Source organism: Equus asinus, chromosome 26 (assembly GCF_041296235.1).
Source record: "Equus asinus isolate D_3611 breed Donkey chromosome 26, EquAss-T2T_v2, whole genome shotgun sequence".
NCBI classification, from domain to species: domain Eukaryota; kingdom Metazoa; phylum Chordata; class Mammalia; order Perissodactyla; family Equidae; genus Equus; species Equus asinus.
Genome location: NC_091815.1, coordinates 42,632,386 through 42,755,011, shown reverse-complemented (window position 1 = coordinate 42,755,011; position 122,626 = coordinate 42,632,386). Strand labels below are relative to the sequence as shown.

Here is a 122,626-nt window from a genome sequence, read left to right as displayed (position 1 = left end):
GAGCTAACATCTGTCACCAATCCTCTTTTTGCTGAGGAAGACCGGCCCCAATCCAACACCCATGCCCATCCTCCTCCACTCTACATGTGGGATGCCTACCACAGCATGGCTTGCCAAGCGGTGTCATGTCTGCACCCGGGATCTGAACCAGAGAACCCCCGGCTGCCAAAGCAGAATGTGCGAACTCAACCACTGTGCCACCAGGCCAGCCCACCCCATGTTCTCATTTTTGATGTAATAGTGAAAGCTGGTGTTGCCTTCTGACAGGGATGATCAGTATGTCTTCGTTCCTGATGCACACAACATCAAATCACTTCAGTCGGTGGAGTGAGAGGGAAGACTTCCTCTTTTCTAGTTTGGCATTTTTCACTTGTTTGACTATCTCACTGTACTTGTCACTTGTGAAATACATAGAATTGCCTTCTTTTTAGACAGTAAACGGTTAAAGCAATGACAAAAGTGTCAACTAGCATCACACCTGAGGTTCTCTCTGGATGTATTTGGGAGCTGTGACAACAGTGGGAAGCAGTATCAGCTGGAAACTAATGAAGGTTCAGGGAAGGCCATTTACTGAAAACACTCAACCAGGTGTCCCCACCACGGCAGCTGGGCACACGCTGACCAGCAGACTTGGACTCCTAGATGGAGAGGTGCCAGACATCCCACGGCCAACTAAGGTCAAGTGACTCTTCCCTTATCTGATTAATATGCCCAAAAATGGTGTTTAAAGTCAGGCTCTCATCTGACTCTGATTCTACAACGAATGGCAAAGACACCCAAACAGGAAGAGGTCCAGCCAGCAGGCAGTCCTCATTTCATGTGTGTGATCTGAGGTTGGGTCTGGGCACACCTCAGCCAGGTGTGCACAGGTGTGTATGGCAGGCAGATGCAAGATATGTGGGCACCTGAGCTCTCAAGCAAAACCTTGAGGCCAAGTTTAGCCCTTGACCAAACCCCTGGGCTAGCCCCTCCAAATCCCACAGGAGGCAGGCAGGCTCAGGTAAAGGATTCCTCTAGGCAGGGCCCATGGCTGGAAACAGGGACCACTCACCTGAGGACCTGTGTATCTTACAATAAGACCAACCCACACCCAGAAACCCGCATCCTTACCCAAATGGGTCACCTCCCTGCAGGCCTCCTTCTGCAGGGCATCATGTGGTCCCTAGTCTTCCCATGTGGGATGCAGGGCCTGGTCTCCAAGCGCCACCAACAGTTGGAATGAGCCCATGTCCATGGGAAGAAGAGAGTCAAAGGGGCATGGTAGGAGTCAAATGGAAACTGGGAGAGAGAGAGAGTGCAGGCCAGAGAGACCAGGGAGAGGGGAGGACAAGGGGAGAGGGAGAATTAGCACCCAGGTCTGGCCAGAGAGTGCGTGCAACCATGAGGATGCTGGGAGGCCTGGTGAGTGCTCACTAGCTCACCCACCACAGGCTGAAGTCTCTGCTCCCTCTGCCCATCCAGTCAGCTGGGGCACAGCATCATTTCAGAGGACAGGACAGGGTGACAAGCATCCAGGGCCCCAGAGGAACAGAACAGAAAGGTGTGTGGCAGGCAATCCTCCCACCCAGGCCCACCCTCTGGATCCCTGAGTCTCTTTGGAGGCTCCTCTGGGGTCAGCCCTTACTGTCTGCAGGGCCTGAAGCCCAGCTGAAGGGTGAGAGGACCAGAGAACAAGTGGAACCCCTCTCCTGACTAGATGTCCACCCAGCTCCGCGAGCCCCACCTCTGAACACAGGAAGAGCTCAGTACAGTGAGCAGGTGTCAGGGACACCGTGCCCAGGGTGCTGCACAGTGAGCCTGGCTTTCTCATGGGCTTCCACTAAAAAACTGGGTACACTGTGCTCCAAGAGGCCCAAGATGTAATAAAATCACACTTGAGAATTCATCAAGGCTTTTAAAACCATGTATTTGAGTTCACTTGAGATAATAAATTATTTGCTGATAAAAAAACTTTTGTGAAAGGGGCTGGCCCAGTGGCACAGTGGTTAAGTTCGCACATTCCACTTCGGCGGCCTGGGGTTCGCCAGTTCAGATCCTGGGTGCAGACATGGCACCACTTGGCAAGCCATGCTATGGTAGGCATCCCACATATAAAGTACAGAACAATGAGCACAGATGTTAGCTCAGGGCCAGTCTTCCTCAGCAAAAAGAGGAAGATCGGCAGCAGATGTTAGCTCAGGGCTAATCTTCCTCAATAAATAAATAAATAAAAACATTTGTGAGAGTGGAAGGGTCCCCAACATGAAACCAGGTGAGAACAACGGGGTGCAAAGCACTGACGGGGCTTTCTTTGGAAACGTCTACGTACTGCTCAACACACATACATGTGCATACATGAGAGAAGGGAGTAAGGACACATGACGGGTAACAGTGGCCATCTCAGAGAGGCAGACGAGGGGGGAGGCTTGAAATTTTACATACTTTTGTTAATGTTTGAATTACTTATAATGCACATATATTTTGAAATTTTTTTAAAAGTGAGAGGACAGACAAGATTAGCATATTTCTTTCTACCTCTGTGCAAGAGAAACTACAACTAAACTAATAAATGAAAACCCACTTTTGAAAAGTCAGGCAGAGCCCAGGGGTGGACAGTGAGATGGGGAGGAGCCTGAGAGAAGCAAAGCCAAGATCAGAGACAGCCCAGGAGGCACAGCCGAGGCACCCTAGACAGGAGAGGAAGCCCAGGCCTCGCTGCAGGCTGGTATGGTCAGTCCTGCCCACAAGTCTGTGTCCTCTGGGGCTATCTGATGCCATTTTAAATTGTCAACTGGGGGGCCAGCTCCGTGGCCGAGTGGTTGAGTTCGCGTGCTCCGCTGCGGCGGCCCAGGGTTCGGATCCTGGGTGCGGACATGGCACCACTCGTCAGGCCACGTTGAGGCAGCGTCCCACATCCCACAACTAGAAGGACCTGCAACTAAGATATACAACTATGTACAGTGGGGGTTTGGGGAGATAAAGCAGAAAAAAAAAAAAAAAAGATTGGCAACAGTTGTTAGCCCAGGTGCCAATCTTTAAATAAATAAATAGTCAACTGGGTGCCAAGGATAAAACCTGGATTATGGCTTTTCTGGTAGCACTGCTGTCTGTCCACAGCCAGAAGAGACCAGGCAACCAATCCATCTGGGCCCCAACCTCACTCTTGTGCCTGTGGGTTTGGGCGCTGGGGTCCTGAGTTGTGGGGACAAGCACCTACTCCACTATTCAGGCAGTGTGAGCCTGGGGAGGCCTGGCTCTCAGAAGCATGAGCTGGGGGAGCCTACAGGGCAGGCTCCTGGGTCAGGCCTAAGGATAAGGGAGGTGTGTTGGGGGAGCTGCTGGACACAGCTACTGAATGTGACCCTCCATGGCCCGTGGTGGGGAAAGGTTGGGGACATGGACAGCAGGATGTGGCATCTCTGACTTTGAAGGACTCACAGCTCACCTCAGCTCCATCTGTGAAGGGCTCGGCTGGCTCTGCTAGGTCACCAGAACACTGGTCCTCAGGAGGGGCCAACACTGAGGGGAGAGGGGAGTCAGTGTCCTCAGCTCCACCTTGAGGACTCAGGGGTCAGCACCGAAGGCAATCAATCAATCAGGCAGTCAACATATGGCCAGTGTCCTCAAGTGTTCCTTGCACCAGCTTGGGCTGGCCAGTGGCCTGAGACTGAGCTGGACAAGACATGGGCCTGCCCTCTATATCACACAGAATGCCCTGCCCTGGCTGGCATGCAGCCCCACTCTGGGCCACATACATACGCATACCTCAAGAGTACACCCAAGGCCCCTGAACCCAAGTCATTGAAACACAAGGAAACAGTCATTAGAAGCTTCCTTCACCTGCAGCCAGGTGTTCAGTAAAGGGTTGACTCAGCAGGCCTGGGTTGTCCAAATCCTAACATTCCAAAGGTTTGGCTCTTGACCTGCTCCTGGGAGGTATCTCTAACTGTTGGAATATTCTGCCTGTTAAGAGTATCTTTGTTTACCTAAGGCCTTGGGCCACACCAGATAGATTCTGCTAACAAGGTGACTTAAGGTAGTGACCTTGGGCCACACTGTATCAGTGTGACCTCTGGGGGAAGTTGAGACTGAGTAACTTAGGTCAGTCATGACTGTGTGACTGACCCAAATAAAAAGTCAGTACACCTGGCTCAGGTGAGCCTCTCTGGTTGACAACACCCTGTGTGTGTTCTCACACATCAGTGCTGGGAGAATTAAGCACCGTCCACATGACTCCCCTGGGAAAGGACATCTAGAAGCTCATGCCTGAGATCTCCCAGACTATGCACCTTTTCCCTTGCTAAACTTAATCTATATCCTTTCACTGTAAGAAAGTATAATCATAAGTATAACAATCTTGCTGAATTCTGTGACTTCTTCTAACAAATCATTGAGCCTAATGGTGGTTTTGGGGACCCCCAAACACACCGCAACAGTGACAGTCAAGGAAGAGCTCAGGGATCTGGCCAAGATTAAGTAAGGACATAGAGCAAAGGCAGGAGTCTTCATGTAAATGTGAATTGTGGCGAACTGGAAACCATGGGATTTCAAGGCTGAGTGGACATAACCAAGCATGCCCCACAGGATCCACATGAGTACCAAGCCAGAGCCCATTCAGTGACCAGTAGGCTCTTGTTCCAACATGCACATCGTTACAATGCAAAGTCTCTTTTTAGTGTGTGTCACTTAAGCATCGATTCAGTGGGAAGCTGGGAACTGGAACCGGGGGAAAACCTCTAAGGAGGAGGCAAATGCTTGCTTTTGTTCAGGAGATAGCCTGCCTCAAAACGCTGGCAATGGGCTTAGAAAAGAGCCCAGCAGTACAACCCAACACCCCATGAGGACCACAGACACACGCATCTAAGATGTCTCACCTGCACCTCAGGTTCAGGCCTCGGTGAAAACCAGTCGTGTGTGTTCAAGGTTTTCCTCAGCAGTAGCTGAATCCAGTTTTCAGCTTTTCCAGCAAGTGTAGAACCAGCTTCATCATGTCCTCCTCGAGACCCCAGCACCATCCAGCAGCAGCCCCTCCTCAGAGGTCTGGGTCCCAGCCCCTCCTTTGAGTATCTGTCATAACTCCAACCTTTTCCCTTTGTTCCCACAGCTCTAGAAGTGCAATGTCCCCTGCAGTGCCTACCACCATGACACCTGAGGGTTCTTTTTGTCCTTTTTTACTCCTTCAATACCTACGTTAAATTCTTTACATCAAATTCCCTCTGTTAAAACAAGTGGTATGTTAGAAGTTCCTCAAAAAGGGGCCGGCCCTGTGGCCAAGTGGTTAAGTTCGCATGCTGCGCTTCAGCAGCCCAGGGTTTCGCCAGTTTGAACCCTGGGTGCGGACATGGCACCGCTCATCAAGGCATGCTGAGGCGGCGTCTTACATGCCACAACTAGAAGGACCCACAACTAAAAATACACAACTATGTACACAGGGGGCTTTGGGGAGAAAAAGGGGAAAAAAATAAAGTCTTTAAAAGAAGTTCCTCAAAAGGACCCAGCACTTTCACTCCTGGGTATATAATCAAGAGAAATGAAGACATTTGTCCACGCAAAAACACATAGATGCATGTTCACAACAGCCAAGAGGAGCAAACAACATAAATATCAAATAATGGATAAATGAATAAACAGAATGGGATATATCCATACATCAGAATGTTATTTAGCCATAAAAATGAGTGAGGTGCTGACATGCTACAACATAGATGAACACCGAAAACATTATCCTCAATGAAAGAAGCCAGTCATAAAAAGCCACATACTGTATGATTCCATTTAATGGAATGTCCAGAATAAGCAAATCTAGAGAGACACAAAGGAGATTACTGGCTGCCACGGCATTAGGAGAGGGAAGAATGGGGAGTGACCACTAATGGGCACGGAGTTTCTTTGGAGGTAATTAAATTACGGTATTAGACAGTGCTGGTGGTTGTACACTTTGTGAACACACTAAAACCCAAGAATTGTATGCTTTCTTGGTATGTGAATTACAGCTTAGTAAAAGTGCTTTTTTTTTTTTTTTTTTTTTTTTAAGTGCTATGGTTTCTATCTCTTGATGCAGAGGGCCAACAGGCAAAGGCTCTGCATAGATTTGTGTGAATATGTGAGTCAACAAATGCCAGGACAAGTGACATTGTAACTGACCATCTCTCCTACCTGTTTCATGGCTGTCATCTCCTCACAGGTGTATAGATGCATATGTGGCCCAAGGTGAAGACATCACACGGCAGGAACTGCAAAGCCATCCCTGGCCAAGTCTACCTCTTTGCTCACCTCCTCTTGCCCCCATCCCCTCCAAAGAAGAATACCCTAATTGTGACTGGTGGTCTCAATGTCCAACTCTCCAACCAGACTAGGCTTCAATAGGGCAGGAACTTTGCCTGTCTCCTTCCCTGCTGAACCCACAGGGCCTGGCACCTAGCATGCACTCAGTGACCTTTTGAGGAAGGAGAAAAGGAAGAGAAAGGAAGCCCAGTATACCCCAAGAGGGTGACATGTCATACCAACCTCAAGCTCACACCTCTGCAAGGCTCAGAGGCCAGAAAAGGCTCCAAGCATGTGGCAGCTTCTCAGTCACCTTCCCAGTGATGAGAACACTGAGGGCCTGGGCAGTACGGGCAGGCATTCAGGCCTCAAGTTCCTGGGTTGTGTCCCCTTGCACATTCCCTGACCCCCAGGCCTCCTGACCAGCCCCTAGGTGCCTGTGGCTCGCTAGACTCCCATAACATCTAAGCGAGGTCCTCCAGCAGCACCACAGCCTCCTCACCACTCTCAGGACACTGGGACTCCACCCAGACCCAGGCGTCAGGTGGCAGCACACCCAGAAACTGTTCCAGCACTAGCAACTCCAGCACCTGCTCCTTCAAGCACACATCGGGCCTCAACCACTGGCAGCACAGCTTTCGTAGCTGGGCCAGGGCCTTGCAGGGCCCTGTTGCCTTCTCATAGCAAAAGCTACAGAAGCGCTGCTAGGGGTCCCTACCAAGCCCAGGCGGCAGGGTTGGGAGCTGAGGGTTGGAAAGGGGTTCAGGATACCATGGGGTGGCCTCATCCTCCATCTTGATGATCACGAGCTCTTCCTGATCAAGAGATGCTGGGTCACCTGCCACGGCAAGACCTCAGGAAGCTGGCCTCCCTTGCCCTCACTCAGGCCACACTCACTGTTTTCCTGGGACACACACGCACCCAGTCAGGGCCACGGACCACCCACACCCCTTCATTTACCCACACCCTCCAAGGCCACTTGCTTTGGGGAAACCGTCCCCAGACCTGGCCAGCTGGCAACCTGGCAGGGGACACCTCCAGCCTCAACCTCCCCATCTGTGCCCTCAGGAGGACAGCTGGCAGTGGAAATCCACTTAAGAGGATAGTGAGCCAAGCCCTACAGGGAAGCTCTCGGGAGCTCAGGCCAGACTGGGCCAAGGTAAAATGGCTGCTCCTAGGGACATGGATGCAAACAAACCCAGTATCTCAGTGAACTGAAAGAACCCCCACAGCAGCCAAGCAGAGGTGCTGGCAGGAACTAGCAGAAGGTCTGTGCCCATGGAGAGTCTGAGCAAGCAAAGGATGCAGTCTGAGGGGCACTTGGAAGAGTGATGTAGAGAACAGACAGGAAGGGGAAGGTGGAAGCTGATGACAGCTGCAGTGCAGCCAGAGTGGGCCAGGTGGAGGGAGAGCAACAGCTGGCTCCCGCCCTGGGAGGACTTCCTTCCTCCACGGCAGACTACTACAGAGCTTGAGAGGCTCAACTAGCCAAGATCAACAACGGACAGGAAGAGATGTCCACTCTATGATGCCACACAAGAAAGTAGACCTCCTCACTCGACACGATGCCACTAGTGTTAAAATTTTAGAACTTACCTCTGCGGGCGTATATGCCTGTGTGTACACAGGAGCTGCCGTTATAAATGTTCAGAAAACGATCCTGAAAAACAAATCCCCAGCTGGCAATCCTAGGGAAAGAATTTGGAGGACATTCACGTTTTCCTTTATAGATCTCTGATTATTGTGATTTTTTTTCTTTTGCAATGGCCATTTGTTACCGTTGCAACTTCAAAAACCAATAAAGATTGTTGTCAATGCCAGCGCATGTTTCTAAAACGGCTCGTCAGGACTCCCCAGACCTGGGCGGTGCCATCCCTCCCCCGACGAAACCTCGGGCTCCTCACCCCCTGGTGCCCTGTGAAGGTGACAGCTAGAGAGCAGGACATTCTGGGCAGCGGATCAACAGAGGCAAAGGCCGTGTGGCCAGGGCGATCCGGTAGAGCCTCGGGCCGGCTAAGGATCTCCGGGTTAATCCCGAGTGCGGCGAGGGCCCCTGCACCGCGCTCTCACTTCACGGAGGGGCGAGCGCACAGGTGCAGTGAGATCAAAGAGGGGACCCAGGCCTGGGCTGCGGAAATCCAGAGTTTTCCCAGAGGAGGTGAGAAGAGTTTACGGAGAGCTGAGTGGGAATGCGAACGGAGTCTGCACGGAACCGGGAACCGCCGGAGGGAGGCCAGGAGCTTCCGCGGAGGATGGACCGGCACACGTCCGCGGCTGAGAGCCGGAACCGCTGCTGGGACAGGCCCCGCTCCCCCGGACTCCATGTCCCAGTGGCCCCCGCGCCGCCCTTCCCTGCGGACTCGCAGGAGCTCCTGGGAGACAGGTAGTGCTTCTCTGCCCCGCCTCCCCGCCACCCTCCGGCAGGCTGCACACTCTACTTCCGGCCTTCCCGACGCCTCTGGCCGCAACGAGCCCACGCTCTCTGCCCCCGGGAGCCAGGCAGACCGGCACCGAGGCGCAGGAACAGCGACCAACCACCCTGGGGCCCGAGGACCGGGCGCTTCCAGGAGCACCAAGAACTGCTTCTGGCGCCTCGTACCCTCTCTCTCCCGCCCCTGACGCGCAACCCATACTAACACCCGACATTCCAGGCAGGCGCGCCAAGAGGGGTAGAGCTGACGGGTCAGTGATTTCTGCGTCTCTATGGCAACGGCCCGCGCCCGGAAGTGAAAGGCAAGCGAGATGGTCGGCCGGGGAAGTTCCCTGGGAAACGTAGTCCTCGACGGTCGCAGCTGCAGACACTACATTTCCCAGAAGGCAGCGGGCGCCCGCGCTCGGGGCCGGAGCAGACGCAGTGCCGCCCGGAAATGTACTTCTTCAGGGGCCCGCGAGAGGGCGCTGCTTGAACGCGTCCGGGGCGCTCCGCTGCGCGCTTGGGGAGGACCAGGAGTCGAGGAAACGAGCCCTGGAGCCGGACGGGCCCACGTGCACGTGGTCTCCGCCACACACGGCCTGCGTGACCGCAACTGCAGTCGCTTCCGTGCGCTCTGCTAGCATGCGGTGGCTGTGCCCGGCTGCCGCTCACCTGCCTCTCTATTCCTTCCACCCCTCCGAGTTTGGCCTCAACCACTCCTGCCTGGTCCCCTGGCCTCCTCCATCTCCTGTGCGGCGCTCAGCTGCCATCGGGGCTACTCCTTCCTTCCGGGCCTCAGGCCTTTACCAACCACCCCATCATGCTGGGGCGCCTCTGACAAGCCCCTCTCTGACGGTGGCATTTTGAAGTGACCAATCCACTGATTGTCAGCAACGTCCCGAAGGCTAGGACACCACCTCCCCAGAAAGCCTCCCCTATCGTGTCCTGTCCTCTGCCCCTGGCTCAGTTGGGGTCCCTTCCAAGTCGCCTGTCACAGACCTTGTCACACAGAATGTAACAACCTCTGGACTGACGGCTCCTGAAGCCAGTCTCACTCACCCTGGTCTCCCCAACACCTAGCCCAAGTGCTCATAATTGGTGCAATTAATCCAGTCAGTCATCAGGGTGCTAAGAAAAAAGCTCCTTCCCTTCTCCTTGCCACTCCTCTTGCCACTCTCCCCCAGAAGACAAACAAACGGCCTCATCTGACCTTTCTCCCAGTAAGAGTGGGCCCTCAAGCCCCTCCCTGGCCCCAGTCTCTGTGATGTGTTGACTGCAGGCCCATCACTGCAGGTATTGGCTGGGACAGAGGTGGTAGAAATCCTTTCTCCCATCTTTATTTCTTGGCACGAGAGTCTATGTGCATGTGTGCAGGCACATGCAGGTACCTGTGCTGAAAGGAGTCCAAGAGGCCAGACATCCCTGTTCCATCCCCTATGGCTCATCCAGGTGGAGCACAGGAACATCTTCCCTTGCTGACTGTGTTTTGGCAGCCCATGTGGTGCGTCTGCAGAATCAGGCGGACACCCTAGGGTTCCTGGTGTTAGAGTTTGGGGAACAGAACAAGCTGGAATGAGGGGAGATAACAAGACTGTCCAGGGAGCCCATCCATCAGAATCAGAGATGTGGGTCTAACTTCAGGGAGAGGCTGGTTTGCAGCCAGTGCACTGGGAGCTGAGCCTGAGGTGGCCACTGAGCCCTCATAAGTGGATGGGATTTCCCAAAGAGCACCAGACACAGGAAACCATCAGAGTCATAAAAGGCTCAGCCTCTGAGGCTGGAGGGAAGCCAAGACAACCATGACAACCACAGAAACCCAGAAAAGAGAATATCTCCAAACCAAAGACGTGGTCCCTGGTATTAAAAACCACAGTGGACCAATACGTGCCCATGGGCTTGGGCACAGGGAGGGTACCAGAGACCTCAGACAACAGAGGCCACAGAAACCACAAGGGGACAACGATGGCACGGAAAGCGAGCAAGGAGATGCTGAGAGCAGGAAACCCTCATCTAAACTTGGCTAGGAAGGGTCACAATGGTGCAAGGAGTGAGAGGTCAAGGTTGGTAAATGGGAGAGGCTGGTCTCTGCCCTGGCCCCTGTGAAAAGTGATAAAGAAAACCTTATTCAAAATGGAGTCAGGAAGCCATGAAGAGAGAGCTCTCATGCACATACCACTCGTCAAAGCCTACATAACTAGTGAGGGAAGAAGGAAGATCCCTCCTCACCCCAGCAGCAACACACTAACTACCACTTGCAGCCAATGAGAAACCTCCACAACCTCAAACTCATGTCCTCCCCTATGAACTTTTATTCAAAAGAATCCTCTCCAATTTCCTCCTAAAACCTAATAAAAGCTGACCTTCCCTTTGTCTCTTCAGACTTTCCTACGGTTCACCATAGTTTACTTGTCCCAAGTTGCAATTTCTCTGCTATTCCTAAATAAGATCAACTTTAATAATCTGCCAATTATTTTATTTAAGGTTGACACTCCTTACAAGGCAGGCCACCCTGAGGGGCTGTGCTGGGCAACTACTGTGTTACGGGGTGTGTCTCTCTCATGGGTGAGCACTCCTGGGCCCTGCAGCTCATTTGCAAATCAGAGACCACCACCCTCCAGTTCCCCAAGCCTGGCACTGTGTGTATCACTGTACAAAGACCAGAGGGCATGAGATATGAGAACCATGGGAGAGAAGGGACAGTGTCCACCCTCTAGAAACAAAATGTCATCAGACAGGGCCCATCTGAGGTCAGGCCCAAACCCCAAATCATGCAGGACAGCCGTACAGGTCTGTCCTTCAGCACCTGTACCCTTAGCCACTGGGCCACCCTGTGGGCCCCACCTGGGGTGAGTGCAGGCTTCCAGCCAACTCCCTCGTTGCCAACACCACGGGGCCTCCTGAGGATGTAGCTGCCTGATCTTGTCGCCTCCTTTCCCGGTGCAGCTCCCGGAGGCGGGCAAGGGCACAGTGGACACCCCGGGACACACGCAGGCTGCGCTCCCGGTTGGGATCATTCTCTGTGAGGACCCGCAGGCCAGCAGCGAAGTGGGACAGGGCCTGGGCCAGGTGCTCGGGGCTCGGTGCACCCACACCAGCTTCCTCCTTAGTCCTTGCACCAACCACAGCCCCTGTAAGATCTGGCTCTGGTCTTCTGGAGGCCAGGCCTTTCCCTACCTCCCAGGGCAGCTCAGAGGCACTGGCGTCCCCATCCTCTGCATCTTGAGGGATGCCCCGGGGCAGGGGCTCCCCATGGGCCTGGAGCAGGCAGGTGACATCAGCCTCAGCCATGTCCCCAAGGCCCACATGGCTTGCTAGTGCCATAATGCTGCGGTGGAGCTGGGGCACAGCATTAGGTTCAGGGGCACCAGTGGGCACGCACTCAGGCCACAGCTTTCTCCAGGCACTATTCATGGTGGCAGGCTGCAGCTCTGCCCAGGCCTCGGCAATATTGTCTACAGCGGTTATGACAGTATAGCTGCGCCAGAACTCCCACACAGAGGGCCGGTCCTCACCAGCCGTTTCCTGGACCAGCTGGCTGAGCATGCGGTGCAGGTAATGGGCCTTGAAGGCAGCGATGATGCCCTGGTTCATGGGCTGGATCAGGGCTGATGTGTTCTTGGGCAGGAACTCGACACGCACATGGGCCGAGAGGCTACCCAGGTGGGCAGGGTGGCAGGGCGCACCATCCAGGAGCAGCAGGGCACGGTGCGGGAGGCCGTGGCTGGCACAGTAGCTCTCCACAGCAGGGCAGAAACAGCCAGTGAACCACTCTTGGAAGATGCTGGGCGTCAGCCAATCATTGCGGTTGGAGCGCCAGACCACAGGCAAGCTGGACTTGGAGCAGCCCCTGAGGGCGCGTGGGTTCTCTGAGGGGTACACTAGCAGGGGCTTCAGCTTGAAGTCACCAGCTGCATTGCCACCGAGCAGCAGGGTCAGATGGTCCTTAGAGGCCTTGGGCCCAGGCCCAGCTGCCCCCTCCAGTGCCAGCAGCATGCGCTCAGGCAGCCGCTTCCAGAACAGGCCCGTCTCATCCACGTTGAAGACTTGGCTTGGTGAGTACTGGCCTTCCTCCAGAATGGTGCGCAGCACTGGGGGGTACTGGGCTGCAGCCTGGGCATCAGCCACAGCTGGCTCATCTGTCAACAGCACATTGTGGCGCATCTTGAAACGGGCAAACCAGCCATTGCTGGCCCCGAAAGTCTCGACCTGGGTGCCATCACCCTGCTCGTGCTGCAGCTGCGCAAAGAGCCGACGTGCTTTGTCCTGGATAAGCAGTGTGCTGACGGGCAGGTTCTGCCGCTTCTGCTCCTCAATCCACAGGCTCAGCAAGCGTTCCATGTGGCCCATCACCACACCCCGGCAGCGGGTGAGCTGTGTGGCACTGACAGGTGTGGCTGCCTGAGAACTGGCACGGATCTTGTCCTTGTTGACACGGATAGAGGCGACAGTGGAGGTGGCCAGCCCCAGGGCCCGGGCAATCTGTGTCAGCTTCTCACCCTCCTCAAACCTCCGAAGCACCTCCAACTTCATATGCAGGGTGATGGACTTCCGGTCCCGCCTGGCACTGTGACGGAGGCCAATCCCACCAAGGGGCGCCTTCCCTGATACCTGCAGGTGGGGGATTGTCTTCATTCCGCCTCCCCAAGCCATGCACCTGGACAAGCTCTCTCCCCACTGCCCATCCACGGTAGCTACTGCAGTGCCCACGAAGGCAGCTTCTTGGCCTCTCCTGCCAGGCCTGCCTCTGCCTGTGAGAGGAGGAAACATGGGCATTAATGTGTGAGCACATGGGAGTCCCAACCACTGCCCAGCCTTCCCATGATCTGACACAGATCACCCAGCCCCGCTGACCACTGCCACAGAGGTACACCCAGTCCTTTCTCTCTCTACTGCTAAAAACACTGCACGCTCATTTCCAAGCATTCTTTGCATCTGGAGGAACATGTCACTTAGTTTTAGCTTATGAGATAAAAGAGAGATCTGTTGGGAGACTTCACTCTCTTCCCCCCAGCAAACCCCTTGCAACCACAAGAGAAAGTCAAGAGAGTCTAGAAACCCTGCCAAACACTGATGAGCAGATGAGCTACCCATCTCCATGCTTCTCCCTCAAAGACATCAAATGTCAGTGTGAGAAGCTGAATAATGGCTCCTAAAGACATCCATATCCTAATCCCAGGAACTTACGAATAAATTATCAACACGGCAAAAAGGAGAGTGCAAATATGATTAACTTAATAATCTTGAGATGAGGAGATTATCCCAGGTTCTCTGAGTGGACCCCAAACGTAATCAGAGGTCCTTGTAAGAGTGAGAGACTTCTTCACTCAGAAGGCAATATGACCACTGAAGCCCGGAGGTTCCAAAAGGAACCAGCCCTGCCAATATCTTGGTTTTTAACCCAGTGAACTTATTTCAGATTTCAGACCTCTAAGACTCTAAGATAATAAACCTGTGTTGTTTTAAACCACTAAGTTTGTAGTAATACATTACAGCAGTCATAGGAAACTAACACAGAAGGGAAGCTCCCTAATTCATGCCACCACTGTGGTGTACCTGGGGATAAAGGAGGAAGGTGGTTCCCCACAAAGCAGCCAGAATGATTCACTAAGTCAGGTCCTGTCCCCCTCTGCTCAGAGCCCTTCCAGGCTACCCACCTCTCTCAGAGTAAAAGCCACAGTTCTCATCAGCTTCATCAAGGGCCTTAAGGCCTACTTCTCTCCTTTGCTAACTCCTGAGCACATCCTCAGGGCAGACTAAGGATGTTCCTGACTCAGAGCTTTTGCTCTTGTGGTTCCTTTGGCCCAGAGCCAGCGCTCTTCCCTGTTATCTGCATAGCTTGTTCCCTCTCCTTCTGCAAGTCTCTGCTCAAATGTAACCTGATCAGAGAGGCCCTCTCCCCCTATATTTTATTGTGCATCTGTCACATGCTGCCTGAGGGCAGGAGCTGAGTCTGCTGAGCTCTCTGTTGCATCCCAAGGCCCAAGAACAGTGCCCAGCACTTAGCAGGCATCCAGTGGTCGCTGGCTGACTAAATTATTAAACGAAATACAGTGGTGGGAGGCAGGGTTCTCACCTCATCCCTTTTGCATTTTAAACCACGTGAAAGTAGCACCTAATGAAAACACTAAGATTTTTTTGAAGGAGTGGGTGTGAAAAGCAGGGAAGGACAAATGCCTGACGGGTCTGTGTTTGGGGCGTATCTATGGCACCTAGGACGAATACCTTCAGGGACTCACGGGCTGCACCTGGCTTGAAAGAGCCCACAGAGCCCTCGAGCCGGGGAGGCAGAAAAAGGTAAGTGGCCACGGGGAAGGCTCCTGACCAGGAAGAGGCCCCGAATTCTGAACCACTCACGCGCCCACCCTTCTCTCTCCGATATCCACGCCTTTGCCTGCGAGCCCACAATTTCAAATTAATTCACCCATATATTCACTCATTTCCTCCCTCCCCATCTCGAGACAAAGACCCCAAGCCCGCCACCAGGAAGGCTCGCCGCCCAGTCTGGATGAAAGACAGGGTTCGACCCTCGAGACTACATTTCCCAGACAGCCATGGAGCCGCCGAAGGCTCCGATTGGCCCACTAGCGCGCGTCCCCGGCTGCGCGCGCAGCGGTCTCTCTCCGTTCCCTTCCCCCCGGCCGGAGCCGAAAGAAAGGGCGCCCCAGCCCCCGCCCCCGGAGCCCGGTTCCCAGCGAGGCCGAAAGTCCTCACCCCCGGACCGCGACGCGAGCCGGCTGCTTCAGCTGGGCAGGTCTGGCTGCCGCCCCTCCCCAACTCCTACCTCACAATGCCGATTCCCAAAAGCGGCCGAGCCCAGCCTCCATCTTGCCAGAGGAGGCCGAAAGTTGTCGGGCGACGGCCAGGATTGGAGGAGGGTGCGTGGGGCCCGCCCCCGACGGCGCTCTGGCCCTGCGCCCGGCGCTCCCGGGCCTACCGGGAAATGTAGTTCAGCGTCGAGCCCCCTACGCGCGGAGTCCAGGCGGGGACGCCCGAGGCTGTCTCTGCTGGCGGTTGGTTTTCTCGACGGTTAATTTTTCTCTCGTATCTTTTCCGCCGCCTACTTTCTCTTTCCATCATCATCCCTACCTCCTTCCCTTCCTGTCTCTGTCTCACTGTTTTCTCATTATCCCTGTCTGTTCCCCATCCCGGAGAACTGGTTCCCTTCAGACTGTCAAAACAGAATTTTCAAAAAACTTAAACTCAGAACGTGTCAAAGATTTATTTACCTCATGGAGGGAACTAGTAGGATAACGTAGGTGGTTCCAGGAAGATGAGAGAGAAGGAGCGATAGAGTAAAAGAAAGAACAAACACTGAAATAAAAGTGCAAAGTCGGATTAGTGCCCTATAGGGCAGTGGGCAGGCCCGGGCGTCTTAGTATCCTGCTTAGTGTCCTACAGGGTCACACAACTATAACCCTTGGGGCACTCTTTTCTACCAGACAGAAAGCATTTGCAACTTTTCAACCTTTTACAAGTTAGCATCTAACTTCACAGTATCTGGACTCTGATAAAAAGTAAAGTCAAAAAGAGTTGCTTCGCTTAGAGAGTCAAGTGACCCGAAGCAGGCTTGGTAGAGACATGCTAGGGAACTCAGAGAGGGCTCCCAGTCATCTTCTTTGTCTTATTGTCAAGTTTTGGATAAGGTTTTCTAACAAATCTCCCTCCAACTCTCTGTCTCTCTTGCTGCCTGTCACCCTTCTCTGACTCTTTGAAAACTCAATCCATCTTACTTTATCTCTAATTTCTGTCCCTTTCTCCCCTCTTGCTTCTGTACTCCTGTATCCTTGTCTGTCCCTTAGTCTCGTAATCTGCCCTTCTTGTCTTTGTGAATCTATTCTCCCTCTCCCTCTTTCCCTCTCCTTTCATCTGCATCCCTTCCTGATCTCTCTCCCTCTTATCTGTTCTGACACACCTGTCTCTCCGTCTCTGACTCTCTGACACTCTAGCTTATCACATTCTCTAGGTCTCTGAGGGTAGAAATCTCTCTCCGGTATTCTTCTTTTCTACCCGTGTCTCTGTCTCCTGTCTGTTCACTTACTTTCAGTCTCTCCTCACATCTCTCTCTGCCCCAGAGTCTCTGCCCTAGAAGGCTCTGGGTCTCTCCTTGTCCCTGAGTCTCTGGGTTTGTTTGTCTTTCTCTCCACACTGTCTCTTACTCGGTATCTCTGCCCCAGTCTCCTCCCCACGCCCTCACCCTACCTCTCCTATGGCCTTTCAGACGCCCGCCAGGTCCCTGGGGTTGCCTTGGAGACCTCCGTGTCGGTCCAACCGGTTACTATGGAGACGCCCGGGCCCGCCTACTGCCTGCGAGCACAAAGGAAAGTCTCGCCGCGCACGCGCGCACGGAGGACCTGGCCGACTACACCTCCCAAGAAGCACCGGGCCGAACCTCTCTCCATTTTGCTGTCCCGGCGGACGGTGAAGGAGGAGCGCCCCCTCAGCCGGGGGTTGCCATGGAGACGCGGGCTGACGGCGTCCTAGCGAGGGCAGTGATTGGTGCAGAACCCTGCCCCCGGAAGGCCCGTAGAGAATTGAGGGAAACGTGGTGGGGGGCATGCGCGTTTGGGAAGGCTGTGCTGGTGTCGGTTGCCCCCTGAGAAGCTTGCGCACGTTGACGGGGGCCCAGAGGCCTGGATCTGAGGCGGGGAGCGCGGGAAGAGGCGGCGGGAATGTGACCTGATCGTTGTGAACAACGCTACCCCGGGGAACAGGGGGAGAAGGGTGGAAACAGAGGCGAGGGTGGGGGAAGGGCAAGGAGGCGCTCGGGCTGGTGCGTGGAGCATTCTGGGAGACATAGTTCGGCCGGGGAGGGGAAGTCGGCAATTGCGCATGCTCAGCAGCGCGGAGCGACCTGCTGAGCGCCGAGGTGAGGGCCGGAGCCTCTCGACGGGGAAGGCTCGGGCGGGGTCCAGGGCAGCGGCTGCGGACTCGTGGATTCTGGCTGCCCAGCGGGACCAGTATCGCGGGGCAGGGACCTGGGTACTCTGCACGCAGGCCCGGTGCTGTCGCGCGAGGCTCGTCAATCACTGCGTATTGCCATGGTGACAGGCTCTGGGAGCCCCGCCTCCTGGTTGCCATGGCGGCACCAGGACCTGCCGGGGCTCCCTCGCGGGGAAGTTGCCTGCCAAGATTTCTGGTAAATGTAGTTCAGGAACCTCCGCAGGTGCGGGCCGGCTTGGCGAAGCTTTCTCCCAGGATTTCAGGATGACCTGGAATCGAGGAGCAGAGGTTTGATTTGGAATCAGGCGGCCCTCGAAATCGGATCCAAATCGAAATCTTAATTAGATTGCTTCAAAGAGCTCGCTCCTTAACCCTAGTTGTAGAAGGAGCAGCAGGGGGTGGGGGAAGGGGGGAGGTCGTCCACATTTGCAGATGAAGAAACAAGTTCACAGAGACACAGCGACCTGCCAAGGTTACGTGGCAAATCGACTGGATCAAAATTCCCGACCTTGCTTGCAGGCTCCTGGTGCAGTGGTCTCAGGGCCTTTGTGCGCCCCCTGGAAACTCCCCATCACCTTTTAGCAGCATTTAAAATCAGGAAGCTGAAGAAATGATGGGACGTTGTGTGGTGTGAAAAGTTGGGTTCAGAGGATGGGGCTGAATGGGGGGAAGATGCTGCCTGGGAGCTGGGACACACAGACGACCTTGCACAGGTGGAGAAGAGGGGAACAGGTGGAGATAGGCTGCCCTGTGGAACCAAGCTGGGAGGGGAATAGTCTGAAGGACTGGGTGGGAGAATGGATAGTGCGGTGATGGGCTGGTGTTAGAAGTGGGGAGTAGTGGTACTGATGCCCAGGTGGTGGTGGTGTAGGTGTCATTCACCTATAGGGCAGGGATGAAGTGGTATGAACAGAAGAAGAGCAGGATTTAAGGGAGAGCGAAGGTATCTTCTGGACCTAAAAAGCAGCCTGTGTTTGGAACAGGGGACTACCAGAGACTGCATAGGCCTAGCTAGAGACCAAGGATACGAGTGATTCATTGAGGGCTTAACAGCCCCACAGCTCCCTGGCATGTGAGCACCTCTCTATGCCTCAGTTTCCTCATATTCCTTTCACTCAGGGTAACTCTGAGGATCAAACAGCACAACATACAGTAGCCACTCAATAAGTATTCGTTGCCACTGTTTGTTCTCATCTTAGCAGCCTCATCCCATTCTTCCCCCAGGGGCAGACACTGGTCTCAGAGGTCCAGCCCGGTCTTTCCAATGAGGCCCGCAGCACTGGGATCCCCAGGCCATGCACCCCCGGAACACGAGGGACCTGTCATGGTGAAGCTGGAGGACTCTGAGGAGGACGGTGAGGCCGCCCCATGGGATCCTGGCCCGGAAGCTGCACGCCAGCGTTTCCGGCACTTCCGATACGAGGAGACAATGGGTCCCCGAGAGGCCCTGGCCCGGCTCAGGGAGCTGTGCCGCCAGTGGCTACGGCCCGAGGTGCGCTCCAAGGAGCAGATGCTGGAGCTGCTGGTGTTGGAGCAGTTCCTGGGCACACTGCCCCCTGAGATCCAGGCCCGCATGCGGGGACAGAGGCCAGGCAGCCCTGAGGAGGCTGCTGCCCTGGTGGAGGAGCTGCGCCCAGAGCCGGGAGGGCCCCGGAGATGGGTGAGTCAGTGGCCCTTAGCTGGATTCAAGGCTGGAACAGTTTCCAGCTTTGCCTCACCTGAGTCATGGACACAGGAAGGGACACAGAGTGGGGAAGAGGGAGGGCATTGGGCAGCCATGGGTGTCAGCAGCAGGAGAGCAACTGCAGGTGGTCCCTTCACTCCCTGCTCCCTCCCAGGGGAAGGTAGGTGCTTGGAGAACCTAGTCAGTCAGGATCTCTGGGGTCTCACAGTGGGGTGGATGCCCAGGAATCCCTTGCTTGCGCCCAGCCCAACTTCCTGCCTGGGCCCCTAATGGTGGGGGGTGCACCTCCCCAGGTCACAGTTCAAGTGCAGGGCCAGGAGGTGCTATCAGAGAAGATGGAGCCCTCTGACTTCCAGCCCCTCCCTCAAACCAAGCCTCGGACTCCAGAACCTGGGCCTGAGATACCCCCTGGGGCCACGCGGGAGTCGCCACTGGGCCTTCAGGTGAAAGAGGAGCCCGAGGTTACAGAGAACCCAGGTGAGGGCAGGCAAGGTGGGCACAACCCAAGGCCTGATTGGATGGGATGAGGGGAACTTGGCCTGAACAGCCTGAAGCCCACTGGGCTGGTCATCTGCCAGATGGGACTCTTCCCATGCACTGGTGGCTCCCACATTCTGCTCACCCAGTGGCCGTCACTACCCCTCGCATGCCAAGCCTGACTGTCACAGCTGTGTTTCCATGCTTTCCCCTGGCATGGAGCAGGCTGTTGGGGTTTCCGTGTGTGGGAGGTATGTGGGGTTCCCAAGGAGATCCACTGGGGGACATGAGCCCGTTGCTGGTGAGCAGACAGCAGGCTGGAGTATGGGTGAAAGAACTCCAAAGTGCTGGGGGCATGCTTCTCCCTTGTATGCCTCCAGACAGGTGCTACAGCTGACCACCCACACTCTCCGCCCTTCCTGTGTGGGCCCTTGTGCAACGACCCTCTCCTGGCCTCACTGGCCATCCTGTACAGGCTTCACGCAGGGGGGCAGGGCACTGACCTGAGCCTGCCTTGTCCTGCTGCAGCTCCTCCCATAGCCTTCCAGGGGTCCCTGCTTTGCTCCACCCTCCAGCTGGGCCCTTCGAGCTACTGTGCTATGCCCAGCCCCAAGCCTGCACCCAGGTGTCACCACACCTGGATCCCAGCATCTAGCACACCACTGAAGAAGGCAGTGGAGTGGGGACACCCTTGGACTGCCTAACCCCACCCTTTCTCTGCAGAGCTTCTGGCTTCTGGGCCTCTAGCCAACCCCGAGGAGGCTCCTTCCACTTTCCTGCCTGAGGAGGCCCAGGTGAGCCCCAAACAAGCCATGCCCTCTCCATACCCCGGGAGCGTCAATGGGTGGGGGTCAGGTATGTCCCTCCCTGGGCCTATATTGGCACACTTGAGCAGTGAGCACTGTGGTTTCAGGGCTGTAGGATCGTGCTGGAACAGGTCCCTCCCCAGAGCGAGACTGGGCCTGAGGGGCCCTCATGGAGGGAGCACCCTGGAGCCCTGTGGCAGGAGGAACGTGGAGGAGTCTTCTCCCCAGGTAAGACGAGATGTGGTGGGGCTGGGCCCTCTTCATGGACATCACCCATCCCACTCCTGGCCCTGCTCAGGTGGCCCTCTAGCTCCAGCATCCCCAAGCTCTCCCCTTCCGTGGACCATCCATGGCAGCATTCAGCATGCTTCAACATCCTACCCTCCAAAGCCAAGCTCTCCACTGACCTCATGACCCCTCCAGCTGATCCTCCCAAGATCGGAGCTTGTGTTCCCCACCCCCACATTCTCTCCCGCATTCTGGGCTTGCATCCCACTGATTGAGTGGCAGGGAAGGAAGGGTTGGGATCTGGCAAAGACAGCAGGTTCATGGACAGGGTGGGCAGGCAGGAGGGATCTTGACAAAGGGTGGGTATCAAATAGGACAGAGCAGGATCCTGCCCAATAGTCCAGGCATCTCAGGCAAGAGGCCCCCTGTTGTCCATCTCAGCCACTCCGCCCTCTGGCTGCCATCATCCACGCTTCCCACCTCCTCTTTCTCCATGTTCCCTGGACCCCGCCTCTTTCTTGGTTTATTCCCTTGTTCTGGTGGACCTTCCTGTGAACTGTGAAACTCTGGTGTGGGAGGTGAAGTTGTGAGATGTTATATATCTGAAGCACATTTGTCTAACACTCAATGTTAGACTGAAGTTTGGCTGGATGAGGAATTCTTTTTATTAACTCAGTCTCAAACATTTTTTACCACCATTGTTGATGAGATGAAATTCACATCTCAGTTGTGGGAAATTGGCTTGAATTGTTTCTTTGATTTCCTTCCCCTCCATTGTTCTGTTCTCTTGTTTCTGGAATGCCTGATACTTGCCTATTGGCCTCTGAGGCAGGTCCTCTAATGTTCATTTCACTCCGATTTCCCATCCTTTTCTTTCTGCTCTATTTTCCAGAAAATTTCCTTAATTATATCTTCCAGATTTTCTGTTGAGATTTTCGTGTTTCCTAGCATAGTTTTAATTTCCAAGAGTGTTTCCATTTGCTGTTCATTTTTATAGCCACTTCCTGTTGTTCTTACAGTTGTAACATAACATCTTTCCTCATTTCTCTGAGGATTGCAATAATTTAAGTTTTTTCTCCCAGTGTAGTCTCAGAGGGACCACAGATCTGGCGGCTCTGAGCAGGTAGGTGAGAAGCTTATCAGCCATGACAACAAACCAGGGCTGGAAGGAATGTTGGGGGTCACTAGTCAAGGAGACCCACTTCTTGGGGGATGTGAGCGGGTGGGTGGAGTATAAATGGACGCTACTAAAGGATCCATAGGGCAATGTGGCTGGGCCATTTGGGGGCACCCCATTGCTGTGAACATCTTCGGGTCTTTCCTCTGAGTCTTCCAAGAGGGCACATCCAGCATCTTGCAAGCATCCCAGGAGAGAGGCTGGTGTCTTAGTGCCCAGTGTGACTTCACTTAATCTCTTGACTTCCTCAGTATGGTCTCCCATCCTCAACCCAGCCTTTTGCCACGATGGGAAAGAGAGATCCAGGGATGCGAGCTACAGCAGTGCCCACCATTTACTCAGGATTCTGTGCAGACAGAGCCCAGGGCTGTTCTGTGCAGTAGCCATGCCCAGCTTGTTTCTGACACAGCCTCCCCAGCCTGCTTGGTGCCCCTGTCGCTTCACATGCACAACCTGAGGTACCTGGTACCTCCAAGTCCTGAACTTTTCAAGTCTTCTTTGGGGTAAAACGAGTTGATTTTTTTCAATTTTCCCCATTGCTGGCTTAGTGTTCACCTTTAGTCTGCCCCACAGTTGCCATTTACCCATCTGCTTTCCAGAGTAGAAAATGTCAAGGGTTGGTGTGTTGGCTTATTTTTCTTCTGTTCATCTTTGTGGATTTTATGCCTAAAAAAAGAACATTGTGGTTTTTACTATTGTTTCAAGGTAGAAAAAATTTAAATAGATGCCATGGTTACCCAGAAGTCCCAATTTATTATGTTTTTTTATCAATAAGGATCCCAACTCATTAATTTTTTCATAATTTCCTTGTTTCATGGATACTGATCCTACCTTTGAGGATTTGGAAATACTTTAGTGTCCTTTCTAGACTGGTTAGTAAGTTCAGTTTCCTCAGGTGTGAGTTATCCCACTAGTTGCATTGTTGACAGCCTGCCCTTCACAGCTCTAGGAGCTTCTTGTTTGTCCCTGCCCAAAGCATCATCCTAAGTGAGGGGGCCACAGGGTCCATCATAACCCAGGCCATTCAGTGAAGATACCTCTGTAGCCCAACCAAAAGCAAGCAACCTATCCCTGGCCAGGTCTGTGGGTAGACTATGCTAACGCAGCCCATTTCCCCAACCCCTACCTTCACGACAGAGCCTGGTTTTAGTCCCTGGATTTCCACAGTCTTAGAGCTTTAGAGCTTACTGTACCAGGCTCTGGATTCCTGAATCTTACCAACTGTCCTTTCTTGCTTTGGAGCTGCCCAAGGTATTTTTAAAGTTGTTCTTCTTATGTTTTGTCATTTTTGCATGTTGGAGCAGAGAGAGTAGGATCTAGCACGTGCTCCTTCTGCTGTTTTAGTTTTCAGCTGGCTGGCTGGGCTCAGCCCATGCTGTGTGGCTGACCATTCTCTCCAGCTTGGGTCTGCTTCTCTCTCAGTTCACAACCCCAGTCTCTTGGCTTTCTCCAGCCACACAGCAGCACTCCCTCAGGCTCTTTGGTATGTTCTTTCTCTGCAGCACCCCCATTCTCTCCTCAGGCTGCACTCCCCATAGACAACTTCAGCTCCCAGCTTCAGACACTGATTCCCCTCTGAATCAGACACTGATCTCTCCATCAGGTCTCCTGGCTGTTTCCCTTGTCTCTCAACTAAACATCTTCTGTGCAGCCAGTGTTTTCATCATGAGACTATTTTGAATAGCTAATGCATTCACACGTTAGAAAATTTAAAAGGCACGAGGGAGTATACACTGGAATGCCCCTCCCTTGCCTATGTCACACAGTCCTGCTCCCCATCAGCCAACATTACTAGTTTCTTGTGTGTCCTTTCAGAAAGATTCTCTGCCTAGAAGAGCAAACACAAATTCAGGTGCATACTCATTTCCCTTCTTTAAAACAGACGTGGATGCTTAATCTCCACTGTGTTCTACACCTGACATTTTTTGTGCACCTTCCCACTTTAACACATAGCAGCAAGTGCTCTTGTCTTTGGACCGCTGCGTAGAGCCCCACTGTGGACATGTTTATCCATGCAGGCTCCTACTGACAATCCTTTGGGTCACTTTTAAGTGATAAAATGAGAAACTTCATATGTAGGTCATTTCAAACAGGGGAACACAGCTGTGGGAGAAGTACCTGAAAGTGGAATTGCTGGATCAAATTGTGGGAAATTTGCCATTTTGATGTATTTTGCCAGACTGGCTTCCCATTCATGATCACCAGCAATGCACACAAACACTTGGGTCCCTGCAGTAAGGGTATGGAAATGGTAGATGAGTACAGCTCTGATGTGCAGTTTTCTTATTAGGAGGGGATTAAGCATATTTTATGAGATTTAAACATTAGTTACATTTCCTTTCCTGTTCACATCCTTTGCCCATGTTTGTCAGGTCGTTGGTCTTTCTTGTTGATTCATTGGAGCTATTTTCTTAGGTTAATTAGCCCTTTGCCTCTGGAGAGTTTCTCAGTTTGTCATTTGTTTTTTGACACTGAGTTGTTTTTTCTATGCACAAATGACTTCCTTTGATGCAGTATAATTTATCTGACTTTTCTTTGACAGCTTATTGATTTTCTGTCACCCACTGAGGCCCTTGCTACTGCCTCCTTGATTTAACTTCTTCTGGGCTTCCTCCTTCTCCCACCCCTGCTTTGCTCACACGTCCTCCCTCACCCAGCATCTAATGCTGGAGTGCTCACAGCATGGCTGGGACCTACTCCTTTTCTCCATAGACACCCACCCCTATTTAATCACATGCAAGCCAGGGCTCTATGTGCCATGCATATGCCACAACACCGATGTGCACATTTCCCTGCATACTGAGCCCCTAACTCCAGCACCCCTGACCCTGCTGGAGTCTCTGTCCCTCAGACACCCCACAGACATCTCAAGCAAGGTACATCAGACCAAAGTCCTGGCACCTGCATTCCCTCCCTCCCCTCCCCCATCCCTTCTATTGGCTCTACTTCCAGCCTCCCTCACCCACCCACTTATCTACATTTGTGGAAACCATCATCACCCACCTGGACAGAGCAATGGCCACCTGCCCCACTTTGCCCTACAGCCCTTCCAGAAAGGAGATTCTTGCAAACTTCAGTCAGACCTAGGAAGCTTGTCCTCATTTCCTCACTCTTCCTCCTCATGCAAGGTTCTGTCCATTGTCGCCTCCTTGGGGAAGCCCGCACAGACAGAATCCCTGCACCTGCCCATGTCACCTCAGACTGCCTCGTTGGGTCAGTTTCAGATCCCTCTGTTCACAGTTTCCCCCGGACTGCAGTGTGTCCGGGTACACAGTGGGTTCTCTGTCACGAATGAGTGGATCTCCTTGTGCAATGCAGGGTTCGCACTCCCGATGGACAACGTCTCTGCTGGCCCAGTCACTGTGAGCCCCCACCTCCACATTCCCTGGCACCTCGGGGTACCCGACCTTAGTAGCCGACTCCGGTCACCCTGCCGAGAAAGTAGTTTCTCGCACGCGCTCGTCCTCCACAGTGACCCGGGAGGTGAGCAAGATCTCACGGGCGAGGATCCCCGCCAAAGCGTGGGCCCAATGCTGGCCACCGCCCGCTGGCGCGCCCCCAGGGGTCGGAGCCGGGGCAGGGGTCGGCCCAGTACAGGCGCCGGGACCGTGCGAGGTGGCCGCTGCGACGTATGCGGGAAGGTGTTCAGCCAACGCAGCAACCTGCTGAGGCACCAGAAGATACACACGGGAGAGCGGCCATTCGTGTGTGGCGAGTGCGGCCGCAGCTTCAGCCGCAGCTCACACCTGCTGCGCCACCAGCTCACGCACACCGAAGAACGTCCGTTCGTGTGCGGCGACTGCGGCCAGGGCTTCGTGCGCAGCGCACGCCTGGAGGAGCACCGACGCGTGCACACGGGCGAGCAGCCCTTTCGTTGCGCTGAGTGCGGCCAGAGCTTCCGGCAGCGCTCCAACCTGCTGCAGCACCAGCGCATCCACGGCGACCCCCCGGGTCCCGGTGCTGCGCCCCCCACACCTCCCGGAGCGCCCGAGCCCCCAGGCCCCTTCCCGTGCAGTGAGTGCCGCGAGAGCTTCGCGCGGCGCGCCGTGCTGCTGGAGCACCAGGCGGTGCACACCGGCGACAAGTCCTTTGGCTGCGTGGAGTGCGGCGAGCGCTTCGGCCGCCGCTCGGTGCTGCTGCAGCACCGGCGCGTACACAGCGGCGAGCGGCCCTTCGCCTGCGCCGAGTGTGGCCAGAGCTTCCGGCAGCGCTCCAACCTCACGCAGCACCGGCGCATCCACACGGGCGAGCGGCCCTTCGCCTGCGCCGAGTGCGGCAAGGCCTTCCGCCAGCGGCCCACGCTCACGCAGCACCTGCGCGTGCACACGGGCGAGAAGCCCTTCGCCTGCCCCGAGTGCGGCCAGCGCTTCAGCCAGCGTCTCAAGCTCACGCGCCACCAGCGGACACACACCGGCGAGAAGCCGTACCACTGCAGCGAGTGCGGCCTGGGCTTCACGCAAGTCTCACGGCTTACTGAGCACCAGCGCATCCACACGGGCGAGCGGCCCTTCACCTGCCCTGAGTGCGGCCAAACCTTCCGGCAGCACGCCAATCTCACGCAGCACCGGCGCATCCACACGGGCGAGCGGCCCTATGCCTGCCCCGAGTGCGGCAAGGCCTTCCGCCAGCGGCCCACGCTCACGCAGCACCTGCGCACCCACCGGCGCGAGAAGCCCTTCGCCTGCCAGGACTGTGGCCGCCGCTTCCACCAAAGCACCAAGCTCATCCAGCACCAGCACGTCCACAATGCGGAGTAGCTAGTGTTCACTAGACCCCCTCTCTGCTCCACCTCGGTCCTGTGTGTGGGAGCGGGCAGAACACATACCTCACAGGGTTGTTGTGAGGCCTGCAATCGCTTCGGTACGAGCAGACCCGCCCAGGGCCTGACCCCTAGTAGGTGCTCAATAAACAGTAGATGGAACCTGGGTCTGGGTCTCTACCCACTCAGTGCCTCCCCACTTGCGCGAGTTCCTCTCTGCCCACCTCACCCATCCACGACTACTTCTACAACAGTGTGGTTTCATGGCCCCCTGCCAGGTGGCTTCTAACAGCACCTGCCCACGGCTGTAGGGTGCCCCCATGTACCAAGGCTCCTATACTGTTTGCCCATCGTGCCTTTAACCCACACATCCACAGGCCAAGCCAGCTGCCAGGTGAGTACCTGAACCGGCCCAGTTCTCCCCAGCCAGACGATCATCAGATGCAGAGGTAGAAAATGTGCCCAGAAGGCCAAAGACAGCCTGGGGATGAGCATTTGTAAGCTTTTAAAGCTAGGAAGCCATAGGTTTTATCTGTAAATCCAGATTCTTTCAGGACCTTTCTCTGGTTCCAGTATGTTCACCACCAGCAAGTGTTGAGGATGGGGGCCCCTTTGAGGGGGACCCCAGCCAGTCTGGGAATTGAAGTGGGCTGCAGGCCCCAGGCCAGTTCTCCAAGCCTCTAGTGATCATCCCGGTACCATGGGCCACAGTCTCCTCCCACCCTGACCCCATGCACAGCCCCCAAGGGCTTCCCCACACTGGAAGGTCACCATCAGGAGTGTGTTTAGCAGCAAGTCAAGAAACATGGCTGGCAGCAGCTTACATGAAAGTGGACAGACACTGCTAGTGTGGGTTCAACGTTCTGCAGACTTGGCTGGCATTTCTGGAACCCTCTAGCCTTTTCCCATGCCATTGCCTCTTTTGCCCTATCTTCCCCTTCCATCCCGTTGCCCAGGCTCTTGACATAACCCCCACTACACGAGTGTGTGCACTGGGTGCTTGAAACAAGGAGTAAAAGTTAGCGCCAAAGAGGACTTCATGCAGCAGGGTCTGGCTTGGGACCTAAACCCTACTCTGGGTGGGTGTCAGCCTGGCCTTGGCCGGGGGGATTCCACGACCAGCCTTTCGAGGCCTGTGTGTCCAAGCTTCTTAGACAGGTACAGCTGGACTTCACTGCTTTGAGTCACCATGACCCTCACAAGACTGGGGCCCTGGTATCAGGGAAAGAAGACAAACCAGCCTGGGCCAGACATTTTCAATGGCCATGCTAGAAAAGGTGTGCTCCCTGCTCCTGCCCCCTTTCTCCCCTTCCCTCATCCTCCCCCCCTCTCCATCTCCCCAGATGCCTAGCCCCAGCCAAGACCAGGGCCACTCTGGCATCCATACTGGCAAAGTCAGCAGCTCCCCATGCAGGGGCACTCCTGTGTGGCATAGTCAGGAAAGGAGTGTCTCCTGGGTCCTGGAACAACACTCGCCGTCCTCTCCAACAGGACTCTGGTGTGGGATCTGCAGAATCAGAGCGGAGAGGAAGGTGGTCACTGGGGCCCTAGGCAAAGGCTGGGAGAGTCAGATCAGGGAAGGCAGGCAAACACTGAGGTAGCTAGTGGTCTCAGGTTGGAGCAATGTTGCCAAAGCTTTATAAATCATGTAACAGATTTTTTTACAAGCCTGTGTGACTTTTAAGATTTTACTTTTCCGGGGCTGGCCCCGTGGCCGAGCGGTTAAGTTCGCGTGCTCCGCTGCAGGCGGCCCAATGTTTCGTTGGTTCGAATCCTGGGCGCGGACATGGCACTGCTCATCAAGCCACACTGAGGCAGCGTCCCACATGCCACAACTAGAAGGACCCACAACAAAGAATATACAACTATGTACCGGGGGGCTTTGGGGAGAAAAAGGAAAAGTAAAATCTTTTTTTTTTTTTTTAAGATTTTTTATTTTTTCCTTTTTCTCCCCAAAGCCCCCCGGTACATAGTTGTATATTTTAGTTGTGAGTCCTTCTAGTTCTGGCGTGTGGCCTGACGAGCGGTGCCATGTCCGCGCCCAGGATCGAAACCGGCAAAACCCTGGGTTGCCACAGTGGCGTGCACAAACTTAACCACTGGGCCACAGGGCCGGCCCCTGTGTGACTTTTATAATCAGAAACAAAGAGAACAAGAAAGCTCTCTTTCATGTTTTGATTATTTTGGTGTTGTGAAGAACATGAAAGGAAATCTGTGCAGATATGACTACATAAAAATGTGAAATTCTGCACAGGAAAAATTATGACAAACATGAAAGACTAGGATAAATCACGCCAAGGTCCCACGCCCAAAGCCGTGAGAAGTCTGCCAAACCAGCCCACTGAGAAGAAACATGAAAAGCAAAGTGAGAACCCTCCACAAAAGGCCATTTCTGCAGTTTGCTGGGGAGACCCCTGCAACCTGGCCGTGTGGCTGCAGGTTGAGAATGCAAGTGCTTCCATACCATCAGCAAGACTGAGGGCTTGGACAGAATAACTATTTGGCCCCACCTGGCCAGAGCCACAGGAGGAACCCAGGAGAGGAACCCCCAAGGCACTGGTCATCTGGTGAAGCTACAACAGTGCCAAGCCAGCCTGTCCATGGATCGTCTGTACCTGAGGCCATTGTTGTTTGCTCCCAAGCCCAGCCTCCCCATGCCACATCCATCCAGTTATTCTCACCCCAACCCCAACCTTGTAAATCTGTCCACTTCTCTCCACCCCCAAGCACTGCTCTGATCCCAGCCACCAATCTCCAGCCTAAAGGTCCACAGCACTCAGCCTCCCTTCCCAGCCTGCTCTTGCCCCTTCCTTCCCAAAATGGACCCTATCTTCCCAGTGTCAGCTCCCAAAGGCTATGCTAACACCCCCAGTGCACTTCCACTCTCACTTCCTTGCCCCCTATGTTCTACCCAGTCCCTCCAAGACACTGGCCCCACATTCTCTCAGGGCCTTTGCACATGCCAAGCCCTGTGCTGCCTCTCAAGAGGCACCAGGAGCTACAGGCACCCTTGCTACACAAACCACCTGTGCCCCTCTGCCACTTGGGTGGCCATGAGGGTAACAAGGAAGACACAACTACACCACTTTCCAGCCCCCTGCCTCAGTTCAGACATCCCTCCTCCCTGGTCCAGTCCGCATGACCCCCTTTTCCCAGCATTTTGTTGCATGGTCAAGTCTTCCCCACTGGATGGTGGGGAAGCCACGAGGTCAGAGACCAACAAGTCCAGCTTTGACTATTCCAGCATCACCTGTCCAGGGAACCAACACCATAACCCCAGATAGGCCCCCAGCTGATGGGCCTCAACAACTGGCCTTAGCATGGACACGTGAACCAGGCTGGCCAATATGAAGCACCCCTGAGACTTTGGCTGGAAACAGCAGGATGGTCATCAACCCTCAAGTTGATACCTGTGTGAAAATAATCACCAAGAGTAGAGTGGCTGAGAAGAACAGAGAGAAAGTGATAGCGGAAGAGGGAGACTGAGTCTGGAGGGGCCCTCCGAGTCCCAGGACCAGCCATGTCTGAAGCCTGAGAACACCGGGATAGCTGCAATCATGTCAGCCCCAAACCTGAGCTGTTTGATACTTCTGAGCCCCCATCCTCACCCCGGCACCTCTCCAGCACTCAGCTCTGGAGGGAGTCAAGCAAGGATCCTGGGAGTATGAGGCTGGGACCATCAGAGGGCTGAAGGGGGCGTCTGGGATGGTGGCGTTGAGAACGGAAGGGCAGAAAGGGGGAGCGGTTGCAGAGACACGGCTGGGATCAGCCCACGGAGCCCAAGGGCGCCAAGGGTACCGGGCACGCATGGGGCAGGGCCTCCGAGAAGACTGGGCCGCATGGACGCCAGACCACGGAACGGAGAGGCGGAGGCGACTCCCTGAGGTGAGGGTGGGAGCCGGGTGGACGCCGGGACGGGTCCAAGGAGGCGCTGGGCCTGAGGGCGTCAGGACCACTCCGCCGAGGCGAGGACCGCGGGCGCGGGCCGGGACGACGGCTGAGAGGAGCCCACGAGCACGCCCCGGGCGCAGGCCCAGGCGGACCGCCCGAGGGCCCACTTCTCCCAGAGCTCCGGGAGGCGACAGCACTCGGCTGCGCAAGGGCTGAGCGGCAGAGCCCCGGCAGCCCCCACCGGCCCGGCCTCCCGCCCTGGCCAGCCCTCTCGGCGCCGCTCACCCGCCTGACGGTTTCCGTGGTGACAGCCGGAAGTCGCAGAACCTCCCGGCACCGCTTCCTCCCGCCCTTCGAAGCACGCAGAGCTGTGATTGGAGAGAAGGCTGGGCCCGCTCACACCTGCCAGTGCAGACGGCGGAAGATGGTGGCGCGCCTCCGCTGGAACTCAGGACCCACGCCGAGAGGCCCAGTCCCAAGTCCCGTCCCCCAAATATCCAGCCGTGTACACCTCCTTGGTGCTTACCACTCTCTGGCACAATACAAGTTTAGTTGTTGTTTACCTCAACCAGAGTCTCCGCGAGCGGGTTCTTTGGGTTTGCGATGGGACACCGAGGGTGCTCGACCCCACACCCTCTAGACAACGCCCCTGGCGTCGCCCAGGATCTAGCCTGCGGTGATCACCCTGCCTCTGTCACCTCCAGCGGGGGGGGTGGGGGGGGGCAAGGACCTCATTTGACCGAAACCCGCCTCGATCAGCACAAGCGGAAGTTGAGCGGCCGGACCGCGCACGGAGCGGCTCGCGTCTGCCTCACTTAAAGATGGGGACGGCACCGCCCCCTTCCTGGACCCGCGAGATTCCCCGGAAGTGACCGTGGGACGGCCTATATGATCGGAAATACTCGAGCCCAGCCGAAAGAACCCGAACCCCGAGCCCCATCGCTCAGCAACGCGGAGCGGAGGCACCGGTGGCTGCGCAGGCGCAGAACGCAGGCCAGGCGGGAAGAGCCGAAGCGGGCAGGCGGCGGAAATATCCGAAGCGGTGGGGCGCTCGAGGCCGTTGCAGAACCCGGCGCTGCAGCCGCTGCTGCCGCGGAAACCGAGCCTCCTCCAGTACACGGCCGCCGCCTCCTCTTTCCACCTCGAGCTGCACCCTCCTTGCAGAGGGAGCGAGTGAACAAGCAAGCGGCGCGGCCCCAGGAGCCCGCGTCCGTAGCCTCAGCTGGGCCTGAGGAGACCTGAGCGGGCGAGGGGGAGGAGGGAGCGGCCTGTGGAGGCGGGGCCGAGCGGGTCCGAGAACAGCCGAGTCGGCCCGAGCGCCGCCGAGGGAGCCCGAGGCGCCGGGCCAGGCCAGAGCCGGACTACGGGAGCCGACGCGGGCCGCGCGGTGGGCGCGGAGCGGCGCGGCAGGCCGGGCGGGCGGCGGCAGCAGCGGAGGAGGCCGCGGCGGCGAGTCCGAGTGGCAGAGGCAGCGCGGGCGGCGGGGGCGGCGGCGGGGGGCCGGGTGGCCGGGGTCCCGGGCCCCGCAGCGGCGGCAGCGGCGGCGGCGGCAGGATGATCAAGCTGTTCTCGCTGAAGCAGCAGAAGAAGGAGGAGGAGTCGGCGGGCGGCACCAAGGGCAGCAGCAAGAAGGCGTCGGCGGCGCAGCTGCGAATCCAGAAGGGTAAGGGGTTAGGGGATGGAGGTAGGAGATAATGGTCAGGGCCTGGGGTGGGGTGATGTGGGAGTCATGAGTGGGATAATGCGGTCACCGGGGATCAGAGATGTCAGAGACGGGGAGGCCGCGGATGTGGGGGGTCGGCGGTCAGAGCCTAGGGGTTGGGGGGGATGGGGAAATGAGAGGCAGGGTAATGTAGTCACCAGGGGCTCAGAGACGGGGGACCGAGGATGGGGCATTTAGGATATTTGGAAAACTAGGCATCTGGTACTAGGGACCGGGAATTTGAGGGTCAGGCGGTGGAGGGGGGGGGTGGGGGGCCTGGGACTCTCCAGAGTCTGGGAGTCAGATAGTAACTAGGTGACAGGCAGAGATGATATTGGGATTGGGGATAGTAGTGGGAGAGGATTTAGTGTATTATGTTGGGGTCACTGGGTGGAGTCAGATGGAGTGGAGTAGATTCTGGGGCCTAGGAATCGTGGGTCTTGGGGGGGGTCACTTGGCAATTTGGAGTTTGGGGTGACAGGTGGAGGAGAGAGGATAATGCGTTCCAGGAATTGGAAACAGGAGTGGGGTTGGATTTAGTCTATTGTGCTGGAGGTGTTGGGAATCTTAGAGTCAGACAGTGGTATAGCGTAGGGAGACTGGGGACTCACAGGTCTGAGATCAGATGGGAACCTGTATTTGGGACAACAAGCAGAGAGAGAAGAGGAGGGACAACGGGGGCCTGGGATTGGTGAGGGGATGACTTATGGTACGGGGGGCAGGGTCCTTGAGTTTGGGTGGACAAATGGGGACCAGCAGTGTCCACTATAAAGTCGAGGTCATGGCTGGGGATCCTGGGGTTTAGGGTAGTCAGAGACTCTTGGGGGCCACATGGGAGTGGGGGCATTTAGGAGCTGGGTTGAGGGGACCCAGCTGTTGGGTGCTGGGACTTGGTGCTGTGCATTCAAAAGGATTGTTGATTACCCTGGGCCGGGAGCTAGAGCAGAGCCACAATTGAAGATGCATGGTTGGGGTGTGTTGGGGATCCAGAAGAGCCTGCCTGGAGACTAGGGAGTGGAAAAAGCAGGGAGAGGGTTGGGGATGTGGGGCACAGCCCAGGACAGAGCCCTGGGAGTCCTGGAGGAGGCCATGGGGGCTCTGCTGACACTTGGACTTAGCTTCCTCCATCTCCCTTTCTTTTCTTTGTTCCCCTTCTCTGTTGTGCAAATGCAGACATAAACGAGCTGAACCTGCCCAAAACGTGTGACATCAGCTTCTCAGATCCGGACGACCTCCTCAACTTCAAGCTGGTTATCTGTCCTGATGAGGTGAGGGCACACTCAGCTGGACTCCCAGGCATAGACCTGAGAAAGGCCTCACCTCAAGTAGGGAGACCTGGTTCACCTGTCGGGCCCTGCAGGATGCAGCCCTAACACCTTCCTCTCTTCTTCCCCAACAGGGCTTCTACAAAAGCGGGAAGTTTGTGTTCAGTTTTAAGGTGAGTCCCAGGTGGGCAGGGGTGGCCCCCTGGGCTGAGGAGGCAACTGCCAGGGTACCTATCCACCTCCCCTCTCTTTTCCTGGAGCCAGGTGGGCCAGGGTTACCCGCATGACCCCCCCAAGGTGAAGTGTGAGACGATGGTCTATCACCCCAACATTGACCTCGAGGGCAACGTCTGCCTCAACATCCTCAGGTGAGGGCGCTGGCCCTCCACTGCTATCCCTAGCCCTGCGTGCCAGGCCCTCCTCATGGCCTTGCACTGCAACGGTCTCCATCCCCCCTTCTCTCTCCTTTGTGGTCTGGTCCCTCTGTCTTTTCATCTCCATGTTTTCTTTCTCATGGCTTGATCTTGGCTTTGTCCCTGACCTGTCCTGCTCTGTGCCCTCCACCTAGTCTTTCACATCTGCATTGTCCCGTGCGCTGGGTCTAACCTGTCCAGTCCCCACAGGGCCTGTGACAGCCTCCCATTCACCAATCCCCTGACCCTTATACTTTCTGCCCACAGAGAGGACTGGAAGCCAGTCCTTACGATAAACTCCATAATTTATGGCCTGCAGTATCTCTTCTTGGTGAGTAGGGGTGGGTGGGTGGGTAGGGGAAGGTTGGCCCTCTGCTCCTTGGGCTTGTTGACCTCCACCCATACCGGCCACAGGAGCCCAACCCTGAAGACCCACTGAACAAGGAGGCCGCCGAGGTCCTGCAGAACAACCGGCGGCTGTTTGAGCAGAACGTGCAGCGCTCCATGCGGGGTGGCTATATCGGCTCTACCTACTTCGAGCGCTGCCTGAAATAGGGTTGGCACACGCACCCACCCCTGCCAGGGCCACCAGCCCCGGCATCCCCTGCAAATATTTATTGGGGGCCACAGGTGGGGGGCATGGGGCGGCCGGTGGGGAAATCCCATGCCCTGGCCTTGCCTCCCCTCCCTGCCAGCCGCTCCTATTTTTTTTTTTTAACCACCATGTGATTAAGGTCGGCACAGCCTCCCCCGACCCACTCAGCGATGGGAAATGAATTGGCTTGTCTAGCCCCCTGCTGGGTGCTGTCCAGCCCCCCACTCTGGGCTCTGGGGTGGGTGGCCAAGGGGACTGGATGGCCGGGGCCCTGGCACAACTCCCCCTCCACCACTGGAGGTTCCACCAGGCTATTAAAGGGGAATGTTACTGCATAGCCTCTGCCTCTTCCTTCTGTTGGGTGGGAGGGACAGGTGATGTCCACCAGGGCTCCTGTGGCAAGAGTGGTGGGAGGTGTGGTCACAGGTGGCATTGGGCACCCCTTAGCAGGCTGCCCAGTGGCTGGAGCAGCCCTCCGGCTAATGGGGGGGACCAAGCTCCAAGCCTTGGGTTGAGTGGGATGAATCCCAGTCTGGGATGAGGGAGGGGCAGGATCCCATAACCGCTGGCTTCCAGGCCGGTAAGCCAACATAGGGGAAAGTCCGCGCCGTCTCCAGCTCTGCTCCCTTCTGCCATGGGTGGGCCCGCGGAGGAGAACCCTGGTGGGTGCTACTGGTTGCTACCAGGTGCCTGAGGTCCAGAAACATCAGGGAGATGTCAGGGTCCTTCGGACGAGCAGGGCCCTCTAGTGGGTGATATGGTGGAATGCAACACTTCTGAGGGGACTAGACGGAAGACACCCGAAGTTACAGCAACCCCGCCGGGGCTCCGGGTGTGGCTCCACTCCCTTAGGCGGCAGTCGAACCTGTAGAAGATCCTCGCTGCACCCGAGAAACAGAAGCTACTGCGCATGCGCCTGGGCGTCTCCCCGTGCCAGAGCGCGTGCGCACGCGCGCTCTTGTCGCCTCCCAGCATTCCCGGTGCCGACGGGGCCTGTGACGTCAGGTCGTTTAATCCGGAAACGGCGGCGACGGTAGAGGCGACAGAACCGAGGGGCTGTGGTTGGTGGGCGGCACGCTGTCAGAGCGAGAGTAGCGTGACCCGGAAGCGGAAGCAGGCCCCCGTCACGGCTCCGGTGAGTGGCCCTTGCCCGGCTGTGGGTCCTGGTTGGGAGAGTGGGCGGTGGCGAACGAGGGCTTCGCTGGAGCTTCCAGTGCCTCGCCCTTCCCTGGGACTCTGGCCTCATCATCAGGGCCCCTGACGCCGCTTTGCCCTCGGTGCACAGGAGCCCCGACGCCCCCAGATTCTGAGTGGACAAGGCGCCCGAAACGCCCATCATCCGGTCCTCGGTGTACAGGGGTCCCCGACGACCCCAGACCCTGTCTTGGGTCTACAGGGCGCCCCAAAGTCCATCATCGCGTCTTTAGTGTACAGGGTGCCCCAACACCCCCCACCTGTATCTTCTGCACCCAGGTTCCCCCCCACTCCTAATGCCATCCATACGCTGTTAGCTTCAGAGCCACTATATCGGCCCTGTTCTTGGCACTCAGGGCCTCCAATTATCCTGCCCTCCCTTCTCAAGTACCCCTACAACTGCCCTTTCCTTGGCGCTGAGGGTCCCAAATGCCCCACTGCACCCACGCGCATACACCTCTAGTCTCAGTCCGTCAGAGACTACAAGGCCTCACCCCCCACGTCTGGAGAGGGAGGCTGAAGCCTTGAACCTCCATGGGGGTACTGTGATGGAGGAGGGGCTGGAGTGGGTACATTGTCAGTAACTTTTAAGTCTTCACTTGGGGCTACCCTGATGTTCCAGGCTGCAATCTTTTGGCTTTCCATTCACGCCTCCTCTCCCTGCTTGCCCTTTCCCATTCTGCAGGCCTTCTGCCTGTGCCACACACACAGTGACCCTGCCTCTGCCTCTTCCCCTCTTTCTGGATCCCCCGCTGCCCCACATCTAGGCTTCGCATTTATCGCGAGCCCGCTAGCAGGCTTCTGCCTCCATGGACCTGTTGTTTGGGCGCCGGAAGACGCCAGAAGAGCTGCTGCGGCAGAACCAGCGGGCCCTGAACCGCGCCATGCGAGAGCTGGACCGTGAGCGACAGAAGCTAGAGACCCAGGAGAAGAAAATCATTGCGGACATCAAGAAGATGGCCAAGCAGGGCCAGATGGTGAGCTGGGTTGGGGCACAGGGCTAGGTGCTGTGGCTTGGTCAGGCACTGAGGCACTGCTGTGACTGCAGCAAGCATGACAGACAGGACACCAACAGATAGATGCTTCAGGGAAAATGGAGTGAAGGGTAAGGAGGGCTTCCTTAGTTGGTGGCTCCAAAGAGGCTGTCTCCAAGGAGGTGCTGTCAGAAGTAAACCTTGAGTAATGAAGAGAGCCTCTGAAGATCCAAGCAGCAAATGTTATCAAGCAGATGGAGTGGCATATGTTAAGTGAAGGAGTGATAGGTGACCTCAGAGAAGTGGATGTAGGCCAGAGCACTCAGAATCATGGACCGCAGTGGGAGCTAAGTCGAAGGGTTTACTGGAAGAGACTTGGCCTGGAATACAGTTTGACTTGGAGCCCAGTGAGAGAAGAGATGGAGACAGCGTGAACTAGTAGGGAGCAGATGTCACCCTCTGATGGGTGACAGAGCCTTGGCCCTAGCAGCTGGGCTGAGGAGGTCCCACTTCCTGGGATGGGCAAGGCAAGAGGTTTGGGGAGGAAGTCAAAAGCTGAGTTTTGGATAGGTTTTTATGTGATTTCAGATAAAAAGCTTGAATGAGGGTGTGAAGTTGAGGGAGTGACTTTAGACATGGGGGGAAAAGGACCCCCAAAGAGTGAGCCCTGCCTTCCAGCATTTGAGAGGTGAGGAGAACCTTACACAGGAGCTTGTGGAGTGATGACCACTCCACAAGAGGATTGGAGGGTGAGGTTGGGAGGGAGGAAGCAGTGACCACTTGAGTTTAGCCACACGAAAAGTCTCCAAAAGCTTCAACTTGAATGGTGGGATGGGAGCAAGCATATTCACATGGCCCACTCTCTGCCACCTTTTTGTCCACTCAGGATGCTGTGCGCATCATGGCAAAAGACCTGGTGCGCACACGGCGCTACGTGCGCAAATTTGTACTGATGCGGGCCAACATCCAGGCTGTCTCTCTCAAGATCCAGACACTCAAGTCTAACAACTCAATGGCACAAGCCATGAAGGGCGTCACCAAGGCCATGGGCACCATGAACAGACAGGTGTGCCTCTCCCAATTTCCCCTCCCTGTCCCCCCTCTGATTCAGGGATGACTCACCCTCCCCCCACTTCCAGCTGAAGCTGCCCCAGATCCAGAAGATCATGATGGAGTTTGAACGGCAGGCAGAGATCATGGACATGAAGGAGGAGATGATGAACGATGCCATTGATGATGCTATGGGTGATGAGGAAGATGAAGAGGAGAGGTTCGAGGACACTAGGTGGGAGTGTGTGGATGGATACCTGACCTTCCCATGTCCCTTGCCCTAATAGAGTTCCTCTTCTCTCTTCCCTAGTGATGCTGTCGTGTCCCAGGTCCTGGATGAGCTAGGACTGAGCCTGACAGATGAGCTGTCAAGTGAGTACTCAAAGCCTTGGTCCCTGTCCCATTCACAGCCCAGCCATAGCCCCTGATCCTCCCTCTCCTAGCATTACTCTCCATGGGGGCTCTTCTCCTAATCCCTACTCTCTGCAGACCTCCCTTCCACTGGAGGTTCACTTAGTGTGGCTGCCAGTGGGAAGAAAGCAGAGGCCGCAGCATCAGCCCTAGTCGATGCTGATGCAGACCTGGAGGAGCGGCTGAAGAACTTGCGGAGGGACTGACCACTCCATGCCACCCCAGGAGACCAGTGGATGCCCACCCAGCATTTTCACTGTCTCCTTCCTGTAATAAAAAGAGATTGGACACTAGTTCCTGGCCCTGTGTGACTGGCCTGATGTGGGCAGAGCAAGTGTCTCTTGGCACAGGAGTCACTTGCCCCTGGGTGGCATAGGGACAAGTACCAGATCAGCTGGGCTATGGGATAGGGAAGGGTGGACTGTTTCCCAGTTTGGTACAGGGGTGGACAGGCCAAGCCCACCCAGGATGTTCAGGGCCTGGGAGCTGAAGGTCAGCTGTAGGCCCTGCTTCAGCACCCCTTTGGGGCCTCCAATGCCTTGGCCTCAACACCATCATCCCCAAGCTGGTGAGGTCCTGATACCCTGGGTAGAATCCTGGGGAATACTGTACCCAGTACCCAGCTCACCTTGGCCCCAATGGGAGTCTCTGCCCACCTAGTTCACTGTGATGCCCTATCTGGTAAGGAGAAATGGTTACACCCAACTCCAAGAAACACTGAGGAAGTGTGGACACCATGTAACAATATACCTGGGACTTCACCCTATCTGCTGCCTACCTACATGGCACCCAACAGCCTCCAGTGTGTGCACCCTGTGACCCTCCCACCCACCCACCGAAGGAACCCCCAACATCAGGAAGGGCCCAGGAGGGATGCTCTTGGACACCCACATGGCTAGGGGAAAGTGCCTCCACCCCTACTCAGCCCATCACAGCTTGGGAGATTGATGCAAACAAAGACTAGGTCCCAGGACCACTGTCCCCACCAACCAAGGCCTGAGGAACCGGTGAAGTTTTTATTAAATCCACAGAAGTAAAAACCATATAGTGAGGAGCTGGGGGATGGGGCCACCAAGGAGTGGGAGCCAGGCCACCAGAGGGAGAGGATGGTGGGGGCAGGGGTGACAGGACAGAGAATAGAGCCACGCTGGACTGGCCCAGGGGGCCCATGCCTCAGGGGCCATCACCAGGGCCACTGGACAGCTCCTGGGCACTCAGGCTGGCACCAGGCAGGCTCAGTGGCGGGGGCTCCACCAGCACAGCAGAGAACTTGGTGTCACCGAAGGCCTCATTCATGCGAGTCTCAAAAAAGCGCTGCAGGCCGATGATGGACTGCACATCCGCCTTGTCCTGGGCAAGCAGATTTCGATGGGTGGGTCCTAGCTCTCCCCGCTCCACCTCCCTTCCCCCTGCCCACAAGCCCACTCTCCACAGGCTCACCTCTGTGAGCTTGTTGAACTGCTTGAACATGCGGCCCACATCCTGGGCAAACTCCTGGGGGGAGCTGTAAGGTGGTGACAACTTCTCCTGGAGGCGGGCACGGATCAGGGTCAGGTCCAGGGTGCCACCAGGCTGATCCTGTAGGCAAGGACACAGGCCAAAGTTGAAACCAGGCAGCCCCTGCCCCTCCCCTCCTCCCAAGTCCCAGGACTCACCAGGGAGAAGGTGGAGTCAGTAGCCAGCTGGTGCAAGGGCCGGCAGGGCTCATGGCAGAACAGGGCTAGCAGGACACGCTCACACTTCTATAAACATTACAAGAAACATCAAGAGCCATAGGGTGAGCTGAGGGCAGTAAACTGCTGGGCAACCCCCAAGGGAGTGGGCCCCCGCTCTCACCTGCTGGTTGGCTGGAGAAAGCTTGGCTACCACGCCAGTGCTGTCACCACCATCCAGGCTCAGGTTGCCATCCTCCTCCTTCAGGTCTGGTAGCACATGGCAAAGCGAGCAGCTCCACTCCTCCCTGGAAGAAAAAAAGAATGAGGGGCTGCACAGGAGATGGCCCTGCCCTCCACCCCACACAGACCCCACATAGCCTCCTACCCTGGCACATCCTGCAGGGCAGGCAGGTGGCAATCCAGGTGGAAGCAGAACTCGCACTGGTTGCACATGACAAGGTCGCCTGGCTTCTGGCAGACGCGGCAGATGGTAGCACTGTCATCCAGGGCACCTGGGCCACCAGTTGGGGCTGAGGTGCCCTCTGGAGCCACCACCTCAAGGCCTGAGCTGGTACTGCCACTGGGTGAGGCCAGGCGAGGGCCCTCAGCACCAGGACCCTCTGCCAGCGCCATCAGCACAGGTTTGGTCTCAGGGCCCTCAGTGGCAGCAGGTGGGGCTCCAATGGCAGCCTCTGTCTCTTCCTCCTGCAAGGAGGTGACGCGTGTTCAGCAGAATAAAGGCCTGGACAGCAGACATCATCCATTTCCCTGCCAGGGTCACTTGGGGCAAGCTCACCTTGACAATGGCCATGCCCGGCAGGGGTGGGGCCCCAGGGGCGCCAGGGGGCGCAGTCCCAGGCTGTCCAGCAGCAGCAGCTGCAGCACCCCGCTCAATAACAATGAGATTGTAATCCTCAGTGGTGCTGCCTGGGAAGACCTTGAAGACTGGTGGTTGGCTGTCAGCCGTAAGGTCCAGGTCCAGGCGCTCCAGGCTCACCCGTGGCACCTTGCGCATGAGACCACTCACCTCACCCTCACCTGAGCGGGACCTGTGGGTGCAGCGTGGCGTGAGCATCCATCCCTATGCCCACCCCATTCCATCAAAGGATAACCACACTCACCGCTTCACCCCTGACACATGTGGCTCTGCACTCGAGTAAGGGTCATCTGCTCAAGACAGAGGAGACAGCAGATTGAGCTAGACCTAGAGTACTGCAACTCTCCCACCTAACAGGAAGACCCACTCACCTGACCCAAAGCCATAGCCTTCGTGCACTTCCATGGGCTGTAGGCAAAACAGTTGAACAAGCCTCAGTGGGCAAGCATCCCACAGGACCCCGCATCCCTCTCCTCCCTCCATAGTCCCCCTCCCCTGCTCACCTGGCTGCTGCCAGAGCCCTGCTTGCTCAAGGGCCCTGGAGGCCGTGGAGGAGCCATGGGTGCAGGGCCTGTCGAGTTGGTGCCAGGACGCTCTGCCACAATCTTACCTACAGGAAGGCAATAAAATAAGCATAAAATAACACACTGCCTGGGATGGTGGCAAGCTACAGCTGGAGGACAGAGAAGGACCCACCGAAGGCCTCCGCACTTTTGGTCCAGGCGTTGAGGTCCCACTGGAACTTCATCTCGCCATGTGGCTCCACAGGGTCCACAATCATCTTGAGGGCCCGGTGCAGCTGGAAGTAGATCTGGGGGTGGAGAAGTGCCTCAGTACACATGCAGTGAACAGGGATCCAGGCTGCTGGGAGGCACCCGTCTAGAACCCACCACCTGGGTGCCCACCCACACAACACACACCAGCTTCTTAGAAAGCAGTAGGGCTGTGTTATTGTCACTCTCCAGGGCCCATGAGGCAAAGCGCAGGATATGTTCCTGGTGCTTCTGGATCTTGGTCATGGTCCAGTGCTGGCGCTCCAGGCGCTCCTGCTGCCCTTCAGTCACCTTCTGTGGATGGAAAGGCAACAGGGTTGAGGAGAGAAGAAGGCACTAGGACCCCTCCACGCAAGGATGGCATCAGCAGGCAGCAGAGGGAGCCCAGGAACCCTCCCTCTCACAGAGAGTGTACCTGGGCATCATTGACCAACACGCGGCCCCGCTTGTTCAGTTCCTTCATGATCTGCAGGATAGCCATCTTAACATCAACCTGCACACGCTTCTGTACGTCAGACACTTGGCGGATCCTGGAGGAAAGTCAGGGTGGGTCAGTTCAGGTCTTGTCAGGCAGGTGGTCACCCAGGGAACCTCCACGACCCTGGCATCCACAACTTACGAGCTGCGAACCTCCTTGGTGTTCTTCTGCAATGTTGCATGCTTGTCCCCCAGACGCTTCACCAGCGAGGCCAGGAGCTTGCGCTGGTTCCTCACTGCATCCTCCAGAAACTGGTATCTGATGAGAGAGAGAAATAGTCCTGTGCACTGTGCGTGGCAACAGGCAGCACCCACCCACTCACCCACCCTACCTCAGGACTCACTGGTGGTCCTTGTGGGCATTGAGCTGGCAGTCCCGGCAGGTGAGTGTATCACAGCTCTCGCAGAACAGCACAAGGGGCTCGTGCTTGTGCACATTGCAGTACACGGTGCGCTCACCATCCCTTGACTTGGCAGGCCCTGAGGAACAGGAACCATGAGGCTGGAGCTTATCCTCAGCCACTCAGAGAGCAGACAGGGCTTGGGGCCTCACTTCCTGCCTGTCCTGGGCTGTCTGTTGGGAAAACCCAGAGGGCCCTGCAGCAGTGGCCAGGAAAGCACAGGCCTACAAGACCAGATCCTTGCTCTCAAAACCCTCTGCCCCAGTATGGCCAAGAGAACCCCCCCTCCTTTCAGCTTCTAGTAGTGACAACAAAAAAATGTAAGAATGATGACCTCTACCAGGAGAGACCTCCCCTCTACTGTTCCTTCTAATAGAATCTTCTCCAGAGGGACATTCAAGAAAGATCCTCCTCCAAACCCCCCAGTGGGCTCCCTTTCTCCTCCACTCACAGCAGCTTCTGTCCAGAAGGGGAGGGGATTCTGACTACTGTGGCATCCCAGCATGCAGAATGTTTGCTTTCTGGCACAGAAAGCAAATCAGGGCCTAGAGACAGGCAATTTCCTCAGGAGCCGGGCCTGGTGACCTCCCCTCTCTCCTCTGCTAAGAGAAGACCATGGACTTCTTACAACCCACAAGAGGCCTTGCACAGCCTTCCCAAGGTGGGAGAGATAAGACATCAGACAAGAACCCTCGGAAAGGTATCAAGCCCCCTCTTGAGGGGAGTATCCTGGTGCTCAGAATAATACCACCAAAGACCAATATACCATGTTGACTCCCACCCCCCGTGCCTGTCCCCGTTAGAAAGCTGTCTGGGAACAAGTCCTTCTTTCCTCCCCAATCCCAATCATGACCTGGCTGCACCAACCCAGCCTGAGACACTACACTCAGATATGATCAGCCAGTGTTTGGCTTCTCCAATACTGCCCCCTCCTGAACCCTGAATTTTGCCTGGAACACAAGACACCCTGCAGACCTCTGCCCTTCCCTCCTGACTCCTCACGCTCCACAGCCACCACCTCCATCCTCATCTTCCCACCTCTGAGCTGGAGGAGCCACACTGTAACTACCAAAAACCCATTCACAGGGAGTTCTGGACCGAAAACCAGGCTAGACTCAGAAGGCTCCCAAACCCCTCTCTGTACCACTGCCAGCACATTCACAAAAATATCTGGACATGCCTATTTGATCTTCGAGTAAAACACCTACAACCCAAAGATAAAACACTTCCAGAACTCACTCTCAATGATGCTCTAAGGGCCCTCACAGCTTATTAAGACAGTGACCCAGAGGCGTCACTTTCCCCTACAGAGCCTTAAACCAAGTGCCAGAGAACTCCAGGTCCAGAAGGCCCCTCACATCCTTTCCCAAATACCTGTTTCCCTGACTGTACATAGGGGTCCCTCCAAAACTGGGGCCCATGCCCTGCCTGGTGGCTTCCCTGATGAGCTTCCTCAAATTCTTCATACATCCCCTGCGGCACACTCAGGTCCCTTGTGCACTCCCCAGTCCCCTGCCTGTGGCCTTTCTCTGACCACCTAGACCCACAGAAACTCACACCACAGCCCCAGCCTCCCCATTTTTGAGTTCTGCCCTCAGACCCTTCTGTTAGTACCGCCTAAAGAAGCACCCTGGGACGCATCCACCATTTGCAACCTGCACCGTAAGCAGTTAAGGGTGTATATAGGAAGGCAACCTGGACCACTCCCTCAGCCTTACGTACCAGTGGAGCGCACGGTGTGGTCCTTGGTGTACTTCACCCGCTGGTGTGCCTCCACACAAGTCTCACACAACGGCTCAGAGCACTCTACACAGTAGCTGGTGGCAGGGGCATTATCCTCACAGCTAGTGCAGCACTGCTAGGCAAACAAAGAGTCAAAAAAAAACAGAACCACCAAATAGGCGCATATTTACATCTCAAGAACCACAACCTGAACTAAGCCTTTACCTAAACTAGGAAGCCTACCAGAGCCTCGTAGTGTGGGGAGAATAAAATCTGGAGTTGGTACCATGCTCCTGGGCTGGTGCCGCCTCCCCATGGCCCGAGGCCTCCTGAAGGTTGATAGAGCAAGACATACCTGATTCGCATCCTGGGAGTCGGTAGCAGCCTTGCTGCCACTGTCCCGCATAAAGTAATTCTCCACAATGTCTTTGGAGAAGCACTGCTGCTTGCACACAGGACAGTCCACCACTGTGAAAAACAGGAAGAAATAAGACTATTGCATGTTCACGTCCAAACTATAACCCCATCTCCCTACCGGGCCCCAACCTCCACATCAGGCCAGACCCCCGCTCCCGGGGCAGGACCCAAATCCTTCTTTCATCGAACTCGAAGCAGACGCCCCATCTCAGCGCCCGACGGCTCAGACCCGATCCAGCCAAGCACTATCCGGGTCCCTATCGTCTCTCGCCCGGGCGACCCCAGCCATTGACGCGCAGAGAAGACCCCCAATCCCTGTGCCGAGCTAGGACCAAACGCTGTGGGGCGGGGGGCGGGGCCGCCCTGGCCGGCCCGTACTCACCGGCGCCGTCGCCCGCCGCACCCCCGTCCCCCGAGCTGTTGGCGGCGGCGGGGGCCGCAGGCCCGAGGCAGGCGCTGCAGGCCGAGTGCAGGCAGGGCAGCAGGCGCGGCTCCCTCTCGGGCCGCAGGCGCTCCCGGCACACGCCGCAGTGCTCCAGTAACTCCAGGGCCTCACCACCGCCCCCCGCGGGTGACGACGCTGAGGCCGAAGCCGAAACCGAAGCCGAGGCGGCGGCGGCGGTGGCGGTGCGCTTTTCGCCGCCCGCCGAGCCCTCGCCCGGGCCGGGGCTGCCCGAGGCCGCCGCCGCCGCCGAAGCCGCCGCCGCCGAGGCCGCCATTCACACGCCGCCGGGGGCGCCCAGGGAGGAGGAGGGGCGCGGGGCCCACCGCGCAAGCGCAGATGCACTCGCCGCCAACGGCTGGGCCGCCGCCGCCGCGAGGCCGAGCGCCGCCACGCGCCGCCTGGGCCGCCGCCCGCTGCGCGCGGGGCGCTGCCGACTACTGGCCGCCCGCTGCCTGTTCGCCTCCCGCCGCCGACGCCCGCGCTTCCTCCTCAGCGGCCGCCAAGACCCACACGACGGACCACACACGCAACCGCTCGCCCGCGCGCCCGCTCGCAGAAAGAGCCGCGGTTGGGGGGCGGGACAGAAATAACTGGCGCCGACGCCAACGCGCATGCGCGCTAGGCGCCTTGCACCCGGGGGCGGGGCCCGGGTCGGCAGCCGCTGGCGAAGCCGCGAATACGCAAGCGCCTGAGCCGGGTCCGCCTACACCACCACAGCGTGCGGCAGGAGCGCGGCATCTGTGACGCCACTGCCGCAACCTAGGTCGCGGGCGGGGCGCGCGCACCGCTACTGGAGCGTGCTCCCCCTCCAACCCTTTTTCCAGGCCGCGATACGGCGCATGCGTATTAGCGGTCCGCTCCTCCAGCTCAATACCTGCCCCTTAGGCCGGCCAAGAGAAGTCCTCTGTCGCTGCGTCAACAAGAGTCCAGGAGAGAGGGCGGAGCCTAGGGAGAGGGACGGAGGGTCCCTATTGGAGGAGGAAGTGCCCTTCTGAGCCGGGAGGCTGACTTTTGGGTTTTAACCTTTTTATTGTTTAACATGAGAAACACTGAAACTTGCCTAAGTCCAATAGATCCCAAGTACTACAGAACAGCGAGTCACCTGGCCCCCCAAGCCTTCCCTTCCCATATTTCAGCCAGCCGCTGCGCTGACATGCTTTTCCAGGTGGGCGAACTGAACCTAACAGTGGGGGAATTCTAAGGAGGAAAGCAGGGTGCGGGGGAGTGAATCCTGTCGGAGGAAGCAGGATCTGTAAAGAGGGGAATCCTGCCTCAGTGGGGAGCAGGATGGGGGGGCAGGTGAGCCCTGTCTGAGGGAGGAAGCAGAGTGTTTGGGGAGAATTCTGTCAGATGGGGGAGAGCAGGCCTGTGGGGGGTGGGGGGGATCCTGTTTGAAAGAAACATGGCGTTTTTGTGGGAATCCTGTCTGAGGGGAAGCAGAGTCTCGGCAGGGATCGTGTCTGAGGTGGGAGCAGGGTCTGTGGGAGGAGATGGTGTCTCAGGTGGGAGCAGGGTCTATGGGAGGGGATCGTGTCTGAGGTGGGAGCAGGGTCTGTGGGAAGAGATCCTGTCTGAGGTTACTAGGAGAAAACTCGAGGGACCAGTGCCTCGGGGCTGGTCCCTGCGTTGGGCCTTGGCCCCCTGTGCCGGGCTCCTCGGTCCTGAGGTAGCCAGGCCAGGATGAGGCTCGGGGCAACACCTTTTGAGAGGACGCAGAGAGCCTGGAGTGCCGGCGCGTCTAGCTCTAAGACCTGCCTCTACCTCTCCAGGCCTCGCACACATAGGGGCTGCGGGACAAGCGGGGCGCCGCCTCCCCCTGCCCCAGCCCCCTAGGCGCCCACGTGCGGCGGCCGAGAAGAGTCTAGCCCTACAGGCCGGGTGTGGCCCTCGTGGCCAGCGGGGGTCCGCGGGGCTTTGTTTCTGCGCCTGCCTTTGTTCCAGCCCCGGCGCGGCCCCCGAGGCCCGGCCCCGCCCCGCGGCTCCCCTCCCCACCCCTCGGCGGCGGTGCTTCCACCGGGCCACGCCCCCTCGCCGCCGGGCCCGCCCCTTCAGTCGTTTCCCCCGGGCCTAGCCGCCGACACTTGCTTCCTTCCTCTGGTAATCGGGAAGGAAAGTGTTGCCTGGCAGTAAGCGGGGTGAGGTGTGGCCTCCTTTAGTAGTATATCCTGCGCACTTTTCACGACCCCCTCCACACACACAGGGCCCCAAAGTCCCCGAGGGAGGTGGGGAGGAGTGACCATATTTACCTGGCCCCTGAGGTAGACACGGGGTTGTGAGGGGCCGGACAGTCAAAATAACTAGGTGATGGTACAGAGTGTGGGAGAGGACTCCCCTTGGGGCTCCCAAATACCTGCAGGAAAGACAGTTCATGCAGAATCAATAAGTGCAAAGGCCCTGAGGCAGACCAGGCACATGGGGAGCAGGGAAGTGAGGAGTAGTGGGAGGTGCCTAGAGGTTGCTGGACAGCTAGCCTGCGGATAGGTTGCGTCCTCTGATTGCCCCTGGTTATAGGCCCTTCACTAGACTCTGGCAACTGGTTTCAACAGCCCGCTAAGGCCCATGCTCTTGTCTCTAAACAGTCCTTCCTTTCTCCTTCTGGGCCCAGGACCTTCCTTCCTAGAACCTGGCAGCCACACAAACAGGGTGTGGAGTGTCCCCTTACCAGGTGCCAGTAGCGGGCCTTGGAGTGTCCCCTCACCACCAGGTTTTGGGCCACTGCCAGCCTCATTGTCCAATTGGGGAAACCAAGGCTTCTGGAAGTGCCAGGACAGCAATGGGGGAGGTGGATCAACTGGAAACCAGGCTCAAGCAGACTCAGGGAAGCATAAGGGGGCATCCTAGGACTGGCTGGGCCACAGTGGACATACAGGAGGGCAAGGCCAGGGCAGAACCCTTGCTCAGAGGTCCTTTTTTTTTTTTCCTTTTTCTCCCAAAACCCCCTGGCACATAGTTGTGTATTTTTAGTTGTGGGTCCTTCTAGTTGTGGCATGTGGGATGCCGCCTCAGCATGGTTTGATGAGTGGTGCCATGTCCGCACCCAGGATCTAAACTGGTGAGACCCTGGGCCTCTGAAGCGGAGCACACAAACTTAACCACTCAGCCACGGGGCCAGCCTCTCAGAGGTCCTTTCTTAGGAGCCAGCCTATTCACAGGTCCAGAGGTATACAGCAGGACATGAGTACCTCTTGGCTCTGCTCCCGAGGTAGGCCAGACTGAAAGTCAGTGTCACCTTATACTCTCATCCCCTGTGCTCCTTGCCTGCCCTTTACAGCATCTCACCCTTCCAAGTTCTGGACCACTGGAAACTGCCTCTATGCTGGCTTTGCAGTCGGGGCTCCAGGTAAAACAAAGCGTCGGAGTCACTCAGACTGCACCCAGGCCAGCCAAGGCCTGCCCACTGCCCCTTTGGGGCACCTGCCTGCAGACAGCCACCGTCTCTCTCTCTTCCTTCCCCAGACTCTACACCTGCACCTGGCTCTCCATCCAACTTCGGGTGTCACCCCCAGAGCCACGTCCTGGAGAGGTCTTGTGGCTGCGTCATTCCAATCTCTTGCTCCATGTTCACAAATTTCATTCAGAAAGTAGACAGTTGTGATAGTTGCACAACATCATGAAAGTATTTCATATCACTGAATTGTATACTTCAAAATAATTAAAAATTTTATGTGTAATTTACCACACACATAAAAATCAGATTTTGATGAGAGTCATGGGGTCTGCTCCTGCTGATTTTGATCTCACTGCTCTGCTCCAGCTACACAGCTACACAGGCCAACCCATTGTTCCCATTGCACTTGCTGTTCCCTCTCCCCAGAATGTTCTTCCCCACCTCTTTCTGGCTGGCTCCTTCTCTTCCTTCACATTTCAACTAGAGTGAATCACAAGGACATGACTTCCAAACAGTTTGTGCTCACTGCTGCATCGTCCATGCCTAGCCCAGGGCCCACTTCACAGTAGGCACTCAGTAAATGTGTAAAATTCATGGAGATGATGACTATCTTGACCCTGGCAGTTTTATAGGCTACAAGATGAGGTTTGAGTTCTATTACTTTTTAAACTTTTTAAAAATTTAGTTAAAATTCATATAACATCAAATTCATCATTTTAGCTATTTTAAAGTGTACCTTCAGTGGCATTTCATACATTCACAATGTTGTGCAACCACCACCTCTGTCTGGATTCAGACCATTTTCATCACCCCAAAAGGAAACCCTGTAGCCATCAGCACTCACTCCCCATTCCCTCTCCCACCAGCCTCTGGCAACCACTAATCTGCTTTCTGTTTCTATGGACTTTTCAACCTTTTGATATGATATATAATTATATAATATAATGCTTATAATATGTAGAGAAAAGCACACACATCATACGTACAATGAGCAACCTGGGTAACCAGCTCTGATAGCAAAAAACAGAACATCTCTGGCTCCCAGAACCTCTTCATGCCCCTTGTAGTCCCCGCCATCCTGACTTCTCCCACTGCAGACAAGCTTTCCTCGTCTACTCATGAAACCACGCAGGGTTTGCACATCAGTGTCTGGCTTCTTTCTCTGAGTGCACATCCGTGTGGCTGTGTGGCCTTGGTTCCTCCCATGTCCTTGTGTAGGGCACCATCAGACAAATACCCTGCATTTGTTTACACATTCTCTTCTTGACTGCGCTTGGGACTTCCTCCTGCCTGTGCTGTTATGAACACAGCTGCTGCACCATACATGGCTTTTGGCTGGGTTTTTCTTTCATTGTAATGAGCTAGCGGAAGGTTTTAGCAGAAGATGGCATGATCTGATTCCCATTTCAAGGGTCTCAGGCAGGGACTGGATGGCTGGGAGATGGAAAGCAGAAGATAAGCATCCTGGCAAGCCAGGCAGAAAAGGCACTAGATCCTCTAAATACCCTTCAAAATCACTGTAGCTCTTCCATTAGTTTCCTATGGCTACTGTAACATATTACCACAAACTTGGTGGCTTAAAACAAAAATTTAATTCACAGTTCTGGAGGGCAGAGTTCTGAAATCAAAGTGTTGGCAGGGCCACACTCCCTCTGAAGGCTCTAGGACAGAATCTTTCCTTGCCTCTTCTAGCTTTTGGTGGTTTCAGGGGTTTCTGGCCTTGTGGCTGCATCACGTCAATCTTCAAGGCCAATGTCTTCAAATCTGTGTTCCAACTTCATATTGCCTTTCCCTCTGTGTGTTATTGCTATGGCTGAATTGTATCATCCCACCCCCCCAAATACATATGTTGAAGCTCTGCCAATGTGATAGTATTTGGAAATGGGACTTTTGGGAGATAATTAGGATTAGGTGAGGTCATGAGGGTGGAGCTCTCATGATGGGATTAGTGTCTTGTTAAGATACCAGAGAGCTTACTGTGGTCACAAGACATCATGTGAGCACACAGCAATATTGCAGCTTCCTACAAGACAAGATCAGAGGTCTCAGGATAAAATCTACCTTGCCAGCACCTTGATCTTGGACTTCCCAGCCTCCAGAACTGTGAGAAGTAAATTTCAGTTGTTTAAGCTATCCACTCCATAGTATTTTGTTACGGCAGCCCGAGCAGACTAAGACAGTTTTGACAAATTTCCCTCTGCCTCTCTCTTATAAGGATCCATGTGAATTTACATTTTGAGTCCACCCAAATAAGTCAGGATAATTTCTCCATTTCAAGAGCTTTAATCACAATTGCCAAGATTCTTTTTCCTAAGAAGGTAATACTTCCAGGTTCCGGGGATTAGGGTGTATATATCTTTGGGGGCCCTTTTTCCGCCTACTGCAGTCCACTTTTCACAGATGGGAAAACCAATCCCCAGAGAGTAGAAGGAGTTGTCCAGAGTGCCACAGCCTGTATGTGTCCAACCCAGTCCTGGGCTTGGCAGGTGCCCCTTCCATCTGCTGCCTTCCCGAGGGAATCTGTGGCCCCCAGGGAGGGCAGGCAGGGAAAGGACAGGAGACATCCAGAGTCCAGAGTTTCATCCCTTTCCTTGCAGAGAAACCAGGGCTCCTGGGAGACATTACTGATTCCAGGACTATACAGGGAAACTCCCAGGTGAGCCTGGAATACCTTGTTATGCCCCAAAGTAAGTAGTACCCAAAGAATGAGAGAAATGTGTTAGAAGGACACAGAAGCCAAGCCTGATGATATATATAACTCAAGCATCAGAAAAAACAATGACTGGGGCTGGCCCCGTCCCCGTGGCCGAGTAGTTAAGTTCGCACACTCCACTGCAGGCGGCCCAGTGTTTCATCGGTTTGAATCCTGGGCACAGACATGGCACCGCTCATCGAGCCACGCTGAGGCAGCATCCCACATGCCACAACTAGAAGGACCCACAACTAAGAATATACAACTATGTACCCGGGGGCTTTGGGGAGAAAAAAGGAAAAAATAAAATCTTAAAAAAAAAAACAATGACTGTCATTGACTGACACACAATGAATCCACTCTATGCATGAGTCCTTAAGGGTTCTCAAAAGAGAGAGCCAGAAAAAGGTGGCCATCTGTCACCATATGATGCTGCTTTTAAGCCAGCCCCTCACTCTGAGGATTCAGCACTGATCCTGCCCTCCCAAGGGGAACTGTATTTCAGAGGAACATATGGCACCAGTTCTTGCTTAGATAATTAAAAGTTAGAATTCGGAAAACATTTCCTAACCAGTAATGAGATTCCTAAGCTGGCCAGGATTATCTGTCGTGTACATTATGAGGTGAATGGAGGGAGTGTTGTCAATGTGGCTGTCTGAGGAGGGACACGTGAGTGGGTAGTGGACAGTCAGGTTGCCACTGCCACCATTAGGGTCAACGACGTGGAGATCCCCCAAGGAATGCAGTAGGACCCACTCAACACCCCTTGTGAGGGGTTCTAGCCAAGAACGTTTGGCCTGAAACCCAACAAGTCTTTATTTAATTAATTAATTTATTTTTTGAGAAAGATTAGTCCTGAGCTAACATCTGCCACCAAGTCTCCTCTTTTTTCTGGGGAAGACTGGCCCTGAGCTAACATCTGTGCCCATCTTCCTCTACTTTATATGTGGGACACCTGCCATGGCATGGCTTGCCAAGTGGTGCATAGGTCTGTACCCGGCATCCAAACTGGCAAACCCTGGGCTGCTGAAGTAGAATGTGCGAATTTAACTGCTGTGCCACCAGGCCAGCCCCCAACAAGTCTTTACATCTAACTTCCCATCCACGGGAACTACAGGGGATGTTGGAGGGAGGGAGACTAGCAGCCAGTGTGCCCATCCAGAAGGGCTGATGTCCTGCCAGAAACCAGGTCCACCATCCTCTACCAGTGCTCTTAGAGGGGACTGTAAATTTCTAGCCAGACACCAGATCAGTGGCTGCTGGGGCTGGAGCAGAAATGGATGCATACTGCACAGAGGAAATTTTAAGGGGAGGGGAAAAATCTTTGAAGGGTACCTGCCATGGGTGTATTTTTTTTAAAGATTTTATTTCTCCTTTTTCTTCCCAAAACCCCCAGTACATAGTTGTGTATTTTTAGTTGTGGGTCCTTCTAGTTGTGGCATATGGGATGCCGCCTCAGCATGGCTTGATAAGCGGGGCCATCTCCGCACCCAGGATGTGAACCTGCGAAACCCTGGGCCGCCTGAAGCAGAGCCCTTGAACTTAACCATTCAGCCACAGGGCCGGCCCCAATGGGTGTATTTTATGGCATATAAATATATACTTCAACACAACTGTTAAAAAAGGAGGGAAGGTCCAAAGAAGATATGCAAATGGTCTGGACAATAAGCCTATGAAGTCATTAAGAAAATGCAAATCAAACCACTATGAAATACCTATCCATACCCCACTTAGGATGGCTATTTTTTTTTAAAAAAAGGACAATAACAAATGTTAGCATGGGGGCTGGCCCAGGGGCGCAGAGGTTAAGTTCACACGTCCCATTTTGGAGGCCTGGGGTTCGCTGGTTCAGATCCTGGGTGTGGACATGGCACCGCTTGACAAGCCACGCTGTGGTAGCCATCCCACATATAAAACAGAGGAAGACGGGCATGGATGTGAGCTCAGGGCCAGTCTTTCTCAGCAAAAAGAGGAGGATTGGCAGCAGATGTTAGCTCAGGGCTAATCTACTTCAAAAAAAAGAGAAGAAAAGAAAAGAAAAAAAGAAAAAGAAAACGTTTAAACAAATCCTTGTACAGAAATGTTCATACCAGCACTATTTACAATAGCCAAGGGTGGAAACAACCCAAATGTCCATCAGCTGATGAATGAATAAATAAATGTTGTATTTCCATACAATGGAGTCTTATTCAGCCATAAAAAAAGAATGAATCACTAATAAGTGCTGCAACTTGGATGAGCCTTGAAAACAATATGCTAAGTGAAAGAAATCAGACACAAAAGACAAATATTGTATGATTCTATTTATATAAAATATCCAGAATATGCAAATTCATAGAGACAGAAAGTAGAGTAGTGGTTGCCAGAGGCTGGGGGGGCGGGGGGGAGGAATGAGGAGGTACTGCCAGTGGGTACAGGTTTTTATTTTGGAGTGAGGAAAATGTTTTGGAACTAGAGGGAGGTGATGGTTACACAACATTGTGTCTATACTAAAATCCACAGAATTGTTCACTTTAAAATGTTTAATTTTGTGTTATGTGAATTTCACCTTACCTTAAAAGGAGGGAGTGGGACTTCTTGATCAACAAGGAGCAAAGGATTTGAGCAGTCCTGAATGGGTCCCAGGCAGAGACAAACCAGCTGTCAGGGCCTGTTTGCGAACAGCTGGTGACCTGGGGCTGTGGACCAAACACACTAAGGAGAGAGGAAACTTCTGAAGAGCAGGGAACTAAGAAATCAACCTTGTTTTTAAAAGATGCATTCTAGGCCGGCCCCATGGCCCAGTGGATAAGTTCTTGGGCTCTGCTTTGGTGGCTCAGGGTTTCACCGGTTCGGATCCTGGGCGTGGACATCTGAGGCGGTGTCCCACATGCCACAACTAGAAGGACCCACAACTAAAAATACACAACTATGTATCGGGGGGCTTTGGGAAGAAAAAGGAAAAATAAAATCTTTAAAAGATGCATCCTGAGGTTAAAAAAGAAGAAATCAGCACGTGAAATAATGAAAGCAATACTGACCCTGGCCCTGAGGTTGTTGAAGAGTGTTAATGGAGGAGATTGCAAAGACCCAAAGCCACAGAGGCCTTGTATGGCTGTTTTACCCACAAAAAGGCAGAGAAATATTTTAATCTTCTTCTTGAGTCCAAAAAAAAGATCTGATTTTTATCTCCTCAAGGCAAAATAATCTCATATGACCATACATATGCAAAATGACTTTCCTTTTGCTCTAATTGCTGTAGAATAGCTGAGCTATTTCCACATGGACAGAAAGGTGGAAAGAATAGTATAAACAGCACTCATTTCTAACCACCTGGAATTAACATAGAATATTTTTGTTATATTTGTCATTTTGTTTTTGTAACAAAATGAAATATTACAGATAAACCTTAAGTGACATTTGACCTCATGCCCCATTCTTGTTCCCACTACCACTATCATGAGTTTCATAGGCATCCATTCAATTAATTCTTTATTTTCTTTTTATGTATTTATGTATCTACAACCAATATATAATACTGTTTTGTGAGTGGGTTATTGCTTTCAATTTATATAAATGATGTCATACATATTCTTCTATATACTGATTTTTCCACTCAACATGGTTTTTCAAACATGTCCATGTTCACACAGATCTAGTTCATTTTTTTTAACAGTTGTACAGTGAATGTATCTTATTTTATTCATCAATTTCCCCATTACTTCAATAGTTGTGCTGTTATAAACAATACTGCAATGAACATCCTTAAAAAAGAAGAAGAAGAAGAAGAAGAAATCAGTGTCTTAACACAAAGAGGGCAGGGTGGAGAAGAGCCCTTGTCATGAGGGAGGGGACTGGGTACGGTGTGGCCTCAGCCACCATGGGCTCCCCAGGAGGACAGCTGAGAAGAGGAGGGCTGGGGTGTTTCTGCCTCAGTTGCTTACCTCCGCAGGGAAGTGCTTTTCAGACCAGAAAACAAGGATAAGGCTCCTGAATGGAAAACAATGAATGATCTAACCAGACAAAATTCACAAGATCTGAGTGGCAAGGGAGCCTGAGGCAAAGTGGCCAAGACCTCCCTCATATTGTGTGATTCCATTGATATGAAATGTCCAGCACAGGCCAGTCTGCAGCAACATTAGATTAGCAGTTGCCTGGGACAGCGCTGGGAATGGGGACTCACAGTGAACGAGCGGAGGGATCTCACTGGGGATGATGGAAGTGTTCTATAAGAGGAGGGTGCTGAGGGTTACACAACATGGTAAATTTACTAAAAATGGTTGGATTGTACGTATCTTGAAATGGGAGAATTATATGAGAGTTGGTGTCCAGAGTGGGGAAAGGCTGCACTGGGTCCGTTGCCCAGCTGGTGAGGCAACCTTACAACCTTATAAACTTGCTGGTGTCAAGCCCACACCAACTCCTATGACCAGGGTGGCAAGAATGTCATGGAGGAGCAGTGGATGTGAGAGGAAGTGACTGAGAAACATTAATTAAAACAAACATTTTAGGGGCCAGCCCCGTGGCCCAGTGGTTATGTTCCCACGCTCCGCTTTGACAGCCCAGGGTTTCACTGGTTTGGATCCTGGGAGTAGACCTAGCACCACTTATCAAGCCACACTGATGTGGTGTCTTACATAGCAGAACTGGAGGGACCTACAACTAGAATATACAACTATGTACTGGGGGACTTTGCGGAGAAGAAGAAAAAAAAAGACTGGCAACAGATGTTAGCTCAGGTGCCAATCAAAAAAAATTTTTTTTAAAACCCCAACATTTTAATCTGGCTTCAGTGGATGGGTTAAACCGGGGATGGAAGAAGAGGCCTTAAGGAACAGAACTGTCCAGGTGTGCCATCTTGAGGGCTTTCCCCTTTGCCTACAAGCTTTACTTAAAAAAAAGTTTTTAACTTAAATTTTGTTTTCAGTGTACTAAAAACAGGACCAAAAAAAGGACAAAACATTTGCTAATTTGGGGACGTGAGTGCTCCAGTGGGTGCAAAATTGTTCTCCGTGTTTCTTGGGTTTTTTAATTTTTCAAAATTATTCCAAGAGCCCAGTACACTTGATTGCGGGGACCCAGAGAAATGACAGTGGTGGTTGCGTTCTTACGATTATTATTTCAGTTTAGGTCTCCCCCTTCCCTAGTGATTTCCTTAGACCTTGTCCATGAGGCTAGAAGGATGTTTTGTCTTTTACATATGAAAGCAAATTAAATCTCTTCTCTTCTCTGTTGTAAATATTCCATACTCCACCCCCACCCCCTTGTAGACAGTCCCTGATCCCTGTCCGGATGTTTCTTTTTTGGTAAGTCCTGAAGGCACCTTGCTTGGTCCCACCCATTGCTCCTACCTGCTTTGTAGGCTCCACCAGAGCCTGGGTCAGGGCTCCCCTCCAGCCCCCTCCCCAGGCTTCGGCCTCTGAGGCCTTTCTGGTACATAAATGAGATCTGGCCACTGCCCCTTCCCCATCCCACAGGTCTCCCCATTTCCTCTCAGTCCTGTCAGGAGGGCTATAAACTCTCCACTGCTGGTACCTGCCTTGCCAGGGGCCTCCCTCAGTCACCAACCTACCTTATACGGGGAAGCATTTTTCCGGGGACATGCTTAGTATTTGACCCCTGGGGTTCCTGGCAGACTGAGGTGTGTGCCTGGGTTTGTGGACGTGCATCCCACATCTAGCACAGCCCAGACATAATCGGATGGGGCCACGCTTGTAGACACTGGGACCTGAGCACTGGGCTTTACCCATGGAGAGTAGCTGCCACAGAGAGGGACCCTGCATGAGATGCCAGAGTAGTAATGGAGGGTGGAGGGAGTTTGGGGACTCTCATTGAGCTGGGAGCAGCTGAACCTTCTGACTTCTGACCTGTGGTGGGAGGGGGGTGGGGTCCCACCTGGGCCAGCTGAGAAGGCCCATTCACTCAGGAGCTCAATTTCTGCTCCTTTCATGTGTCTGTGATCAGTGTGACCTTACAGGTTCTTTCCTCCATGGGCAGCCAGTGTCGCCTGCCCTTTCTCATCCTCCGCAGCCTCCAAGACTCTTGGACCTAGCCTGGAATTTTCAATATTTGCAGGCCACATCAGACACTCCCTGGCTTATTATTATTATTATTATTTTTTGAGGAAGTTTGGCCCTGAGCTAACATCTGTTGCCAATCTTCCTCTTTTTGCTTGAGGAAGATTGTCACTGTTAACATCTGTGCCAATCTTCCTTTATTTTATGTGGGATGCTGCCACAGCATGGCTTGATGAGCGGCGCTAGGTCTGCTCCTGGGATCTGAACCTGCGAATCCTGGGCCGCTGAAGTGGACTGTGCGAACTTTACCACTACGCCACTAGGCTGGCCCTCTCTGGTTTATTAAACTTGTGTCCTCAGCTACACTATTTATTTCTTGAAATGCCCTCAACCACTGTGACAGTCTTTGGAGAGAAAAGCTAAATAGATGTTTTCTCAACTCTCGTGATGCTGGAGGCTGCAGCTCCTCCCTCTCTTGCAGCCTAAGAAGGGTCAGGATTTGGATTTTTTCCCTCCTGCCTCCCACATCCCTTCTGGGCCAGGTCCTCCATCTCATCCTCATCCACTGAGACCTTCTCTGAGGCCACTCATGTCCTCTCCTTCCTACCCTGAATCTGTCTCCTTCTGGCCTTTCCTGCCAAGGTCTGAGCAGCCATTGCTGCTTTCTGGGCCTCCTGCTTTTGCTACCCCACTAGGTCCACTATCCTCCCTGTGGTCCTTTAAACACACAGATGTGCTGCCACCCCTGCAATCCTCACAGCAGTCGCCTCATAATTCTCTCATCTGCCTCACCCTCCCTCCTCAGAGCCTTCACACATGCCTTTCTACCTACCCTGATGCTGTTCCAGCCATGTCTGGACAGTTGGTTTCTTCTCTCACCCCTTCAATCCCTCTGCTTGTAGGATGGGGGAATGAGACCACCAAAGTGCTTGATAAATGCTAGTAAGGCAGAAATGAGGCATTCAGCAAGAGAGAAGCAGTGGGAGGGTATTCATCAGATGGGAAAACAGTGGCATTTATCACACACTTACTGTGTGGAGGCCCCCAGTCTCTGGCAGCTGTATTCATTTTCTACTGCTACTTAAATTACCACCAACTCAGTGGCTTAAAACACCACCCATTTATTAGCCCACTCTTCTGTAGGGGAGAAGCCCAGGCAGTGTCCTCTGCTCCAGGTCTCACAAACGCTGCAATCAAGTTGTGGGCAGGGCTGGGCTCTTATCTGGAGGCTCTGGGGAAGAATCTGCTTCCCAGCTCAGTCAGGTCGTTGGCAGAATCCAGTTCCATGCAGTTGTAGGACTGGGGTCCCTGTTTTCTTGCTGACTGTTGTCCCGGGCTCTTCTCAGATTCTAGCCCCCCGACCCATTGTCAAATGGCCCCCTCCACCTTCAAAGACCCTGGAGTCCTCCTCCTACTTCAAGTCTGTTTTCCTTTTCTGCCTTTAAGGACCCTTATGACTACCTTGGGCCTATCCAAACAATCCAGGATCATCTTATTTTAAGGTCAGCTCATTAGCAACCTTAATTCTATCTGCAATGTACTGTAACTATTCACAAGTTCTGAGGATTAAGGCATGGAATTTCAGAGGGGGGATTTTTAGAATTCTGCCCCCCCCCAACAAGATGATTTACAATGCCCAGAATCCTATGGAATCAGGCCCAGGGTAGGGTGAAGCAGCTGTTGGCACCTCCATTCCTGTTTGGGTTGTAGCAGCAGCAGCTGTCTGTCGAGGTGAAGGACACAGATGAACCCCCACCCTCACTGGCCCTGTGATAGAAGATGGGGGGCCTTGAGGTCAGGGAGGGTCCCTGGGGGAAGTGGTGGCAGCTGAGCTGTGTGAGAGGGTGCTACAAATGGAACTGTACTGGCTGGCCTCGAGGTGGGCAAAGCAAAGAGCCTGAGGCCAGAGAGAAATGAGCAGTGACAGGAATTGGGGAGGAGAGGGGTCATTGAAGTTGGATAGAGCAGACCCAGTGAGCCAGGTAGGCCATTGCCAGGGGCCTAGATTCTGAACAAGGACAATAAGGCCATTAGACTTCGGTTTTAATGAGGTTCCTCAGGGTATGGGCCATCAGATGGGGATGGTGGCTCCCCACCAGGCAAATCCCCTCCCCCCACTCCCTTCAACACATCTACAACACAGCTAGCCAAGGTGGGAGGCAGGCACTCTGCACTTGTCCCCATACTGGAGGCTAAGAAGTCAGACCTCTCCTCCTCCCCAAGTAGGACTCCACACCTGCCGCACAAGGCATAGGTGAGGTGAGATGCCAGGGGATGTTCTGACCTTGAGGTCCAGGCCCTGGTGCCTCTCTCCAGCCACCGAGTAGAGCATAAGGCCAGGCCAACAAGCCACTCCAGCCTCACCATCTAGAAGGCTCGGTTCATGGACGTCCTAGACAGCCAGCCCCATCTCAAGGCCCTTGCAGACCAAGGCTGTTCCCTCTGCCCAACAGCACTTCCCACAGATTCCGTTCCCTACAGTGACTTCTGGTCTTTGGAGGCCGGCTGCTCACCACCCTCCTGGCAGACGTACCCCCGTCGCCCTTTCTTTTCTGAGCCCCGGCCCCGAGTGTGGCGTGCAGACGGCGTCCAGCTCAGTATCCGTTTATTTACGTGGTCACCACTCGCCCTGAGCAGGTGGGCAGGGGCGGGGAGGGGTGGGCTGCCGCCCATCTAACCTGGGACCGAGGCTCGGGGAGGGTAGCATCCTCTCCCGCACTCCGGCCGCAAACGCCGGTGGGGTATCTCGCCTGCGTCCATGCGGGGCTGGAGTCCGAGGGGCCAGGGGGCGAGCCCTTCTCCCACTCCCACCCGCGCTACAGAGTCGCAGCTGCCTTTAAGCCGGCGAGACACGCCCGCGCACTCCCCACCGCGCCTCCGCTGCCCGCGGACAGACACACAGGCGCCGCCCCCGCCTCCCTCTATGGCCGCGCCGGAAGCGTGCTCTAGCCGGAGTTTCCTCGCCGCCAGGTGGCCCCAGCCTCTGTGCATTTGGTTCCGACTCTAACCAGAACCGGAAGTGCGGGCGGGCAGCGGCGGCTTATCTCCATAGAAACACCGGAAACGTGCTCCGACCTAGCGCTACCTAGCGCCGCAGGGGTTGCGCACTTTGGTTCCGTGGGCGTCGCGGCCCGGAAGTGCGGCCTTAGAGGTGGTGAGCGGGAGACTGCCGCGGCGCGGCCTGGTCCCTGAGGAGGAGCCGGAGGTGGGGTCGGGCGGGCATCCCCCTGCAGCAGGGCCCGCGGGGAGGCCGGGGCGTGCCAGGGGAGGGGCGCCCGTGCTAGGCTCGGAAAGCATGCTGCGGACGGGAGGGGGCGCTGCAGGATGTGGGCCTGGCGCGGGCAAGGGCACGGAGGCGGGAAATAGGTCGGCCGGGGCCGGGGCCGTGCAGCCGGAGCGGGTCGGAGAGCGGGCTGTGGGCTCGGGCAGGGCGTGAGCAGTGGCGCAGGGTACGGGAGAGGGTGCTCCGAGCCAAGCGCATGGCGCAGGTGAAGGCGTGGCACGAGAATGCGGCGCCATGCCTGGGAGGGTGGGCCTGTTCTGAGGCGCCAAGAAGGCCCTGCTGGTGTGGACAGGAGTCGGAGCCCGCCTGGGAGCAGGGCGCGGTGGGTCGGAGAAGGGCTCCAGCCCTGCAGGTCGATGCGCAGGTCGATGCGCAGGTCTCTGTCCCCATCGCCCGGGCACGGATCGGAGACCTTTGGATGCTGGTGAATGAAGACGGGGAGGGTGCTTGTGGCAGAGTAACGGCACGAGCAGACTTGGCTCGTTTGAGGAATTGCCAAGAATTAACTTTCGCCAAGGAGGGGTCTGAGCAGAGGGTCCCCATCTCTCAGGTCTCTTAGGTCTGAAGAGGCTCCCCCTGGCTGTCGCGTGGGGAACTGCGCGGGAGGGGGGCCCTGCATCAGTGTAGGCCAGCGGTACCGCTGCGGGCGAGGTGTGCAAAGTGGTCTGAGCGGTCAGACGTGGAGCATGCAAGAAAAGGATGGGTCTGACGCTAGCAAGGGAAAGGCGATTTGGGCAAAAAGAGTCAGAGGGCGTGAGTCTGAGACCCCCACTAGACCCTGAAGATTAAGAGAGGCCTCACTCTGGGGCTGAGTGACCCTAGCTGAGCCAGGCTGTTGGATAGTGGGCGGGCCCCAGGGTGCATCCTATGTCCCAACTCTCCTCCCGTAGACTGGAGGTGTGTGGGGCCTGGGTGGAGGATGAGCCAGGTCTCCCATCCCTGTTTGATAGAGGGGAAACAAGCCCAGTGAGCTTGGTGCTTTTCAGCTTCCCCACCCCTCCTCTTTCCTGTCCCAGAGAGTGGGCAGTGCTCAGATTACAAGGCCACAGTTTGGTGAGAAGTGTCAGGATTGCTCAGCCATGCTGATCTCCAGGCGGCTGCTGCTCCACTCGTGCCTACCCAATTACACACCCCTGCACAGTCCACACAAACCTCCTCCATGCTACACTCACACCCTGCGTCCCATAGGTCCCACTGAGAATCCAAAAAGCACCTCTCTTCCCGCGTGCTGGGGTCTGCCAGAAACCATGTGTTTTCCTCCTGTGGGGTACCTGCTAGGCTAAAGCTGAATGCACTCTCAACCCCTTGTCACTATGCATACCCTGAATCGCTAAGCCCAGGAGACAGGTAGTGCCACCGACCCCTGCAAAGACCTCGGTATTCATTAGTCAACTTAACCCTGTTCTGAGGCAGCAGACCTGTTCTGCACAGGGCCTTGCATGCTCTAAAGTTGAGGGATATGGCAAAGGGTGACCAAAAGAAGCCTCGAGTCGGGGAGTCACAGCTAGCCGGGTGGGATGTGGATGAGGCTGGCAGCCAGTTCTGGATAGGGGTCCCTGCCTCCCTGGGAGTAGGACATGGGGAAGGCTTATGGATATTAGAGTTAGGGGAAGGGTGGGTGGGTAGGCTACCATAGGGGAAGCTGAGCCCTGGACGGGGGCAGACCTGTAGTATCCCTAACGGTCTCCCAGGGGTGCGCTGGGGGCTGCGGAGGTGGAGGGAGCTACAGAAGTCCTGGAGTAGGGGGAGTCCTGCTGTGTCCTGTGTGTTGGGACCAAGGACTTCGAGGGGCGGTTAGGGAGGGCTGGGGTTCTGAAAGCCTGGTGGTGTGGTGTGCCCTTGAGCCCTGTCCTGCGATAAGGGCTGAGGGACATCAGTGCTGGGGCAGAGGGGGGTCCTGGGCTGACCTCCCCCCACCCACACCCCCTCGTCCAGTGCAGATGGCGGCAGCAGAGGCGGTGCATCACATCCACTTGCAGAACTTCTCTCGCTCGCTTCTTGAGACCCTCAATGGGCAGCGGCTGGGTGGCCACTTCTGCGACGTGACAGTGCGCATCCGCGAGGCTTCGCTGCGTGCTCACCGCTGCGTGTTGGCCGCCGGCTCGCCCTTCTTCCAGGACAAGCTGCTGCTTGGCCACTCCGAGATCCGCGTGCCGCCGGTAGTGCCCGCGCAGACCGTGCGCCAGCTCGTAGAGTTCCTCTACAGTGGCTCGCTGGTTGTGGCGCAGGGCGAAGCGCTGCAGGTGCTCACGGCCGCGTCGGTGCTGCGCATCCAGACCGTCATAGACGAGTGTACGCAGATCATTGCCCGTGCCCGCGCCCCCGCCGCAGGCACCCCTGCGCCCGTGCCGCTGCCCACGCCCGTGCCCCCGCCGCTCGCACCTGCGCAGCTGCGCCACCGCTTGCGCCACTTGCTGGCCGCGCGACCCCCAGGCCACCTGGGTGTCGCGCATAGCCGCAAGCAGCGCCAACCCGCGCGCCTGCAGCTGCCCGCGCCCCCCGTGCCGGCCAAGGCGGAGGGGTCGGACGCTGACCCCACCCTGCCCGCGGTCCCAGACGACGGCTGTGACGACGACGACGAGGAGACCGATGACGAGACCGAAGGCGAGGAGGGCGAAGGCGGCGGCCCAGGCGAGGGCCAGGCGCCCCCTTCTTTCCCCGACTGCGCCGCCGGCTTCCTCAGCACAGCCCGTGACAGCGCGCGCGAGGAGCCGCCTGCGCCCGCCGGCCTCTCTGACTACGGCGGCGCCGGGAGAGATTTCCTTCGGGGGGCCTCGGCGGCCGAGGACATGTACCCCGACAGCTACGTCTCCGCTTGGCAAGACGAAGACGGCACCACCGCCGAAGGCTGTCCAGCCGAGACCTCGGCCCCGCCCGACTGCGTCCTGTCGGGACCCCGCACGCCCGGTGTGAAGACCCCGGGGCCGCCCGTCGCGCTTTTCCCTTTTCATCTGGGCGCTCCCGGGCCGCCTGTGCAACCCTCGCCTGCGCCCTCCGGGCCGGCCCCTGCGCCCCCGCCCACCTTCTACCCGCCACTCCAGCCGGACCCGGCCCCCAGCGCGCCTCTCGGGGAGGCTCCGGCCCCGCCCGCCGCCCCGTCGGCCACCCCTGCGCGCGCCCCGGGTGCGGAGCCGCCCGCCTATGAGTGCAGCCACTGCCGCAAGACGTTCAGCTCGCGGAAAAACTACACCAAGCACATGTTCATCCACTCGGGTGAGCCGGGGTGGGTCTCAGCCCCTTGGTCATTGGAGATTCAAACGTGAGGGGGAGCGGGCACTGACGCGGTTGGTTGCTCTTTCGTGACCCCAGGGCAGTCTGGAAATTGAGCCCCCGAGTATGACGCGTGTAGGGGTGGGGAAAGCCCCCTTACATGGAGTAGCAAACACTCCTGCCGCCCCCCTACCTCGCTTTATTGCGGCAGGGGGAATCTGAAGGCTGCGTTGGGGAGCAGGAATCAGCCCAGAACCTTTGGAAAGCTGGTGGTGGAGCCTTTGGTCATCACGATGGAGTGTGGGATGCGCAGGAGGGATGGAGTCTTGGCAGGGGAGATGTGGCCAGGTTGGGGAGCAGTGCTTCAGGGAACCTCCTGGGTCTTCCCGAATGCCAACGGACCCAATGGAAGGGAGGGGGCGTTCCCTGGCCTAGAGAAAGCGTGGGGGAGCCGGCAGAGAGGCGGCCTGATCAGGGCTGGAGGAGGGAGATGGAGCTGCAGTATGGGGACCCCACAGCTGCTGGGGAAGGAAAGGGAGGCCTCCTCGAACCTCAGCTATGGCTGTGTCAGGGAGGTGGCTCCAGTCCTCAGTGGCTGGGGGAGAAGTGGAGAGTGTGCCCGGGTGGTGTGCTGGGGGTTGTGGAGCGAGGGCCCAAGGTGGTGCCTGGCAGGTCCTGGGTGTGTCGTCGCAGGGAGGGTGCAGGGTGCTCCCTGGGGGCTGAGGTGGATGACACGGGTACGGAGCTGCATGTGGTTAGGCAAAGTGAAGATTTGGTTGGCAGGCCAGTGGGAGTGGAGTGGGGAGTTCTGCAGGGCCAGGAATGTGGGATTTCACTGTGAATGGTGAGGAAGGCATCATCAATGTTGTGAGCTGGAGAGTGACTGAGGTGTGATTTACAGTTTCAAAGCTCCACCTGGCTGCCTTTCGGACAAGGAGAGAGGGCAGGGGGTGCCAGGGGGGTACCAGTCAAGATTTGCAAGCTTTGTTTGGCCTTAGCCAAACAGGTGCCAGGCCTGGTTGGTCTGGGGAACCCTCTGCCAGGCACTGCCCTGCAGCCCCCTGCCACTGACAGAGATTTTTTATTAATACCTGATGACTTTAGGGGCCAACACAGCCCACCTCCCTTTCTCTGATCCAGGATGGGGGCTGCAGCCTGCTTTGTTACCCCGGGAACATTATAGTGGCCAGCAGGCAGGGGTCCTGGGCAACAAGAGGCTTCCAGTAGGAAGGGGGGAAGGTATGCCTAGGTCTCTTCCAGTGTAAGGGTGCTGGGCCTTGCCAGATTGTCCCCAGAATGGTGGCCAAGGATAAGTTCAGAATGCTCTATGGGCATGCCAAGAATGGGGGAAGGGGAGGCCCTGCCCTGTGCCAGGCCCCGTGTGGATTGGGGCGGGGGGAGGGGCAGTCCCTGGAGGTAGGGGGAGACCTGAGTGGTTAGTCCCGTTGGGCAACGATGTCCCAGACAGGAAGGGTTCCCAACTGGGAGAGTACTTGTGGGAGTTGGGGGACCTTGACAGGCAGTGGTATCCCTGTATGACAGTAAGGGTCTGAGAGAGGGGCGTCCCATACTGGGATATATGTGGGGGTCCCTGTTAGGCAGAAAGGTACGGGAGTGAGGGGTAGTCCAGGAGTGGAGGGGGTGTCCCTGCCGGGCAAGAGGATTCGTGGTTGCTGGTTGGCCTGGGAGTGGAGGGGAGCCCCTGCCCGGCAAAGGCGCCCCAGGCCTCCTTCCCAGCTGACTTGTGCGTGGCCGCCCTGTCGCCCGCAGGGGAGAAGCCCCACCAGTGCGCAGTGTGCTGGCGATCTTTCTCGCTGCGCGACTACCTGCTCAAGCATATGGTCACGCACACGGGCGTGCGCGCCTTCCAGTGCGCTGTCTGCGCCAAGCGCTTCACGCAGAAGAGCTCGCTCAACGTGCACATGCGCACGCACCGGCCCGAGCGCGCGCCCTGCCCCGCCTGCGGCAAGGTCTTCTCGCACCGTGCGCTGCTCGAGCGCCACCTGGCTGCGCACCCGGCGCCCTGATCCGGGCCTGGGGCCTGGCCACGCCCGCCGTGTGACTGACCACGCCCCCCGCCGTCTGCCTCCCCCACTGAGGGGTCTGGGACACCCGGTGGGGCTAGGCCACGCCCACTGCATCGTCCCTGCCCAGCGGAGTCACACCCGCTGTGGTGCCTCCACCACGTTCCCGCCACCAGACCACACTTTCCCCGGAGCGCAGGCCCTCCCCATGCTTCCACCCTTTCCTCCAGACCTGACCAGTGGCCCAGCCCGCCTTACTCTTATCCTCCTGCCTACTCGAACCCTTCCGGTGGTGGCTGGCTGTGGCTGGGGATGGTCAGGGACTCGACCCGCTCTGAGAAATGGATCATCCCCAGCCTGAACTGGGCGTTCACACTGTTGGAGCCGGGGCTCAGGATTCGTGGCTCGGACTTCGCCTCGCACCCTACTCCCTCTGCCCCAGTGTCATGCTGGGCCAGGTCCCTGGCTCCCCACTCCGAGCTACCCTTCCCTCATCTGAAGCCTAAGGAGGCTCAGGTGGGCCCATCATGGACTGGGACCGGGCCTTGCGACCCGCGCTCTGTAATAAAGGACTATGGGCCGTGGAGCCCAAAGCCGGAAGCTCTGAGCTCCCGGACCCGTGCATTCCTCGCCGTCACAGGCTGGCTGTGGGCGTCAAAGCTCAGCACCCACGTCCCTGGGCAGCACCCCTGCCCCCACCCTGGGCTCCCTTGGGCAGGGACAGGACAATTTGCTTCGTCATCTCATGTCTCTGTTCTCTGGGTGGGAATGGGGTGTGCATATGACTGGTGCTTGAGTCATCTAGAACCCTCAGTTCTATGGGGAGAGGTACAGGCTAGCCACATCTGAGGTGGGTCTAGGAGAGGGAGGCCATATGTGTGAACCCCGGGCCACAATCCCCGCTGCTGCTATCCAAGATGCAGATTTCGAGGCCCTTCCCTCCAGTCTTCCAGCCAGACTCTGAAGGCCATTTGGACTTAAAACTTGCTCTCCCTTGTTCTGATGGGCATGATTGTTGACATTTCAGTTTTGGGGGGGCCTAGAGGGTCTTTGGAGCAAGGGTGCCATGAGGGGATCTGAGCCTAAGGATACCTGCCCTGCCAGGCAAGTTCAGGGGGCAGGGGAGTGGCAGCTGGATCCTTGGGCTGCCCACTGGGCAGCTGGCCAGCAAGTGTCATGGGACCCCGCAGCAGGCAGTGCTTGCGGCGAGATTTCCCTTGCTATCCTGCTGGTTTTGCAGTTGGCCTGACTGGAACATCACCTTCCTGAGAGCAGGAGTTTCTGCCTGTTTCCCCAGTGCCTGGCCCACAGCCAGTGGTGACAGAGGCGGAGGGGCTGGAGCCACGCAGAGGACCAGGCAGTGAGAAACAAACAGGTGGGGTGAAGGGCTGGGGGCAGAGTCCTGGGGCCAGAGCACTGCTAACATCTCTGGGCTACTGCCAGTGGGCGGGGCTGATGGGCTGCCCTGGGGGTCCAGAGTTCCAGGCCAGGTCACCCGGGGAAGAGGTGAGCATTCCATGGACATTTCTCAGGGCGAAGCAGGTGCAATGGGCGTCAGGCTGCGACTGGCCTTCTTGCTGTTGCTGCTGTTCCTGCTTCGAAGCCTGGGGCAGCCGGTATGGCCTGCAGCCATGGCCCTGGCACTGCGCTGGCTCCTAGAGGACTCCACCTGCTGTGTGCTGCTTGGCCTGGCCCTACTGGCTTGGCCCTGGCTTGGTCCCTGGATGCCCCACTGGCTGAGTCTGGGGACCGCGGCCCTCACACTGGCCCTGCTGCCCGCACAGCTGCCCCCCGGGCTGCGCTGGCTGCCTGCTGATATGGCCTTTATCATCAGGATCCTCCGCCTGGGCCTGGACGTCAGGGCGCGTTTGAGCCGCCAGCCGCCTGACACTTTTGTGGATGCCTTTGAGCGGCAGGCACGAGCGCAGCCGGGTCACGCGGCCTTGGTGTGCACAGGGCCAGGGGACTGCTCAGTCACCTTTGGGGAGCTGGATGCCCGGGCCTGCCATGCGGCGTGGGCCCTGAAGGCCAAGCTGGGTGGCTCTGTGGGCCCGCATGCCCAGGAGACTGTTGCCCTTCTGATGCTGCCCTCCCAGGCCATTCCTGCCCTGGGCTTGTGGCTGGGGCTGGCCAAGCTGGGCTGCCCAGTGGCCTGGATCAATCCGCACGGCAGGAGGGCGCCCCTGGTGCACTCGGTGCTGAGCTCTGGGGCTCAGGTGCTGGTGGTGGACCCAGGTGAGGACCCAAGAGGCCAGCGGAGGACAAAAGGGGGCAGGGACAGGAGCAGGGAACAGACAGAGGACCACTAGTCCAAGGGTCCTGGGGCTGGTCAAGGAGCTCCTTCCTCCCCACCCACCCTCACAGGCAATTAGAGTCAGAACTTAGTTGCTGGAAAGTAATTCTGAGAGCAGCAGAATTTGTTTTTTCCTTCACCATGGCTATTTCATTTCTTTTTGCCAAAAAATACTAATTTGGGGGTTCTTGACAGAGGAATGCAGAAGCTTCTCTGCTGGCTGCTTCCTCTGGCTGGCAGTGGGCTCTTCTCCATCTGTGGGTCTCAAGTCTTCTCTTGAGAACTTGAAGGTGGGCTTTGCCTCAGTTTCTCCTCTGAACCATCCTTGCAGACCTCCAGGAGAACCTGGAGGAGGTCCTTCCTGAGCTGCAGGCAGAGAACATCCGCTGCTTCTACCTCAGCCACTCCTCTCCCACGCAAGGGGTGGGGGCTCTGGTGGCTGCCCTTGAGGATGCACCTGCAGACCCCGTGCCTGCTGACCTGCGTGCTGGGATCACACCACGAAGCCCTGCCCTGTTCATCTACACCTCAGGGACCACTGGTGAGGGCGCCTGGCAGCCCTAGTCCCAACCTCTGAACTCTCCTGCTGACCTGACCCCAGGCCTGATCTGTGCCTCAAACTTGACCTCTGAAACCCTGCCCTTTGATTGTGACACCTGGCCTGAACTCTGACCCCCAATGTGATCTGAGTGGTCTGTGCCAGAACCCTGCCTCTGCTCAGTAAACAGCCTCTGAAACCCTAACTGAACTTTGGAATTCAGCCTCTGAACTCCAAATCCAATTTGTCCTCCCTGAACCCACCCACAAATTCGCATACTTGACCCCCTTCTGAGAACCTCAAACCCCTGACCATGGAGACACACCCCTGTGTGCTGATCCCTCTTGTGCTGTCCTTTCACCACCACACCCTTCCCACTCCTTTGTTTCCTAGGGCTCCCGAAGCCAGCCATCCTCACACATGAGCGGTTGCTACAGATGTGCAGGATGCTGTCCTTGTCTGGGGTGAAAGCTGATGACGTAGTCTACACAGTCTTGCCTCTGTACCACGTGATGGGGCTTGTCATTGGAGTCCTCGGCTGCCTGGAACTCGGTAAGCCCTTCCCTGAGGACCCCTCCAACCCACAGGACCTCTAGACGGGATGTCAGAGTGGGGCTGTCAGGGTTAGAAGGTCCCATAGGTTACCCAGCTTCAGCCACCATCGACATTTTGCTGTACTTGTTTCATTTATCACTTCCTCCTCCGCTTCCACTTGTCTTTCTTACTCTCAGATCTTAATATAATTTTTTTTAAAGATTTTATTTTTCCTTTTTCTCCCCAAAGCACCCTGGTACATAGTTGTGTATTTTAAGTTGTGGATATCTCTAGTTGTGGCATGTGGGATGCCGCCTCAGCATGGCTTAATGAGTGGTACCATGTCCGCACCCAGGATCTGAACCAGTGAAACCCTGGGCTGCCACAGGGGAGCATGTGAACTTAACCACTAGGCCGTGGGGCCACCCCCTAAATTTTTTTTTTATCATAGACAACTTCAGACATAGAAAAAAGTAAGCAAATAGTTTGATTATATCTAACATATCCTCACCCAGCCTCAACAATTGTTAACGTCCTGCCAATTTCACTTCATATGTACTCTCCTTTCTTTCTGGATTATTTTAGAACAAATCCTAGACACTCTGTCTTTCAGCTTGTAAATATTGCAGTAGGTATTTCTAACATACAAGAACTTAAAAACTATAAACCATAGTGATTGTCACATCTGACTAAATCAACAGTAGCTCTTTAATCATCTGATGTACACTTCATGTTCAAATTTCCCTAGTTCTCTAATTGTCTTTTTACAGTTAAAGTCTCCTTATTGTACTTGCTTGTTTGGTCTGTGCTCCTCTTTCCCCCAAATTTCCTGTCAGACTGGAAATTCCCTCTAGAGATGTTGTTAGATTCAGTTCAATTACTCAAGAACCTTGGTGGGGTGCATTGTGCTTCCTAATTCGTCACATTGGAGGCAGCTCATAACTGTTATCCTACCTTAGGGAGGCTAACATGAATTCAGAAGCTTTAATCGGAAAACTCCCTATCAACCCTCCCCCTGATTTTTATTTTTTAAAAGATTTCATTTTTCCTTTTTCTCCCCAAAGCCCCCTGGTACGTAGTTACATATTTTGTAGTTGTGGGTCCTTCTAGTTGTGGGATGTGGGATGCCGCCTCAGCATGGCTTGATGAGTGGTGCCATGTCCACGCCCAGGATTTGAATTGGCGAAACCCTGGGCCGCCGAAGCAGAGTGTGCAAACTTAACCACTCCGCCACGGGGCCGGCCCCCGTCCCCCTGGTTTTACCAGCTCTTGAAGACCTTTCCAGAATCAGGCGTGTCATTAGGGGTTGCAAACAAAGCTGTCGCTTTCAAGGACTGGCATCTATTTTCACAGAGAGGGCTTTATATTTTACCTCTCTGCCAAAAATACAGCCTCAAAGAAGACAAACACTTGCTACCTCACCAAGCACATGAGTAACTGTCCCTTTGGGTGCAGGGATGATGATATTTAGCTTGTCAGGCTTTGTTGAGGATTAGGCTTGAGGTAGGGTGTGTACCTTCCATAGAGCCAGCTGTAGAGGAGGTAATCAGAAAAGGAGGGATCACTCTCCTGGGGTGATGTAGTGGCCCCTAAAATTTATTAATCCATGTGTCCATCCTTAAAAACATCTATATATCCATCCACCCATCTGTCAACTGAAATAAAGAGTCTGGGTAAAGGTTAATTAAAGGAGTCTATTTGATAATCAAGGTGAGGAATTCAAATCCCAGGAAACAGTCCAACAGAGTATTCTGAGGAACTGCTCCGAAGTGTGTAAGTTTAAGTGCAGCTTATGTCTCTTTCACAAAACAGTGCACATGCAGAGAAGAGGGAAAAAAACAACTTACAACTAGATTTCATATATGTCAAAAAAAGATAGGGTATATCTGTTTTTTCTCTAGATTATACATTAAAAGTAACACAAGCAAGAATTCCTTGGTTATGTATCAAATGAATTCAGAGATGCTGGCATTATCTATGTGTGGAGGGAGGCAAAAACCAGGGTCATTAATTATTCCCTCAGTCTCCAAGAAATGCAGCTGTGGATGTAGGAACTAGGTACACTTAATCTTTTCATGTTGCTGCTGTCTCCAGTTGGTGCCTTAAGTCAGGAGGTGTGGGGCTGCAAAGTCATTTGACACAGGCTGACGATGGCCTGCACAGCTGCTTCATGGAACAGCATGGATTTTATTGTACTGACTTAAAGCCTATGCAGTTTGCTTGCTAGATCGCCTGTTAGATCAGAGAGAGGGGTTCCAAAAATCTGTCCACACATCCATCCATCCATCCATTCATCCCCCTTTCTATCCATCTACCCAGCAAGACATTCATAAAACATTTATCATAATCAAGAAAGATTAATATTCACAGCCCTTATTTAGCAGTGCTCACTTTGTAGCAGGCACCGAGCTTTCCACACATTCTGGAGACAAGATTTGACCCTAGGTCAGCCTATGCTCTTCTAATGGGGGCAGTCCTGGCTGGGCCAGGGACACAGAGATGAGCCCAATATCATCCTGTACTTCAGGGGGCCATAGTTAGGTGATCAAAGCAGTTTCTCACATTGATTTGGAAGCATGACCTAAAACTCTTTCCTCTCCTCCCTCCCAGGAGTGACCTGTGTCCTGGCCCCTAAGTTCTCTGCCTCCTGCTTCTGGGATGACTGTCGGCAGCATGGTGTGACTGTGATCCATTATGTGGGCGAGGTCCTGCGGTACCTGTGTAACACTCCCCAGGTGAGGTGCTAAGATTAGGGCTCCATGGTGAACACCCCAGGTAAAGGTCTCAGGTAGATTCAGGTACAAGACTCAGGCAACGTCCCTCAGGTAAAACACCCCTGGCAAAAGCCACAGATAATGAGTCCCACACAAGGTTTCTTTTTTTTTGAGGAAGATTAGCCCTGAGCCAACTACTGCCAATCCTCTTTTTGCTGAGGAAGACTGGCCCTGAGCTAACATCCATGCCCATCTTCCTCTATTTTATACATGGGATGCCTACCACAGCATGGCTTTTTGCCAAGCAGTGCCGTGTCCGCACCCGGGATCCCAACTGGCGAAGCCCGGGCCACCGAGAAGTGGAATGTGTGAACTTAACCGCTGCGCCAGCGGGCCAGCCCCATCCACAGAAGGTTTCCAATCATGGCTCCTTCGATGATCAGCTGTGCTACCTTGGGCAGGTGATTTCACCTCCCTCAGCCACAGTGTCCTCATTTGGAAAACGAGGACAATACCTCAAGGAGGTATTGTGAGAATTAAACACCCGTAAAGTGCCTAAAACAGCGTATGGCTCAGGACAAACTCACTAGATGTGAGCTGACCTCATCCTTACAGAGCAGTGAGGTATGGACCCCCGGTGACTATCTCCAGGCAAGGTCCCCAGGTACCTCTCCAGATAAGACCTCTAGGTAACCCCTCAGGGAAAGGATCCAGCAAACTACCCCCAAGTAAGGCCCCAGGTAACTCCCCAGGATGAAGCTTCAAGTCACTCCCCAGGTTACCTCCAGGTAAATTCCTCACCCCCCACCCCAGGTAAAAGTTTCACGTAATTACCCCTATATAAGACCCCAGATATTTCCCCCAGGTAAGACCCAAGATGAGGCCTCCAGTCATCCTTAGGTATTGCTCCAGAAAAGGCCCCCAGGTAACTCCCCTGCAGGTAACCCTCCAGATACAGACTCCAGGTACTACTTGCAAGTAAGAACCCCGGGTACATCTTCTAGGTATAGGCCCCCATCACCTCGCAGGTATCTCCTCAGGTAAGGACCCAAGATAGCCCTCCCAGGTAAGGATTTCTCTTCGCCTTTCTTGGGATCTACCTGCAGCGACCAGAGGACCGGACACATACAGTGCGCCTGGCGATGGGCAATGGACTCCGGGCAGATGTGTGGGAGACTTTCCAGCAGCGCTTTGGCCCCATTCGGATCCTGGAAGCCTACGGCTCCACGGAAGGCAACGGTGGCTTTGTCAACTATCCAGGGCGCTGTGGGGCCTTGGGCAAGACAAGCTGCCTCCTTCGAGTGAGTGGGTTGGAAATGGCAGTGGCCCTGATTGAGGCTGAGCCCATAGGACCTCTGCTGACACCTCCTCACCCTCCATTCAGATGCTGTCCCCCTTTGAGCTGGTACAGTTCGACATGGAGGCCGAGGAGCCTGTGAGGGACCATCGGGGCTTCTGCATCCCTGTGGGGTCAGGTATTGTGGCTGAAAAATGTTTTCTGGGTGTGGGAAGGGTAGGGACCCTCAGTTTCCTCCTTGGCTAGAACAAGCTGCCCGAAGCTTTGAAGTCGGTGCCCAGTGGTGGTGTCTGCAGCCCTCACCCGTACCCTGAGTCCCCGGCCCATCTGTTGGCCGTCTGGGACCCTCAGCCTCAGCTCTACCTGGCTCCCCAGCCTCAGTCTCTTGCTCTGCGGGGTCTCTGGGTGTCCATCTGAGTTGTTCTCTCGAGCTTTCTGCGGAAGTCTCATCCTCCTAGGCATCAGTCTCTTGTCCATACCATCCAGGGGCTTCTCTCCCGGGGCTTTGCAAGGTCCTGGCGGTCTCTTTTCCCACCACCATTTGTCTTTGCCCCTCGTCCATCCCTTGCCATCCTTTTCCTATTTCTGGTGGTCTCCCCGATGCCACCTTCTCGCTTGTGTCTCATTTTGTCTCCCTGCCTGGCTCTCATTTCTGATCTCCCTGTCTCTATCTCTGGGTCTCTGGCGGGGTCCCGGGTGACGAAGAGTCCACTATTGGAAACCTCCGGCTGGGGGCTGGCGGGCTCCTGAGGCTCTGGTCCGTGGTTAATGCCCCAACTACCCCTACCCCCAGGGGAGGCGGGGCTCCTCTTGACCCAGGTGCTAGGCCGCCACCCTTTCCTGGGCTACCGTGGGCCCCGAGAGCAGTCGGAACGGAAGTTGGTGCGGAACGTGCGGCGCCCGAACGACGTTTACTACAACACGGGGGACGTCCTGGCCATGGACTGCGAAGGCTTCCTCTACTTCCGCGACCGCCTCGGGGACACCTTCCGGTAGGGGGCGGGGCCTCTCGGGGCGGGACCGGGGGGCGGGGCTTCTGGATCCTGAAGGGCCGGGGCGGGCCCTCGGCTCCCGCGGTGGGGCGGGGGGGGGGGGGGGGGGGCGAGAGGCGGGGCTTCCCCGTGCCGGGGCGTGGTCACGAGCGCCGGGTCCGATACCGCAGATGGAAGGGGGAGAACGTGTCCACGCGGGAGGTGGAGGGCGTGTTGGCCCTTGTTGACTTCCTGCAGGAGGTGAACGTCTACGGTGTGTCTGTGCCAGGTGCGGAGGGTTCACCTCATGGGTGGAGGGTTGTTGCCCGGTTTCACAGGTGGGGGAGCAGCTGGGGCACAGTCAGTGAGCAGAGCTGGGCCAGGCGAGAGGGTCAGCCCTGGGCACTGTGAGGTAGGCCGGCCCAGAGTGACCGCTGTGCTTCCCAGGGTGTGAGGGCAAGGTAGGCATGGCTGCCGTGCAGCTGGCCCCCGGCCAGAGCTTCGATGGGCAGAGGCTGTACCAGCACGTGCGTTCTTGGCTCCCTGCCTACGCTGCCCCCCATTTCGTCCGTATCCAGGTGAGCTCAGGGTGGCAGGAGTAGGTGGGTGGGAGGAGGGAGACCGAGGCCAGGGAGTCACCATCGGGGTTATGGTCTCTGTCCCTGCAGGACACCCTGGAGATCACGAGCACGTTCAAACTGGTGAAGTCCCGCTTAGTACGTGAGGGCTTCAATGTGGGCGTCATTGCTGACCCCCTGTTTGTGCTGGACAATCAGGCGCAGGCTTTCCGGCCCCTGACGCAGGACACGTATCAGGCTGTGTGCGAGGGAACCTGGAGACTCTGACCCCCTGGCATTCCACATCTGGACATCCAAAGGGGCCGGGCTCAACGCTGACAACCACCCCCACTTGCAGTGTTACCTCCACCCGAGACGTGCACGAGATCTCATGAATCCCAGCCCGGCCGTATCCCCTGCACAGGGTGGGACAACACTGAGTCCAGGAGCAGAGTGAGAATAAACTTGGATGTACACAAATGTCTGTGCGGATGGAGAAACAAGCGAGGAGTGCAGGGCCCAGTGCCCTCCAGAAACTTTACTTCCCCATGCCTCCTCACCAAGGGCCTCAGCTAGCCTTGAGGAGTGTCTTGTCTGGGTAAGGCCAGGGGTGTGGGAGGCGCCAGCAGTCTCGCAGCCACTGCAGGGTGGAGAGATGAGAGCACTGACTCCATCTGTGGGTCTCTGTGGCCTCTGACGGGGCCGGCCCAGGCCAGCAGATGTGGATGTGGTCTGCAGCATGTGGGGAGAAGTGCAGTGATGGGCGATCTGACAAGGGCCGGAGGGCATTGAACTGAGAGGCAAGAGAGCAGGAAGTAACCAGGAGAGGAGCCTTCCTGGCACAGTGCACGTGTAAAGGCCCTGGGGCAATAGGGGTGGGGGAGCGGGTGAAGAGCCCTCTGCAAAATGGACTCCGCAGCGTCTTGGGGGCCATAAGTGCTCTCCGGGGTATCGTGGGAGCTGTGGGGAGGGGCGTGCAAGCGCTGGTCTTCGGGCAGTGGAGTCCGCATTGTGTCGGGGGCTTTAAATGGTGCCTGAACATTGTGAGATCTGCAGACTAGGGGCAGAAGGAAGAAGGAGGGGGAGCCGCGAGCTCCGAGTCCTTTAGGGAGTGTAGTGTGCGCTGTCTCAGGGCTGGAAGGGCTTCCTGGGGCATTGTGGAGACGTAAAAGGAACGCGCGGGCGCCGAACCTCTGGGAAATGCAGTCTATTCCGTGTCCGGGGCTCTAAGTGCTGCTCAGTCGTTGTAGGACCCGCGGACGGGAAGCCTCAAGGAAGTGTGGTCCTTGTTGTCTCCAGGGCAGAAAGCGCTGCCTGCGCGTTACGGGTGTTGTAGGCAGGCACACGTGGGTGCAGAGACTGGGAAGCGCGGTCCGCACGCACTCAGGGTCCGGAAGTGTCTCTGGGGCATCGTGGGAGCTGTAGGCAGAGGCTAGCGGACGCTGAGGCCTCTGGGAAGTGTAGTCCGCGCAGGGCCCGGAAGTGCCCCCTGGGCACATCCGTAGGAGCTTTGGGCGAGGCGGCGTAAGCTGTAGTCCCTGGGGCCGGGCTGTGCCCCTGAGGTGGGGTGAGTGCCGGTTACTCTGCTGCGAGGGGATGGTACCCCCACGGCGTCCCTGGGCATTTTGGCGCCGGTTCGGCCATAAGAATCTCCGTCAGCGGTGGCGGTGGCCTGAGCACAGCTGACTGGCGCCGCAGGCCGTCCCTGGGATTGGCTTTCACAAAGTAGTCATTCTTGTTGTCACTCCCTGTTTCTCGGCCCAGGGACTGAGGGAGCCCTATGAGCCTCCCATGAAACCGCAGCCCCTTCAATGCACCTGTAGGGGAGGAAGAACTATTCCTCTACCCTCTAGGTCCTTCTGCCTGATCTAAGAACTAAATTGACGTGAGGCAGAACAACAGGAGAAAACCAAAGTTTGATAACGTGTACATGGGAGAAACCCAAGAAAACTGAGCAACTCGCCAAAATGGCTGAAGCTGCTACCTTAAATACCATCTTCAGCTAAAGAGGAAGGAGGATGTTGGCGGTAGTGGTGTGGGTCTTGAGGCGAGCGGGGAGGCAATTCATATGGAGATGGAAAAGCAAATGTTTGGTAAACGAGTGTTTTCTTGGCCGTCTGTAAACAAGGGGATCCGGAAGAGATCTTTTGATAAACTGGCCCTTGCTAAAAGCCTCTGTCTACCACACCTAGAATTACCTATGATGATGGCCTGTCGCGGGGACAGGTCTTCTACCTAAAATTCTTTCAGGCAATTGGGGGAAGGTCAAAGTGTCTTTGAGTCTCTAGTTCTTGAAAATAAGCCAAAGAGACACATTTTGGGGTGGCAAATTCTTCTTCTTTTTTTTTTTTGAGGAAGATTAGCCCTGAGCTGACATCTGTGCCCATCTTCCTCTGCTTTACATGTGGGACGCCTGCCACAACGTGGCTTGACAAGCAGTGCCTGGGTCCACACCTGGGATCCAAACCGGTGAATCCTGGGCCGCTGAAGCAGAATGTGGGAACTTAACCACTGTGCCACCAGGCTGGCCCCCTGGGGCGGCAAATTTTGATTCCCCACACACCAGTGTGCACAGCTGGGCTTGGATCCGGGCCCGCTGCAGTCCAGTCCTCGTCCCTTGCACACAGTAGGTCATCAGGCTGGTTCACACGCCTCTTCCTTCTAGGAGTTGCCCTGCTTAGGAAAGGAGGCTGTGTGAACATAGCAGCAGAGGCCCAGGCTGTCCAGCCCTGCCCCCCCCCCCCCGGTGCACACAGTAGGTCCAATATCATTTGACAGCTGGCACATAGCAGCAGAGGCTGGGCTTACCCCCGCCTTGAGGCTCATTTTCCTGCCCTGCACAGAGTAGGTCCTTGTTACCTTAAGGCCCTTGTACTCTCTGGGACCAGAGACCAGCCTGGAAGGGAGCTGCATGGATGAAGCAGCAGAGGCGGGAGCTGGCCACCCCCAGTGTGACCAAGTGCTCCTGCCATGTTTTATAACCGTTGCGCAAGACCTGCTTGACCCTGCTCTCCAGGCTTCCATGGGCTCCTTTGCCAAGCTGCCCAAGGTGCCAGCCTAAGCCAGTATATCCACTTCTCTTGCATGTACCATACTGTGAGTGGGTGTTAAGTTGTGGCTGTCCTCCTGATGAGGAACACTGCATTCCTGTTTGCCCACTCTGACCAGCGAGGCTATGTCACCGCATTTCTTACTAACAGACAAAGCTAGCATTTGTGATGTGAACAGAAAAAATTCACTCAATCAACAGAATACCATGGGCCAGAGATGCATGGGGGAGGGGTGCAGGGACATGTGCTGGACTCAAACCTGGTTCTTTGCATCCCAGAGCTTGCAGTGTGGCGTGAGAGGTGGCCACTTACATGCTGTGTGGCCTGGGGCAAGTCCCTAGAACCACCTGTCTACCCTGCATTGGTTTCCTTCATTTTAAAATGGGGCTGATGATTGTGCCCACCTTGAAAGTGATTGTGGAGATTAAACCAGAAGAGTGATGGGGAAATTCCCCCAGAGGATTACCTGTTGTCCCTGATATTGGCATCTTGGTTTTGGCTGTCAATGAGGGCCTGTTTCTTCATCTGCAGAGTGAGCATGTCCACCCCACCTTGAAGTGTCATTGGAAGGGATCGTTGTCAACAGCAACAGAAATAAAACTGTGCCTAAGAACCCTCATGGCTCCCTTGGGGCCAGGCCAAGTCTGGTACTTCTCTCTTCACGGTCTGTCTCATCCTCATCGAGTCTCAGGGTGGGTTGTAGTGTTGTTGCCACTTTATGGTCAAGGAAACCCTGGTTGAGAGGTGCTTTAACCGTGAGTTATTTAGCCAACCCCGTCGTTGCAGGTGTCACATAGGGGCCATAGATGTTATAGAAAGATCTCACTGTGGATCCACAAGTTTACAGGTTCACTAGCACTTTATACAAATCTTTGCCTCCCCAAGCCCCAGCCAGCTTGGGGGCATTCACACATTTTGCTATTACATTGGCGAGAATTAAAACATAATTGTGTACTTCTCTTATTTTCCCCCAGACTAGAAACTCGGTGAATTATTATTTATTGAATATATCACGTGCATATTTTATTCTTATTTCATTCAGTTGATCTTTCTGTTTCTTCTTGTCCCACACTGCTCTAACTAGCATAGCTTTTAGTAATGTTTTAATATCCAATAAAGAATTCCTTCTCTTTACTCTTATTTCAAAACATTCTTAGCTAGTTCTCTTAGTCCATTTGGGCTGCTATAACAGAATACCATCGACTCAGTGGCTTATAAACAACAAATTTATTTCTCACGGTTCTGGAGACTGTGAAGTCCAAGATCAAGGTGCCAGCAGATTTGGTGTCTAGTGAGAGCCCACTTCCTGGTTTGTAGACGGCTGTCTTCTCACTGGGTCTTTGTGTGGTAGAAGAGGCACAGGAAGTTTTTCTCATCTCTTTTTATAAGAGCACTAATCTCATTCTTAAAGGCTCTGCCCTCATGACCTAATCACCTCCCAAAGGCCCAGCACCAAATACTGTCACGTTGGGGATTAGGTTTCAACATATGAATTTTGGGGGGACACAGACATTCATACCATAACACTAGTCATGTGTCAGAACTCTTCTGCAGTTCTACCTTCCCTCCTCCCAAAACACACTGGTTAGGAAGAGAAGTGAAAGGTGGTGGAGAGCAGTGTGCTTTATCATTGTTCTTGTAGGGAGGATGCTGGTGCAGGGCTCCCTGCAGTGGGTGGGGGATGCCTTCTTGGGAGGACCAGCAAATCCCACGAACAACAGCCCTTGTTGGCCTAGGGAATAAATCATGCCTAGCACATAGCATGTGAGTTTTCCAGATACAGTCAGATACTATAGTGGCAGCTCTGATGGTGAAGTTTGTTAAGGAATACCACGTCCACAGGGTCTTGTCCCATCTTTCCCTGTCTGCCCCATGTTAAGTGCCCCACCCTCACCCCTTCCCCATCTGGGCCTATGCTTTCAGGTTTGATGGTTCAAGATGAGTTTTTCTCGTTCAATAAATGAGTCATGATGATAAACAATGATGGTTATGAGCTCCTTTCTCTAGACCCTTCTTGTCCCTGGTGATGGCGCTCTGAGGAGGTGTGACCATGGCTGCTGGCTGTCCTGCAGCCAGACCCCCACTGAGTTAGAGTCTTCTGTGTTTCCTCACATTCCCCTCCATCCAAGGAGAGCTGGGCAGGGCCTCATGGTCTGGAGCTGTTGCTCAGGTCTCTGCTGTGGGAGGTTGGATGACAGGAGGCCCACAGGGAGGACCTTCTGGGAAGAGTATGGTGTGGGGGGAACCTTTTGGGGAGAGCGAGGCCAGATCTGAGGGGATAGCAGGCGTGGCAAGAGGGTAGGTCCCCAGGGCTCTTTTGGTGCTGGGGAGTGGGATAGGCAGACTTGGTCCAGACAGTCCATTTCAGGGTCAGGACTCCATTGGGGAGCCCTGAGGAGGGGTTGTTGGGGGCAGAGCTCACAGAGGAGTAGAAAGCCATGGAGCAGACATGGGTTGGTGTTGCCAAGACCACGGAAAACACAAGTCCTGTGTGAAAGTGAATGTGAACTGCCCCCCACCCCCACCCCCCCAACACCAATGACTGGTTAGATGAGAGTTCTACCCGCAGGCATCTGCCATTGTGAGAGGAAGCTGTGGCCTGTGCAGTAAAGGCCTCAGTTCTCAAAAAAGATGGTGCTGGCTTGAGTGGAGTTGGAGTTGGTGATGGACATGGGTGGGTGGGACTTCCCAGGTGTGGTTCCAGGTGGCGAATGTGAATGAACATCTGTTAATTTAGAAGTTATCTATTTTAAGGTGACTTGAAACACACTGTTTATTTGCTTATTGCATGATGTGGAGTTTGCTTTAAAATTAATGTATGAATCTTTTGAAATAGAAATGTCAAGAGCAAACCTGATTCCCCAAGGGGAAGGGGTGGGTCCTGTGGTCTAGGGCGCGGTGTGGTTTAGGTGGCTGCCCTCACACAGGAGACCTGGCCTTTCTTGGGCTCTGTCTCTTCATCTGTCAAGGGGATGGTCAAGCTCGTGGTGTGGGGGAGAGGAGGGGACAATTGTAACACCCAGAGCAGGCCTGGCATGTGGGTTGTACTGGGGTGCCATCTGCCCTGGTGTGGCATGTGTCAGTCTTTTGATCTTTGTTATGGCTGAATGCTATTCCACTGTATGGGTATTCTAGGATTTGTTTATCCATTCATCTTTTGATGGACATTTGGGTTCCACCTTTTGGCTACTGTGAGTGTGAACATTCCTTTACATGTACTTGTTTGAGTACAGTAGACCACACTTATCCTCAGTTTCACATTCTATGGTTTCAGTTAGCCACGGTCAACCATGGTGCAAAAATATTAAATGGGCAATTTCAGAAATAATTCATAAGTTTAGCTCGTCATTCTGAGTAGTGTGATGAAATCTCATGCCATCCTGCTCCATCTCACCTGGGAGACGAATCACACTTTGTCCCGGGTATCCACACTGTACTGTATAGGAGAAAACATAGTATATATAGGGTTCGGTGCTGTTCTTGGTTTCAGACATCCACTGGGGATAAGGGGGGGACTACTGTACCTGTTTTCAGTCCTTTGGGTTATATACCAGAGTGCTGACTGAAGTTTTAGCAGAATCCCTCTACCTATTGTGGGGCAAACAGACCATGGGGAGGATGAGGGGGGATACCAGTTCAGTTAAGGGGCTAGGGCCATGATGAGGGGAACAAGGATGGTGGCAGTGGAGTGGTGAGGAGTGGAGCCTCCTCATTCTGGAACCCAAGATGAGGATTATGGGGGGCCCCTTGGTTTCGGCTCTGAGTGAGTAGAGGGATGGAGTCACCACTGAGCAAGACAGGAAGCAACTAGAGGGATAGCATTGAGCCAATGAAGTCTAGGCTGCCTGCAGACTCCGGAGTGGGGAGCCGAGGGGCAGCTGGCCATAGGCCCCAGGAGCTGAGGGTGACATGACTGTGGTGTGAGGGCCGGCCAGAGAGGAGAGAGGGAAGGGAGTGTCCCTATGGCAGGGAAAGTCCAACAGGTGTAAAGAATGAAGAGATCCACACATGGAGTGGAGCAGTCGTGCAGCTCCAGGTGGGGCCAGGGCTTCCTGGAGACGTGTGTCCACTCTCCTATGGACTCCGGGTTTGGGCCTGGGTGTCTCTCAGCCCTGGGCATTGTGGAATCCTGGCCCCTACCCTGAGTCTGCTCAAAGCAGGGATGGAGAGGAGATGACCACGCCGGGCTGGGCAGGCATGTCTGTAGCCCCAGAGCTCTGTGACCTTTGAAGTGTGGACAGATTTTGGGACCCCTCTCCCTGGTCTAACAGGCGATCTAGCAAGCAAACCACATAGGCTTTAAGTCAGTACAATAATATCCATGCTATTCCATGAAGCAGCCGTGCAGGCCGTTGTCAGCCTGTGTCAAATGACCTTGCAACTCCACACCTCATGACTGAAGGCGCCAGCTGGAGACATCAGCAATGGGAAAAGATAAAGGATACCTAGCTCCTACATCCACAGCTGCACTTCTTGGAGACTGAGGGAATAATTAACAACCCTGGTTCTTGCCTCCCTCTTCACATAGATAACATCAGCATCTCTGAACTTGTTTGATGTATAACCAAGGAATTCTTTTTTTTTTTTTCTGCTTTATCTCCCCCAACCCCCCCGTACACAGTTGTATATCTTAGTTGCATGTCCTTCTAGTTGTGGGATGTGGGATGCCACCTCAACGTGGCCTGATGAGCGGTGCCATGTCCGCGCCCAGGATCCAAACCCTGGGCCGCCGCAGCGGAGTGCGTGAACTTAACCACTCGGCCACGGAGCCGGCCCCTCTTTTTTTTTTTAAAGATTTTATTCTTTTCCTTTTTCTCCCCAAAGCCCCCTGGCACATAGTTGTATATTCTTTGTTGTGGGTCCTTCTAGTTGTGGCATGTGGGATGCCACCTCAGCATGGCTTGATGAGCGGTGCCATGTCCACGATCAGGATTTGAACTAGCGAAACCCTGGGCTGCCACAGCGGAGTGTGAGAACTTAACCACTCAGCCACGGGGCCGGCCCCAGGAATTCTTGTTTATGTTACCTTCAATGTATAATCTAGAGAAAAACCAGATGTACACAGTTCTTCTTTTTCTGACATATTTGAAAACTACTTGTAAGTTTTTTTTCTCTTTTCCTCTTCCCTGCACATACACTGTTTTGTGAAAGAGAGATGAGCTGCACTTAAACTCACACACCTCGGAGCAGTTCCTCAGAGCCCTCTGTTGAACTGTTTTCCTGGGGTTCAAACTCCTCACGCAGATTACTGAATAAACTCCTTCACAAACATCACCTAGACACTATTTCAGTGGACAGAGGACACAGTTGTGACCTTCACCAGGAAGGAGTGGTGGTGGCTGGAGGCTGCCCAGGGGGACCCTGTCCTGGGAGGTGAGTCTGGAGAGGCCATGTAGGTATTTGCTTTATGATTATTTATTAACACCCTGGATCAGGGGCCCTGCGCTGCTGGGGGAGACCGGGCCCTCCCTCCCAGAGTCGTGGCTAGGGGCCTGAGGCATGGGGGCTCAGCCAATCTTGGTTGCTGGGCTAGGCCTGAGTCCCTGCATGGCCTGAGAGCCAAACATGAGAGCCACTGGAATCCTTTTCTCCATGGCTGAAAGCGCAGCCTCTGTCATGAATTCATGGATCCATCTGTAACCATGTGCTGTGAACCAGCAAGTTTTACTGTGACCTTTCCCTTTTTCTAATTTATTTTTTATTTTATTTTATTTTTTGAAGAAGATTAACTCTGCACTAACATCTGCTGCCAAGCCTCCTCTTTTTTTTTTTTGCTGAGGAAGACTGGCCCTGAGCTACCATCCATGCCCATCTTCCTCTACTTTATATGTGGGACGCCTATCACAGCATGGCTTGACAAGTGGTGCATAATTCTGCACCCAGGATCCGAACCAGCGAACCCTGGGCTGCCGAAGTGGAATGTGTGAACTTAAACACTACACCACTGGGCCAGCCCATCCTATTTTTTAGATAAGAAAATTGAGGTTCAAGAAGGTTGAATTGTTCATTGTGCAGAATTAATGCAGCAGGCCTGAAACTTAGAGGGGCTAGCTTGCACGTTGGCCCTTGGCTCGCTTAGATTTTGGGAGGGTTCCCATTATTCCTGAACACTTAGCAGCTCACTGAGCCCAAACTGTTTGTGCAAACATAGCTTATGTCGAACACCTGATTCCTTCTGGGAGTGGGGGATTTTTGGTCTCTGCCAGGCAGTGAGTGCCTACGTGACGAGCTTACGATAAAAACCCTGGTGCTGCGTCTCTCAGGAGCTTCCCTGCTGGACAACATTTCACATAAGTTTTCACAACTCATTGCTGGAGGGATTAAATGTGCTCTGCGCAGCTGCACTGGGAAAGAACTCTGGAAATTCATGCCTAGATTCCCCTGGACTTCGCCTCATGTACATTTTCCCTCTGCTGAATTTTCTCTGTCCTTTCACTGTAGTAAATCAAAGCCGTGTGGACGACTCTATGCTGAGTCCTGGGAGCAGTCCTCATGAATCACCAAACCTGGGGTTGTCTCAGGGGCCCCAACACACTCACCCTGGATCACACAGCTTGTCAGTGGCAGGGCAGGGACACAAGTCAGAACTTCCATCTCTGATTTCTCAGAACACCTAGAGGGGAGGTTTGCAGAGTCTGAGAGGAGACTTCAAGCTGGAGGGAAACCTGACAGGCAAGGCCCTTATGAAGACAAATGAGAACATGGGCCCCATTCCCAGGGAGCCCCTAATCCAACTGGATCAGGGAGGAAGACCCAGGAGGAAGGAAGACCAGGGTCTTCTCAGAGGTGGCAGCAAGTGTGGGTGACCCTGAGGTCCCAGCTAACCCTTGAGAGCCTGGCCTTCGTGGGGGCATTTTCCTAGTTTACTTCCACATCTTGAGCTCAGTCACTTAGATCTACCGGTCACGGGTGAGCAGATGGCAACGCACACGGGATTAGGGACACTGAGCAGAGGGGCCTGACAGTGGTCAGGCCAATGGCCACTCCCCTCCCAATTCTGTAGATGATGCTGCAGAGGAGCATTTATTTAAAACACAGAGAGGGGACAGCCCAGTGCCACAGCGGTTAAGTGTGCATGTTCCGATTCTCGGCAGCCCGGTGTTTGCCAGTTCGGATCCTGGGTGCGGACATGGCACCGCTTGGCAAAAGCCATGCTATGGTAGGCGTCCCACGTATAAAGTAGAGGAAGATGGGCACGGATGTTAGCTCAGGGCCAGTCTTCCTCAGCAAAAATAGGAGGATTGGCAGTAGTTAGCTCAGGGCTAATCTTCCTCAAAAAAAAAAAATTTAAAAAATAAAACAGACACAGTCTAAAGAAATACTGTGTTCGTGTTAATAGACAATCATAAAGCAAATACCCATGGCCACCTGCCAGGTTAAGACAGAACAGGGCCTCCTCCTGCCACTGCCCCAACAGCCCAGCCTTCTCTGCTCAGGAAACGAGCTCCAGACTTCTGTGATTGTATGAGAGCTCTCCAGAGACACAACCAATAGCTTATACATAAAAGGAGATTGATTTGGAGGAATTGGCTCGCATGATTATGGAGGATGAGAAGTCCCATGATCTGCCATCTGCCAGCTGGAGACCCAGGAAAGCTGGTGGTATAACTCAGTGTGAGTCTGAAGGCTGAGAACCAGGGCAGAGGATGGGGCAAATCCCAGTGCAAGGGCAGGAGAAGAGGAGACGTCCCAGCTTAAGCTGTGAGGCAGGGGAGAAGGAGCAAATTCTTCCTTTCAAGGCCTTTGGTTCTATTTAGGCCCTTAATGGATTGGATGATGCCCACCCACATTGGGGAGGGCAATTTGCTTGACAATTTGGGTCCACTGATTGAAATCCTAATCTCACCTGGAAACAGCCTCACAGACACACCCAGAGACAGAAATAATGTCTTACCTGGGCACCCTGTGGCTCATTGATAACCATGTCCTTCCTTTCCTTTATAGGAAGCCAAACCACATGGTTTGCTTCTGCTTCTTTTTGAACTTCATGTAAATACAATCATAGTTGATGCTTTCTTTTGTTAAGATTTTTACTTTTTTTCCTTTTTCTCCCCAAAGCCCCCCGGTACATAGTTGTATATTCTTCGTTGTGGGTCCTTCTAGTTGTGGCATGTGGGACGCTGCCTCAGTGTGGTTTGATGAGCAGTGCCATGTCCGCGCCCAGGATTGGAAACACTGGGCCGCCTGTGGCGGAGCGCGCAAACTTAACCGCTTGGCCGTGGCGCCAGCCCCGATGCTTTCTTTTCTCTCTTGCCTGTTTTGCTCAGCATCATTTCTGGAGTTTGTCCACGTGGAGCTGGAATCTGTCCCCTGTGTGGCTATACAGTGTTCCATCGTAGGGCTAGCCCAAGCTGGTCCACCCATTTGGCTGTTGACGGGCATTTGGGTTGTTTCCCATTTGGGGCTATTATGAACACTTGCCTGCCTCTCCTGGAGCATGGGTGTTTCTCAAGGGTTGCGTCTAGGAGTAGAGTCCTGGGCCATTGGCTGTGTCTGTCTTCAGCTTTATCCACACAGCAAACAGTTTCCATAGGGGCTGTCCTGTTTTACATTCCCACCAGGCATATGTGAGAGTTCCAGTTGCTCAGCATCCTCACCCACACTTGGTATTGTCAAACTTTTAAATTTTATACATTCTGGTCAGTGCCTAGTAGTATTTTTCCATTTCATTGTGGCTTTTATTTTTATTTCCATGATGACTCATGATAGTGAGCTCCTTTTCATGTGCATATTGTCATCTGGATTTCCTCTTTTGTAAAAGTCTTGCCCCATTTTTCTCTTGGGGTACCTGCCTTTTCTCATGGATTGGTAGGAATTATTATTTGCTCTGGATGCTAGCTGTGCATATCTTCTCCCTCATTCTGGCTTGCCTTTCACTCTGTTTACGTTTGATGAACAGATGCTCCTAACTCTTGGCACTACAATTTATCAAGCTTTCCCTTTATGCTGAGTGTTAGTCTGACTAGGAAAACTCTTTTCCACCTTGAGATCATGAAGGTAGCCTCCTGTGTTGCCATGAAAGGCCTCATTGTTTTCCTTTCACACCTAACTCTTTATGTGGATGTCCCTTTTATGAAACAGCTGCTCCTTCCTCAAGCTCTGCAGGGCTTACTCTGGCACAGGACAAGAGTACGCTTGTAGGGGCTGGCCTGGTGGCGTAGCGGTTAAGTTCGCACGTTCAGCTTCTTGGTGGCCCAGGGTTCGCCAGTTTGGATCCTGGGTGCGGACATGGCACTGCTCATCTAAGCCATGCTGTGACAGGCGTCCCACATATAAAGTAGAGGAAGATGGTAATAGATGTTAACTCAGGGCTAGTCTTCTTCAGCAAAAAGAGGAAGATTGGCAGCAGTTAGCTCAGGGCTAATCTTCCTCAAAAAAAAAAAAAAAAAAAGAGTCCACTTGTGTGAGAGTCCATGGCTGGGCTCTCTCTTCTGTCAGTTGCATTGGGTTTCTTCATCTCTCTGAGTTCTGACGACTGCGTCTTGCTGACAGGCTTGGAAAGAGACTCTGTACCTGGTGGATGTGGTGATTATCTTCTCACACCCTCTCATGGTCTCCCAAACAAGTAGTGGGTGAACAGCTGGCTCTGCAGGTCAGGGGGCTTTTTGTGCTTCTAGGTCCCAAGGATGGAGGACAGAAGTGCCGTGTGGACCTGGCTGCCTATCTCTGAGCCTGCTCGCTCTCCTCAGGCACCTGCCCTGGGCTCCAGGCTTGCAGCACCACCATCTGCTTCTGGCCTTTTGCAGGTACTTTTCCCTCCACTTGGTGCCCTTACCACGATCCTGGGTAACCTGTTGATAAGAGTGTTTTGTATCCTGAAGCCTTGGGCTGTATCAGTGTGAACTCTTGGGCATGGGGAGCTTAAAACTAAGTAACTAAGGTCAGCCATGCAACACTCCATGCCTACGTGACTGAACCCAGCAAAACCTGGATACAAAGGCTCAGGTGAACTTCCTTGGATGGCAACACTTTGCACATGTCACACATTGCTGGGAAAATTAAGTGCTCTCTGTGAGATTCCACTAGGACAGGGCACCTGGAAGCTCATACCTGCTTTCTCCTGAACTTCACCCCATACACCTTTCCTCTTGCTAACTTTTAATCTGTATCCTTTCACTGTAATAAACCATATCTATGAGTATAATAGCTTTTCTGAGTCCTGTGACTCCTTCTAGTGAACTATCGAGCCTGAGGATGGCCTTGGAGACCTGGGCACGCTGGGTGACTGGTTGAACCGGCTAGGCTCAATTTCTCCAAGCTCTGCTCTCCATCTGCTATCATCACCCTGGCTTCTGAAAGTCTGTGGTGGTATCCACTGGGAGAAGTGGACCATGTATCTTCCAAATTATTACAAGGAAAACCCAAACACAGAATAAGAACCACAAGAACAAAACATAGGCCACAAAGTGGATAAAAGTAATAAAAGATACCTTAAAACCAGAAAGCAAGCACACTATTCTGCCACACTGAGACGTGCTGGTTAGAGGGTTTGTTGTTGTTTCAGGTACCACTGAGAGGGGCAGAAAGTTAATCTAGGACACACTTTCGGTCCTAAACTACATCCAGATCTTAGAGATGTTAAAACGTGATACAGGGGCTGGCCCTGTAGCCGAGTGCTTAAGTTTGCACACTCTGCTTCGGTCGCCTGGGGTTTTGCTGGTTCAGATCCTGGGTGCGGACATGGCACCGCTCATTAGGCCATGTTGAGGTGGCGTCCCCCATAGCACAACCAGAGGCACTCACAATTAGAATATACAACTATGTACTGGGGGGCTTCGGGGAGAAGAAGGAAAAAAAAGATTGGCAACAGACATTAGCTCAGGTGCCAGTCTTTAAAAAAAAAAAACACGTGATACAATCTGTGTCTTAGAATTGATGAACTATGGTAGGATAAGATGCCCAAACTGAAACCAGACAAATCTGGTCTTATTTATTATAAATAAATGTGTAAAGGGTAGGCTCACCTGTTACAAGATAAATCACTCAGGAGGTTCAAGGCTCTGACCTCCCCTTCCAGCTGAGATGGTACCTCCCACCATAGCTGTCCCCAGACTCTCAGCACCTGTAGGCCCTGGCATCCTTCCCTCTCCCCTGAAGCCCCCTCCTGTCTTCACTTCTCTCCAGCGGCAGCCCCACCTCACTGCCTCTGTCCTTTGTCTAATCCCAGAGGAGTCTTCCAACCTCTAGAACAAGATAGAACACATTTCCAGCCACCTAACCCACTTCTGGACTCCCTGGGCCCCTTCTAGTTGGTATCCCCCAAAAGTAACACTATTCTGACCATGGATTAGTTTTGCCTGTTTTTGAACTTATGAATGGAATTCCACAGTGTGGACTATTGCATCTGAGATTCAACAGTGTTGTTGCACATAGCAGTGACTTGTCATTGCTGTGTGCGTGGTATTTCACTGCATGGATATCCACAGTTTATTTATCCATGTTGGGTGAGTGTATCAGTCAGTGTCCAGTCAGGAGGCAGAAGCCACACAGTAATTTGAACAGGGTAAATTTGATATAGGAAGTTATTAACTATAACTATTAATTATAACAGGGGAATTAATGCTGAGAGAGAGTGCCCAAGGTAGGAGTAAACTTTAAAGGTGGGAGCTCTTTCCTCAAGGTTGGGGTTCAGAAGGTGTGTTTGCAGCACACTGGGTGGCAGAGAAATTCTCTAGGTTGCCCAGGCTAAGCAGGAAATGCCACTTTGGTGTGGCAGTGGGCCAGGCTAGACGTAGGCCTGCAGAGGGAGTTAAGGTGGCCCCTGCAGGTTCAAGGCCTACAGCACGATGTGTCTGATGGGAGGCCATTAGGAACCTGCTCACCAGCAGGGCAGCTTGGGGTGCACAGTATCTGTGTCAGGAAGGCTGCAGTGAGGCTCTTACAAGGCCAGGGCCAAGACTGCGAGCTTGCAAGAGAACGCTTGCTTTGGCCAGAGCACCTCTGGACGTCCTCCACATGCCCTGCTGCTGTTATGCAGTAGCAGGAAGAAGAGAAGAGAAACAGGAAGACTCTCTTCTCCTGTGGTTTCCCTCTGGTGCCGTCTTCTGACAAAGCTAACGATGTGCTGACTGCAAGGGAGAAATGCCTGCAGGGTCCAGCCCACTACCACAGAGCAGGTAACAAGGGTAGACATGGAACTGAAAGGAAATAAATTGATAACTGATGCAGTGGGCTTTGGGTTGTTCTCAGATTTTTCACTTTTATATATAGTTGCTGTAAACATTTTGCCATGTCTTTTGGTGCACATAAGTACTCGTTTCTGTTGGGTGCATTCCCTGGAGTGGAATTGCTGAGTCAGAGTGTACATATGTTTAGCCTAGTAGATACTGTCAAAGTTTCCCAAAGTCATTATTTGCTCCATTTCTTTTTTTTTATAAAAGATTTTATTTTTCCTTTTTCTCCCCAAAGCCCCCCAGTACATAGTTGTATATATTTTAGTTGTGGGTCCTTCTAGCTGTGGTATGTGGGATGCCACCTCAGCATGGCCTGATGAGTGGTGCCATGTCCATGCCCACGATTTGAACCGCCCAAACCCTGGGCCGCCGAAGCAGAGCACATGAACTTAACCACTTGCCCACAGGGCCGGCCCCTACTCCATTTCTTATTATAATAATTTTATTGAAAAACTGTCTATCACATTTCATTCATCACAACCTACAGGCCAGTTTTATGCTTTGGGCCATGAACAATACTAAGCCTATTAACAATATGTGGTTGTGTTAGTTTTCTATTCTGTGTAACAAATTATCACAAACTCAGTGGCTGGAAACCACAGCCATTTGTTAGCTCACGGTTCTGTAGGTCAGGAGTCTGGGAGACCTCAGCTGGGTTCTCTGCTCAGCATATCACAAGGGCGAACTCAAGACTTTGGCAGGGCTGGGCTCTTATCTGGAAGATCAGGGAAGAATCTGCTTCCATGCTCATTCAGGTTGTTGGCAGATTCCAGGTCCTTGTGGTTGTGGGACTGAGGTCTCTGTTCCCTGGCTGGCTGTTGGCCAGGGGTTGTTCTTACCCTCTAGAGGCCGTCTGTGGCTCCCTCCATCTTCAAAGCCAGCAATGGTGCATCAAATCCCTCTCGTGCAATTCTTTCTGACTTCCTTTTCTGCAACCAGCCGGAGAATACACCAAGCTTTGAAAGGGCTTATGTGATTAGGCCACCGGGCCAGATCGTCTCCCTTCTTTTAAGGTCAATTATGCCAAATAACATAACTTAATCACAGGAATGATAGCTGGTCATTTTCACAGGTCCCAATTCCAAACTTCCTCACCAATGCTTGTTGTTGGGGTTTTATTTGCTATTTAAGATTGAGCAATACATCACATTATTTTTTTTTAAATATTATTTTTTTTCTGCTTTATTTCCCGAAATCCCCCTTGTACATAGTTGTATAGCTTAGTTGTGGGTCCTTCTAGTTTTGGCATGTGGGACGCTGCCTCAACATGGCCTGATGAGCAGTGCCATGTCCACGCCCAGGATCCGAACCGGCAAAACCTTGGGGCACTGCAGCGGAGCCCGTGAACTTAACCACTCAGCCACGGAGCCAGCCCCGTTCATGTTGTTTTAATTTGTATCATACTTACTCATGTTGGCCATGTTATGAACACTGAGCAGAATGCCAGGAACGGGGTATGTGAACGCGGCAGGCAGGCCCTGCCTTCACTGTGCAGGTGTTTCCCTGATTACTTCTGAGCATGTGTGTCTTCACTGGTTTGTCGGCCAGCCAAGTTTCTTCTGATGTGAATTACCAATTCATAGCCTTCCTCCACTTTTCTATCAGGTTTTTAGTCATTTTATTATTGATTTGGAGTTAAAAAATATTTTGTTTTTTTGTTTATGTTGCAAATGTTTTCCTCCAGTATTTTTCTTATCTTTTATCTCTGTTCATAGTATCTTTTCTCACATTTAAGTTTAATTTGTTAAACTTATCAGTTATTTCTGTAGTGATCTGGGTGCTTTTTGTGTTTTGTTTAAGAAATCATTTTAGGGGCCGGCCCCATGGCCGAGTGGTTAAGTTTGCATGCTCCACTTCGGCGGCCCAGGGTTTCGCAGGTTCAAGTCCTGGGCGCAGACATGGCACCACTCATCAGGCCATGTTGAGGTGGCATCCCACATGCCACGACTGGAAGGACCCACAACTGAAAATACACAACCATGTACTGGGGGGCCTTGGAGAGAAAAAGGAAAAATAAAATCTTTAAAAAAATATATCATTTAAAAAAATAAAAATCTTTAAAAAAACCCAAAAAAGTGGGGCTGGCCCCATGGCCGAGTGGTTAATTTCGCACGTTCCGCTGCAGGCAGCCCAGTGTTTCGTTGGTTCGAATCCTGGGCGTGGACATGGCACTGCTCATCAAACCACGCTGAAGCAGCGTCCCACATGCCACAACTAGAAGGACCCACAATGAAGAATATACAACTATGTACCGGGGGGCTTTGGGGAGTAAAAGGAAAAAATAATCTTTAGAATATATATATATATCTCATTAAAAACATCCTGGTATTTAAAAAATCTGTAATTTAGTTTTGAGTGTGTGAGGTGAGAATCTATTTTCCTTCCATATGGGAAGCCAATTGTTCCAACATTTAGTGAAAGGCTACGTTGTCTTCCCTGATTGTCTTCACATGCACCAAATTCCAAAGGGTTTGTTTCTAGATTGGTCTAGTTGTCCACCTCCTGCACCAATACCACACTGTTTTAATATTATGTAACTTAACAATGTTTTTACCCAGTAAAGCAAGCCTTCCCTACTTGTCATGTTTTTCCAAATTGTCATAGCAATTCTTGGACTCTCCCACATGCATTTTAGATTCATTTTTTTGGATTATGTATATTTAAAAAAAGACGCTATGGGATTTTTTTTTTTTTTTGAGGAAGATTAGCCCTGAGCTAACACCTGTGCCCATCTTCCTCTACTTTTTTATATGTAGGATGCCTGCCACAGCACGGGTCCACAAACGGTGTGTAGATGCGTACCCAGGATCCAAACTGGCGAACCCCAGGCCACCGAAGCAGAATGTGCAACCTTAACTGCTGTGCCACTGGGCTGGTCCCAACCCTACGGGATTTTTAACTGGAGTTGCACTTAATTTATAGGTTGACTTGGAGAGAATGGACATATTTAATATTGCATCTTCTGATCCATGAACATACTATATGGCTCCAGAGAGTCAGGTCTTTTATGCGCATTCCTTGCTGTGACACTTGCAGACTGTCATTTAAGGCTGCCAATGATTTCATTGTACAGGAAGTACTGTAATCATTTTAGTGAAATTCCTATAACTTAACACTTAGGGTTGTCCTTTCTTCCCCCGTCACAAACAACACCTGCAGTGTACACAGACCTTTGCACCCTTTGTTCTGATCCCTTTATTTCCTTAACAAATGAGTGCGAGTGTGCCATGCCACTTCTTTCTCTCTGGCCTGACAATCACAAACAGACATACTTACATAATATGTAGAATTTGTTTGTTTCTCCCAAAATTGGACCACAGAATATCATATCTTAAGGGAACCTCTCTAACTCATTAGATCTAGACCGAGTCCTTTTAAATGCTGCGTGACATTCCAAGGTGCAGCTGTCCGCCAATTAAACAGCCATTCCTATAAAGGTGGCATTCAGGTTTTTGTTTTTTTTTTTTTGAAGATTTTAGTTTTCCTTTTTCTCCCCAAAGTCCCCTGGTACATAGTTGTATATTTTTAGTTGTGGGTCCTTCTAGTTGTGGTATGTGGGATGCCACCTCAGCATGGCTCGATGAGCAGTGCCATGTCCATGCCCAGGATTCGAACCTGCGAATCCCTGGGCCACTGAAGCAAAGCTCGCGAACTTCACCACTCAGCCAGGGGGCCGGTCCCCCAGGTGTTTTTCTTTTTTAAGTTGGGTCTTTTCTTGCTTCTAAACCAGGTCGCAGTAAGATCCCTGAATACATCCTTTTGTACTGATGTATTTCAATAGGATACAGTCCAAGAAATGTTGCTAGATTGGAGAGTCAGTTAACCTAAAAATGTTAACAGGTACCACCAGTTTGCTTTCCCAAAGGCTGCAGCAGGTCACAGTCCACTGTCAATGCCAGCAAGGAGTTTTGCTGCCATTACAATTTTCTGCCACCTGGTCAGGTAGAGTCACAGCTCATGGCCACTTTAAATCCCATGTCTAGGCTTCAAGTGACAGGGACATTGGTTGTTCCTCCTTGTGACTTGTCCATTTGTGTTTTGCCAATTTTCTTTGAACATTTGCTTTGTTCTTATCAATTTATGGGAGTTCTTTATCTTTTTTTGGATATTAACCGTGGTGTATGTACAGATTTGTCGCAGACTCTTTTGATCTGGTTTATGTATCTCTTTGCTATACAGAAATCAGAGTTTATGTAGTCACATGAGATTATCCCCGCTTCATAAAATAACTAGATGGATTTCTGTATCCCTTGGGCTTCTGTTGTAGAAAATGTATTTCTACTAGATTTTTAAATGTGTTGCCATAGAGTTGCTCATAATATAAATAAATGTGTATCTCTTATATCTCTGATGTAAATCTCTTCAGTGGGTACATATTACTCCTTTTTCATTCTTAGACTCATATGCTTTAGCATCCGCTCTCATTTCTTCACTCAGGTGCAAAATGGTTTAATCTATTTTATTTACTGGTCTTTTCAGAGTGCTAGATTTTGGGTCTTTTGTTTTCTGTGTCATTGGATTAGGCTTTTTTTTTTTTTCTGCTTTATCTCCCCAAACTCCCCCTGTACACAGTTGTATATCTTAGTTGCAGGTCCTTCTAGTTGTGGGATGTGGGACGCCGCCTCAACATGGCCTGATGAGTGGTGCCATGTCCGCGCCCGGGATCCAAACCCTGGGCCACCGCAGCAGAGCGCGCGAACCCAACCACTCGGCCACGGAGCCAACCCATGGATTGGGCTTTTAAGTTTGTGTACTGTCCCTGCCTGTGGAAACTTCTGCGTTAACAAGCTGCCAGAGCTGGGAGAGAGATGGGGTCCATAGAGGCTCTCCACTAAATGGGCCACACTGAGCTCACCTCACTCTGAGAGGAAAAGGCCTGAGAACTTGCTGGGCAACATGATTTAGGAACCACATTCATCTTCACTCTGCCATTGTTTCATGACTTTGGGCTTTTACTACAATGTCTCCTACACCCTAAAATTGACTTGGGCCTGAGAGCCCTAATATACATTTACAAGAGAAAAAAGCAAATTCTGTAGCTCCCAAAAGACTCAATTTTGGCTGTCAGGAAGACAAAAACCAGCAAATAGATTATACAGCAAGACACAGTCTAATTTGGGATTTTCTTCTTGGCCTGGCAAATTCACCTGGCAAGAGTCAATTTGTAGGGAAATATCGATACCCTTCTTTGATCCAGAGTTCTTTTCAGGAGACTATCTTGATTGTCAAATAGTTTACTTTTTTGTCATCTTATTTCTAAATTTATTGGATTATGATTAGAAAGGTGGATCCCATAAAATCTCTTCATTATACTTCACATCCATTAGCATGGTTATAATAAAAAAAGACAGACAATAACAAGAGTTAGGGAGGATATGGAGAAATCGAAACCCTTGTACCCTACTAGTGGGAATGTAAAATGGTGCAGCTGCTTTGGAACACAGTCCTCAAAAGATTAAACATAAGTTATGTCTGAGCCAGCAATTCCACTTCTAGGTTTATACCCAAGAGAGATGAAAACGTGTCCATACAAAGACTTCTACGGGAATGTGCACAGCAGCCTTATTCACGGTAGTCAAAAAGTGCAAATAACCCAAATGTCCATCACCTTAGGAATGTATAAACAAATGTGGAAAGTGCATACAATGGAATATGATTCAGCAACAAAAAAAAGAATGAAACATTGAGATATCTACAGAGACAGAAAGGAGATTAGTGGTTGCCGGGGGCTGAGGGGAGGAAGAGTTGGGGATGGCTGCTAATAGGTGTAAGTTGGGAGGAGTTGTGAGAAGATGTTCTAAATTTATGATGGTGGATGCACAACTCTGTGAATATACTAAAAACCACTGAATTGTACACTTTAAATGGGTGAATTGTATGATATGTGAATTATATCTCTATAAAGCTGCTAAAAATCTCTACGTTAGGGGCCGGCTCCGTGGCCAAGTGGCTAAGTTCGCGCGCTCCGCTACAGCGGCCCAGGGTTCGGATCCTGGGCGCGGACATGGCACCACTCATCGGGCCACATTGAGGCGGCATCCCACATCCCACAACTAGAAGGACCTGCAACTAAGATATACAACTGTGTACGGGAGAATTTGGGGAGATAAAGCAGAAAAAAAAAAAAAAGATTGGCAACTGTTGATAGCCCAGGGGCCAATCTTTAAAAAAAAAAATCTCTACGTTAAAACTTAACATTTTATGATATTTGCATTAATTTTTTTTTTTTTAGAATGTTGCACTAAACTGTTATCTGTCTTGATGGCTGAGTTTTTTGGCATCCCTTCAGGCGGTGCCTTGCTTACCTCACTCAGGCTCCAGCCCTGCTCAAAACCTTGGGGCATGTGGTGCCCTATGTCTGGAGTGCCTTCATCTGGTATCATGGCTCCCACAGTGGTCAGCCTGCACCAAGGGGGCCCACCATTATAATACCTCCTATTCATCTGGCCCTAGGGTTTTGGGGATGGATGAATACACGACACGTGACCTTGGACAGATGAAATGGACAGCAGTCTATTAGATGTATGAACTCACAGCCTGGGGAAGAGGACACCTCATGCCATGCAGGGTCATAGGGGGCTTGCGTTTGGGAACCAAGTGAACAGACTACAGGAGGCAGGCTTTGTAGTAACAAGAGGCCAAGGTGGCCCCTGGTTCCTGCTGCAGGATGTGACTAGCCTGTTTGAATAATTCTTCAGGCTGAGAGGGAACTGAAATCTGCTGCTCAGGGATAAGCAGGAACTGCGCCCAGTCCCTTGGCCAAGGAGCGCTGTTTGACATGGGGCTCTTCTCTGTAGGAGCAAGGTGGGGAGGGGAGTTTGCTGTTTGCCCTTCGAGACTCTCCTGGTTTCAGGTGTTAAGGCAGCACGTAATATTGGGCCTTAATTTTAGCCCTTACACACTACACCCACAGATGCTTCCAGAGTCAGGCAGACCCAGGTCAAATCCTGGCTCTTTAATCACCAGGCCATCTCTGGGGCTGAGGGTGGTGGAGTGTGTCTTGGCCCCAAGTAGGCTTAACCAAGGGGTAGTGGCTAAAGAAGGTAAAGGGAGTGCTGGCCCAGTGGCTTATTGATTAATTTCACTTCTACAGCCTGGGGTTCATGGGTTCAGACCCTGGGAGCAGACCTACACACCACTCGTCAAGCCATGCTGTGGCAGCATCCCACATACAAAATACAGGAAGATTGGCACAGATGTTAGCTCAGCAACAATCTTCCTCAAGCAAAAAGAGCAAGATTGGCAACAGATGTTAGCTCAGGGCCAATCTTCCTCAAAAAAAAAAAAAGTTAAAGGGGCCTGAAGGAAGACCCAGGTGGGGAGGAGGAAAGACTCCTGAGGTCATCATGAGGATCAGATAAGATGCGACGGGGACCCAAGCAGCTGGAATGGGACAGGCAGACACCTCCCCCAGGCCTTTGCCCAGTCTCAGCCCAGGGAATGGAAGCAGCAAGTGGGTCCCACAGTAGGGGTGGCCTGGCCCAGTTCCAATGGGAAGAGGCAAATTCTGGAACCTACCCTGGAAGTTGACAGGCTGCTGAGCTGGCTCGGGTGAACGCAATGGGCAAACTGTCTAAGAAAAGCAATGGAAGACATCAACAGATCTAATACATGAAAATTCAAGCCACTAATGACCAGATGCACAAGGAAGTGACAAATGGGGTGGCATATACCCTTTTCTTCGTGGAGGAGGAGGCAACATGAGCGAATGTGGGAAGGAGGGCTCAGCCTGACCACATCCACAGAAACAACACTACAATCATGTTCTGCCTCCGGAACTGAAGAGGACAGTAGAAAACAAGAATCTAGGGTGTCTTAACTGTTGGGGAGTCATTCTGGAGGGGAGGCAGACTGGCCCCATGTTTCTGGAAAATGCTTTGATGTAGCCATGGAGAATTTTAAAATCCCATGCCCTATCAGCTGACCTCGAGATGGGGAGATTATCCTGAAGTATCCAGGTGGGCCCAGTGTCATCACAAGGGTCCTCAAAAATGGGAGCAGGAGGCAGAAGAGTGCCAGGGTGATGGGTGATGCAGTGTGACAGAGTCAACTGGCTGCTGCTGGCTTTGAAGACGGAGGATGGGGCCATGAGCCCAGGAACACAGGCCAACTCTAGAGCTGGCAAAGGCAAGGAATGGATTCTCCCCTGGAGTTTACAGAAGGAACGCAGCCCTGCCGACACCTCCATTTTAGCGTAGTGAGACTGTCTGACTTCTGACCTCCAGAACTATGAAATAATTTGTCGTTTTACAGCAGAAACAAAAATTAAAAAGAAAAACCCCATGCTCCCTTAAACTCACCAATCCCACTTTGGGAGACTTATTCTGAGGAAATAGCCAGAGCTGCATCTGAAATGTGTGCTCAGGAGCATTCATACAGCACGGGGCACTGTGGGGGTGGGGGGAACAAGGAACTATATGGGCTCGGCAGAAGTGACAGTGCCTGCGAGAAAATGGAATTTTTCACCCAGGCATTAAAAAACATGTTGTGTTTTTAATAACACACGGAAACGAGGGAGTGAGAAGAGCATGATTCAAAATGACATAGTCTCTCTGGAAGCTTTATAAGACAAACACCCTGAGTGTGAACACCTAGAATGAGCACTGCCATGAGGCAGTGGAATTAGGGACCATTTTCATGATCTTCTTTGCTCTCTGGTATATTTCAACTTTTTCTAAGTGAATATAAACTACTTTTAGTTACGAAAAACATTATTAAACAACTGCCTGCCCACTCTTCCTCAGTGTAGTGCTCCCCTCCATCCCTCCTCCTTCCCTGTGGGGTTTGCGCCCTCTCAGAGCCTTCACCACCCGCCATGCCCCCCACCCCACTTTCCTTTCTGGCCTGGGTGTGGCTTGAACCCATGGGCACTGCTCCATCCTCTTCCTCCATGTCCCCAGCACGGATCTCACCTCCTGCTTACCTACCAGATCACCTGCCCCCAGCTCCACCTCCAGTCTGGCCATGCTTCCCCAAGCAACAGATGAGTAGGTCCTCAGAAGACTGGGGACAAGCCCCCTCTCCCCCCAACCCCATGGAGACTTATCCCTCCCAGCTTTAGGCTGCAACAATGTCCAGACCCCCAGCCAGGTGATCCCCCTAGGCGGCCCCTCCCCTGCTTGGGTAGCCACGGCCACAGCCACCCTCAACACCCACTTCCCTCATGCGTGTGCCCGAGGCTGCAGAGGGCTCCTTCCTTGTGTGCACCTGTTTCTGGAAACCATCCTTCATGAAAATGTCCCTAGTTTTCAGAGTCGAAAGGAGATGGGGAAGGGTGCTGAATAACGGCCCCCAGATATCCATGGTCTAATCCCTAGAACCCATGAATATGTTATCTCAGACACAAAAGGAATTTTGCTGAAGAGATCAAGTGTGAGGGTGGGGACTGGACCAGATGTGATGGAGAACCCTGAGACAGGGAGATTATCACAGACTACCAGGTGAGCCCTAAATGTGACCCCAAGTGACCTTGTAAGGAGGGGGCAAAAGAGTCGGAGCTAGAGATGGGAGCATTAAGACAGACTTGATCACTCACTGTTGGGCTTTGAAGATGGACAAAGGGGCCATAAACCAAGGAAGGTAGTGGTCTCTAGAAGCTAGAAAAGGCAATAAAATGGATTCTTCTCTAGAGCCTTCAGGAGGAACCAGCCCTGCTGAGACCTTGATTTAGCTCTGTGAGACCCATTTCAGAGTTGTAACATAATAATAAATTTGTGTTGTTTCAAGCCACCATGTTTGTTAGAGCAACAATAGGAAACTAATACACGGCATTGGCCAAAGTCCCAAACAACTGCCCAGGAATCCAGACCGACCTCTGTGGGCAGCAGGCAGCTGATCCTTTGTTCTCTTGTTTTGTGACCGACTGACCAACTGCGTGGGCTGTGGGGGTGCAGCCCTCACGCAGGCGTGCATGGCTAAGTGACACGTTTATGGCCCCTTTTCTCAGAGGCCACCCTTGTCCATCCATATTGGAAAGGAAGCTCCCTTAGTGTCCACTCAAGCTGGGATTTGAGAGGTCAAAAGAGAACACCAGGGAGTGACGTGGGCAACCAAGGAACAAGGTAGGCTGGGGGTCCAGGACTGTGGGCCCTTCCTGTGGGTATGGCTGCTCTGTGGTTCCAGCTGATCTTGTGATCAGCAGAAGCCAGAAATGAGGATTCTTACGCAAAAACTTCATTATAAAAGTGGTATTTGCTAAAAATCTAAAACGCACATAGAGGGCCATTAGTCTTCCATCTGCCTGCAAACAGAAGCAGGCCATGCTCTCCAGGGTTTTCCGGCACCTTCCACACACAGACCTTGGCCCAGCCGCTTTCAGGTGTGGGAAGAGGCAGTTTTTGAGCATCCACCAGGGGCCAGGGAGGTCCCAGGGGCAGGGAGAGTCGTCAGCCTGCACCATGTCACAGGTGGGGAGCTTGGAGCCTGGAAGTCACCTGGCTGCCACTGGTCAGCGGTGGATTGAACCCAGGCCTCACTCTAGATTGGGAGGGGGGGCGGGGCGCTTCTTTTCTTTGCACCCAGGTGGCTTTTTTGGGGGAGACTGAGCCAGGGGCAGGGGACCCCCGGGAACTCTGATTGAGTCCAATCTCCCAGACAGGCCGAGCAGCGGGCCCCTGAGACGAGGCTCAGGGGGCCTCGGGCCGATGGCTCTTCCTGTGGATGACCAGCTGGGACTTCCAGTCGAAGCCGCGGCCGCAGTCTCCGCAGAAGTGGCGCCGCTGGCCGGCGTGGCTCTTGCGATGGATGACCAGCTGCGACTTCCAGCTGAAGCTGCGCCCGCACTCCTCGCACGCGTAGCTCCGCGGGCCCGGGGGCGCGCGCCGGGGGTGGCGGGGCGCGCCCGGCTCCCGGGGACTCTGCGGCGGCTTCTCTGCGGCCCCACCGGCCGGGGCCGGCACCCGTGCGCCCGCGTGTGTGCGGTGGTGGATGACAAACACCGACTTCCAGTCGAAGCCGCGGCCGCACTGTTCGCACGTGTAGGGCTTCCTTCGCGGGCCGCCCGGCTCCGGCCGCGCCCCCGGGGCCGCGGGTGCGGAGCGCGCGGGGGGCATCCCCCGGCCAGCGGGCCCCGGCGACAGCGGGGCGGGCGCGGTGGCCCCGGACGGGCCCTCCCAGGCGCCAGACGCGGGGCCCCGTAGCGGCCGGGCCTCCGGGCGGCCGGCCGGACCCTCGCGGGGGCTCTCGCTTTCGTCTCCTGGGGAAGGAGAGGCGGCACCGGGTGGCCCCGGGCCCGCGACACTGGCCAGTCCCTCCCCCAGGCGCGAGAGGGCGGGCCCAGCCCCTGTCCCCGCCCCCGCCCCCGGGAACGCTCACACGGAGCCGCACTCACCCGTGCGCAGGCTTCCTGGGCCCTCGGTCCCCGCACTCAGCGCCCGCGGCTCCGACTCGGCCGGCGCCTCCCGCCGCGGGGGCGGCAACCCTGACGGGCGGGGCGGTCAGCGCCAGTGCCGGCCGGGGCGAGTCGGGGCACCGGCCAGTGGCAAGGGCGCCCTTGGGAAGGCGGGGGAACGCGAACACGCGCTGGAGGCGCACAGGGAAGGGTCTGGGGGCGCGGCCGGTCCTCACCTAGGGAGACCACCGTGCCATACTTCTCCAGCATCGCGTCCCAGTACAGCTCCTTCTGAGACGGGTCCAGCAACCCCCACTCCTCCTGCGGGGACGCGGCCCATCACCCGCGTGCCCCTCGGACTCGTGGTCACACCCTTACGGCCTGGGGGCGCGGGCAGGTTATCTAAGGCTATAGACGAAGCTGAGATGAGACTGTGTGCTGTTGGGGAAGCAGGGCCGGGGAGAGAGCTGTCCTTCAGCTCACCTGGATGGAGCATGCTGCCAGCACAGTCCCCTCAGCTGCCCCACCCCACATGCTGGCCGGACAGATTGAAAGTGAGGACCCCTGGATGGGTTTTGTGGGCGGCTGAGGCAAGAACAGATGTGCTGACCCCATTCCTGTGCCTTGAATAATCTGTGCTGCACCGAGAGCAAAAGGCCAGGGAAGTCGAGGAGACCCGAGCCACCTCTTCGCCAAGCCCACATTACAAGAGTAACAGATGCTCCTTGGGGAGCTTCCCAGGGCCTCAGCATTCCTGGAGGTGGGGACCTGGCTGTGGGGAGATGGGGAGGTGGAGGAACCAGGGAGCACTGGAGTCAGGAGGTGTGGCCACACAGCTCAGGACAGGGACCAGGAACGGACCAGCTTCGTGGGTTGGCTGCTACCTATTGCCAGAGGGTGAGCTGGGCCCAGGCTTTGTGGTCGCAGGACCTTTCAGCTTCACCAAGAGATTCACTCCCTGCCCGTGGGGTCTGCCCTCCTCACCTCCCAAAATCCCATCATCTGGCTTTGCTGGGTTGGGAAAAATAATCCTGACAGACATGCCACAGTGACTCCAGGGGCAGGAAGGAGGGCAGGAAGGCGGCAGCCACACAGAGCCACAGCCCGGATGGTGCTGCTGGAGAAGAGGAGGCTTTGGAGGGTATGTGGCCTCCTGCCCCCCTCGGTTTCCTTCTGTGCCATCAGGCTGTAGAGGGAGCCTGGGGGACTTCTCAGCCTCCAAGCATATCTCAACCAGCTCTTCTGCCGGGGATGCTCCTGAGTGGCATGGTTTAGGAGCAGAGCTGCTAGGGGAGGACAGGCCTCCTGCTCCCCACACTCAGGAACATGCGCTCCAGATAGCAGGGGCCTCAGCTGAGCTTCTATGGCCAGCTGGCTGCAGCTGGGGCAGGCTGGCCTTTGAGGAAGGCCCTGGGAGAAAGGGTGTTGCAGGCATTGCCGACAAAGAGCATCTCCATTCTGATCTCAGGTGTGTTGGGGAGACCAGACTGCTGTGTGGAGCTCAGGCTTCCTGCCAGCATTGGTCATCTTGTCCCCTCCCCACCTGCCTATGAGGCTTCAAATCCCCAGGTGCCAGCTCAGGACTGCTGGGAGCTGGAACCCCACCCTCTCCCCAGACTTCTCTGTAAGTGAGGAAGCCAAGCCTCATGGTTCCAGTCACTCTAAAGCCATGGCCTGAGGCAAAAATCCTTCCCAACCAGAGAGAAACCACTGGTTTGTTCCTCTGTCCCCTAGGACCTGCAAGGGGCACCCTGATGCCAACTCCACTTCTGGGCAGCAAAGAGCACAGGAACCACTAGCCAAGGAGACTGGAAAACTGGCAGGCAGAGAGTGGCCACCAGGGACACTCCCTTCCCACTGGGGTCCTGTACCTCCCACCTGGACTGCTCACCTGAATCCTGGGTGGGTGGAAGGACGCAGAGGCCAGTTCCCAGTGTTCAAGGCGCCCTTCATGGGATGGGGCTGGATTTGGGGGACTGGAGGGTGCTAGGAAGCGAGGCAGATGGGAGTCAGGGGCTGCCCATGTGAGCCAGGGCAGGTGAGGAGCTAGTGTTGGTGGTGCAGCCTTGGTCCTCCTTGGCCAGCAGGCAGGAGGCCACCATGTGTACCAGTCACATGACAGGCAGGCAGCCAGCCAACCCTTTCCTCCTACCACCCGGGGACCCAAGAGGGGAGGGTCCCCATCCCACCTAGGGACATCCACACTCCCTCTAGGAGCACACCCCCCCTCTGTCCCCTGTCCCAGCACAGCATCTCCTGGGATCCTCACCCTATCAGGGGATGCCCACACTCCCTCCAGGAGCCCACCAACCCCACTGTGGCCCCCTCTCACCCATCTCCTGCCTATCAGCATCAGGCTCCTCTTTCACGCTGCAGCTGAGCTGGGCAGATCCCTCCATCTGGGCGTCCTGTGGCTCCTCGCCAGAGGCTGCTTTGAGGGCCTCCACCGTCCCTGAAGTGGGGGGGCTCCCCAAAGACTCCTCTGTCTTCTGTGCTGCTGGAAGCACCCCTTGCTTCAGGACATGGGCTGTGATCTGAGGGGGAGAGGCAAGTCATGGGGGCTCTAGTCTTGCTGTGTTCCTCCAAGAAACCAACACCAGCCACACTCACCCAGTCCAGCAGCTTCCCAGGGTCATGCTGCAGGCCCTCGACCAGGGCTGCAGCCTCCTCAGGGCTGCCTGGCCTCTGTCCCCGCACCCAGGCCTGGATCTCAGGGGGAAGGGTGCCCAGGAACTGCTCCAGCACCAGCAGCTCCAGCATCTGCTCCTTGGAGCGCACCTCTGGCTGCAGCCACTGGCGGCAAAGCTCCCGGAGCTGGGCCAGGGCCTCTTGGGGACCCGCCACCTCCTGGTAGCAGAACCCCCGGAAACGCAGGCGTGCTGCCTCAGGCTCCTCCAGGGTGGCCAAGGAGTCCACGGAGGGCAGGCATGGGGGGCCCAGTGGGGATGGCATTGTTGTACCAGAAGTCTTCTTGGAGCCACCAAGAGGGACCTGCAGAAAAGGAAGGATCAGGGTACTGGCCAAGAGACCATGGCCAGGTAGGCAGACACGTGCAGAGGCCCAGCCCCAGGGGGCTGGGACCAGGACAGAGAGGACCCTTGCTTGGGGATGGGTGAGGCCAGGAAAGCTTCACGGAGGGAGGGGTCACAGGAGCTGGCTACTAAAGGAAACAGAGCAGGAGGGAGCCTTGTGGACGAATTCTTGGAAGCAAGTTGCCCAGTGGAGCTTCCAGGAAACTGCAAACATTTGGGTACAACAAGGGACTGTTGGAAGACGACGGTGGAGAGGTAGGTGAGGGGAGTCATCACGGGCGTCCAGGCTGAGGAGCCACGGAGGGCGCCCAGCAGAGCAGGGAGGGAAGCAGTAATCCGGAAAGAGGCTGAGGGACAGCCGGAAGGCGGTGGGGCTGTGATCTCATGGGCGGAGCCATGAGGACGGGAAGGTCAGCAGCAGGACATGGGGCCAGGCGGGGCATGTCTGTGCCCAGGTCTCCGGCACATGTTGACTGAAACGGGGCACCGAACGGCTGGCTGCAGGGACAGGCACTTCTCCGCCGTGGGTGGAGGCAAGGGCTGATGCGGACCCTGGGACAACCTGCTCGCTGCCTGACCACAGAGGACCGAGGATGACTCACACCGTCCGGACCGTGCACGTGAAAAGCAAAACAATACGGAAGCCACGAGTTGCGTGGACGCGTAAGTGGACAACTGGGGCCCGAGCCCGAAGACGGTCTGGAGTGAAACGCGCCCACCTGGGGGACTGTCAGACGGACTGGACCAGGCCTGACCTCTAGAGTCTGTCTCCCAAAGGAAAGGGAGGGAGGAGGTCTTCCCGGAGGAGGGGGAATAGTGTTGTGGCGGGAGGAGGGGCCTGGGCAAAGGCTCGGCGGCCGGGCGCACAGAGCACGTCGAGAGGTAGCGCAGGGAGCAGGGCCGACTGGGTCCCGGGGTCGGAAAGGCCGCGCCCAGCCCAGCGAGGCCCACGCTCACCTGGACCGCCGCGCCGGCGCCCTGAGGCCACTTCCGGTGAGTGGCACCGCGACCCCCTCGCCCGCCTTCCGCAGACCGCACCGGCCCGCCCCTCCGCGCGTTGCCCTGGCGACACCGCCCTGGCCAATCATGCGCCTGCGCAGAAGGCACACCCCCCCCCCCCTTGGACTACGTTTCCCATGAGCCTCAGCAAGCAAGGACAGTCGTGGCCTCCGCCAGCGGACGGTCGCTTTGAGAGGCCTTTCAAGACTGAGAGGCGCTCCGTCCCTCTTAGAGGAGCCTGCAGAATCGCAGAGTTTGGGGATTTCCCTCCCCTCACTGGTGGCCGCTTTTTCTTTATATCCGAGCCCTTCGACTCACCGACTGCCGTGATGGACGGTACCTTAGAATCCTGCGCATGTGCACAACGGACCCGGTTCCTATTGGCGGGCGAGGGGAGGAGTGGGGAGTACCGTGTCCCTTCGGCCAATCAGAGCTGGTACTCCGCCGAGGCTCCTCCCTCGACGCTCTTCCCGAGGCTTCCTTCTCTTCGTCCAGCCGTCCCCTTGGTAATCGTCAGAGCACATCCGCCCGCCTCTCGCTATCTCCAAGGCAACGGCCGGAGCGTAGCCCTGTCCGCCAGGGAGGACGGAAGTGGCTGCCTGGGTAGTGTAGTTCGAGACGCCTCCACATGGTCCCAGGAGGCAGCGACGTCTGGCCGGGAAGGCGGGCCTGATCCATGGGCTTCCTCCTCCATCTCCGGGAATTTCTCTAGTGAGGAGGGTGCTGGGGACCTTCATTCTTCCTCTGCTGAGCCCCCTGCGGACTTGCTGGGACACAGAGACTCGGGTGGGCACCCATTTACTGATGAGGAGACTGTCCCATTATTTATACCCTCAGAATCTCAGACATGTCTTCAGATATCAGTATTGCAAAGTGAGGGATGCAGGTTTTGGTCTAGGTTTATGGGACGTGCTCAAGCTTTCATTTACTTTGGGGACCAGAACAAGTAAGGGTGACTTTTATTTTTAGATTATCTCCATAGGCAGTGTTATCGTTTTTAAAATCTGACTGTAGGACGGGCTCAGTTTTGCTTCCAAACATCAAGTGGCTGAACCATGACTTATTCAATCCTAAATTGCATCTGCCTTTTTGGTTTCTTTGGATGCCTAGGAATCCCTGGCTGCCAGCTCCTGATGAAGAGCAGTGATCTTAAACACTGATGGGAAGCTCTGAGCATGTGCGTGGCTGGGGCTTGTCCTCTTCCCAGTAACGTCATCAGATTGGGCTTTTTTTGTGGGGGCTTAGGTCTTTTCTTTGGGACTGTGGGGATGCCCCAGAAATGACTCTACCGACATCCACTGTGTGAGGAGAGAGCTGGGGCTCTAACAGCTTCTCCAGTAGCTCTCCCCAGCCATCTTTGTTTGAAGTCTCCCCTCCCAGGGGGCTGCTGGTTTTCAAGCCTCCTGGAGTTCTGCAGTGTAAGCCTGGTGGGACCTTCCTCCACTTCTCCCAGTGCCAACTCAGTATTTGGCTTTCCCTAAATCAGTCACAGCTCCCCATCCCCTCCTAGCTTCAGAATGCTATTGCTGTCGACTCCTCCTTCATCATCTTGATCCAGAAAGCACAGGGACACTTTTATAGTCACAGCCTGTTCAGGATTAAAAGCAGAAGGGCCAACCTGGCAGCACAGGGCGCAACATGACCACAGAGGTTTGGGGGAGGACAACTTAGGGGCTAAAATGTGGGGGGAGGCAGGTGCTCATGGTTGGTGTTCCCATAGAAACAGGGGTTGGGGGGGGGGTCACTGGCCAGTCCTGGGATGGGGACCTGTGGATTCAAGGAGGGTGGAGGAACTCAGGGATAGCGTGGTCCAAGCACACAGGTGGGAGGCTGAGTGAAGCAGGGAGGCGGCCAGGGGGGCGAAGGGGACATAGGAGGCAGGATAGGGCATCAGCCCAGCTTGAGGGACTAGGAGAGCTCAAGGTGAGAACTGGGCTCCAGGAGTTTCTGTTCAAGGTGCAGAAAAGGTTGCATATGACTCAGTACCCATTTGCTGCTTGATAAATGTCTTTGCTCCTAAACTCCATGGGGGTCCCCAGAAGAGCCCTCTGTCAGCCGGGGCGAGGGGGGGGGGGGGTGCTGTCTGCATTTCACAGCTGTGCAGACTGAGGCTGATGAGCCTTCTTAAGGCTCCCTCTTGTAGGTCAGCCTGGGGGAAGGCGAGATGGGGGTGAGGCCAGCGTGTGGACCGGAGCAGAGGAAAGACGAGTCTAGGAGGAGTGGACAATGGCTTGGAGGACCTGCTCTTGAAGGTCCTGCATGACTCCTCTCCTCATCTCCATTTCTCTCCTCCCTGCAGGAACTTATAAGGTTTCAGGGCCAGGTGATTACGTCTGGCCTTGCTGGCAGGTGGGGAGTGGGGGCATCATGTCTGAGCTTATTGTGTATGGCAGATGGCTGCCAAGTCTTAGAGGTAATGGGCCTAGAGAACCCACTGGGCCTGGGGTCAACCTTTCAGGTCATCTCACATGACCCCTGCCTCAGATTCCACAGCCTGGATCCACAGGCTCATCTAGTAGAGCTGCTGCTTGGGGCAAACCCACCCCATCCACCCTGCCTAGGTCTCCTGGCTGTCCCCTACTCACCTCTGGCTGCCAAGGGGACACAGGTGTCTCAGCCTCTCTGTGGGCCACAGACAGGCTGCATCTCTATCCTATGGCCTCTCAACGGGACCCAGGTTGAAGCCAAATCCCCAGAGCTCTGTGATAATGACACACCTCGATGGCATGTCTGCATTGTTTTAGGATGAAAGAGGCGTCAGCACACATTTTAAAAAGAAACCTTTATCAAGGAGCCTCTTTGGACTCGTGTTATTAAAACTTTCTGAACCATGACCTGGAAGCAGAGGCTGAGGCCCTCCAGTGTTGTGCAACAATTTACAATGTATGTCCATTCCAAGTTTTAACTACTAGTCTTTTTTTCCCCCCCACAGTAAACCAACCATTAAATTCCCTAGGATGAGGCCCGAGGTCGAGATGGGCCCTGGTCCGCTGAGGGCCACAGGCAGCAAACTAGAACCCCACCCTACGCGTCTGCTGCAGTGTCCCCACCATGTGGGGGTGTCACACTGGTGGATGGAGGCACCACACACAGCCTTTGGTAACAGCGAGTCCCATTGGGGCAAGTCCTCCTTCCAAGTGAGGGAAGAGAATAGGTGGGCACATGGCCACCGGACCTGGCAGAATCAAGCAGCCCCATCTTGTCTCATCTGATATCTCTTATTATGTCACCTCTTGTCAGGGTAGTGGGGAGGGAAAGGCTCCTGTACCACTGACCTTGGTAACGACAGGACACAGCCAATGCTGAGGCTTGGATGAGAACCTGAATAAACGAGCATGGCTGGGGAGCCATCGTTTTGGCTTTCTCCCTATGACCTCCACCTCCTCCACTTCCTGTAAATCTGCCATGTGCTGGGAGCCAGGCCAGGCCCCACTCAGCGCTCACAGCTGGCAGACTAGAGCATCTGGGTGTGGTGGTGAGCTGTTTGGATGCTGGGCCAGAGGCTTGGGTTCAAGTCCTGGTTCTGCTGTGTACAACTTACATTTCCTCTCTGTGCCTCAGTTTCCTCATTGAGAAGTGAGGATACTAGCCATCTCACAGGGCTGTCAGGAGACACTTTGCAGCACTCAGAACAGCGGCTGGCAGTTGGCATGTGTTGGTCCTTATCAAGATACTGCCTGTCAAGGTGCTGCAAATACCCTCTGCGGAACTGAATCTGTCTTTTCTCTTCTCCAGAGGAGGCAGCTGAGGCTCAGAGCCCAGGTACTTGCCTGAGGCCAGCACCCGACCCCCACATGACCTCCTGTCCACTGGGCTCACTCCCAGGAAGCCTAGGATGAACTGAGGCCCAGCGTGGGGGTAGAGTGAGTAGGCATCCTGAGCGTCCACCCCGGGGCCAGTTTATGTGTGGAAGTCAGAAACTTTTGGACCACCTCCACCACATCCCTGCACCACCCCTCCTCACCTTAGCGCCTGGTCACAATAGGCATGAAGTGGCACCACCGTGCTGACCTCCTACTGGCTCTGATTGCCAAGGCTCTGACCCACGAAAATCCTAGCCTTCATGTCCATCCCCCTGATCTTTCTGGAGCATGACCTCTTGGGGATGGAGGCGTGAGCTGTGGCTGAAGTGGCAAATCTTGTGACCACATGCAGATAGGATGGCAGTGCACACACAGGGCTTCTCCAAAGTGTGAATGTGCAGCGGAAACGGCCTTTATCCGTGGAAGGGGCTCATGACAGGCCAGCGAAGGTCCGAGCTGCCACCTCAGGCCTCAGCCGGCTTCGGAGCTGCAGCTGGGCTCGAGGTGGGAGTGGGCCCGGCTTCCCTCCCCAGCGTGCCTTCTGATGACGCCCCCGAAGGTCTCGCCTGGAGGCGCAGGCCCGCCCTAGGCCGCCGCATGGGCTTCTCGCCAGTGTGGATCCTCTGATGGTGGAAGAGGGCCGGGCGTTCACGGAAGGCACGGCCGCACTGTGTGCACACAAACGGCTTCTCGCCCGTGTGGATGCGCCGGTGGCTGAGCAGCACGGCGCCCTTGGCGAAGGCCTTGCCGCAGTCCCCGCAGCGGAAGGGCCGCTCGCCTGTGTGCAGCAGCTGGTGCTGCGTGAGGTTGGAGCTATGGCTGAAGGCGCGGCCGCACTGCGCGCAGGCAAAGGGCTTTTCGCCCGTGTGCACACGCTGGTGCTTGAAGAGCGACGAGCCCTGGCTGAAGGCGGCGCCACAGAGCGCGCAGGCGTAGGGCTTCTCACCTGTGTGCGTGCGCTCGTGTTGGATCAGGTGCGAGTTGCGGCAGAAGCGGCGGCCGCACTGTGTGCACGCGTAGGGCCGGCCGCCCGCATGGATCTTGCGGTGCTGGCTGAGGTTGGAGCCGTGGCTGAAAGCCTTGCCACACTCGCCGCAGCGGAAGGACTTCTCGGCCGTATGGATGCGCTGGTGGCGCACGAGCGAGGAGCTGTGGCGGAATGCCTTGCCGCAGGCTGGGCACGCGTAGGGCGTCTCGCCGCTGTGGATGCGCTGGTGCTGCGTCAGGTGCGACGTCTGGCTGAAGGCCTTGCCGCACTGTGCGCATTCGTACGGCCGCTCCCCGGTGTGAGTGCGCAGGTGCTTGAGCAGGTCGGAGCTCTTGACGAACACCTTGCTGCACGCCCTGCACTCGAAGGGCTTCTCCCCGGGGAGGAGGCCGGGGCTGGTATGGAGGGCCTCGCCCAGCTCATCCCAGGTCGGGGGCTCCTGGCTGGCGGGGAGTCTCGGAAGCTCGCGCCAAGCCACGCCCATTCCCTGTTCCCCTGCAGCGTGAGCGGCCTGGAGGTCTAGGACGCCCGGGAAGGCTCTCCCAGGAGCCTCCCGCGCCTGTGGCTTCTGCCGCTCGGATACCCGCAGCTGCTTGGCCGGCGCAGGGCGGTCTGTGCGAGCCTTCTCCCTGGGGGCGCCACCCTCCGGAGCCTTCAGCGGGGAGGTCAGCCGCAGGCTGACACCAGGCTCGCCGCTGCCTGGGCCCAGCAGGAGCCTTTCCCAGTAGATCACGGAGACCCCCGTGGGTTTTCTCTCCTGAGATGGAGAGGCGCCACGCCAACCCTGCAGGCTTTTCCCACGTTCAGAGGCACCAGTGGTGGGAAGAATCCTAGTAGGTGCCAGAGGGGAGTTATCCCGGAAGGCCCCTGGCAATGCTGCTTCTCCAGAAACATCTCTGTCCTCTGCCAGACGGTGGCAACCTGAAGGCACAAAAACTGTGGATGCCTAGGTCATCCTGGCCAGGAGGGCATGACCAGGGCAGGCCGAGTCGGCAGGCAAGGGGGACCCCAAGGACTGGGTGTGTGAGGCTGGGGAGAAAAGCAGGGGCCAGACATGGTTCCCGTCCGGGGGTACTCCCCAGCCTGCTTTTACTCCTTACTCTGATGGCTACCTGATACTATAGATTCTACTTATGAACTGTTTACCAACTGCTTCTCCCCCAGCACAGTCAACCCCAGAAAAGCAGGACCAGGAACATCCTGGTCGAGGCTGTGTCCCCAGTGCCTGGAAAGGGCCTGACCATCACAGGTGCTGAAGAAACAATGAAGACATGAATGAACGAATGAAGGAATGGCCCCACACACAGGTGAGGGGGTGAGGCAAGACAGGAGGGTTTGAGGCCACACAGCCTGGCTGAGGGTGGGATCCTGTGCAGGTCTCACCAAGCCTGGGGGTGCCCTGAGAGCTCCCCCTTCAGGGACAGCCAAGGCCACTGCCTCCAGAAGAGGCTAATGGTGGAAGGAGAACAGAAGGGAGTTGGGTGGGAGGCAGGAAAGGAGTGTCCATGAGGGTGGGGAAGGGGGGACAGAAGCTTGGCCATAGGTTGGCCCCAAGCAAGCTCACCCACCCTGAGCCCCCACTCACCAAGGTTGGGCCTCCTCTGGACATTCCTGACTGGGGTCACATCCATCCCACTGAGAACCCAGGGCTCCTCGCCACATTCAAGCTGGATGACCACACGGGGTCGGGAGGCAGAGAGTCCTGTGAGAAAAGATAAGCAAGGGGCCAGCCCAAGCTCAGGATGACCCACCGCCCAACAGGGGACAGGAGTTAGGGCTTCCTGGGACATAGACAACATCATCTGTGCAACCAAGAAGACCGGAAGTTTCCACCACAGGGTAGGGCTCACAGGAACAGCTCAGTGGTCCCTGTGAGGAGAATCATGTTGGCAGGGCCAGAGGAAAGGGACTGAGCCTGGGGACAGAGGCGCCGTAGCTGCACAGGGACACTCAGCCAGTGGGTGTGGGGCTGCTCAGGGGCCACCAGGAGATAAGGAGTTAGTGCTGGCAGCCCAGCCTGGCAACAACTGAACTTCCCATGGAGTACCCAGAGCCTTACCTAGCGAGGCCACGAGTGAGAAGTTCTCCAGCATCACGTGGCGGTACAAGGCCCTCTGGGCTGCGTCCAGAAGCTCCCACTCCTCCCGGGAGAAGTACACAGCCACGTCCTCAAAGGCCATCAGACCCTACAAAAGTGGGCAGGGGAAGACGACACCATCTAAGCTATGAGCGTGTGACCCAGGGTGCAGCTCCCTGTCCCAGTGGCTACCTCTCCTGATGTCCCTCAGATGCTCACCCTCCTCCACCGGAGCTCTGCAGATGGAACTTACCTCACCTGCCTGCCATAGATGCCTCTTCGGCCTCCCCACTGACCACTCTACACAAGCCACCCCAAGAGCAGCCCCAGGCGTCCACTCAGGCTGCAGCCTTTACACAAGATGATCCTCTCCCGATGTGCCTTTATTGCTCTTGCAATAAGCAATTATACAAGTCCCAACTATGGACCCCCCCAGGGCACACCCATCCCTGTAGGAATGCTCTCCCCTGCTGGATTTGCCTGACATCTCAAAGCTGCTCCTCCAGCCTGAAAGACTGGCTGATCCCCTCCAGTCACCACAGGGCTGGCCCCCAGGATCCAGGGGGCACTCAGGAAGCCAGTTCCCTCCTGCCTCTATAGCCATGGCCCCTCTACTCCCTTCTCTCTTGGCTGCCACTGTTCCCTCCCTCAGCCACCTGCCAGACTTGCCCGGAGAGGCCCAGAGAGTGGCAACCCTGGCTGAGTCCATGAGAGCCCCTCCTCCTAAGTCTGACTTCCAGATCCTGCCTCGGCTCAGGATACCAGGACTCTGTCCTTGGTCATCTACGATTCCAGGTTCACCTGATCCCTCCACTCTGGGACACTGTAGACTCTTCCTGATTTTCTCCTGAAACCTACTTTCCCTTCAAACTCCTGTTTGTCTACAGCAACTACATTCTTCTGGGTGCTCAGGCCGAAGAACTTGGGACAGTCCTTCGCTCAGGACACTCGCTCACACCCCACACTTGATGCATCAGCAGATCCATGCAGAATCCAAGCGTTTTTCCCACCTCCACTGCCCCAGACTGGTCCAGGTGCCATTGCCACCTGCCCGACTGAGGCAGTGGCCTCCTCCTGCACACCGCCGCCACCCCCTCTGCGTCTATTCCCACTCAGCAAACGGTGGGACACTTAAAAATCCCAACTAAAGCATGTCCAGTCTCTGTTCAAAACCTTCCAGGGCTCCAGGGCCCTCGGGACAAAGCTTAACTCCTCGGCCTGCGTTTCAGGCCCATGTATCTTCTCCCCCGAGCTCCACGCCGAGCAGCCCAGGTCCGTCAGCACCTGGCTCGGTCGGCCCTCCCGGCTTCCGCGCGTGCGGGACCCTCCCCTTGGAACCTCCCTCCACACTCAACCCCTCGGCCGCCAGAAGCGAGTCTCCCACATGCGCACGCCCCATGCGTGGACACCGGGGCCCGGGACGGACCGAGAGGGAAGACAGGACGTCCGGGTGGAGTCCCTCCCTCGGTCGGGGCTAGGGTCCAAGAGCTGGAATCTGGCGGGTGGGGGTCGGGACTTTCTACTCACCTGCACCCGGTCTGTCAGCGCCGCCGCCGCCGCCATCGGAGCCTGCACTTGGGGCGGGCGACCCGCGCGCCGGGTTCGGCCTCCGTCTCCCCGTCCGTCAAGGGCGCAGACGCCCTGCGCGGTGCTCCGGGGCGGCCCAGAGGGCGGAGAGCACGTGGCTCGGGCGCCGCCCGACCGCCCCCCGGGGCCGCGCGCGCCGCACCGGAGAAACCGCGGCTGGAGCGCCGGCGCCGGCAGCCCGCGGCCACGGCGCGCGCGCGCAGCAGGCCCTCAGGCCGCGCCGTCCCCGCTGCCCCCGCCTCGGGTCTCTGGAGCCTACGGGAGAAACGGCCACGACCCCGCGCTCGCCGGCCCCCAACGCTACTGCGGCCCGCCGCCCGGCAGCAAAGTGACAGTCCCGGACGCCGGAAGTCCGGCCCCCTCAAGCCCTCATTGGCCCAAAGCGCGCTGCAGACGCACACGCAGAGCCTTCTGGGAAACGTAGTTCCAGCCTGCTTTCCGGCGCGGTAGTCGGTGCCCTTCCGGATCTCCACGGCAACACCAAGCATCAGCGCGCCGGGCGCCGGGAGTCCGGTGGCCATAACTCAGCTGCTGTGCGAACGGGTCGGGTCGCCAGGCTGGGCGTCCTGCGCGCGGGGTCCTCGGGTTCCAGCGCCACCCACGCGGTCCCCGAAGCTAAACTCTGGAGGTGCAAAAATGAAACTGAGGTCCCCGGAAGTGACCCCAGCGCAGAGCACTAAGGACAAAGCATAACGGGCGGGAGTTTATTGCTATTTTTAGGTTAGGGGTAGGAGTAGGTTAGGGTCAGGGTAGCATGTGTTCTCTCAAATACACTTTAACCAGAGAAGAAAGCAGGGGGATTTATAGAGCTAAGGGGTGGAGCAGGAGGAGTTTCGGAGTAACAAAGGGGTAATCGGTGTTTTTTTCACTTGGGATAAGCCCCTGGACAATCTGACTTCTGGGCATCAACAGCTCAGGACTTGTTATCTGGTGATCCTTGAAAGCATTCTCTTTTGTCTGTAAAACAAGCTCAGAAATCCTTGTGACCCTTGAGTTACCCCTCAGGTTAAACAGGAAAACAGCAAATTGACAAGATTAATTTCTTTTCATAACAAAGTTGAAGGGAATCTTACTGAATATTTACAGTAAGCCGCAGCACCGTCTTCAAAGCTACATCCCTATCTTTAAGGGTATGGTTCTTGTCTTTGGGACACAGTAAATACTTAAAGCAAATGTACAATGTATGTTCAACAACCACATCAGGCCCTTTTGGAAAAACAACGTCAGGCTGCATTACTTTTAGACCAATGGCTTCCTCATCTACTCCAGTGCCCTGTTGCTAGACATTTACTCATCAGTAGTACACACTTGCATGGTGCTGAAGTGTGCCGGGCACTGCTCTACCACTGTTACAAATGTAGGGGGGCAGAATTTGCCACCCCAAAATATGTCTTTTTGGCATAAGGGTTATTTTGCTGATTATTTTTAAGAAACTGCAGACATAGGAGAAGCTCTGAAAACTGAGAACTTACTCTTTTGTAAAAGATGTTTACATTTATAGGGGAAATCTCCATTTGTAAGGGTGTCTCCCTTGATGTACCAGGAAGAAGGGGCTGACTCAGTGTCTAGAAACTCTTATCGGTGGAGAAGACAGTGACTTAAATCTGCATGAAAACCTTACCCTGGGGGCCGGCCCGGTGGCTCAGCGGTTAAGTTCGCACATTCCACTTTGGTGGCCCGGGGTTCACCGGTTCGGATGCTGGGTGCAGACATGGCACGACTTGGCCAGCCATGCTGTGGCAGGCATCCCACATATAAAGTAGAGGAAGATGGGCATGGATGTTAGCTCAGGGCCAGTCTTCCTCAACAAAAAGAGGAGGCTTGGCAGCAGATGTTAGCTCAGGGCTAACCTTCTTCTTCAAAAAAAAAAATTAAAAAAATAGAAACATGAGGAAATGGACATGATATTTGAAAAAAAAAAACCACAACCTTACCCTTGTGATGCGGGCTTGGTGAGTGCAGAGTTGAAAGAAAGATTTCTTGGACTCTCAAGGTCTGACAGTAACGCTCTTTTATTCAGAGAATAGGGTGGAGTAGCATAGGGACAGGACGCATGGTCAGTAAGAGCTGCAATGTGTTGAGGGTTAGAGCTAATTTTATCAGACATAGATATGTGAGTTATTTCTTTACAAGACAAAGGAAAGATCATGAAAAAATCGTTAAAATGGTATCAGTGCAGGTGGGGTCTGGTTATTGGGTGGTCCTAGAACTTTAGATAAGAATCAGATCAGATTAAGTCAGGATGTCCTATGCTTCCCAGAGGATGATATAGATCAGTATGTAGGGCAGGACGCCTTGGGCTTCTCTCCCTGGGGCAGCCTTGATCCTCATCATAACCCCCCCGGAACCCATTTGGCCCCGAAATCCTTTGGGGATATGGATGATAGTCAATCTTCTTTTTTTTTTTTTATAAGATTTTATTTTTTTTCCCTTTTTCTCCCCAAAGCCCCCCAGTACATAGTTGTATATTCTTCCTTGTGGGTCCTTCTAGTTGTGGCATATGGGACGCTGTCTCAGCGTGGCTTGATGAGCAGTGCCTTGTCCACGCCCAGGATTCGAACCAATGAAACACTGGGCTGCCTGCAGTGGAGCACGCGAACTTAACCACTCGGCCACGGGGCCAACCCCATGATAGTCAATCTTCTGTAACTACTTCCAGCTGTACAAGGTCATAGCGCTGTCCCTAAATGGGGCCATAGGGGTATAGGCAAGAAGTTCAGTGGACTGGAAGATTGTGCCCGTGGAGTCCAAGGCTGACAAGGTATACAGATCCTCTGGAGAGGAGAGAATCATTTGATGAGAAGTGGTCCAGGAGGTGAAACTTTGTTGACATGTGGAAAACAAACAACGAAATAGACAACAAATTATAATAAGAAATATAAGCAACCTGATTAACTGCCAGAGTCCTGCTCCAGCCGAGTCCAGGTTCCTGAGGGAGGGACGGAGTCGGCGCAGTGAAGGAAGAGACGTGAGACTTGAGTCGGTGCAATCAAGTCTGTCTTTACTGTGCACAAGTGTCATTTTTATATTTTTCAGGATTAGTACAGAAATAGCTCTACAAATATTCTCAGAGAGATAAGGAAGTACAAAGCGAGCACAAGAATTTTTATTAGCATTCCATTCTATAGAGCATAAGGTTAATGATCCTCTTTTCTGCAATTAACTACTATTTATTATCTCCACACAAAACCAAAACATTAATTCCCTGCCCACTCTCCGGCCCCCTGGCTCCAGAATCCACCATCCTCCATGGAAACAGACACCGTCAAGGACAAGCACCTGGACCATCTCCTCCCGCAAAGAGACATGGGCTGGTGAGAAAGCTGCTGACAAGCAAGGTCACAGGCTTCCTCCTCTCTGCAGGCGTCTCAAGGCCAAAGACAGGCCGGTGGGAAAGCTCCGACCAGCAAGGCCACATGCTCCATGCGTTCTCAGCGGGCAGTTAAAAATCTTTACATTTCTGCGCCCCTTAGGGGGTGAAAGCATTCCTTTGTCTTTCAGGGGGTAGGACTATTTGTCCCTTGAGCACACTGCCCGGACAAAATATCATTTTGCTAGTAAGGCATCAGGCTGAAAAGCTGAGTTAAATTATATATCTTCAAGAATAAAAAGCAGGAACAAGTATAGTCATAACCTTGATAGAAAGCATGCATACATTTCAGAAAATATCAGGGGTGTCAGCCGGCCACTCTTCACCAAGGGGCGTCCCTGCGCCCCCCGGCCCTTCTCAGCCCGGACCCTGTCAGACGGCTGTATAGGCGTCGGTAACACGGCTACCGGCAATTAACCTAATGAATAAGGCTTTGATAGTAGTCAAGAGACCTTGACCTGACCAGGAGTCCAACCAATCATTTAGGGATAGGGTAGGGTCAAACATGGATTTAATTTGGTGGCTCATATCAGCTAGGAAGCCAGAGATATGTTGATGGTAGCCAGGAATATAGACACAACATTCAGTTTTTGAGGACTGCCTTACACATTTGGGATACTTTTAAATCGAGCAGCGAAAGGCTATGTTGTATATCATTTAATGCCATATGGTAAATTTGTTTAGCGCTTCCATGTGCCAGATGACACTTTTGACTCCTAATTGAGGAAGGAAAATTGGGGCAAGGTGATCATACTGATGTGGATTAAGGCTGCCCCAGCTAGAGAAGCCCAAGGTGACCTGGCCTACATGCCAAACTATACGACCCAGTGGACTTTTTTTTATGGTATGAATTAGGACTGCCCCAGGGAGAGAAGCCCAGGGCATCCTCACCTACATACCGATCTATATGGCTAGATTCGTATCTAAAGTTATATGACCGCACAATAACCAGACCCCATCTGCACTGAAATCATTTAATGACTTTTTACATCATCTTTTTCTTTTTTTTCCAGTAAAAATAAGTCACGTACCCATGCCTTATAAAATTAGCCCTAACCCTCAACTCAGGGCAGCAGCAGGAGCTCTGACTGCCCGTGGGTCCTGTCCCCACGCACCAGCTCTGCCTGCCCATGGGTCCTGTCCCCATGCCAGCGGGGGCAGCAGCAGGAGCTCTGACTGCCTGTGGGTCTTGTCCCCACACACCAGCTCTGCCTGCCCATGGGACCTGTCCCCATGCCAGTGGGGGCAGCAGTAGCGGCGGCAGCAGAAGCTCTGACTGCCCATGGGTCCTGTCCCCATGCTATTCCACACTATTCTCTAAATAAAAGAGCACTACTGCCAGATCTTGAGAGTCTAAGAAATCTTTCTTTTGACTCCTCGGCTCACCGACCCCGCATCAATACCAGTGGAAGACAGGACGGGTCCAGCGTTGTCCTAGGTTGGGTACGTTAGCAGGAGAAGATACAGTAAATGTGGTTCTACCTTGTATTCAGACAAAGCCTAGGGTGCATCGTCCAAGCCATCCAGGTGGCAGCCAAGGCCATAAGTTGGAGCCACATAACCACTTAGTGCAGTTAGGGGCTAATCAACATATGCTGGGCTGTCTTTCCTAGTCAGTCCCAAACCAATCAGTATTTCTTAAGGCTATGATATGAGAACACATGTAATGGGGAATTTGTCCCATAGGTCGGGTGCTATTAGGCCACATATCACAGGTGTGATGGGTTCATTCCCAACAGAGAGTGGCCTTTTGACTGAGTTGACCCCTAGTAGGAGTGAGCCAAATATATTCGTCCCAAATTTGCTATAGTCCATCCTGTATGTATTGACAGGTTGTGGACTTTACCTTAGGAACTCATTGTTTATGATCCACCTGTGACAAGGCAAAACTAGTTAGTATTTGGGCAATAGAGTTGAAGGAAAAGGTTTGATTCTGGCCAGGGAGCTCCCAGGTATCAGAGATGGATGGCCACAAGGAGAAGTTATGATTAGTAATAGATGAATCTTGTAGGAGAGAAGAGCTAGAATCTAATATCCATGAATGCATACTATAGCTTCTACTGAAGCACAATTTTTCTCTCTAAAATCACCTCATCTTTACAAAAGATAGCTGAATTAAGATTAACTGGTTTGCAAAATAAGTGTAATTTCAATAAAACTTGGTTCAATTATTTATATAAGCGCAGCAAGAATAACAATTGATCATACAGGCTCTCAAATCTGCTTTGCTGGAATTTTTATGAGGAATATCAGATTGAACTTTAAACCTCTTGAGGCCAGAAAAGCCAAGCCAAGGACTTTCCATCAGATTTTGCCTGCAGGACCCACAGATTTGGGTGGATTCCTCTCTTCTTGAGGGCCCGCAAAATATTTTCAGGTTCCTTGTACCTGCCAGATAAGCAACCTTCTCTACTTACCGGGTAAGATTGCCAGAATCTCTGTAAACAAGGTACCAGGCCAATATTTCCAAGTGGCTTTATTCCAGAAAGTCCAATCTTTGTTCCTGAAAAGCTGTCTTGTCATATCTGAGCCTGTATGTTTCTCTCAAATATGACATTCCAGTCAAAGCCTTGGTAATAAAACCAATGTGTCCTGCTATAAGGAGAACAGATTCTTATTGAACTTATGCAAATAACTATATTGCCACAAAATAACCATACTCACTCCCAAAGAATTTCCAAATTCTGGAGGGATAAGCTAGGGAGAAAAAGATAAATGTTTCAGTTCCATTCATAAAGGTAGAATTTCACCAAATTGCCATAAGTCATAGTTAGCATAAGAGAAAAGAGAAAAAGATTTCCTTAAATCTGAGAAAACAAAACACATCAAAAATCAACAATATTTCAAACAAAAGTCTCAAAAATTATAATCCTCCTCATCAGTTCATACAGTCCTGTATAATTGATTCTTGAGCTTATTCTTCTGTTAGCAGATCTATGAGCTCAGTTTCTCTGTTAGAATTCTGTAATTTCTTACCCAGTTAAGTTTTACAATCTGAAAGTTTTATCAGAAACCTGTATTCTAGACTCCTGTGTCAGAATCCTTTCCAGGAATTTCTCTGAAGATGAAACATATTTGCAAAAGCAAAAAGCATCAAAGTAAAACGGCAACTATCTGCAAATGACAAAAGACTCAAAAGGGCAATTGACAAAGAAACTACTTCTGTGACATACAACACTTCAAGATAATAACTGGAATTATGACCGATAACCAGTACAGATCAGAATTTTAGGAATGTTATGTAATTTTAAGACACCTATATTAATAACATTCACCCACATAATACCACCTAAGAAAGTTTATCATCACTTATTTGACAATGCTTCCCATGTAGTTTAACACACCAAATAAGCCTAATTAGTTTAGTATTTTCTTCCTTATAGGAAGAGAGAGTAAATTTCTTTGAGAAGTCTTAGGGGCCCTCTGAAAATCCTCAGAGAATATTTCCTCCTTTTGGGTCAAAAGAAAGCCTTCATTCAGAATTTGAATTTTTTTTTTTTTGAGGGAGAAGCTTGTCAAAAATATAAAAATATTTTAAAACACTTTTTCAAATAGGAAACAACACTCACTGTGAAACAATGCTCAGGTATCCATTCAAAGTGACAGCAGAAACAGTCAAAAATTTTAAGAGTGGCCTCACTCATTATTTTAACAAAACAGGTTTGTCTTTTAGATAGACTTACTCAAAGGAACACCATTTATAACCTCTTTATCAAGAGCAGGCCAAAAGTTCAAGAAAATTATCCTTGAGAAAAACCAAATTTTATTTTTTTGCACCAGCTTACTTTTAACATTAAAACTCATTTACTTAATTGGATTTACTTTAATCTTAGCCAACTTCACCAGGCATAAGCTCCTTTCTGAATTTCTCTTACACAAACCTTCTACAACTTTCTTTTTACGTTCAGAATTTGTCCCATGCTTTCTTTCTTCCCTTCTAGTACATTAGGACAAATTTATCTTTCTTAACAAACAAAAATACTTCCATTCTTTATACCCTCTTTACTGAAAGCATACATTTTAACTTCCTTGAATACAGAACTGTTTTCCTTATTAATTTCCAGTACCTTTAATTATATATGTTAATTAGAACTTTTAACCCTTAAGAGACCCTAGTAAACACTTAAGAGATAAGCAATTACGAATCGTCTTTTATCTCAGTGTTCTAAACACTTCATAATTTCTAGAAACACGCCACTTTACAGTAACAGACCCAAACACTTTTAGCCTCCTTGCAATAAGAAGCCAAAAGTAGATAACTTAGATACATTTAGCAATAATGTTTCGGTGTTCTATTCAATCCAAAAATGAGCCAGATACTCAGATTTTTATCATTTTACTTAACTTGGCAAAACTCAAGATTGTTATCAAAAAAGAATTTGGAAGCTGTTTTTTCCCCAAGTATACAGACCATAAAACAGTTATTGTACCCACAAACTCTTACCCATTTTTATCTATTTAAGCCATTTTTTCCAACAATTATGTTCATATTACCCACAAAAACTTCATGAGACATTAGACAAAACTGGTCATCATTTAAAGCTATTATTTTGCTGACGAATTTCTAACAGACAACATGAGCTTATTTGACTAGTAAACCCAGGCTCCATGCCTGCATCGTATGCAAATACTGACAACTCTGACAACAAGACTATTTCAATCAAACTAACAAACTTAAACAAGCTTTCATTTACCAAAGGTTAATCCACATCACGCACGTTAACTTGAAAGACACTGGGTTAACTTCTACTACATTTAGAATTTATGTAAGCATTTACTTTAAACCAATTAAACAGAGCTCTTAATTTTGGCCACTCCATCCGGAGGTAAAATATCACACACATATAACATACAGACAGACACACATATACAGAGTCTCCACAGCTATTGTTTTAAAAATTACTGCCATGAATCAAGTACAGTAATACAAAGCTCCCTAGTTATCAATCCAAATTTTGTTTTGAGCCTTTTTACCAATATTTGTGGAGAAGACTAGATTTTTTGCAAGGGCACGCTTATGGCCATTTTTTCCTTTCCCCCCTTTTTTTTCCCTTCAGTCTTAGGAATTAGTGATGGGCTAGATATTCCCCAGAGGATTTGCAAGCTCTTTGAGATAATGGAAATGGGTGGAACCTGAATGCCTCTAGAGCTGCTTTCCTAGCCTTACAAGGATTTTCCAAGGACAGTTGCTCTTGATTTCTCAGATACTGGGTTGTAACTCAAATTACATTATAGGTTGATCTACCTGTCCAACTGCATCATGAAGGCAGAGAGAAACCCCTCAAGTTTTCTCCCAGCTGGAGTTTCTGGGGCATAACCCATCCAATTGAAAGTGCTTCCAATTAGTTAAAATGCATCCGAGGGGTGGGTCTCCGGGGATGCGTGGGGCGTTCCCCATGGCAGTAAAGCTGGTGTCCGACCGGCTGTGGCTGCTGAAAGGGTGCAGAGCCTGACTGCGGGTGTCAATATGGTTATAAGATGTAGTCAAGTCCTGCTCAGCCTGGGACACTTAGTCCCTGAGCCAGAACAAGGGGAGCCAGGGGAGCAGGAAGCAAAGGCCTGGAACTGGCTGGGGGCTGAGGCTCCCAGCGCTGGGGTTGAGAGTTAAGTCCCTGGCAAAAGGTTTTCAAGTCTTCAATTTTACAGAAGGTGCAGGTTCTGCTCAGGTCCAGCCTGAACTTAAGCTTGACTTAGTGACAACAGAGGAGGTGATGAATGAAATAAAGAAAGGA

General features: G+C 53.9%; 9 protein-coding genes and 2 long non-coding RNA genes across 35 annotated transcripts; 5 read left to right on the top strand and 6 right to left on the bottom strand.

Moving 5' to 3' along the window:
• Positions 1-2,149: 2,149 nt before the first annotated feature.
• LOC123281294 (uncharacterized) lies at positions 2,150-6,275 on the bottom strand. Its single transcript, XR_011498542.1, has 3 exons — positions 4,854-6,275; positions 3,425-3,498; positions 2,150-2,917 (listed from the first exon to the last, which is right to left on the bottom strand). It is a non-coding gene; the product is annotated as an uncharacterized lncRNA (long non-coding RNA).
• Positions 6,276-6,942: 667 nt separating this feature from the next.
• LOC139042175 (uncharacterized) lies at positions 6,943-8,509 on the bottom strand. The gene is made up of 3 exons (XR_011498543.1): positions 8,148-8,509; positions 7,840-7,931; positions 6,943-7,081 (listed from the first exon to the last, which is right to left on the bottom strand). It is a non-coding gene; the product is annotated as an uncharacterized lncRNA (long non-coding RNA).
• Positions 8,510-11,107: 2,598 nt separating this feature from the next.
• On the bottom strand, positions 11,108-16,981 carry LOC106846661 (tigger transposable element-derived protein 1-like). Of its 4 annotated transcripts, XM_044760182.2 has the most exons (3): positions 16,856-16,981; positions 15,883-15,967; positions 11,108-13,404 (listed from the first exon to the last, which is right to left on the bottom strand). In XM_044760182.2, the coding sequence occupies exon 3, from the start codon at positions 13,304-13,306 to the stop codon at positions 11,468-11,470; it is 1,839 nt and encodes a 612-aa protein (XP_044616117.1). In that variant the 5' UTR covers positions 13,307-13,404; positions 15,883-15,967; positions 16,856-16,981; the 3' UTR covers positions 11,108-11,467. The 4 variants fall into 4 exon arrangements, with proteins under 4 accessions (XP_044616117.1, XP_014721081.1, XP_070355013.1 ...); XM_014865595.3 differs by lacking the exons at positions 15,883-15,967; positions 16,856-16,981 and adding an exon at positions 15,438-15,622; XM_070498912.1 differs by lacking the exons at positions 15,883-15,967; positions 16,856-16,981 and adding an exon at positions 15,591-15,613.
• On the top strand, positions 15,526-26,925 carry MZF1 (myeloid zinc finger 1). Of its 8 annotated transcripts, none has more exons than XM_070498907.1 (7): positions 15,526-15,666; positions 16,875-17,175; positions 18,821-19,256; positions 19,574-19,757; positions 20,481-20,551; positions 20,671-20,791; positions 25,287-26,925. In XM_070498907.1, exons 3-7 carry the CDS (start codon positions 18,861-18,863, stop codon positions 26,723-26,725), a joined length of 2,211 nt encoding a protein of 736 aa, XP_070355008.1. In that variant the 5' UTR covers positions 15,526-15,666; positions 16,875-17,175; positions 18,821-18,860; the 3' UTR covers positions 26,726-26,925. The 8 variants fall into 8 exon arrangements, with proteins under 8 accessions (XP_070355008.1, XP_070355010.1, XP_070355009.1 ...); XM_070498904.1 differs by lacking the exons at positions 15,526-15,666; positions 16,875-17,175 and adding exons at positions 17,504-17,522; positions 18,116-18,233; XM_070498903.1 differs by lacking the exons at positions 15,526-15,666; positions 16,875-17,175 and adding exons at positions 17,869-17,884; positions 18,116-18,233.
• A 4,950-nt stretch (positions 26,926-31,875) lies between these two features.
• On the top strand, positions 31,876-34,930 carry UBE2M (ubiquitin conjugating enzyme E2 M). The gene is made up of 6 exons (XM_044760210.2): positions 31,876-32,281; positions 33,494-33,588; positions 33,720-33,758; positions 33,850-33,953; positions 34,266-34,329; positions 34,413-34,930. Exons 1-6 carry the CDS (start codon positions 32,173-32,175, stop codon positions 34,551-34,553), a joined length of 552 nt encoding a protein of 183 aa, XP_044616145.1. The 5' UTR covers positions 31,876-32,172; the 3' UTR covers positions 34,554-34,930.
• A 445-nt stretch (positions 34,931-35,375) lies between these two features.
• Positions 35,376-38,515, top strand: CHMP2A (charged multivesicular body protein 2A). Of its 2 annotated transcripts, none has more exons than XM_014865630.3 (6): positions 35,376-35,728; positions 36,555-36,764; positions 37,648-37,827; positions 37,901-38,031; positions 38,122-38,183; positions 38,301-38,515. In XM_014865630.3, exons 2-6 carry the CDS (start codon positions 36,597-36,599, stop codon positions 38,426-38,428), a joined length of 669 nt encoding a protein of 222 aa, XP_014721116.1. In that variant the 5' UTR covers positions 35,376-35,728; positions 36,555-36,596; the 3' UTR covers positions 38,429-38,515. The 2 variants fall into 2 exon arrangements, with proteins under 2 accessions (XP_014721116.1, XP_044616144.1); XM_044760209.2 differs by having other exon boundaries at positions 35,529-35,728; positions 36,473-36,764.
• A 708-nt stretch (positions 38,516-39,223) lies between these two features.
• TRIM28 (tripartite motif containing 28) lies at positions 39,224-45,415 on the bottom strand. Its single transcript, XM_044760145.2, has 17 exons — positions 44,927-45,415; positions 44,483-44,595; positions 44,128-44,260; positions 42,349-42,484; positions 42,147-42,263; positions 41,943-42,057; positions 41,675-41,821; positions 41,451-41,565; positions 41,258-41,364; positions 41,126-41,162; positions 40,999-41,044; positions 40,674-40,926; positions 40,263-40,582; positions 40,059-40,182; positions 39,878-39,964; positions 39,663-39,800; positions 39,224-39,572 (listed from the first exon to the last, which is right to left on the bottom strand). Exons 1-17 carry the CDS (start codon positions 45,261-45,263, stop codon positions 39,396-39,398), a joined length of 2,502 nt encoding a protein of 833 aa, XP_044616080.2. The 5' UTR covers positions 45,264-45,415; the 3' UTR covers positions 39,224-39,395.
• Positions 45,416-46,041: 626 nt separating this feature from the next.
• On the top strand, positions 46,042-65,585 carry ZBTB45 (zinc finger and BTB domain containing 45). Of its 6 annotated transcripts, none has more exons than XM_070498920.1 (3): positions 46,042-46,154; positions 62,289-63,561; positions 65,329-65,585. In XM_070498920.1, exons 1-3 carry the CDS (start codon positions 46,143-46,145, stop codon positions 65,583-65,585), a joined length of 1,542 nt encoding a protein of 513 aa, XP_070355021.1. In that variant the 5' UTR covers positions 46,042-46,142. The 6 variants fall into 6 exon arrangements, with proteins under 6 accessions (XP_070355021.1, XP_044616119.1, XP_044616120.1 ...); XM_044760184.2 differs by lacking the exon at positions 46,042-46,154 and adding an exon at positions 60,116-60,270; XM_044760185.2 differs by lacking the exon at positions 46,042-46,154 and adding an exon at positions 60,155-60,270 and having other exon boundaries at positions 62,284-63,561.
• A 622-nt stretch (positions 65,586-66,207) lies between these two features.
• Positions 66,208-94,053, top strand: SLC27A5 (solute carrier family 27 member 5). 4 transcript variants are annotated; one of them, XR_011498538.1, is made up of 11 exons: positions 66,964-67,817; positions 68,207-68,416; positions 68,807-68,965; positions 71,558-71,682; positions 72,768-72,962; positions 73,046-73,136; positions 73,752-73,950; positions 74,121-74,218; positions 74,598-75,084; positions 87,154-87,282; positions 92,466-94,053. XR_011498538.1 is itself a non-coding variant. In XM_044760171.2 (10 exons), exons 1-10 carry the CDS (start codon positions 67,100-67,102, stop codon positions 74,772-74,774), a joined length of 2,103 nt encoding a protein of 700 aa, XP_044616106.1. In that variant the 5' UTR covers positions 66,208-67,099; the 3' UTR covers positions 74,775-74,966. The 4 variants fall into 4 exon arrangements, 2 of the variants coding, with proteins under 2 accessions (XP_044616106.1, XP_044616107.1); XM_044760171.2 differs by lacking the exons at positions 87,154-87,282; positions 92,466-94,053 and adding an exon at positions 74,377-74,507 and having other exon boundaries at positions 66,208-67,817; positions 74,598-74,966; XR_011498539.1 differs by lacking the exon at positions 87,154-87,282.
• A 5,828-nt stretch (positions 94,054-99,881) lies between these two features.
• Positions 99,882-105,579, bottom strand: ZNF446 (zinc finger protein 446). 3 transcript variants are annotated; one of them, XM_070498924.1, is made up of 7 exons: positions 105,388-105,579; positions 103,649-104,029; positions 103,371-103,572; positions 102,930-103,024; positions 101,275-101,359; positions 101,039-101,128; positions 99,882-100,903 (listed from the first exon to the last, which is right to left on the bottom strand). In XM_070498924.1, the coding sequence occupies exons 1-7, from the start codon at positions 105,424-105,426 to the stop codon at positions 100,335-100,337; spliced, it is 1,461 nt and encodes a 486-aa protein (XP_070355025.1). In that variant the 5' UTR covers positions 105,427-105,579; the 3' UTR covers positions 99,882-100,334. The 3 variants fall into 3 exon arrangements, with proteins under 3 accessions (XP_070355025.1, XP_070355023.1, XP_014721036.3); XM_070498922.1 differs by having other exon boundaries at positions 103,817-104,029; positions 105,388-105,570; XM_014865550.3 differs by lacking the exon at positions 105,388-105,579 and adding an exon at positions 105,028-105,157.
• A 2,257-nt stretch (positions 105,580-107,836) lies between these two features.
• ZNF324 (zinc finger protein 324) lies at positions 107,837-113,724 on the bottom strand. Of its 4 annotated transcripts, none has more exons than XM_070498919.1 (4): positions 113,465-113,724; positions 111,920-112,046; positions 111,446-111,562; positions 107,837-110,796 (listed from the first exon to the last, which is right to left on the bottom strand). In XM_070498919.1, the coding sequence occupies exons 1-4, from the start codon at positions 113,498-113,500 to the stop codon at positions 109,337-109,339; spliced, it is 1,740 nt and encodes a 579-aa protein (XP_070355020.1). In that variant the 5' UTR covers positions 113,501-113,724; the 3' UTR covers positions 107,837-109,336. The 4 variants fall into 4 exon arrangements, with proteins under 4 accessions (XP_070355020.1, XP_070355017.1, XP_070355018.1 ...); XM_070498916.1 differs by having other exon boundaries at positions 107,837-110,781; positions 113,465-113,676; XM_070498917.1 differs by lacking the exon at positions 113,465-113,724 and having other exon boundaries at positions 111,446-111,527.
• Between the last annotated feature and the right edge of the window lie 8,902 nt (positions 113,725-122,626).

What these genes read in the sequence shown, in the direction of transcription:
- CHMP2A (XM_014865630.3), top strand. Translation starts at nt 36,597, where the DNA reads ATGGACCTGTTGTTTGGGCGCCGGAAGACGCCAGAAGAGCTGCTGCGG. An exon ending in GAGGAAGATGAAGAGGAGAG is followed by an intron (nt 38,032 to 38,121) that starts GTTCGAGGACAC and finishes TCTCTTCCCTAG; the next exon opens with TGATGCTGTCGTGTCCCAGG. An exon ending in CCTGACAGATGAGCTGTCAA is followed by an intron (nt 38,184 to 38,300) that starts GTGAGTACTCAA and finishes TACTCTCTGCAG; the next exon opens with ACCTCCCTTCCACTGGAGGT.
- LOC106846661 (XM_044760182.2), bottom strand. Translation starts at nt 13,306, where the DNA reads ATGGCTTGGGGAGGCGGAATGAAGACAATCCCCCACCTGCAGGTATCA.
- ZNF446 (XM_070498924.1), bottom strand. Translation starts at nt 105,426, where the DNA reads ATGCGCAGGATTCTAAGGTACCGTCCATCACGGCAGTCG. An exon ending in TGCTGATAGGCAGGAGATGG is followed by an intron (nt 103,025 to 103,370) that starts GTGAGAGGGGGC and finishes CTCGCTTCCTAG; the next exon opens with CACCCTCCAGTCCCCCAAAT. An exon ending in CCCAGGAAGCCTGCGCACGG is followed by an intron (nt 100,904 to 101,038) that starts GTGAGTGCGGCT and finishes CTCCTTCCCCAG; the next exon opens with GAGACGAAAGCGAGAGCCCC.
- TRIM28 (XM_044760145.2), bottom strand. Translation starts at nt 45,263, where the DNA reads ATGGCGGCCTCGGCGGCGGCGGCTTCGGCGGCGGCGGCGGCCTCGGGC. An exon ending in TGTTGGTCAATGATGCCCAG is followed by an intron (nt 41,822 to 41,942) that starts GTACACTCTCTG and finishes TTCCATCCACAG; the next exon opens with AAGGTGACTGAAGGGCAGCA. An exon ending in CTGACTCCACCTTCTCCCTG is followed by an intron (nt 39,801 to 39,877) that starts GTGAGTCCTGGG and finishes CCTTGCCTACAG; the next exon opens with GATCAGCCTGGTGGCACCCT.
- ZNF324 (XM_070498919.1), bottom strand. Translation starts at nt 113,500, where the DNA reads ATGGCGGCGGCGGCGGCGCTGACAGACCGGGTGCAG. An exon ending in CGCTGACAGACCGGGTGCAG is followed by an intron (nt 112,047 to 113,464) that starts GTGAGTAGAAAG and finishes CCACTTTTGTAG; the next exon opens with GGTCTGATGGCCTTTGAGGA. An exon ending in CCAGAGGAGGCCCAACCTTG is followed by an intron (nt 110,797 to 111,445) that starts GTGAGTGGGGGC and finishes AGGCATCCACAG; the next exon opens with TTTTTGTGCCTTCAGGTTGC.
- ZBTB45 (XM_070498920.1), top strand. An exon ending in GCACATGTTCATCCACTCGG is followed by an intron (nt 63,562 to 65,328) that starts GTGAGCCGGGGT and finishes TGTCGCCCGCAG; the next exon opens with GGGAGAAGCCCCACCAGTGC.
- MZF1 (XM_044760166.2), top strand. Translation starts at nt 17,695, where the DNA reads ATGGTGACAGGCTCTGGGAGCCCCGCCTCCTGGTTGCCATGGCGGCAC. An exon ending in CGGGAGGGCCCCGGAGATGG is followed by an intron (nt 19,257 to 19,573) that starts GTGAGTCAGTGG and finishes GCACCTCCCCAG; the next exon opens with GTCACAGTTCAAGTGCAGGG. An exon ending in TGGAGGAGTCTTCTCCCCAG is followed by an intron (nt 20,792 to 25,286) that starts GTAAGACGAGAT and finishes TGTGCAATGCAG; the next exon opens with GGTTCGCACTCCCGATGGAC.
- UBE2M (XM_044760210.2), top strand. Translation starts at nt 32,173, where the DNA reads ATGATCAAGCTGTTCTCGCTGAAGCAGCAGAAGAAGGAGGAGGAGTCG. An exon ending in TGGTTATCTGTCCTGATGAG is followed by an intron (nt 33,589 to 33,719) that starts GTGAGGGCACAC and finishes CTTCCCCAACAG; the next exon opens with GGCTTCTACAAAAGCGGGAA. An exon ending in GCCTGCAGTATCTCTTCTTG is followed by an intron (nt 34,330 to 34,412) that starts GTGAGTAGGGGT and finishes TACCGGCCACAG; the next exon opens with GAGCCCAACCCTGAAGACCC.
- SLC27A5 (XM_044760171.2), top strand. Translation starts at nt 67,100, where the DNA reads ATGGACATTTCTCAGGGCGAAGCAGGTGCAATGGGCGTCAGGCTGCGA. An exon ending in GGTGCTGGTGGTGGACCCAG is followed by an intron (nt 67,818 to 68,206) that starts GTGAGGACCCAA and finishes CCATCCTTGCAG; the next exon opens with ACCTCCAGGAGAACCTGGAG. An exon ending in CCCATTTCGTCCGTATCCAG is followed by an intron (nt 74,508 to 74,597) that starts GTGAGCTCAGGG and finishes CTGTCCCTGCAG; the next exon opens with GACACCCTGGAGATCACGAG.